Source organism: Nesoenas mayeri (assembly GCF_963082525.1).
Source record: "Nesoenas mayeri genome assembly, chromosome: 20".
Taxonomy (NCBI): domain Eukaryota; kingdom Metazoa; phylum Chordata; class Aves; order Columbiformes; family Columbidae; genus Nesoenas; species Nesoenas mayeri.
In genome coordinates, this window is record NC_137569.1 from 9,072,586 (window position 1) to 9,201,517 (window position 128,932).

At 46.7% G+C, this 128,932-nt stretch overlaps 1 protein-coding gene across 1 annotated transcript; it reads left to right on the forward strand.

Moving 5' to 3' along the window:
• Positions 1-666: 666 nt before the first annotated feature.
• Positions 667-117,673, forward strand: CASTOR2 (cytosolic arginine sensor for mTORC1 subunit 2; the record flags this gene model as incomplete). Its single annotated transcript, XM_080357058.1, has 9 exons — positions 667-1,235; positions 61,847-61,917; positions 106,605-106,798; positions 107,572-107,704; positions 108,982-109,105; positions 109,676-109,786; positions 111,162-111,244; positions 112,673-112,767; positions 117,608-117,673. The coding sequence occupies exons 1-9, from the start codon at positions 1,123-1,125 to the stop codon at positions 117,671-117,673; spliced, it is 990 nt and encodes a 329-aa protein (XP_080213184.1). The 5' UTR covers positions 667-1,122.
• Between the last annotated feature and the right edge of the window lie 11,259 nt (positions 117,674-128,932).

Genomic DNA, 128,932 nt, shown 5'->3' on the forward strand with positions numbered 1-128,932 from the left:
TGAAGTTCTGTTTAAGAATACCCCACCCCGAATTGAATTCCTTTTTAGTGTGCATGGTGGTAGTGGGGCTCTGTGCAGATGAACTGATGCTCACAAGCACTGTGGCTGGGATCAGTGTCTTGCTGGCAGAGCTGCCCCCATTCTGGGTTCTGGTTTGAAGGCACATCCATTCCAGCCTCCCCTCAACCTCCTTATCGAGGAGTGGGCTGAGGACTGGGGTGAACAGGCCGTTCACCCTTCCAATACCACCAGCTGTCACACACACAAGGCTGCTTTTATGATCCTAACAACTGGGATTTTACCTCTGTGATACTTGCATGCAAATTGTTGTTGTGGTTTTTTTTTCCACTTGATTTTTGCTTTACAGGGAAACAGATGAGGACTCCCCGTCTGCCACATTGAAGAATAGACACGGTAAGATTTTAGTATTTCCTTGTTGCTAATGAAAACTTTTGAAGTTCTCCTTTCCGCTGGCTTTTGGGTTGTGATTTCCCAGATGCTCTATGCACCTCCCCCGTCTGAGTCGAACAATAGGTGCCACGAAAATTAAACAAAACAAAAAGCCTGCTCCCTTACAAATACTTGTAAATAAATTTTATTGTTTCCAAGTGGCTGCTCAAAGTCGCCCCCGAAGGCAGAGACGGGACGGTGGGCAGCCTGGGTCCCCCCTCCCCGAGGCTGGGTAGACGGGCCCGCCCGGGCCGCCCCTTCGTAGGGCCGGGTAGACGGGCCCGCCCCGTCCCGTCCGGCGGCGGCGCGGACTCCAAGGCCCGGCATGCGGCGGGGCGGCGCGCAGGCGCGCTGGGCCGGGCTTGAGTGGCAAGTTGTTTGTTCCAGCGAGCACCAGCTGCTCGGCACTCCGGGCTCCGCTGCCTCCCTCCCTGCCCGGCTCCGCTCCGCGCCCCGCCGGCCTCCCCAACTTTTGCACCCTCTGCTCCATCATCCTACCCCCCCGCCCGCCTCTCCCCGCCCGCGGAGCCGGGAAGGGGGAGAAGGAGCCAGAGGAAAAAAAATATTAAAAAAAACAAGGCACCGACAATAACAGCCCCCCTCCCCCTCCCCATTCAAAAACACAAAATAAACCCCAGGGATAGATGAACTACAAATGAGAAAGAGGAAAAGATGGAACTGCATATCCTAGAGCACAGGCTCAGAGTGGCCAGCATAGCCAAGGAGAGCATCCAGTTGTTTACCTATGGATTAATCAAACTTGCTTTCCTGTCCTCCAAGACGAGGTAGGTGCTGGGGATGGGGCAGAGCGGGGCTGGGGGTGCCCTCCTTGCGAGGGAACGAGGTGTTGGGGGGCACCTCCCTTGCGAGGGGGCAGGGTGTTGGGGGGCACCCCCTTTGCGAGGAGAGGAGGTGTTGGGGGGCACCTCCCTTGCGAGGGGCAGAGTGTTCGGGGTGTATCCTCCTTGCTCCAGGGGGGCTGGGGATGTACACTCCTTCTGCAGAATGGCAGGGTGCTGGAGTGGGGGGCACCCTCCGTCCCTGTGAAGGGGCTGGGGTGGGGGGTACCTTCCTCGCAAGTGGGTAGGGTAGCCCCCTTCTTTCAAGGGGGTGGGTTGATAGGCTGGGGGGCGCCCCTTCTTTTTGAAAAAATCAGGGTCCTGGGATGGAGGACATCTCTCCTTGTAAGGGGGCAGAGTCCTGGGGTGGGGGGCACGCTCCTTGCACAGGGGTAGGGTACCCCCCTTCCTACAAAGGAGCAGGGTGCTGGAGTGGGGGACACCCTCCTTGCAAAGGGGCAGGGTGCTGGGTGGCTGAGGACACACTCCTTGCACGAAGTCAGGGTGCTGGGGTCAGGGGGTACACCCTCCTCTCCGGAGGGCAGGGTTTGTGGGGGGGACGAGCGAGGGACACCTGAGTCTTCTTCACACCCCCGTCCCCAATCACAAGCCTGGGAGATGGTCCTGGGGTCAGCGCTGGAGTTTCGGGTCCCCCCGGCGCGTTCCGGGGCCGCCCCCGGCGGGGCTCCCGCTGCCCTGCCCGGCGCTGCGCGCTGCCCCGGGCGGGCAATGAACAGGTGGGGCCGGGGGGGCCCGGCCGGGCCGACGGGCGCGGGGCGACCGCCGGACAACAAAGGCAACAACAGCAGCGGGAGGAGGAGGAGTGTTGCTTGGTGGGTTTTTTTTTTCCCTCTCGCTATTTTTTTTTCCTGGTTGTTTTTCCTTCCAGCACTTACTGAAAGAGAGAATCGTCCACACGTGTGTTCGTTTTAAAAGGTGCTTTTTTAGTGCTGCCAAATTGGAGGAGGATGAGGGGCAATGCATGTCTTGCACTTGGTATTGAGTAAAATGGATTGTGAGAGCTTTCGGGGAAAAGAAGAAAAAACGTAGTGGAAGGCACTGTGAGATTTTTATATTTTTTTCAGAGGGAGGAAAAAAATACTCTGGCTGGTTTATTGAATGTATTTAAGCTGCTTAGGCCTTTCACAGCAAAACAACTTGAAGTGCAATTGCATGTTCTTGTGTCTTCACTTAGCTTGTTGACTTTGTTGCTCTATTCAGAAAGAGGAATGGGAATGTAAATAACACAGCTCAAACTCTTCTTGTTTTTCCAGCCTCGTAATTAAGTATTTCAGTGTTCTCCCCACATTCACCTGGGATAGCATTCTTGTATGAAGGTGGGAAATTTTCTTTGGCCACAGGAAAATAATAAATAGATAATAAATTTGCTCTTTATTTCTTAAATTGTTTTATTCCAAACTGTAATTCAATCCTCTCTCTGTGATAATGCTTATGGATGAATGGACCTGTTTGTGGTGTAATTTGATTACGGTCCCTTATCTTACAGTTCAACTTCGTGCATTGAAATTTCACTCTGATTTGGGCTCAGCCCATTTGGCTCACCACTAACGCTGTGCGCTGTGTAAAGTGTATCAGCACGTTGTTTACTGCTGGCCCTGGATACTCAGTAAGGCATTAAAGGCTCTTCAGTCTTCAATTTCTATTTTTGATGTGTTGTTTCATTATAATTGAAAGTGGTTGCTGATATTTTGGAGGGGTTGTTGCTCTCCTTCCCATGTTTCAAATGTCACTGTTAACATCAACAGTGAAATCTTTAAATCTGTCACTCCTGATGCATAGACTGGGTTTTGATGAATTTTTTAAGTTCAGGGATGGTCCTGTTGCCTTTTTGTTTCACACTGTATTTCACATCTTCAGCGCTGGAGAGCTGTGAAAGGGTTAGGATGGTAAGACAAGCCTTTTGGGGAGTGATACCTTGTCCTGCATTTGGGTACAACACCTGCCAGTTCGGTATGCTGATGTCCTCCCCTTTCCATGCATAGCGGGTATCGATAATTCCCCCCCAGCTTTCATGGAATCTCAGTGGTCAGGAACAAAAACTGTTTGTGGAAAGGTTTATCTGCATGGGAAACTTCTGTTTATTTCCCTTGTGTTTGTTTTGTTGGTGCTGCAGACAGTAGACATGCAGGGGGGAGAAGGGGAAGCTTGTTTGTGTCACCCTTAAGACAGCTGACAGTACAGAAACATCGCTCTCTCCTGTGTGCTCTTCTCATGTCCTGCGGCAAACAAGGTCCCTGACCCCCAAACCTTCTGCTCTGGTGAACATCGTGTGTATGAGGAAGGTGAGGATCTCTGGGAGATGTAACTCCATAGATTGATGATCCCACTGCTGCTTTTTACTCCTCCTTTAAGAAGCAAACATGCCCATAGACAACAGCTTTTTATATGGGTGACAGCCAAATCTCCCCCCCCAGCCACCCCTCCTGGAAAGGACCACTTGGGGGGTGCAAGGGGAAGGTGGCCCACATCCCTGCTCGTCTTTTCTGATGGGATAACAAAGATGCCATTACTTGTATCACCTACGTTTTTCGCAGCGAGACCTTAAACGGTTTTTACCTGCGCTGCGAGGCTGCCGGTGAGAAATAATGATTTGTGGGACAGATGTGATCCAGAGAGGTGGCGATGACATCATCAGTGTCCTTATGGTAGTCATGCAAGAAAGTCTGCAATTTTTACATAGGCTCTTCTGAGAAGTGATGTGGAGGGAATAGTGGAGGCTCCTTCATGTTCTCATGCACCAGGGAAAAGGGCTGGAGCAATTTTTTTTTAAATCTTGTACGTTTTTATTAATCCTCTTGGGAAGGAAAAGTAACAAATCTCCCTCTTATTTGGCCTTTTGCCACCTTCAGTCTGCCCTTGTTCATGACATGAGTCTTTTAATTTAGCTTCGGTTACAATAGCAGTATTTTTTTTGAACAAAGAACAGCAATTTTGGAACTATTCCTATGGCCAGAAGCAAGAAAGCAGTTAACGAGGTGAAGAGGTGAGACCAGTAGTGAATAAAACGGTGGGCTGAACTGAGCTGAAAGAAAAACACTATTAATCATAACTTTAAGTTAGACATGAGGTATTTTATGCAAAGTTGCATTAAGAAAAGTAGTCCAGAAATAAATAACAGCAAAACCCCTAAGCAGTTGCACTGAGCGATGAGCTTTTGATGCTTTGCTTCTCTAAGTGCAGACCCATTGATTTCAGCTGAGCTCTGCTAGGCAGGATCAGGTCCATGTAATTTTCGGTTGTGTGCTGAAGGTTTGCACATCTAATCTTTTTGCTTTTGCTGTCGTCGTCATCCCAGTGTTTTGATGTTGTGTCCGTGTTTGGCTTGAGAGTTCCTTGGTGCCAAGGATCTTCACCTATTCAGAAGGTGCGCTGTGTATGTAAATGTAACAACTGTGCCTGGTTTTAACGTTGCATCCTTTTTCTTCTGTATTTGCCTCTGTAAATGTTCGTTCTCTGGGGCAGAGAACAGTGCTTGTTGATAACCTCCCCCCTGCAAAAAGAACAGTTTCCCTCCCACCAAAATTGTTCCCTTTCCGCTTCCTCGGGCAGAGTTAAACCATCTCATGCTTTTGGACGATGAGCCACAAGTGACCTGCGTGAGGACTGGATAGATATACTAATGGGCTGCTACACTCCTCTCTTGATTTTTCTTTTCCCTAATTGCAAAATATTTTTAACTGTATCTCCTTTTACTGCATACGAATTCCCTAACATTCTGTGATCCTGTGAGTTAAATCTGAGTGGAGGGGGAGGAAGGATGTCTTGGGTAATGCTTGCACCGAGCCACCAGTGCATGCCAGAGGGAGAAGGAAGGTGAGCCTGACCTTGTCTTTTGAGTGTATATAAAAATATATGGAGAGTTTAAGTCTTGGAGAATAAAGTGGGGTCAGGGTTCTTCCAAGCACTGTAATTGTGTAATGTAATTAGCCTGATTTCTGGGTAATGCTTTGGTAGACCCTTGAACATCTGGAGTCAATGAATTAACAAGTAGCCTTTCCTCTCTGTTCTGGTACCTAATATAAAGATTTGGTGGTAAACAGTGGAACAGAGTAGTGAGGAAGAAATGCATTATTTAAATTCTAATGACAGTAAGTTATACCCAGGATGAAGGTGAGAGGTTAGTTTGTTCACAGAGCTGGATGGTTAAAATTATTGTAGGTCATGTGTCTAGTATCACAAATTTTAAAATCTCAGAGAGTTTTCTGATACTATTTAATTTGAGATAATCATTGTTTCATCGTCCCGAAGAGAAGGAACAAGCTATGTGTGTGTAAAGGATGAGACCTTGGCCACGGAAGGATTTAAGGCGGCCATTTCCAAAGCATCTGGCAGTCTGGTTTCTTTTCCAAGACGCTCAGGTCTTCTAGAGGTGCAGTTTGTGGGTGCTGGTGCCTCGCAGCAGGATTCCGGGCGCCGTGCGAGCTCCCAGGTGCGGCACTGAATGCAGAAAGCTGCCCGTGCGAGGGACACGGTTCAGAGGTGCTGGATGGGGTGGAAGAGCCGGGCTGGGCTCTGTCCCGTGTCCCAGGCTGTTTGTCCTGCTGCCTCCGCTGCCCAGAGGTGGGAGATGTTCTTAGAGTGGAGAGGTGCTGGAAAATATTCATTCTAATAAAAATGTAGCAAGAAATAAACAATGATAAACTGTACAAAATAAACTGGATTTTATTCAGTCTTTGAGTGAATAATGAAACTAGGTTTGTTATCTCTGCTGAGTTTATGATGGTATTTTTGGTAATCTATCCCTTTTGCTTAGTAATAATTGACACCTCTGCTTACGAACAGTGTGTCGTTGCTATTAATATAAGTGTTTCTCATTCCCTGATCACTTGTTTACTGTCTAGGTGTCCTGAAATTGGAGGTACTGTAATAAAAGGTCTATTTTGGATTTCAGAACGTAATAGGACAAACAAGTGCTTAAAATGTATTTACGCATCACTTGAGGACATTCAGGAGATCAGTAATCTGCGTCCTTTGGTATGAACTCAGACAAACAAATGTCGTTTATGCCCTTTTGTGAAATACAGATTGGTCTGAAACATTGAGTGATTATCTGGCAAAGGGAAGTTCCTCCTGTTGCTGAAACCTTTTTTCCCCCCTTGGTTCTGCCATCCCTTGTGTCCTAAGAGGACACTGAATAAAGACTTCTGCAGGTTATAAGGTAGCGTTTACTCATCTAAAATGAGTTGCTCCTGTTTGCTTTTGATGTGTTAAAGACTCCCAAATGTCTTGTGTGGGTTTTTTTTTAATCTTTTTTTATTTCCTGGGGTGTATGTACGTGTGATATCTGAGGTTTGGGGACTTCTTTTTCAGGCTGACGTGGTGACCATGTGTTAGAGAGGGACTGACGCCGCACGTGTGGGGCTGAACTTGCCGCGGGTGTTCAGGATCAGTAAGAGCTGCTGAGAACGAGTTAAATGAGCAGAGAGAATAGAAGTTGCTTGTTTGGGCTAACGAAGAACATAAGCTCTTCAGTTCTGAATGTCATCACTTTGGCTTCAGGGCTGTCGGACGTTTCAGCCGCTGCTGGGCTGTGAGAACGTTCTGCGGTGGTTGAACCTTGGAAAGAGCAGGTTTCCTTCCTGATGGTCCCTTATTGTTTATCTACGCATGTTGTTGTTATTTCCCTTTCTTTTCAGCTCCTGGCACACGGCTGGCCGGTGGGGCACTGCTTGGTTGTGTGTCTGTCCCTGCCCGGCGGTCGTGCCCTCAGTCCCCAAGCCACCGTGTGCTCTGGTCAGGCCGAGGCTGGTGCCGAGTCTGAAGGTGACAGGAGCGCTTACAAACTAAATGCGACTCAAAGAAGTGGGGCAGAAGTACTGGATCAAGCCCCCAGTGGAACTCTGGGGAGCGCTGAGTGCTGGCGAAACATTGGTTTAGATATTGGATGTTTTAACAGGGCAGTTCATTTTTTTTCTTTCTTCCTCTTGTCTGGACTTGGACATTTGCCTTTTAAATAAATACCTGGATGTAGTTTGTAGCGGGCTGGTTGTTTTTTCCCTGTTTCCCATGCTGAACTATTTCCATGCATTGGCAGAGCTGTTGCACAGATGTAACACATCATCTGGGGATAAGGTACAACATCAGTGATGTAAAGGAAACAAGGCTGTTGCCCACTGATATTGGTCTGAGAAATAAAATAGAGGAAAAATATTTATCTTTTGCCGTGTAAGTCATTAAAAATTCCTTTAACTGGATATTTGTTTATTATTTTCAGATGAAAGTCAATATTTAAATGAAAAATGAGGGGTTTGTTCGTTCCTGGGTGGCTCCCCCGCAAGCCGGGTGCTCTTACGCTTCAGCAGCAGAGCACATGTATTGCAGGTCTGTTCAGGAAAAGTGTGACTGTTGTGCATTCATCATCAAGAAGTAACAGCTGAGTTGTTCATTAACACAATAGTTTGAATCCACAGGCTACTCCTTCCACTGAGTTATAACTTAAATTAGGCTCCGTTTGATGGCTTGAACTATTTGACAATGCCTTGTTTGTGCTCTGTAAATATGTAAATCTTTCCACTTAATTCTTTTTTTTTTAAATCTGTTGAGCACACCACCTCATTTATCTAACACGCAACTTCTTAATCTTCCTGCGTGTTTCAATGTTTTAATATATTTGGACAAGGGCTATAATTTCTTTTTTTCAGAGGAAACAGTGCAGATTTGTTCTTTTGTTTTGTTTGCCAACTCCAGAGCAAACTCCAGCTCTGATCCGCTGATAGCTGAAGGCTGGTGAAGGAGGAATTATACAACAGGAATGTGAGGAAATAACTCCATTCATTGCAGCTCAGAATCACCAGAGCAAAGCCTGTAAGTTGCACTTATCATGTCAAAGTAAAACCATCTCTCCTCCCCCCAGAGCTCAGCTTGATTTTGCGTAGCAAACTATAAGATATAGTTGTAAAGAGAGAAAACAACAGGCAAAAATGTTCTATTATGGCACGAAAGATTGATTAAGTGTGTTCCATGACTATACGGTCCCTCGATAGCGTCAGACGTACTGCACAAAGTTGTGCTGACCACGGAAACAGAATCTGAGCTCATTTTTGTGGTCTGATGTATAATAAACATGTTGTACTGCTTGATAAAGTTTTATTTTCACATCCAAAAAAAGCAGTGAATGCCTAAACTTCCTCACCAAGCAGAACCGACTTCCTTACTTTGGCCTGTTCAATGTGCTTTGCTGGAGATGAAAATAAACCATGTAGTTCTGAACTGCAGCCGGCTCTGGAAGGCTCAGAGCCGTAATGCCGAGATAGCAGAGCATGTAGGTTTGCATGTGGAAAAGAGATGGGGTAAGTTTTGCAGCAAACCATTTGTTAATCATACAGGGATTTCGGAGCTACACTTGTGTGGGAATGTCTTAGTAGGCAAAGTGATTTTGTTCAGACCTTTGTGGTCCAATTAAGTTTCATTCATATGATGTTTTAAAGATATTAGTGCTACTTACTGGGAATTGTAGGGAGATGTAGGCTGTTACTGGTGATAGGCCATCCTTGACCCAAACTCTTCCAGTATAAATTGTTTATAGAATAGAAACCCAGCCCTTCTGTAAGTGTGAGTGCGATCGAGGTGTGACTGTAAAAGAAAAGTTCATTTTCTTTGCTTGCAGAGTTTGTGTCCTTGTTGCAGAGGATATTAGAGATGGCGTAAGGTGTTGCAAGCTGCACCACTTGTTTAGAGTTAAATGCAATCTCTAAGTCTTTTGTAAAGTATTCAAGTAGGTGAATTTTTAAAAAAATGGGAATTTCTATAGCTGGGAGGGGAATGTTTACAAGTTTTGACGTGGATAGAACAGTTAAACCATGGGTGTGACTCTCCCTGTCTTTTTCTGTTCAGGCCTCTTTAGAAATGTCAGAGAATCTGGGTAATGATGTGCACTGGTTTTAATGATACCTGTGGTTAGAAGACCGATATTCAACCCATAATGGTGCCACACAGAGACTCTGTTTTACAGGGTGAGTTAGCTGAGGTTGACAAGTCAGAGACCTTGATTGAAATGGCCCATGTTAATCTTGTTCAACTTTGTAGCTTTTATTTCTTTTCCTAAAAGAAGATTTTGTCTTCGCTTTCAATAACCTCCAAGGCACTCACTTGCACATAAATATAGTCTTGGCATAAAGGAAAAAAGTTTGTTCTTAATAATGAGAAGGATATACTCTGTATGCATCCAAGCAACTGTATACATTTACATAGATTTGCTTGGTCTTTAGTTTGATGCTTCTTTGAAAATGGTGGATGACTTATTACATGATTAATCTTTCAGTTGTGATCTTTTTCAAGCTGCTTTTGGATGGAAATTGGAGTTCGATTATAACATGGAAAACAAACATTTTCATTTGCTGGTTTTAAACTAATTAGCAATATTAAATGTGCTGAGTATTTAGGCCAAAAGATCTCAGCCTATTTTGTGTTTCTAACTGGGTGGTGTGACATGACCTGCGCTGGACACATGGAACTGATGGTGACCGGAGCATTGGGTGTTGAGACCCTGGAGCAACTTTACTTGCTTTTTCAGTTCCTAATTTGTTTCTTAACCTGGAATGAACTAATGATCACTCTGAACTACATGGACTGATTTGAAATGAGGAAAATATTCTTGCAGAAGATGCTGTTGCTGTCAAAATCTGGTTTATTGCGCAAATGGACTGGTTCCAGTTGCTTTGTCACTAGTTTCTCCTCAATTGACTTGTCTAATTTGCTTTGGAGTTCCAGCAGTAAATATACTTCTTTTGTTAATTGTTATTTAAATTATCTTATTTGCACCGAAGGTGCCGTCACTCAAAAATGATTTCAGAAATCTTTATATCAGGTTAGCTAATGTTAAAATTGTGCCTTTAATTGTTTTCACGTTCAAACTCCTTGCTTGCAAAATGGCAAAGAAAGAATTAACCTCTTACCGCTGTGGGGATAAATTTAGGGCAGTTTATGCTATACTGAGATGATGTGTTTTGAGTTGCATGTTGTTCCCCATTTGGCGTTTTCATAAGCCAAGCGGAGTTTTAACGTGTGTGGCTTGTTTGCATCTGCTGCGCTGGCCAGGGCTGGACCAGCTGCTGGGGGCTCCTCCTCTCCTGAGCGGCTCTGGGACTCTTAGTGAAGGGGTTTCTGCAGCGAGTGGCGGGACTATGTGTTTCACAGTATTTACCTTTTCCACTCTAAGGGGAAACAAATCTATTATTGTTTTTGTTAAGAGTAGACAGTACATAGCAATTTCTGCGCAAATAAAATTAATACATCGTTCCCCAAAATGAGTTTACGTTACATGCGCTTCAGGCAAGGTGATGATAGTTACAAATGTACAAAGCTGCTGGGTTCCTAAAGAACAGAGCATCACTTTTGACATAGAAGTTTTGTAAGTGGTTGCTTTCTTTTCAGGGTTTCTGGCACGCAGATGTCCCAGTATGGTGACGGCTGCCAGGAACCGCTTTGCTAGACCAGTATAACTTTGGTTAAGCAGAGGAGAGGTCAGAAGAACGCAGCTTGACCCAAGCAGGCTGGATGGCAGGAGCAAGAGGCCGATGCCAGAGCACAGGTTGGGCTGGTGAGCCAGCGTGGGTGTCTCAGAACTCCACGGGAGCCTCACGCAGGACTCCAACAGTTAACGCTGTAGTGGAACCCTAACGTGTTTGTGGTGTTTCCAGTCTAAGCCTGGTACCATGCTGTCATCACTGAATTAGAAAGCCAGCAAACCTCCACAGAATGGTCGAGAAGGGTCTCTGAAGATCATCCCAGCTCAAGGCTGGGTCAACTAGAGGAGGTCGCTTAGGATTTTGTTCCGTTGGATCTTGTACTTAAAGCCCTGCACAGTTTTGCACTCTTCTGTGTTAACCTGTTGTTGACCTTGCTGACATTGTAACGCTTCGCTTCGCACAGCATTGTAATGTGTATTTAATGTCTCTTTTAAAGGGGACAAAGTGGTTTTTTGAACTTAAGAGTGGGACTGTACCACCTCTCAGTTTTGGAGACAACTATGGCTATGGAGGAGAAACTGTCCACTGCAGTCAGTTTAATGGTCCTTTATCTTTCTTTGTGAGCATTTCATGTGAAACTACTTATTGGCTGTAAACTGAAAAACTAGCTGAGGTTAGAGCAGCCTCAAGGCTCCTCTGACTTAAACTAGAAACCAAAAAATTCCATAGCTGGGTAAGAGCAAAGCTCGCCTGGGGAAAGGGCGCACGTTCGCTTCTGTGCTGGGCAGACAGCTGAATTACCATTTATAATGGTGTTAGGTGGATGTACAAGATTAACGAAGCTACCCAAGCCCTACATGAGAGTTTTATTTATATTCTTGACTTAAGTAAGGGAAAGTATTAGAATGACATGAAGTCCAAATGTTACTTGGTCTGACTTCAATGTACAGTATAGTGTGGTGGGTGCCCTACAGTAAAAGTTGCACAGTGTCTAATACCCTGCTGTAATAGCGGTCATGTGAAGAAACCACATCATATGGAAGAATTTTCTCTCCAGTCTTCATATTGGTATCAAGTTACTCCAAGGTGCAGCATTTCCGAGTCATTCTCTTAATTACATACAGTCATTTTGTTGGCTTTATGCCTTGTCACATTACCCAGCACGGTGCTGTAATCATAGAATCACCTTGGTTGGAAGAGACCCTCAGGATCGTTGGAGTCCAACCATAACCTAACTCATGCATTAACCCATGTCCTGAGAACCTCATGTCTGTCTGTCCAGCCCTCCAGGGATGGTGACTCCAGCACTGCCCTGGGCAGCCTGTTCCAAATCGGGGGTGCTGAGCCTGAACCCCAGGCTGAACACTCTGTGTGTAGGGAAGGGCTTGTGGCTGGGGAGGGATGAAAGTCTCCAAGGGAAGGGTTTGTACCGAATCACTGAGCTCTCCCTGGGAGCTCTTGGGCTGTGACAGCACAGAAATACTTTCCATTTGCACAGGAGTGTAAAGCCAGCCTAGAATGACTAATGTTAAAGGGTTTTGTGTGTCCTGTACCCGTTTGAATGCCTTTGTTCATTCTGGTGGTGGTTGAATTGTGATCTTAAGCAATTATTTAAATATGAAATAGTCCCCAAACAATATGGTTTTCTGTTAGCTTTTAATGATGTTGTGAAGCAGTGTCTTTGGAATGGATATCTTGTTGTAAAGGTGATAATGACCTAATTACCGGAGGGGGGAAAAAAAGAAGGAAAAGTCAGAGATGATATATAGTATGTGCATGTATGTGTAAAATGTTTCATGTAAGATTTGTCCTTTTGATATGTACGTGAGCATATGCTTTAAATTCATTTTCTTGTGTGTTGATAGCAGGTCACGGAGGTTTTAAACTGATACATCCTTGGCTGTTAATCCATGTTTGAATAGCCTTCCATGGCATGGTGTTGCTATTTATCTCTTTGAGTTCCCACTGACTGGAATATAATACTGCATTTTTCTTGTGGATTTGTAGGTGCCCACATGACTTAGAACAGCAAACGGCTCCATCTTTGGCGCCATCTCCGTTGGCCGGATAACAGAGGGTGTAGTTGGGGGATCATAGCAAAGCAGTTGATGAAATTCCTGGCTCCAGGTCACCAGTTCCCACCTCCAGTGTTGTGGAAGGTGCTGTTAACTTGCTGAATGTGGTCAGAGTTCAGGGAAAACAAAACCAAACCAACCTAACCTTTGAAGCCAAGTAATTCTGGTTATGTTTATGGCACAAGCTCATAGACAGTTGCAGTAGCGCAGCTACGGGATGGTTAATGTAGGAGTTGGAGTAGAAATGATTGACTTCTTAACCTTTCTTTACTGCCCAGGAGAATAGTCAGATAATTCCATCTTGTTGTAGGGATAGAAATAATTAATTTGTAAAGGTATGAGCTGTGCGAATAGCAATGGTGTTAACCTTTTTTTCCAAACTATAGGTCAGGCTTTTCCTATATGTATTACTAGTATCGCATTTTGAATATTACCTTTACTCATTTTGTGTTTTTAATTCCAACAGTAACATTTTTTTCCCCTTTCTCCTGGGTTTGAAAAGCTCCGTGATAGGAATAGAATAGTTCCTGGGTTCAAAACAGAGTAGTACTTTTTCCTTGGCTTGTTTAAACATATCACTGATTATGTATTCCTTGCAGGATCAGCACAGAGAAAAGGACAATGAAAGAATTTCATGGCACTCCTTAAATGAGTCTTACATAAAACAAAGTTTAAAATGAATTAGGACCTACCTTTTAAGCACTTGTCAAATGTTCTCAGTGTCAGGTTTTCCTACCACTTAATGTTCACTTTATATCAAATCTAATGTGAGGTACATGATAATATTTTCAGAATCACATAAGTCCCATTTGAAAAAAACTGACTTAAGCACTTGGCACCTCAAGGCTCATTGGCAGCCAATGGGGCTTACACTCTGCAATGGCTCTTGCTGGTGGAGGGGAAGACACTGAGGGTTTTAAAAGCTTTTCCTGCTGGACAGGCTGGCTGGCGACATTCGGGACATGAGCCGTGGTAAAACTGCACCTGACCGAGGGGAGGCTGCGTGGGACTGACTGTCCACACAGGCACGGGCGCAGGTGGATTTGTAAGAGTGAGTTTAGAGGATCATAATGAGGGTCTCTGTTCTTCTCTCTCCACAGAACCAGGTGGGTTAGGGACTCACTTTACTCCAGGTGGGCAGGATCAGACCCTGCGGTGCAGCAGTGACCCCGCGGTGCAGGATCAGGCCCTGCAGTGACCCCACGGTGCAGCAGTGGCCCCGCAGTGCAGAATCAGGCCCCGTGGTGACCCCACGGTGCAGCAGTGACCCCGCAGTGCAGAATCAGGCCTTGCGGTGACCCCGCGGTGCAGAATCAGGCCCTGCGGTGACCCCATGGTGCAGCAGTGACCCTGCAGTGCAGGATCAGGCCCTGTGGTGACCCCATGGTGCAGCAGTGACCCCGCAGTGCAAGATCAGGCCCTGCAGTGGCCCCATGGTGCAGCAGTGACCCCGTGGTGCAGGATCGGGCCCTGCGGTGACCCTGTGGTGCAGAATCGGGCCCTGCATTGACCCCGTGGTGCAGCAGTGACCCCGTGGTCGCCCGACCTGGTGCACCCCGGGGATCGGCACCTTGAGGGGGAGATGCTGCTGCCTTTCCTTGCAGAGGGAGACACTGAGGCACGGCAGAGCGGCTTGTCGGTGTCACAAAGCACGTCTGCATTCGGACCGGGCTGTTTTCCCCAGGTCCTGCATCATCTCTGCCCCTAGAGCCATCTCTCTTAGTAGGACAGATGAAGGCCGTGTTTCCAATCTATGTATTAGCCACTTGAAATCCTTATCCTCCAGCTGCTGCCTTCTTTTGTCGTTTCTGTTTATAGTTTTTGTAGGTTTGTTAGCAGAGGTGTGCTATGTTGTCTTTGCTTATACCTTGAGAGAGAAATAAGAATTGAAACACGTTCATTTGAGCTTCCAGTAATAGCAACTGTCTTCTGAGCATCATAAAGAAAACAACCAGAAATGTATGTACGCGTGTTTTAATACACACAAACGCACATGCATGTGTGTGTAATATATTTGTAGGTATATATATGTCATCCCAAAGTCAGAGCACTCTTGAAATGGAAATTGCCTCAGCTAGAAATGAGAGGCAACTTGTGCTGACAAACAAAGCCACATGTTTTTAGGGGCTCTAATAGCTGCGCTTCAGGACAGAGAACGTCTCTCTTCCCGCTCTCCTTCAGATGACAGCTGCCACAGCGCAGCCTGAATATGAAGAATACATTTTCATGTGGCTGCATCCTGGGCACTGGGAAGACTCAAGAGCGCAGAACAATAGCAGAATAGGGAGCTGCCAGCAGGGAGTCTGAGTGGACAAGTATAATCATGCGCTGCTCAGCTTTCAAGGAAATTACAGTTAGTGCACTGACTTGCTCATAATAGTGATGCATTGTTTAGCTTAATAACTTATCAGCTCTCCAGGAACCAGCTAGTGATCACTGTCATCATACACTGCTAATCATTCTGTTCTCAAATTGTCCCAAGATGAACTAAGGACCTGTCACATCACCTATTAAACTGGCAAACTGAGTGCACTATAATTTATTTTTTTTGAAGCTAGAAGGAACAATATTGCCCAGCTTTTTTGTTCTCTTGTTTTGTCATTATCTTTATCATATTTAATTGTGCATGTTTTTTTTTTTTTTAACATGTCAGGTTGAAAGGACGTTGTAAAATTATGCTGGGATTTTTTTTGCGTTTGTAGAGGTTTTGTCAAATTTTGTGATATCTACTAGGGAACTGAATCTGAAACCTGCTTTTTAAGGGACGTTTTATTTTTCATAAAGCATTTGGGGCAGGGGGCAGTTTCTTGTGATGCTTGTCTATAGTACTGAGGTTCGTGTCAGTCAGTGGTAAATGCAGCCTGGCCATGGCCCTCTGTGGTAGCCAAGTGTGATGATCCCTCTTACACAAATGTGGAATTTAGGCACGAGAGGATGGAGTGTTGACCCACAGGTCCTTTTTCTGAAGGAAAAGCCGCCACTGATACCCAAATAGATTTTGCTATATAATATATCAGACCCTGTTCTTTAAGAGGTAACGTTTTAAACTCTTCTGACTCTTGCTGCTGCCACTGCTTCAGTTTTCCTTGCTGGCTGGAGAACCTGAGGACCGGGCACTGGGATCTTATTTTGTGCTTTGGTGCCTAATTCTGTGGCTGTGGATGGAAAGGTCGACCTTGCTACCTCAAGACCAGTCCGCACAGCCGGAACGTATCTATAGCTTTAAACTACGTAACTTGGCTAAATCTGGTGCTGTAACCAGTCAAATGCGTAACTTGGCACAGTCTAAATCATCAAGTGTTTAGCCTGGTTTTAGGTGGATTTTTTGTAGTCTGTGCCGCTACATAAACGGGAGCCTTTTCTTCAGGCCCTGACACCAGCATTGCTCAGATACCAAATAAAAACCATCCTGTTTTTATGTGGAGTACTGCAAAAAGACCTTTGTTTGCTAACATTGAGATGCAAGATGCAAATTCCCAAAGCCGTGGGGGTGGTTTATGGGGTCAGTAGTGCACAGATGCAAATCCGAGTGGGGGAGATCTCCAGCCTGTTCCATACGTGGGGCTGAAGTGACGCCTCTGTTAAAAGAGGAGTGGGAAACAGATGGATGTGCCCAACTGAAACAAGCCTCCTTGCTGTTCTGAATAGCACAGGCAGCTGCAGGGTATCTCCTGATCTCAGGGATTGTGCACACAGTGGGGTGGGCTATTTTTATTACACCAGAATGAGTACGTGGGGATTTAAATGAAACCCTGAGCATTGCAGTGTTTTTTCAGTTGTTTGAGGAGTTTGCGTTGGTTTCACCTCTCCTGTGTCTGTCTCGAGAAAGACAATTGTATCTCTTGATCAGTGATGACTAGAATTAAAATAGGAAGGAGCCTTCTGCTGCAAGATTTATTGCCTGGCACATCTGTGTTGTCTGATGGAGTGTCATCTTTCGTTATGTTTTGAGAAGATGCTGCCTGACTGTGATATCTCTGAACCACATAAGAAAACATTTGGCCGCACCTCTTCTTGTCAAACATGGCAGTATTTTTCTAGCTCAAATTATGTAGGTCTTTGTGTACAGTATTGAAAAAACGTAGGTCCAGCCTCTGCGAATAGACAGAAAAGATGATGTTGTTGTGAAATGGTGGTCTCTACAGAGACAGCTTTGTGTACACTTCAAATATATCGCCTATTTTTGGCAGCAAGAAGTGAGAATAATGCTGAGTAAGCATGTCTTGTCCACAGGATCGGGTTTCATAATAAGGAAATACCTGAAGCTTACAGGTGTGGCTTTCTCTTTTCCATGGGAATGTTTCCCACTTCCCCAGGAGTTTGTTGTCTTCCTTTGGAAATAAAAGTTCAGGTAGTTTGCTGATGCAAATAAACCCTGTTACATTGGCTCCAGTTGCTGTAGGGCCAAAACTGGCATTTGGCCCAAACTCCAAGGTTGTACCAGTTAACTGAATCTTGTATTGTACTAAGCTGAAAAACATTGCCAGGTAAAAAAATAGAATTGAAATGGAAAGCCTAAAACCTGGTATGAAATAATGCTGGTGTATATTTTAATACACCATAACCACTGCAAAATGACTTACCTTACTGTTTGTGTTGAAATAGAGCTGGCTTGGTAGTTATGCTTGACCGGAGCTTTTTCTTGCAAGGGGTATTTCTTTTTTGATCATGCCTACAGATACAAGAGTGGAAATGTCAATATTCAAGGCAGTGATTTTGTTACAAATCTGCTTGGGATGCCCTGATAACCCAGTTCTATGCCTGGTTCCCTTTATCGATGTCAGCAAGTTAAAGCCCAGGCTGAAGAATTTATGCAAGAGGGAATGTTTCTGCAAAATCCTGTTCATGCAAATTGGACATCAGTGCGCTTGAGGTTTCTGGGAAAATAACCTTTTTGCTGAGTGTGGCATGCATTAGCATCCTTGGATTAATTCACGTTACATGAACGCCAGCTCATTTCTGGGTGAATTGTGCGAATGGAGAAGTTCCTGCACTAAGGGGACAAAACATGCAGTCTGGACCTGGCTGTGCAGACTGAGGGCAGCGTGCTGCCTTCTCCTGGCGTTTTGTTGGTGGTTTCCTGGCTCAGGAAACCCAGCAGGCAACAGGATTGCTTACAGTTCCCCAGCATCCGAACCCAGACTCATTTGTATTATTTCTGCTACCTAAAGCTTTATTTTGCCAGGACTCTCCCACCCCTTTGTTCACCGATGTTCTCGGTGCTCCCATCCTGTTGCTCAGCAGCTCTGTGGTGTTTTGCAGCCCTTGTGCGTTGTGGTGAGTGTGACGGTGCCTTTCTGGCTGTGAGATCTTGTTCAGTGCTAGTTTGTGGAAGAAAAAAAAGAAAATCTGTGGTGGCTCTGTGCCATCACTTCAAAGAATGGTTGTGCACCATGATGGAGAGCTTTGAGAAGAAATTTTGTTCCTAGCATGAAAATGCTAGTTAAGAGTGTAACTGGCACAAGGCTACCTTTGCCTGTGAGTCTGGCCAGATAGATGTTTTTTATTTCCATTTAAAACATGGGTCTGCACCCCCAGCAGTCGTTTTCATAGGTATTTTGTATTCAGCTGTCATCGCTGCTCAGGGGCAAGATGTGGTGCCTTGAACTGAGAACAACCCCAGAGCATCTCTCAGACTGCTAGGCAGTGGTGCGCTGTGCTGGGAAGAAAGGCTTTGATGGTTCGCTAAGGGTCTAGGAGAACTCATGTGTAGCATTTGTGTGTGTGTTAAGCTTTGTTTTTGAAATTGAGGGGAGAATCTTCTCTACACACTTATTGTCTAAGCTTAGGCGAAGAGATTCATCCATGGGTGCAGGTGACGGTGGTGCTGATCTCTTTGTTTAGAGTAGGAAAGACCAAAGTTTGCTAGTGCTCAAATAATTGCAGTTAAAACATGTGGTTATTTTATCTTTGCCATGTCTTTGTCTTTACAATTTTGGAAGCTCATTTTGTCCTTTTTCCAGGTACCTGTATGGTGGGATTACAGCTGGCAGCGATGCAGGCTCTTTTCAATCAGGGCAACGCTCTCATTCGAGGAAGAAGTTAACAGGAGCATGGCTCGACATGGAATGGCTTTTGGTAGACAATGAGCAAGCTAAGCCTGTGTGAGAGGAGAAATCTTTATTCGATCGAAAGCAGTGGTTGTATTGACGTTAATGTAATTGGAAGGGACAGACTTTGTCCCTATCTGTTGATAGATTACTGTTTCTTTCTTTTTCCAGCACACTTGTGTTCAGTTCTTTGTGGTTCAAGTAGGAAACGCTGCCCACTGCTCTCACAGTTCTAGAATGAAGCCGTATGCACTATCTACAGCTCCACAGCAGTTGTAGCTTTGCTTATTGCAGCCTCAGATGAAACCGGAGCTTATTTTACAGAAATCCAGTAAATTAGGCTTCAGCTTTTTTTTGGACAGGTCAGCAGCGACTGGCTTGGAAACCTTGGTATGTTGGATTGCTGTTGTGGAGAAAGCTTCTCTACAATTTAATCTGAAAGATCCCCACCCCCTTGTTTATTCATGTGCGCACAAAATGATGACTTTGACATTGTGTGGGCTGATTCCCGTGAAGATAACGGCCCTCCCTGCACAGAGCGGCCTGGCGCTGGAGCTTCCCCTGGAAATCCACCCAAACCGCTTCACCTTGGCCTGCACACCTTCCCTGTGTGTAACATCGCTATTAAACTAGCAGTAGACTTCAGTCCAGGCTTGCACACTGACAGATTTGAAGGAACAAGCTCGGTAAAGCTATTTTTAATATTTTTACCCATGCATTTGCATGGCCACATGGAGCCTCCTCCTGAAATGTTTGCATCTGTGGAGCAGCCTTCCCATTCTGCACAAAATCAATGTCATATAGTTATGTGTCACCAAACCAGTGAATGTCTTGGCTGTGTCCAGAATGGGAAGTATCCCTGGGAAGGACTGGCTTCAGTGGAATATCTGATGTTCTGGTGATCTGATTCATTGCTGACTTTTTCAAAACCTCATAATGTCCCCTGGTTGTTTTTTTTTTCCATAATTAACCTCTTTTTCTTGGTCTGGATTTGTTGGCCCTTGAGTAACAATATCCTTCATGAAAACAGTTTCTTCTGCTTCGAAGAGATGCACAGACTGTTCTCTGTGGGCTCATACCAGGATTTGTTCTCTTGGATTGCGCTCATGTCTTAATAAGAGTCCCAAGTGCTTGGGGATTCAGGGATTGTGTTGATTCATTTTAAGGAGAAGATTTGGGTCCCTTTGACAGTTTGTCTTCAGCTCGCCGCCTCTTGAAATCATCTGCAAGTTCTGCACTGACAATCCATCAATCTGCTGTACAAGACAAGGAACGAGTGACATGTTTCAACATATCATAACCGTTGTGCTTGCTCCCTCAAGCCCCGTACAGTCTTGTTACGTCAGGCTGTGTGGGAGAGGGTTGTATGTATTTTGGGGGGATCTCCTTTTGAGTCCTTTATCTTCTGCATCTCGGGCCCTGGAGGTGTTTGGTTCTTCCCAAAATGGGATGTTTCGAAGAAACGCCACTTGTGCTGGGCTGGCCGAAGCCTTTGCAGCTGGAGCAGTGGGGTTTGTGCGCTGCAGCTGCGCCCATGTCCTGGGGCACAGGCTGGACGTGCGAGGGGCTGGAACCTCTTGTGTTACGGGTGGTAGAACAGTGGGCAGGATGGATGCCGTGCAGAGACTTAGACAGAAGTTATGGACTTAATACAGGAATTACTAAATAATTTTTTCAGCCTATGTTTTGCAAAAGGTTAAACTATAATTACAAACCTTTTCATCTTTCTTGCTCTCCCATGCCACCCTCAAATCTTCCCTTCCCTTTATCTTTTTCATTCTTCTTTCTCTTTAGTCTGCGGAAAGCAAATTCCTCCAGAATTCCTGGCATGAAGATGGAGACTGATAACGCTGGTGTGTAATACTGGAGCAGGAGCTGAAGCTCCAGCTATTTCATAGTTTCTAGTTCCGGGCTCTTGCAGCGTAGCTGATGGAAGGTTCCCAATGAAGCCTCACAATGTGTCCTCTCGCCCCATCCAAGTCCAGTTTGTGCCCCAGTGCCCAGTGTGGGAGGAGGCAGCGGTTAAGGAGGCTGAGCCTGCAGCACTTGTGTAGTGAGTACAGGAACCAGGATCCCCAGCTTCTATTCTTAGCTCCGTATCCAATTCATCGCAAAGCCTTTTGCAATCATTCGGGCCTAATCCTGCACATCTAGCAGCCTCCAGAAAAGTCCTTTCTGTTTGTCACTGGGGACGTGGGATCAGCTTCTTAACTGCTGTTTGTCTCTCGTTTGGTAGGGCTAGTGTGATAATTTCTTAATGTTTGTGAAGCAGTAACGTGAGCATCACGGTGTGATGTGTGTGACCCGGCATCCATGAAAGGGGACTGATTGATTGTTGTTATCAGCTGGATCTTTGAAGCATGGGATTTTTGGCCTCTCTCATCAGAATACAGTTTTACATGATTATAGAGGATAATGCTGGAAATGCCTCTGCACTGGGTTTGCTGCATGTCCAGATGGCAAGGTCGATGTAGCGTGGACCTTGCTTGATTGCTTTGTGTGCCAGGACAAGTGCTGCTGCTGCTTTCTCTCTTTATGCTACTGGCTCAGCTTGATATTGAGGAGTTTTATGGCTATCAATAAATTCAGAGAGTTGGAAATTAATACCTACAGTGAACTCTACTTTTATTGGCCTTAAATTAATTTCCCACCCTTTTGCAAGGGCGAATGAGAATGCCTGTTTTTATGTGGTACTTTTACTTTAAGATAATCTGAGCCGCAATCTTAAAATGACATGGCATTAGAAACATTCTGGTCTAGGAGTTAATTTCTAGAGTACCATGTAAGATAAAAGGGCAGAACAAAGAGGACACTACAGCGTGCAAACCCCTTACCGTTACCTTTGCCTGTGCTGTATTTTGTAGCAAGTGCAGCTCTGCTATCTGCCAAGTGCAGCATCTCGCTCTGCTGGTTTGTGTGAGGCTTTATTTTCCTGGTGCGGGGACAGCGGTGGATTAATCTGCTGAGCTGCTGGCAGAGATGTGTTAGCAGGCTTTCCAGTGGGGGATCAGCTTGAGAAAAACACAACTTGATTTTTGTGTCAGCTGAGTTTTTGATGTGTGTTAGGGAAAGTATGTTCTCAACCTTAGTTCCGAAAACACGGGCCTGGCAGTGGAAGTGCTTGTTAGTGCAGTGGCACTTGATGCTCTCACAGGTCTGTCCCAGTGCTTATGTATGTTTGACTAACAGCGCTTTACAGTGGGCAGGCTTTGCTGAATAAATTATTTAGGTAAAGAAAGAGGCAGAGGAGTGGAATTATTACCTCCCATGCCCCTCAGTCTGGGACATCATCCTCCCTTCCTCTCTTCCCAATGAACGGAAATATTCTGACTTGTCCAGCAAGCCCTTTATGGGAGCCTGGGGGCAACGGTGCAGAAAACACTGGTAGCCCATAGCCAGAAGCTTGAAGATGACTTTGATTTTGTTGGGAGCTACATGCCTGAACCTTTAAATACACATCTAAATCTGATGGTGTCTCTCCAGCTTTACAGTTTATCTGATTGTCTCTGACTGCGTATGTAGCAATGACCTGGAGCTGCCACCGGTGCTGGTGAGTCCTGATCCTCGTGGTGCATCCCTGGGCGGAGCTGCCGCTGGTGCCCGTGTCCCCACCCAGCGCTGGGGTCTGTATCTTCAGAGAGCCTCCGAGATTGATGCACTAGTGTGGGATCTCTCCCCATAATAATAATAATAATAATAATAATAATAATAATGTGTGTCATTCTGCTCCTGGCAGTCACCTTGCAGTTGTGCTTTGCAGCCCTCGTGTGTGCAGCAGGCTCCTGCTCTTTATGAGATTCCCCTCATTTTGTTCTGATGCTTATCCAAACCTATTTTATCATGCTCAAGGTGCTGCAGTCTGTTGCTTTGTGTCTGCCCTCTGTCCATCAGCTGCCGGATCCCTCCTGGCTGTAGGGGAGGCTCTCAGAAGGAGCCTGCAGGTAAACCATGGGGCATTTGGTTTGCTCGTCTCACGAGGACTCGGAAGTAGATGTGAGCTTCCAGTTTTCTTCCCTCTCCTTTGCGCCCTGGGCGCTTCCCACCCCAGAAGAGCTTGAGTGTTCATCCTCAACAAAGTGAGGATCAGAAAAAGGGTCAGGAAAACAACCTTTGCTCTGCTCCTCTGAGCACAGCACCAGACAGGCACCTCAGGCTGCACTCAGATGTGTGACTGGTTGTGTTGACTAGTTCTTTACTGTTCTTGGCTGTTTCCAACCCTGTTGTCAACTAGTGTTGACTAGTTGTGCACTTGATGCTTTTAGTATTTTGACTCAAACCTGCCCAAAAACTAACAAAGGCACTTGGGCTCCTTTGTACACGATACATTTTTTCCATGATTTTGATGTGGTTTTAGCCATAAAGCAATTTTTTTTAAATTTTATCTTCATTTCCTTTTGCTGACACTAGAGCATCATATGATTTAGGGCTTTGTTTTCAAGCTTGATATGAAGGCTAATTACTTCCTTCTTGCATCCTCTCAGTAAGAAAACATCATGGGACTTAATCTTTCACAAAGGAGAAGAGCGAGGAAAATATTTTGAGTGTGTGGAAGTCTTTGGTAAACCTCTAGATTTCAATTTGTTTTTCATAGCGTGGTGGGAACAAAACATTAGGAACTAAGCTCTGAACTCCATAGCACTATCTGTGTGGACAGTTTGTTTGGTTGTTTGTCCTCACTGGGTCTAATTACACAGTCACAATCCAGCCTGCGGCTGAGCACTTGTAGTAATTAGGGGTACACTGTGGATATTTATTGTTTCTGTAAAAGTCAGTATGTATTTGTCTTGTTTCAGCCCTGTGACTTGCTGTGATTATCCCTGCTCTTCTAGGTAATTAAGCTGTGTGTTTTCTCCCTGTCTCAGTTCTCTGTCTTGCCTTAATTTGGTGAGAGGTGGAGAAACAACATCAGGAAACTTGGGAGCATTAGTAAATTGTCAGTGGGAAAGCGTGTGACAGTGTTTTACAGAGATGCCAGCGCAAGGGTGACCTGCTGTTCGGGCACTTCGGGAAGAAAAAGGTTATTGCTTCCCTATCAGGTGTTACTTTAATACAGCCAAGGGAATGTCAGTTCTTGGGATCACTCAAGTAACGTGAGACTGACACAGCTGACATGAATCCTATTTCACTTTGATCAAAGTAGTAGTTGTTAAACTTTGATGTAGAATTTCTGTTAATGGACTAGCCGGTAATGACTGCAGGCACGCGTTAGAAAACGCGATACTCCACAATAGAGAGTAAAGAGCAGATGGTTTGGGATGTGTCTGTGAAAGCGATGGCCACGCTAAGATGTGCTTGTGTGACAAACTCGCTGGATTTTCGAGGGGTTGTTTGTTCTGCAGGGTCCGCAGCTGGTTCCCGAGCTCCCTGCTTGGTGTGGCTGCATTAGGGCATGCCCACTGTCAGCAGCATGAGTCACTTGGGTTCAAGTTGGTTAGCTAGGTATGCGATTAAGTAACTTGATAAATTGGGAATGCAAGTTGTGAGCAGGGACTGAGGGGCTGTAACCCCTTCTGTAGTGGGATAATTGCAAGATTCGTTTGCTTGCAGGATTTACTAATGAACTTTTTCAAAGTTTGGCAGCAGAAAAGTCAAGTGATTCCTTTGAAGACGGGCTGGTGGGATTCCAAGGTGATAAACCCAGAAAACTTATTTTAAAAGCAAGTAAAGTGTGTAGAGTATCATTAAGAATAACTTTTTGTTCATGGCTGTCTGAACCATTGAAAGCATATGATACAGAGGGGTTACAATTCCTTAAATGCTTTATAGAGATACTAACTTTCCGTAAGCGCTTATGATATTCCTCAGGACTTTTTCAACAAGATACATGAAGGATATATTAAAAAATAATAAAATCAGCAATACTGTCTGCCCGCAAGCTTTGCAGCAAGGGAGTTTCTACAACCTACTCGTGCCTGTGGCTGTTTTCATTGTTGGATTCTGGTGTTTGAAAAAATGCAAGATAGACAGTTTAAAACATTTTCACTTGTATCAACCATACCTACGTTGTCAAAACAGTGCAATTCATTTTAAAATCTTGATTAAAAAAAAAAGATAGAGCTGTTCTTATTTATGTTCCAGGCTGAGCCTCTTTGGTTACACATGCATCGTGTTTGCCTTTCTTTTTCTGTTCGGATGCCTAAAATACATGTCCTTGAGCTTCATATGGTTTATTAGCTGGAGCTTTAAAAAAAGCCCTTATCATGGGATCAGTGAGAGTAAAACAGATCGGCAATGCTGAATTTTATTCCAGGTGGAATCCCAAATAGCATCATATACGCTTGACAGTTAAAAGTTGGAAAGCTAAAGGATATGGAAATAACTGGGTTTTTTAAGCTTGGTAAGTGTCTAACTGTATTTTCAGCTGAAGAATAGGCTCAGATATGACTTACAGCGATTGAGCCTGTATAGGGCTTCTCAGTGGACTCTCAGCCAAGGATTTGGGTTTGGATTGTGCTTCCCAAGAGCCAGTCTGTGCACACGTTCCCAGTAAAGCGCAGCTTTGTTAAGCATCGCCTCTGAGCACCGTTCTAACAGCTGATACTGACTTCACAAATAGCATTGTGTAGTGTTGGTTGTGCTGGAGACAACGTTTAAATGCGGACTTGTCCTTAGGGCTCTGGATGCGAACCTGGCTTGGTTTAATGCTTAGCTATCTTTTGCCATCAGCTGAACGTTCAGCTTGAAAAGCTGGTGTGTTCTTTTAAGTAGAAGAAGAGTGGAATAAGTAGAAAAAAACCAGCACAGCACAACGTGCACAAGTACTGATGGCATCTGTTCAAAGTGGCAGAGACTTGCCAGAGGCCAAATGGAAAGAATGTGATGTAGTGGGCTTGTTGGAGCTGCTTCTCCAGGTTGCTACGGTAAAGGATCTTTTTAATGATTATTATTATTGCTGCGTGGAATATGAGCATAGAAGGTGTGCAGAAAGCTGCCTCTGCTGAGCGGGCTCTTGCAGCCTGGGTGTGCAAGGGGAGCGCTGCCCTGCAGCCATCGCAACCGGAGAACACGCTGCTCGGAGACCTCTCGCAGCTGGCCAGCTGTTGAGGAGTGGTGCTACACAAGTGCTGAATACAAATAGCTGTCAAAGGACCAGCAGCGTTTTATTACAAGTGGTTAAACCGCAGGACACGCGCGTGGGGTGGGGGTGGGTTGGCCATTTTGTTTTCAGCGTTGACATACCCAGATAGCCAAAAATCTCAGGAGGTTGGGCCCCAAGATATAGGACAACTGGCTTTAAGAGGTGAGTTTTAAATAAAAGTATTCAATGTGTGTTTCTTTGATCAGTATCCAGGCTTTCAGTTTAGATTTGTCTGCAAACAACCCTTAACCTATTTATTTATTTTTTAATGTTTGGTCTTGTGTAATCACATTACTCTTGATATACAGAGGAAAGATATCTGCTTTCTGAATCGTGCTGCAATGAGTGATGGCCCAGAATTATGTGGGAGACCAGAAGAGGAGAGAGTTGTTTTCCAGAGCTACAGAACCTCAGCAGTCCCCAGTTTTGCTGAGTTTGTGGTGATCATTCATCTGAACGTGACCCCGTGTCTTTGCAGTAGGAAGTTTCCCCTTGTCTCAAGCTGCATCCCAGCCCTTTCCCCACTGCCCAGAAGACCTTGATGTAAACTCTGGGTGTAAATATGTTCCTAAAGAAAACTGCTGTTGAGGCTTCAGATACCAGAGAAGGGCTGATTAATTGACTTTGCGACAGAAATAATGAACATGTGGCTTGCATGAGATAGAGATTTAAACCAAATACTCGTGGCTGTATAAGTGATAACGCTTGGAAGACTTATGTGACATCTGAACATGAAGAGCTTTTATTTCTTGTCTCAAGCCAAGTTTTTACAAACCCTGGAATTTCCTGCACAGGAGACTGCAGGGATGTGGCTTCTCGGTATGGGATCAACATGTTGAGCAAAAATTAGATTCGGTAACGAAGAGCATCTATTGGAAACTCTTCCTGGAAGAACAGTGCCAGACCTTGACAGATGAGCAGAAGGAACTAAAGCAAGTAGATGAAGGAGAAAGGAGGTTCCTTTTTTGTCTATTTTGCCTTTGAAATAACCATCCTTGCAATTTTTGAGCCTGTGCATTGTGAGGATAACAACTGCTCCTAGTGTATTGGCTGATACTTGGATCAATAAGTGGCTGCACACCTTATGAAAGATCAACAGTGCTTTCAGCAAGTAACTTCCATGAAATCCCTTGATGAGAAGCTCCCAAGCTTAGATGGACATTGAGCGAGCAGCCCGGGGCTGCCCGGTGCTCGGCTGCTGTCCGTGCGTGAGCTGCTGGCTCCTCCGCTCTTCCACCAGCACTGGGATCTTGGCCGGCTGGTGGGCACATGCATGTGCTGGTGTTTTCAAGGGGCCTTTGGATCTACTTGGGGAACCTTCTCTCTTCTGTGCCACTTACATCTTCCTGACCTTGATCTTCACATTTCCTTCTTCCAGGAGGTTCCGTAGTGCAGTCACAGGAGGCTTGTCCTGCCTCAGCACCGGGAGAGCCATCATTTGCATCTCTTTGTAGCAGAGTGACTGATCCTTTCACCATGCCTTCCTCCTCCGAGCTGCGGTGCCGCTGTGGTACACGCTACGGAGCTTGTTGTTTGTTTGGCGTTTGCCAGGGGATGTGCGAGGAAATAGTGAGCGGGTTAAAAAATAGAACCCGGAGAACTGCAGGACTCAGGGTGGTACTGAGATAAAATAAGCCGTGTTATCACAGTATCACAGTATGTTTGGGATTGGAAGGGACCTCAAAAGATCATCTAGTCCAATCTAACTTAATACTCGACGGGGGGAATGTGGGCCATCGCGGTGTGCCGGTAGCGTTTGATCATTCACGAGGCTTTACTTCATGGCCAAGTGTTACTTGAACGGCGCCCCGTGGGCAGCAGAAGCGCGGAGCGTGTCTTGGCGCGAGGGCGGCTGATGGATGGCCGGGCAGGCAGGAAGGATGCCTGGTGAAGGCATGTTGTTTTGCAGTTGTTTTCCTGTGGCAGGCATTTATTTTAAAGTCACGCTCAATCCTTCTGGCAGCTTCTTCGTCACATCCCAGACTCGCTGGCCGGCCGTGCACAGGACCCGAATCCTCTCCCTCGGGCCCGTGTGGTTTCTGTTGCAGGTGGGAAGCTCGAGCCCTTGGCATGGTATGACTACAGGTCCCACATTTTCCATGAAACATAGTTCAGATATCAGAGTGGCTCCCTGCCGCAATTTCACACTCTGTAGGAGGGATTTTAAATGCACTTGAATTTTTATTATGTTACTTGTGAGCATATAAGCCAAGTATTTCGTCTTTCCCACATCCTGCACTATACAAACTTCTTGTTGGCCTGGCTGAGGCAGCTTGATGGTGATGCCAGGGACTGAAAGTCCTTGTTTTCTGACATCAGATATTTTTAAATTCTGCATAGGTACAGAGAGCAGCTCTTTTCTCAGAAATGGGCTGTTGTGTACATGCCTTCTGAGCAGTCAGATCCTACACAATGAAGCAGTGGCCCTGTAGCAAAGAACCGGGCTGTTTACCGAATTGTTAGTGTATTTAATCAGCTTTCTATTTTGATGAGTATCTCATTGGTTTGTAAGATATCTTCTTTCCAGACACTTGCGCTTGTGTTTTTTTGTTGTACCGCCCTCAAGTGCGATAAGGAACTTCACAGAGCTGGGGTGACGGTCCCGGCCCTCGGGTGCCCACGCAGCTCGCAGTCCTGTCTTAGCACGCAGGTTTGACGAGGAGATACATGTGCTTTGGAAAGGCAGTTTCTGAGAAAGTCGTATTTCCCAGAACGTGTGCTTGGAATATTTTTATGACATGGGGAGATTCTAAGGAAAAAATGTTATTCCCCAAGCATGTTTTGAGTTTTCACTTGTTGAATTATACAAACAGACCAGTTCAGACAGAAGAATAAAATGATCGTTGCCGTTTACCTTGCCGACCTGAGCTATAAAAAGCAGCTTAAAGAGCATTTTTCTGTGCAATAATTTTCATGCTGTGACTGTCTCAAGTAAATTAAGCCTTCAGTTCCTGACATAGGCACTTTTGACTCCCTGAGTTTGTGTGCGGGGCTGTGCGGGTCCCTGCAGCGGAGACTCCGGGCAGCAGAGCCGCGTCTGCCCTTTGGTGGCTTCCCATGGCTATGGCTGCTCCTTCAGCAGCACAACCGTGCAGCTGGAAACCAGCAGGTAAACAGCAGTGCTTGAATCCAGCAGATCTGCAGGAAATACACTGTCAAGTGAGCTTAACCAGAGTGTCCTGGTTTTGTTAAAAACAAGTTTCTCTTTCAGTGAATTTTGCCTGTCAGCTAAAGCTTCATATTAACTGCATTTTCCTGGAGAACCAGACACATGTTTTGGTAAACATAGCAATGGAATGTGAAGTTATTGATAAGCATGGATGGACATCTGGTGAGAGAGGTGACGAGAAACAAGTGACCAAGAAACTGACTAACTGTGTATAACATCCCATTCACGTGAATACTTCATGTAAAAGTGGGAGATCACAAGGATCTTGTCCCTTTTCCCTATGGCCGACATTAGGAGAGGACCTTGCTAGTCGTCCCTGCGAACTGAAGCCTAGTGACAGACTGAATCCAGCTCCGGTTGGCTGCAGAGTCCAGTCCAGGACTTCGGGTGCCGGCTCTGCAGTTGCTGAGACTTTCAAGATTGGTTTTGTATATTTTGTGTTATTTTCTCTATTCTTATCAGTAGCATTAGTAAAACATCTTTAATTTTTTCCAACTCTCTTCTCTCTGTCCTTCTTTCCCTCCCCATCGCCTGTGCTGAGTGGGAAGGGGGAGAGGGAGGGGCAAAAGGGGGAAGTGGGGGGGAAGAGGGGGTTAACAATACATCTGCCAGGGTTTTATTGTCACCCCGCAATCTAAACCCTCAACACAGAGCCTAACTTCTGTTTTATTCTTGCCGCAAAAGCTCTACGGTTTCCTACCAAAGCACCTCCCATATTGCATATGTAGATGCATCAAGCAAATCCCCTAAGGTTGCCGCATCTGCAGACTCGTGGAAGTTTGTTTTCGGCTTTCAGCAAGCCTTCCTAAGGCTCGGGGTGGTGGCTCGGGCGAGGAGTGAGGTTACACAGGAGTGTCCTTCCCCGTCCTGTGGCGATGACTGCGCTTGCAGCGTGGTCCTCTGCTGGCTGGCTCCATCCCAAGCGGGGTGTTCTCTCATGGGCTTAAATCTGGGGACAAGTGTGGTTTTTACAAGCAAAAGGCCTTGAGATGTTCCCTCAGGCATCGCTGCAGCACAGGAGGGCTGGGGAAAGGTGGTTATGGGAAATTCGTCAGTTATTTTTCTCCCTATCGTCCAATCAGAAGAGCTTTAAGGCCTGCAAACCCTTCACAAAAGGACAGTTTTTAACCAATAAACTTAACCATCTCTCCAAAAGAACTTTCAGCCAAGGAATTCCCTGCCTGCTGTACTGTCATTGAAAGGGCTTTAAAATGCCCGGGGCCGGTGCGAGCCCTTAGTTGTCAAGTCTGCGCTCAGCCCGTCCTCCGAAACCGGAGAACCAGGCGGAACACTCTCTTGTTACCCAGCGGAGCTAATCGATTAATTAGCAGGGGACGAAGTGCACCAAACAATCTGTTATGCCAGATGGATGCTTCAGTGTTAATTTATGTTCTCAAAATAACTGGACATGGATATGCGCAGCGCCGCGGCCTAGATCCTGCTTTCATTGCGCTCAGCGGTGAAGATGTTGTTGGCTTTAGTGATCCAAGTACATAATTCTTCCGGAAGAATGTCTTTTGGCATCAAAGAGTAACAATAAAAATGAAATTAATACAAGCTGTCCAGAGCAATGGGCTTTACCTTCTTAAACAGGCATCTATTTGTGCAAAAGCTGAAGTTTTATCTCCCTAGAGGATTCCTGTTATCTGAATGCCAAGAAATGAGTAATTTGGGGATTTTTTGCTTTTTCGTTCATATAAATAACTTGTGATGTGTTTTCCTGAGGAAGTCTGAACTGAAGTTTAGTGCTGGAAAAGTTAAGATGTACGTTGCTTTCCCTTTGAAGGCACTGTGAAGGAGATTGAAAGAAAAAAGCAATTAACTTTAAAAAACTCATGGTGGCAGCTTATCCTACCGCACTTCATTTTAAATGAAGGAGCCTTGCTGCAAATTTCCTTCCTTATTTTTCTTCTATTCTTTCTTTTGTATTTCTTCCCCCCCTCCAGCTTTTCATGGCCAAAAGTTGGTGTGGCAGCCAGATCCTTTTCTTAGGAAGCGCCTGTTGCAGAAGCGCAGAAATCACTGACAGTCCATGGTCAGGCTTTTGAAATTCAAGTATTAATGATACATCTTACCAATTTTAACACTGAATAAAAAAACCCCACTTACTCCTATGCTGACCTTTACCTCTGTCCAGATGCTGTTTGATAGTTATTTACAGGCTAAGTTGTGTGATTGAAGAGCCAATTCAAATCACTTCTCTTTTTGCTCCATTAGTATGCTTTAAAAATAAAGTACTATTTAGTATGCACAGAGTGATCTCACAGACTTTGGTTCTGTTTTCAGTGTTTAACCAAAACATTGAATTATTTTTACCTTTGTGATACTGTTAGGATTATTTTTCAGTAAGTGTTTTAACATGCTCTAATTTGTTTTTCAGCTAATGTGTCTAGCACTTGATAGAGAGGGGCTGGTTCTGGCAACAAGACGTGCTCTGTCTTGCCTCATTTACCTGGGAGTTGGGTAAATCCTCCTTGAGGACCTGGGAAGGAGAGATTATTGATTAATTACCTCTTATTATAGCCATGTATTATCCCAGAATACTTGTGCGTGGACTGCAGGGAGGCAGCAATGTGTGCAGGTTAAATGCTCCAATACTGTGTTGTGCTGTAGGACCAGCACATTCCCTCAATAAACTGCAGGAAGCAGAGGCTGAATCTGAGCGAGTCATTAGCTCAACTCATTCGTACTCCCTGATGGACTCTCAGCCTACTTTTAAGGTTATACTCGAGCCTGAATATATATTTCCCTGAAAAAACGTGCCATAAATAATAGAGTATTTCTTCACCGAAACAACATTGCACAAGCAGTTCTGTGCTTCATAAAACAAGGCAAGTGATGAACTCAAGAGGGGTCAAACCCACTGCAGAACAACCTGGCCCTGGCTCTTTCTGCCAGGCTCGTGAGCTCTGGCGTGGCACACGAGACTAAACGCAGCTTTAAGGGGACTTAAAGGGGGGATCCGTGACTCTCTACATGATCTTGACCCGAGTGTAGAGGATGGGATAAAACAGTCTGTGTAGAGGGTTTATCCAAGGAGGTTTGAAGGTGCTGGAAAAAAATGAGGCTACACAGCAATGGACAGAAGTGTGGCCAGATCTGGGAAACCAAGACTGAAGGTGTTAACCTGACCTGGTTCACTGCACTGGGATGTCCTTCCCCGTCAGAGGGAGAGGTGAGATGTGCAGAGCCGAGCCCCAGCCATGCACCTTGCTACTGAGACTTTACTCTTCCTTCATCACTCCCAAAAAACAGAGTTGGCTTTAGGTTAATCATACCCCCCTATCTCCTGCTTGCTGCAGCATTTTCCTTTTCTTCTGTCTGTGTTCCTGGTGGCTTTTAGTCCATTTCCCACCCTGGTGGCAGTAAGGTACAGGACTGAGGTGTCCCTGCCGTTCCTGTATCGCTACAGACCAAGTGAGAATTGTTCAAATGGAGGTGGTGTGCGATGATGGGGCTTCTAAAACATGCCCTCTATTGTCTGGTTAACAAGCAACATTTCAGGGGATGAAGAAAAGGGATAAAGATATGACTGTGAGCAAGAATTTGCCAAGTCTGTCTGCTCCCACTTTGTTTGCAAGTAGGAATCTTACCCTTATTTACTTAAGCTGCATTGAGGTACCCCTGAATACGACTCCTCTCACTTCATGACAGCCAAAGGTATTTATGCAGAGTACACAACTAGGTGGTATCTTAATTTTACACTTGGTAGCTTCCAAAAACTCAGAAGCGGCTACAGAAAGTTTGTGTTTGTTGTTTGCTTTGGAGGGCAGGTTGAAGGGTACATGAGAGATGTTGACCTTGTAAGTAATATTTAGAGAGGTAGGGTTAGAATTCATGTTTATAGCTACGCAATGCCAGCTCGCTCAATAAAAGCCCTGTTAGGTTTCCAAGAGAATCAGGAAACCCAAGGTGGTGTTGGGAGAGGGAAGGGAAGGCAGCTGCTTTTGGTAGCTCAGGTTGCAAGAAAACATGGGTTACTGTGCAGTTGTATTTATTACCGGGTGACAGTGGGGTGATGTTACGTGTAAGCAGACATGCATTGCAGATGATAGCTGGAAGTCTCTTTTAGTATGTGGATTAAGCGAATGAGTGGCAGCTAGATCGTTTTAAGAAATGATCGCTTCCCTTTGCTATGGTGTGATGTTCTCCATCCTTCAGCCCAAGCAGTCTGTGGCAGCAAGCGCTTAATTGTAGGAGTGTTTAATGTGCGAAGCTTCACAACAGTCTGTAGCCATCTGATCCATACATAGTCTTTCATTATTATCAGCACAAGACCTGCGGGCTGTTCAGAGGGAAATCCATCTGTGTCCATAGGATCACAGAATAGTTTATGGTTTCCCTATAACGGTGCAACTTTTGGAAGTGCACCAATAAATACAAATACTGTATTTGAGCTGTAATCACTGCGCTGTAGCAACACTGCTTAAATGTGTAACAACACACCTATGGGGGGGAGCGTAGAATTACACAGTTCATTCACTACCCAGGTAGGAAAAATTGCTTTCCTCGTGTGTCTCCTCTATGGCTCAGCTGGGATTTATTGTCATAACTAAATAATTTTGTACCAAAAAGTAGCCATTTTCTCCCGTTGTAACTTAAAATACTGGTTTGGAGGTGGAAAGGCAGCCCTGGGATCCCTGCGGTCATGTCTTGCCCGTGTGTCCTCCCCGCGCAGCAGGGACGGTCGGAGCGCTGCCTCCCTCTGCTCGAGCAGCTGCCCAGGCTTTCCCTGGGATGGGAACCTTGTCTCCTGCTACCTCCCCATTTTCTTCATTTTTCCTTCAATGATAGTAGGTGCCTTTAGTGGGAACAAATCTGTGAGGGGTGCAGCTATTCTGGAGGGAGCAGCCGTCTTGGCCCAGGGAGCATGTCAAGGACTGAATGGAAGCATGTTGGCAGGAACTGAGCTTTGTTGGTTGGCCACATACAGGGCCTTCCACGTGCTTCTGTGGGCTGCAAAGGGAGGGCTTGGGTTAATCTTTGGGGTGGGACTTGGGCTCTGTTGTTGAGTTTTGATACTGTCTCTGCAGCTGCTTCCCAGGTTTCAAGAGCAACAGCCCATCACTGGGCAGCAAAACCTTCTTGAAGCCAAATGTCCCAGTTTTGCCTGGGATAGAGTTAATTTTCTTCCTAGTAGCTGGTGTAGTGCAGTGCTTTGGATTTAAAACAATGTTGATAATGCACTGATGTTTTGGTTGTTGCTTAGTAGTCAAGGACTTTTCAACTTCTCAGGCCATTCCAGGTGTACAAGAAGCTGAGAAGGGGACACAGCCAGGACAGCAGACCTGGACTGGCCAAAGGGACATTCCACACCATATGACATCGTGCTCACTATATGTTTTGGGGGAAAAACTGGCCGGGGGAGCCGCTGCTTGGGAGCTGTCTGGGTATTAGTTGATGGGTGGTGAGCAACTGCGTTGTGTGTTCCTTGTTCTATGTATTCTATCATTATAATTATCTTCCCTTCCTGTCATATTAAACCATGTTTATCTTAACCCACAAGGTTTACCTTTTTTTTTTTTTTTCTGATTCTCTCCCCATCTCGGGGGCAGGGTGTGCGAATGGCTGTGTGATGTTTCACAGAATCACAGAATTGGATTGGAAGGGCCCTGGAAAGCTCATCCAGTGCAATCCCCCCATGGAGCAGGAACACCCAGATGAGGTTACACAGGAAGGTGTCCAGGCGGGTTGGAATGTCTGCACAGAAGGAGACTCCACAACCCCCCTGGGCAGCCTGGGCCAGGCTCTGACACCCTCACCGGGAACAAGTTTCTTCTCGTATTTAAGTGGAACCTCCTGTGTTCCAGTTTGAACCCACTGTCCCTTGTCCTGTTACTGGTTGTCACCAGAAGAGCCTGGCTCCATCCTCCTGACACTGCCCCTTTCCATATTGATCCCCATGAACGAGTTCCCCCTCAGTGTCCTCTTGTCCAGCTCCAGAGCCCCAGCTCCCTCAGCCTTTCCTCACACGGGAGATGCTCCACTCCCTGCAGCATCTTGGTGGCTGCGCTGGACTCTCTCCAGCAGTTCCCTGTCCTGCTGGAGCTGAGGGGCTGCCTGCCTGGTTAAACCACTGAGTATAGGCCTTTCTGGCCTTAATTTCTGTGTCTCCTCTCCCTGTCTGCAAAGCAGGATAAATGTCCTTCTCTCTTCACCTTTTCCTGCTGTGTCTAGATAAGGAGATCACTAATGTCACAGCTTTGCATAGGGGACATGTGGAACACATCTCCTATTTTGCCAGCTTGTTGTCCTCCAGCGCAGCCTTAGGGCATCGCCAGCAAGCCAAGAACACAGCTGACTTGAGGACGGGGTTCTCGCAGCGCTGCTGTTGTCGCCTGGTTGGGTAGATTTGTTTGTGTGTTTTCTCCTTCTTTTCTAATTATGCTGATATTTACTACTCGACAGCTGTAGTCTGGGAAGGAAAGTGGTGAGCGGCGGCTGTGCAGCTGACAACTGCCTTGTGCCTTGGCTGCTTGTCAGCAAAGGGCTGTTGCCAGCTGGGGTAGAGATGTGCAGCCATCGCCTGCAGTTGACCAAAAGGTTCTTTAGAGTCCCCTAAAAGTACTCCTAAAAAATTAAATATATATATATATATATATAATTTATTTCCTGGTTTGTGTGGCAGGAACTACCTGGCAAATGACCGAGAATTTGTGAAAAGGGCTTATCTGAGGAATGGGATCTACCACGGTGCAAAGCTTGTACAGCATGAACCCTTGGGCAGTTTGTGGGTAGATGGTACTATCCAGACTCCTCATCCTTGTTGGCCTGTTGCTTGTGCGTCTGTGTTTCGTTGTTTCAGCACATCAGTTTCTGAGGATTGCTGGCTGTCCTGGTTTCATAGCACCTTTCTTGCCATGTGCCTACTCTGGGGGAGCATCGCAAAATGGTCATGGAAACTTGTCCAGAGTCATTCATCCTCCAGCCCCTGAAGCCCACGTCCAGTGTGATACTGGCACTGAAAGGGGCCTGAATTGAGAGATGAAACTGCCACTTGGGCCTTACACTTTACATTTCAGAGTTCACATGATTTGCCGCTCTTCTGATTTTGCAGTAAAGCCTGGTTTGTCTTATAAAACAGATCCATGCTCTCCTGATGCTGTTTTCAGGGGTCACCGTCCTCATTCAGGAGCTCTTAAATTTGCTGTGTAGCTGCTTCAAATTTCCTTTTCAAGTAGTGGGAGTGCAGATGCATGGCAGGAGCGTTACACTCTATGGAGTGGATATGGGAGTGAAGAGGTGGGATGTCTGAGCTGAGCTCAGTTGTGGCATCTAGATGAATGTTAAACTTGGCTCTGATCTGTGCTCTGGAAGTTGGTCTTCTCCATGCTTCCATGTGCAAAGATGAAAGCAATGGCGCTAATTACAATTTACAGCCGTTTGCTTCAGGGAGATGTGAAGATCTAGTTGTAAAATACGGTTGCAGACGATGCATGCCCTGCATTGCTGAGTATCGGGCAGTGATATGAAATAGGCTGTTGAAAATCCAGGTGAGTGATGCTGGGTGCTGCATCGTGCCTGTGTGGATGTTTGAGGCATCAGCCTTCACAACCCCGTTTTTCCCTATTTGCCAGCATAGACCTTTGTACTGAAACCTTTGGGCCAGCATACAGTAGTGGGTTGTTTTTTAGTTTCTTCCCTTTAAGCAGGACTTCAAATGCTAAAGCTTTGCCACGGGGGTATAATTACATAAGCCATAGAAATGTACTTCAGTGACCAGTCAAATGACTTTGTTTTTGCCAGTAGTTTAAGCTCGCTGTTTATTAAGCTGTTGAAGGAATAGAGTTGAAATTCATTGGGGAGTTTAATTTTATCAAGGCCTCTCTAACTGCGTGCTTTTTCTGTGTGTCTGTGTGCATTTGGGTTGCCTATAAATGGCTTGTTTGCTTTCATAAAGGAATTAGCACAAAAGTGCAGCTGTGTAAGGATCCAGCCGCTGAGCTCTGCCCCGGACTGGTTACGGTGCAGAAGTATTGACATAAACATGTGCAGGAGTGGCCTCTATGTATTTCAGTTGGTAGAAAAGTTTTATATTTTTATTAATTTTGCTGCAGTCCTCTCCTTTATTCTATTCTTGAGCATGGAATGACACTGGAGGTCTAACATAGTCAAGGTTTTAATGGCCAATCTGAGGATGCTCCTGCAGCGCTGGCTGGTGCTGGGAGGTGTTTGCTGCCCTGCCAGGCATCATGGTCAGCAAGAAACTCTCTCGCTTTGTCTCTATTTAGGGCTTTTCAGCCCTGTAGTGCCCAGTTCCCAAATGAGGAGGTGTCTGCTCCATCTGGGTTCTGCCTGCAACTTGGCACATGGGGCTCAGCAGAGAAAATCTGCTTTGCGCTGTGGGGAGTCCTTAGCAAACAGTGCTTGGTCGCCCGCTATGTCCCCCTTCCTGCACCATCCCGTGTTTGTGTCTGCCACGTGTGTCCCCAGCCAGCCCCTGCATTTTGCCTCTTTGTCCCACGTGTAAGTGGTGAGGGCCGGTGGTGCTTTTCTGGCACTCCGAAATTGGGAGGGAGGAGTCGTGGGACTGGCGCTTCTATAGATGTGGCAGGGCCTCCTCCGCTGGGATTTCTGGAACAGGCAAATCCGGGGAGGAGTTAAGGCATCGCTTGTCTGATCTCAAGACGTGAAATAGCAGGAACCTTCTCCACCAGCTCCTGCTCTGCGGAAGATACTGCCTCAGCATTAAAGCCTGAATGGAAACCTGCCGTCTGTCGTGTCGTGGTTGTCTCGGCGTTTAGGTGTTGTGGCTGTTCTGCCGTCCGGGAATTGGTGTGCTGACCGTGCGTCCTGCCTTATCTTACCGCCGCTAAGTATCTAATCACCGCCATCCCCATGGAAACGCAGGAACTCTCTTTTTTTTGTGCGTGCTAGTGCCTAGTCTGGATGTTGATGTGTGCAGTGTGTTCCTTAAAGCGGTGACTTTAGCTGTGAAAGGTGAGCACGTGGGCAAGCGCCTGGTTATGGAGATCTGGCAGTCTCTTTGGGTTCTTTCTCTAGTGAGGTTCAGCTCAGTTTCCCCTCTGTTCCCTTGCAGTGGGGAGGGCAGGAGGATGGATGCTGTGGATGGGTTCAGTTCTGCTCCGCAGGCTGGGGAAGGCATTGCTGTATTACTGTGATAGGTTTTTGCTTAAGTTGGACTTTTGAGTGATTATAAAGATTTTTCTCTAGTCTGATTGAATTGATTCTTGCTGCTCTCCTTGGTTGTTTGGCATCCCTGCAATTCTTCACTTTAAAAACCAGGCTGATGGGGGTTGTTAACACGGGCTGAGTCCAGCGGTACCTATGTACTTCTGCGTAGTGTGGTCTTGCTGCCTTTTCTTTTAATCAAACTTCATTGTCTTCTAATTGCTTTCTAGTGATTGTGCTGCACTCCGTTGACTCCATCCTTGAAAGCGTTCAGCCTACTCGGTTGGCACCAGAGCTTCTGGGCTTTTTGGCACAGTGTCATAATACCAGCCCTTCTCACGTTGTTTTTCTGCGCTAGATGCGAAAGGGAGCTCACAAAGCAAGGAGATTGGTGCAAGATCACGCAAGAAACATAGAGCGATAGTGCAGGCGGCTTTGAATTCTCAGATTTGATCTGTAAAACCTGAGGGGAGGGGTGGAATTCCCTTCAGTCTTGTGAGGGTAAGTGCATCAAGGACAGTTCACAAAATAAGATAGTACAGTTCTGATGACCATAGAAATATGTTGTATTTCAGGCTTGGGGTTGCTACTGTAGTATAGAAAGATTCCTCAGGTTCTTGTCACCTCAGGAGATCCAAATGTTGTGTGTCGGCTGTAGCGGCAGTTACAGAGACTAAGGCTGTTTTTTCTGAATGCATTTCCTTTGGCCATACTGCTGTAAGCACACGAGCAGAACTGTCTTTGAGTCTGTGCAGAGCAGAGAGGAAATCTAGAGGGCTTATGCTAAACATTAACATTTTCTGCTTACTACTAAGTACAGCGTGATTTCCCCATCTGAGATGTTGAAAATGACCGAATGAATTATTGGAGGCAATTTAGGGGGGTTAAGGGCTCATCAGACAGCCTTTTGCACTATAAAGTAAGAGCATCAGTTACGGGGGAATCTATTGCACTGTTTAGAACAGTGCTACAACTACATCGTGCCTTTGGGAGGCCAAGAGTGTGAACACAGTGAAATTATTAATCTCTTCTGGTCTATGTACAGGGTTATTTGGGAACATTGAGAACCAAGGGCATCCCTGGCCACCCGTGGCTGGTTTTGCAATGGCCGTTTGCTATTTGCCTTTACTTACTGGAGTGTTTAAAGAACCAAATTTTCACGTGGAAGTGTTCAAATGGCCACATCTGCGTTGAAATGCCGAGTGGGTTGTTCTGTACAGAGGTGCTGAGCCCCTGCAGCTCCAGCTGGTGGAAACAGCCCTTTGGAAGTTGCTGAGGGACTTGCAAGCTGATGTAGTTGCCCATCTCTTGGTAGTGGAAGTGAAAATGCTGGCCTGAGCTTGTGTGGCAGGGGATCATGAATGGATAGGTAGAAATTAAGCAGGGTTGAGAGAGGAAAAAGTTCCTGATAGATATAAATTTTATGGGAAATTAACTCTTTCTTCCTTGCTGTTGTAAGGGTGGCAAGTCAGATGTGAACCCCAGTGGTGTTAAAGCAGTGGTGGTGATTTGATGCTCAGGAGTTATGAGTGTGGCGGGCTCATACCTGCCTATTGCATTCATCTTATTCTACAGGATTGTTCCAGCCCAGTGGATCTTGAGCTTTTGCTTCTGATTTCCTCCTACCCCCACAATGGCCTAACCATTGAAGTTGGTGACAAAATTCGTGTTCACGGTGTGCACAATAAAATTACTAAAGATGTCCCCGTTCCTCACACTGTGTTATCCTGCCAGAACCCTTCTGACTCCGTTCACAATAGAGGACAGGGAGAGACTCCCAAGTTTTGGGTGCCTATGTCAGACAGGACTGTCCCTGGTGAACTCACCTGGAGCACAATCTGTGGGGAAGATGTTGTTAATCAGGAGCAGAGAAGTTATGGCTCTGAGAGACACAGTGTACAGGTGAGCACATAATATAATATAATATAATATAATATAATATAATATAATATAATATAATATAATATAATAGGCTTTGTGAAGCAGCAGGATTCTCAGATGCCCTCACATATGCCTTCATTATTTTCCTCCCCCTTTGCAATTAAAGAGGTGAGCAGTTGGATGTGACGTGGATGCTCAGTGTGGAGGCAAAGTCTGCCACTACACTCAAGTACAACAGAGCATTATTGTTTGCAACAACATGCAATACTTAACATTTTAAAGCCATAACTGAATGTGCTTGAAAACCCTTATTCCATCTCTTGCCTCTTTCTTTTCCCCCTCTTGTTTATTTTTGCCCCGTTGCTCTCCTTTATGGACACAACTGCTTAATTCTCTCTGCAGGTTTTTTTTCAGTATGTACATGTGTGTCTGTCTGGACATCAAACTCCTCTTACCTTGGAAAGTACTTTGACTCATGTAGATTTGTTGCTTCCATTAATATAGTGTTCACCTTCAGAAGATCTTCACATCATTTAAAAGGAAGAGATATCCTCAAGCACTTTTCCAAATTTCCACTGCTGGTTGAATACTCACTCAAGGAATTATTTAGTAAATGGTGAAAGTGCCGTGGACATGGTGGTGTCGGTGGGTGGTCAGGGAATGCGTTAGTTGTTCCATGGGGACATGTTAGTGTTTGCTCTCTGCCCTCCGTGCTCTTTGGTGTGAGATGAGAATTAGGGCTGTTCAGCGAAAGACTTGATTCTTGTTGAAGCAATTTCTGATGGAAAATGAGCATTTCAGGGATACTGATGATACTCTTCCTCTGTAGCTGACCTCTAACTCCAGCTTGTAGTTTTGGACGTTCCCTGGATATTGGTCCAGTTATATACCTTTTACAAATATATATATTGTTTTTGTTGTGTGTTTTGGTTTGGTTTTGGTGGCTGATATCCCAGTGTCTACCTGGGCGTCTGTCCCTTTGTGCTGATGTCAACCTGCAGCATTCAAGGTGCATCACATCTCCACATGTACACATAATGTGGCATCTTGTTTTTGAGTTGCGGGTTAATGCTTCAGGACCTTTCCCCACACCTGTGAAGTCTAGCTTAGCTTTTTTATTTTAAAAGGGCTTTTTTTTTTAATGACGTGAGATTACCTGATAACTTCATCTGTTTCTAGATATATCAGCAACGAGGCAGTCATAAGATTTGAGAAGCCAAAAAAAATTGCAAATTTGGTATCATGGTGCAACATCAAATTGCCACAGTTTGGTAAATGAATCATGGGGAGCATTGCTTTCCCTGGTACTCCCCCAATTCTGTGGCAGGGTGTCAGCAATATCAGTGTTGCTGGTATAAAATGGACACTGTCTGGACACACAGGGACAATATGGGGCCAGATTAACTGGATTTCTTTGTACTTGGTTGTGGTTTAATAATGCACTAAGGCTTTGCTCCTCTTGCCTCCACACTTGTTGAAATTATCTGATGGCTAAAATATGACCCTTTAGGTGTAATCTTGCCTTTGGTTTTGTAACAAAAGGAATTAACTTTGTGACAGTACTTGTTCCAAACTATGGGCTTCTGACCTAGGTCTCACCTTTTATTTCTTTTTCTAGCAGCAGAGGCAGCTGATATAATTTACGTTGGTAATAACATCTGAAGCATGCCTGGAAATATCTGATAAGTTGCTTCATTCTTTTGATAAGGGAGCGAGGCAGAGAAATACAGAGCTTAGTGTAAAGTTTATTAAATGGCAGAGCACGTTTAATCTTCCCACCCCACACATTCAAGCCAGAATTCAGCATTTGTCATCAACAGTGTCCCCGGCAGCATTACTAAAAACCCATTTGTCTTCGCCACAGCAGGTTGGTTTTTTCTTTCTCAGATGGACACAATGGGTTGTTTGTTCTTTCTCCCTGGGCAGCTGAATAATATGTGCGCAAAGCCACCTACCTCTGTGCTTCGAAATCCTGAACATCAGCGAGTTGCACAGCTGCCCGTTTGACAGCGCTGATGTTCATTAATATGCATTGGCAACTGCTTGTGTTTTGAGATGGAGTATTCTACAACTCCCCCATAAATGACAGCTGAACGTAAAGAAGCGGCATCTTGAGGAACAGGTATATAAACACACAGAGCATGTCCATAAGCTCTTATATGTCCACTGTTGAATACTTCTTATCTCTTCCACATGCTTGGGCACTTCAGTGCACTTTATTCTCACGAATTTTAAGGATGATTGCAAACTTTGTGAGAGCCGAATTAAAGTCCTGAATAGATAGCTTGTCATAAACCCTTAGCCAGCTGTGGTAGTAGTAGCAGAAGCCATCATGTGTTACTCCTGATTGCATGCATTTTATATTTTCTGGCTTTTCTCCATGATTGTAGTGTTTTACCACATCCACTGAACTATCATATGGAAATAAAATGAATTGGCTCCTTTACTGCTGCTGGGTGAAAGCCTTGCCTATGGAATACAGTGCTTCACCGCAGCTGGGAAGCTCAGAGTACACCGGAGAGGGTGATGTGCTTTATTTCTACTCTTATTTTCCCTGGGAAAAGAAAAAAAATATGTGGAAGAGGATTTTCAGCAGCCAGCTCAAAAATACCGCAGTGAATTCACGTTGAAGCCATGAGCTGCACCGGAGAGCCCCGAGTCCCCGTGCTGCCACTTCCATTCGATTTCTTCCCTGTTAGGTGCAGGTAAAGATCCAGGCTTGTCCTGGCCCTTTGAACAACCATGTGCACTCACGTACGTGTTTCTACTCCTGTGGCTCTGTCGGTTTTCACACTGGGCTTTCTCAGACATGTTCTTTATATCTAAGGCAGAAATTGAAGGTCGTAATTTGCCCACTCCTGTGCTTGAGAGAAAAAAGCCTTTTCAATCATAGCCATAAAGCTGGGGAGGAATGCAGGAGCGAGCGCTGCATTCTTATTTTGCAGGGCGGTTTAGGGGAGCTGGCCTTTTCCCAAGGGAACGCGCCTGCCCTTCGCGTGCGCCTCTCGAGAACAAGAGCCCTCACACACACTAAGGCATCTTAACATGGAAAAGTATCTTTTTTGGCCTTCTTTTCTTCGCTAAAACCACAGGACTTTGTTCCAGAGACCTCAGCACCTGTATGTGTGTGCAGTTGTTTACCCACACTTAAGGTTCTGTTTTATATACATGTTTTGAACTCTGCGAAAATCTCTGGCTTGTGCTAGGACAAAGATTAGTCAGGACAATGTCTCCTTTCGGGCCTCAAACCCATCTTTGGAGGGCTGGCATTCGTGAAACTGTGGTATTGAGAGTGTTCTTGTCTTTGTGGTGTGTAGCTTGAAAGATAAAGCTGCTTTAAGTGAAACGCAAAATAAATATGCTTGGTAGCAGAAGTAGATGCTGGCCTATGTTGACAAAGTGGATTAGTCTTGTAGCACGTGTGATACGTGGGGTGAAGCATGTCCCTTACTAACCAAAGATGTTTTCTGTTGTTCCTTTGAGTTTCCTGTCTCTGGCGAGCGCTCCATTTATTGTGCTGGGTTTCTATACAAAGGGCCTAGAAAAGCATCTTTGGTGCCGTGTGCTGCCTAAGTTTGTCTTCCCCAAATCCAGCGGACTAACAAGATAAACTAGGAAGACTGATTTGGCTGATTCCTCACAATCGTTTGCTCAAGTAATTCCTGTAGGCTCAAATTTGCAATACTACCCATGAGTGATTCAGAGGAGATTGTGCTTTCTTGGGAATGGGATTTTCTGGGTTTTACCAAAGGGCTGATTGGACCCAAAGGTTGTTACACTAGTAAAAACAGAGGAATATTGTAAATCATTTATATATGCATTAGTATAACTGGTATATTTATGTGTAGTGATGCAGATGCCAATTTATACAGGAGGATGTAAGTGGTGTTTATCGAAGACAGATGCAATTTCTTTTCTTAGGAAGATGAGTGACATTTCCCTTACCTGCTGAGGAGTGGAATTTCTCATGACAAACATGGGTGCTGAGAGAAAACTATCAATACTAGATTCAGTCGTGTCTTTAAATAAAAGACAAAAATAAAACTGTCAGTCAGCTCCGTAGCTTATATTTAGCATGTCCATTTAAAGATCTGCAGCTTGAGTGTATCTGAAACCAATGCAGAGGAATGAATAAGAAACCATAGCACAAATTAGTGCAGGATGACATTCTGTTCCATGTGTAGCATGAAAGCGTTTGGCACCACAAGCTCATTTTGATCTCGCTTGTTGTGTCTTCTGCCTCCTACCAGCTTGGAAGAGAGCTGGAGCTGTGCCGTAGCCAGATTAGCTCAACATGAATGATCTCTGCTTTACTGAGAGTTTATCGAAGTTATGTGGCTTTTTTGACAGCAAGGATTGCTTAGATAGGGTTTCCCCCAACCTGCTGCCAGTGCTCGGTGATGCGCTGGGTCTAGAGATGGTAACAACCCCAGTGAGGTCCCTTCTCATCTAACTGGGAAAGACCCTCTGGTGCCGCAGCGCCGTGGGTGGGAAGCAGAAGTTCTCCATGTTTACAGGGTGAGACGAAGCACTGAACGTGCAAAGGGATTTCGTTTACTCATACGGGTTTTCAGAGCTATCAAAGCATCTGATTCATTTTCCATTTCTCTTGATGGGGCTGATACTATGGCAGCTTCACAGTCTGTGCTGTTAGGAGCCCTGCCTACCTTTGAAAGTCTGGCTGCTGGGTTTTAGTTTGGAGATTGGCTGGCTGGTAAGAAACTGTGGAAAAGTGTTGCTGTCGGTGAGGCAGAAGAAGCTCTAAGTTGATTTTCCCCTTATATCAATGACTAAAACACAGCTTCCCCCAGTCTCCTTTCTGGGAGGTTCTCCTCAAGCCTTGTTTGCTCAGTGGCTTGTAGCTAATATGTAATGCTGAAACCTGAAATTATTTCAACCATGTCAGGGTAGAGGTGGCCATTTCCAAGGAGAAGATACTCAGCACCCTGTACAGGTTTTGCAGTGCGCTGAAAATCCAGGTAACGGAACCAGCCAGAAGTGAAAGCTGAATTATATTGGATTCCTGAGTCATCAGCTATGGCTGCCGAAGATCCTGCTACCTACGCTTTTGTGGTGATGCTGCTAAGTAGCATTTCCAGCCCTCTGGGCAATGACATCAAAGCATAGCAAAGATAAAAACAGACCACTGTTGGCTTTGAGAGAAATGTTATATTTATATAGGCAGATGTTGAGGTAACTGAGAACTTTTAGACTGCTTTAATGAAAGTTTACCAGTCCTCAGCCTTCAAAAACTCATACTCAGGCTTACCTTCCCTTCTCCAAAATCGCAGAGCTGGGTTTGGGTGCCCCTGGCTCTTAGCAGAGAAGAGCTTGAAGAAGATGGAGAGCTTTTCCAAAATGATGGAGGAGCTCCGGGAGGGAAGCAAGGCCTGGGGTGACTGAGCCCTGTCCTGGGCCAGAGATGCCCCTCGCTCATGGCCATGTCTCCAGAGCAAGCGTGGGGACAGACCCTGTTTGCTACATGGACGTTTGGGTGCCTGTGTGTAGGCTGGTGGGTTTGAGTCAGGTCTGGTTCCTGTTTGGTTTGGTGGCATTAACGTATTTGTGTCCCCAGCCCAGGCACAGCTTTCTCCCAGCAGCAGCACAGCCTGTGTGCTCTTCCCTTAGCTGGAGATTCTCACTACTGGCTTTTCCAGCCCCTTCAGGCAATTGATATAAAGAAACACCACAGCTTTATGTGGAGTTTCTAAGCCAAGGAGTACTCAGCATCATAAAGCATGCCCGGGCCGCACTTCTCTGAAAATGAGCAGCTAAACTAGCAAAGCCGGTTTTCTCTGGCTTTCTCTTGCAGCGAGGCTCTCTGGGGTCTGGTGGTGTGCGCGCTGAGGTTTCCTGTGGTTGGGACATGCCCCTTGGGGATTCTTTGCTGTCTAATAAGGTTTGTTCTTGCATTATGGCCTTTCAGTGCTGCTGCACACAAGCTTTCCTCTTCTGTCCAGCATCTTTTTTAATGAACCTTACATGAGTTAAATCTCTTTGAAAACTACAGCTCTGATAGTTTACAGAAATTAGCTGATAGTTCAAAAACTCATATGGAAGGGACAAGTGGCACAGTGTGTTTGCATTAAAACTGCTGTTCTCTTTAAAACCAGGTCCAAAATAGGGAGTCTCTCAGTACTTTCCCAAATCTTCCCTGCCTGTCTTTGGGAGGAGGGCGATCATCTCTTCCATCAGCTCCATCATGGACCAGACTCTTGATCATCACTCACAGTGAACAGCACCTAAACCCGTGGGTGAAATTGGTGTTTGTGGTGCAAAATGCTGTTTGGACTCTTTGATGTGATAGGAATTGACTGTTCTGTATGTCCGAGGATCATTCTGCGATTCGTGGCAGTACTCATTTTAGCAGAGGAGCAAAAGGCAAAATGGCAAAGAACTTGCTGGCAAATAAATGAATGGTAACTTCCCTCTGTTGGATTTATTCGGTCTTTGAGATATAAATGTATTCTTGATGGCCAGAGAAATCAGTCATTCTGCATTAGGAAGCTTGATTGATGTCTTCAGCAAGCTTTTGTGAAGGGCTGTGTAAGTGGATCTGGAAATACCCTACAGGGAAAAATAACCATGTGGCCTAGTTCATTTAATATAGAAGTATTCAATTATGTTTTTCTTAGTTTTGGTTTTGTTGCTACTTAAGGAAATTTTAATTGTACAGATATATGTAAATAAGTGACTTCACACACCCCTTGTGTGACATTAGTCACCCCCAAACTACTCTGACTCGCACCACATCTGAATGTTAATCGTTGTATTGCCGTGTTTCAAGTTGATATCTCTCTTACTGTGACAAGATCAGATGTGTTTAATTATGGAACGGGATCCTGCTGAGGTTAACAGATCGTGCTTGCCCCGAGGACGTTACATCTGAAACGTGTGGCTGCTCATCTTCCCTCTCCATGGTCTGTGCAACAGCCCAGCCCCGCAGTGAAGGTGCTGGGGATGGAAGGGCTGGTCAGCAGAGCCTCTCAGCAGCGGGAGAAGGGACGTCAGGGTGGGCAGAACAGACCAGAATGGTGCATTGAGATAGTCCGGATGGGGAATAATAGCAAACACTCCAGATTTGTACTTAAGATGGTCTTGTCTATGACGCTGTATGTATATTAATGCAGTATCTTGGACTGAAATAACACAGAAGACTCTTGGTTTGGCAACTGGGCACGCTGTCATAGCTGTGGAGAAGAGTGTTTTGTTCTAACCTTCCAGTGGGGTTTGAATCTTGGCACAGAGCGAAGAAGAGCTTGTGCAATAAGCAGTGGGTTTCCTAGCACCTTCTCTGTAGCTCCCCGTCTTGATTTATAACAGCCTCGAAGATCAGAGGTTCATTTTGGATTGTTTTCTGTTCTTTGAGCAGCTTCCACCCCCTCACTCTTTGATCAGAAAACCCATGTTGTTTACTCACTGACATAGGTCAACGACAGCAGGAAAAAAATGGTGACTAAGCCAATTAATTGCTGCCAGAACAAAGCCTGCGGACTTTATCTCCAAGTGTGAGCTTGACAGTAAAGCCTTAGGCTCAGCAAAACAGAAGTTGTCGTGTTGAAAGAGAGATCTACCTTTCCCAGACTATCCTGCACTCTGTTTCCCCAGCAGTGAAGTCCCGGTTCCAGACAGTTTTGTTATAAATGCCCCAAGTGTTACGTGGCACAGGAGCATGAAACCTCCTGAAGCTGCTGCTGGAGACATCTGGGTACGAGAGGCCAGATCCTGCTGGAGACCTGTGCGCCACGTCAGACTAAATTAAGTGTAGATCCTTGGTCATGCTTGAAGAGTCTTATGCATGTTCATCCTCTGTACAGGACTCAATTTTGTTTTTCGGGTCGTTATTTCCTTTTCCAGCTTTTACGCTGTTGCGTGGGTCGATCTGTGGATGAGGATGTCGGGGTGTGTGTGGTTTGGGCCAGACCCTGGTCCTGTGGGACTGTGCTGTTCCTCATCTCCTCCCTTTCTCACTCTGTAGAGCTTGCAGACAGCAATACCTGGTGGGTTTGTTCCTGATTGCTGTGAAAAACACAAAGTCTTGGCTTGAAAGCAAAGTCGTGTATCTTGCCCAAGGCTGCGCTCCCTTTACCCTCTCAGCATAGGCTAAGAATGGTTTTTAGCTGTTGCGAACTGTTTATTTTACTGGAGGACTTGCTGGAAGAGCCCAAAATGTTCAGACCTGCCCGGGCTGTGTGAGGCCAGGGAGAATTACTACTTTTGTGCTTTGTCCTATGAAGCCAAGATGCAATAAAACCTGATATTGATACTGACTCTCTTTAGAAAGCGCTTTGAGGTCTACTTGAGAAAAGCAGCAAATAGGAGCCAGGTGGAACTGTGCCTTTCTCAGAGCCTTTTTCCTTCTTTTGTTCCTTGACAATAGTAGTTTAGCGGTTCCCTAGCAGGTCTACTCTCAGCCTAGCAATAATTATGTTCTCTAGTTCTCATTGTGATTGTCTTAGTTCAACATTGTACTTGGTTTTGTATCTTCTTCAAGGATATTCAAGTGTTTTCTGGAATGTAAATATGTATTTTAAGAGAAAACTCTCTGATGTTGCTAATCACAGGTGTTTGCTGGCTCTGGAGAAGGGACAATTGTGTTGTGTGAGTCAGGCTATAAGCTTTCATTGATATTTTTGTGTTCTTCATTATAGTACCCCAAATCCAGGGCTGCATCTCGCCTGAAGTTTTTGTCGTTGTCCTGGTTGTGGTTCCTCAGTAGAACAAACTGTTCATTGGACTCTTTAGGAAGCACTAGGCAAATGTAGATTATTCACCCAGATAAACCAATAAGCTTCTGTCTTATGATCATGCTTGGAAGTGTTTTGAAATATCATTGGCAGAAAGGACTCATGCAGGCAATGAATGAGAATCCTCAGCTGTATCTGTGAGGTGTGTTTGGAATCTGGATTTGAGTGGAAAGGGGTTGTGAGCATGCCTTGGGCATACTCCTCAATTCACAGGGCTCTGCTTGCCCCTGGAGCTATAGATACGTTCTACATAGATCTGTTATCGTGGAATCTTGTATTGTTGAAGTACTCAAGTTAAAAGGTAAGTATAGAACTGAGGTGACAGAAGAGCCTTTTATGTTAGAGGCTCAGATGACTGAGATTTTGACTCATTTCCTTTCCAACTTGGATGCTGATGCTGCAGACTGGAGCTCTTGGGCACCCAAGCTGGTTGCATTTTTCCACATCACAGGAGTTTAATCCTTTGGAGTTTTTCAGCCCAGCTGGTGTGGTACGAGCACACACGGGTGCTCGAGGAGTCTCAGGACCTCTCTGGAGGTGTCTCATCTTCCCTTTTTGAGTCATCTGATAGTTTAAACTTGGTTTTTGATAAAAATTCAAAGCAACATCTGACAGTGTATTTTCTGGTTTGTCCACTTGACCCCTTGTTGGAAGGAAGAACGAGTCAGGAGGGTGGAGGGGATATTGATATTGCCCAGCCTTACCCTGGTTTGGTTTTGGTGAGTCCCAACACAACTGCACACAAGATGATACAAGACTATTACTCATTAAGTTCTCATACATTGGAGGTGTCCTTTGATCATACAGCCTTGTATTGTTCTGAGAGTACTTTTTCTTCCACAAACCCTTACAAGAGGAAGATTGTGCAGTTTTGTTGTGGGTTTTTTTTTTAATCCCAGCTAGTGATTTCACAATTTTAAGTAAAATCTTTGACAGCTGTTATATTTTGTTGCTTTAATTTTTTTCAATCAGTTTTAATACTTAACCTGCACAGCATTTTGTGAGGACAGGACACAAATGGATGATTACAACTCATTGGGTCTTTCATAAGGCCCAGCTATTTTGCAGTCTTTGGCTGCTTCCAGAGAACGTGTTTATGGACTCTGTTGGTTACTGAAACATCATCTTCTTTTCTCGGCAGCGGGGAATGAACAAGGCAGTCAAACATAAACTGAAACGGTGATTAGAATTTCCTGCAAAGTGGTATTTTAAATGGTTCTGCACTTGATTCATCTGCATTTTAAAGCAAAGAGGAAAGGGCAGGGGAAAAATCTGTTGAAGTATTAAAACCTGCCACAGGCACAGAATTTCCTTTCGCTTCCAAAATGTCTATCCAATCCGAGACGATTGGAAATGGAAAGATGTTGTCTGTGCCCTCAGGCTCTCACTTAGAGCTACCTTAACTTCTTGCTACCTCTGCTTGTGCAAAGGGTTTCCCAGCATGTTCGATGCACTGTATTTGCTCCTATAGGCTTTAAATGCCTCTTTAAAACAGACAGACTACTGCCCTTTAGATGCTTTTTAATTTGACTGAGTTGACAGCTATCACTGAACACTCTGATACCTGACACCTCTAAACCATTACTAAAATGCTGACTTTTTCCTGATGCAGTTCTGTCCTATCCGCCTTCCCCAGCACAGTCCATCTTCTCTAAAAAATACTTTACAAATTTAGTAACCATGAGAGCTATGCCAGGAGAGGCTATGTCTTGAGAACAGGCTTTACCTGACTTTTGGCTCTATACTCCCCTGTGTCTTCCTGTCTTACCCTTGCTTCGAGTCGTGCTACCCTTTGGGATACAAGGTTGGTGGAAGCAAAGTCACGTCTTGCCCAGCACCGTGTCTCCCATAGCACTGATTGTGATGCTCAGGGAAGTGAAAAGGGGCCTGTGTACATACCCTGGAGCATCCTCCGGATCCAGAAGTTCAAGATGTCCCTCAGGGAAGATTTCATCGGGGCACCGTGTTCACCAGTGAAATCTTCTTCCTTTAACCCATCTCTTCCCTGTGTTTGTTGGCTTTTGTGTTGTTATCTGGTCATCCCTCATGTATGTGCAAAAGCATGCAGGTTTTAAAATGGAAAACTTTGTGTTAAAAGATAATTCATGGCATGCCTCACTTTCACACATTGTGAGACTGAGTTATTCTTCTTTATTCACCTTGGCTTAGTAATCCCATAATCCCACACTGAGCTGTTACTTCTTGTGATCCACACCTTGGATCGCTCTTGGCCCCTTGTCTGTGTTTCTTCCAATTGAATTCCAACCCATTTGGTAGCCTTAGGGTGGTTTGATCAGGAAGTACGTGGCAGGTGGGGATGTGCTGGATTTATCTGTGCTTTGGGGTAATGAGATGGTCCTGCCTGGTTATTCCTGTTCTCTCAGCTCCTTTGAGAGCCTCGGCCCTTTCGGAGAACAGCCCATGGTGACTCCAGAATCTCTTTCCTGAGTGGTAATAGTAATAGCTCATTTACAGCCTGTCACTCTTCATTCAGAATTTAATTCTTTTTTTCCCTAGTATGCATTAATTTCCATTTATTGACTTTGTATTTAACCTGCCATATTATTACTCAGTCATCAGGCGTTGTAAGATTTTTAGGTGGAAACTGAGTTTATGAATCCTTGGCTCTAAGCAGCTGTTTTCTTACCACCCAGCAAACTTCCCAGCCTTACGAACCAGCATTCCTGATGCACACTTCGGTGTCTAGAGATGTCTGAGCCTCATAGTGCTCGGTGCTGTGCAGGGAGCACGAGACAGTTCTTGTGCTGAAACCGTGGAAGGGTGAAAACCCAAATATTGGTGGTTCTACAGGTACGGTGCAGACAGCTAAAGCAGCCAGCAAACATCTCCCAGAACACAGTGAGGGAACGAGTAACTCCGTTAATGTCTGGAGAGTTGGGAGCATTGATTTGAGGCCCTGATCTGAGCTGCTTTTGAGTTTGTTTAATGCTTTTCAGACCGACAGCCCTGCAGGGATCCGAGACAGACCCAGCAAGGCCCTATGGGGTGACTGTGATGTTCCTTCAGAGTGACTGAGCAACAAGAAATGTCTACAAGGCTCTGGAAAACTGGCCATGCCCCTGGTTTTGATGCACACCGTGATCCACTCTGCAGTATCACCAGACTTTACTTCTCCAGGAGCTCTGGCTTTTGGTTTGGGTGTTGATTTGGCACCTGGACTGCAGGAGCAATATTCAGAAACCACAGAATTTAACCTTGCTGAATGATTTCTCATGTTTTTAATTGGGTCTGGTAGGCCTGGAAAGAAGTTTGATGCTTCTACCTTTACCATGGGCTTTTCCTTCACGGCCTGAAGAGAACAAGACTGAAACTTTGTGAATTGTCAGTATTGACTTCAAAAGAATTGAAATGCATTTTCCCCTTCACTTATATGTATAGGGCACTTCATCCAAAAAAAACCAGGGAGAATTGTCACAAGAGCAGCTTCCTTTTGCTTCACTAGCGAAGGAAGCAAATGAAGGTTCCCTTCAGTCCTTGTGAGCAAACACTACAGGTTTATGGAAAGCTGGCTGCAGGCACATCTACAATGCTGTTTGGAAATAATGTCAGCTAGAATATGCAGAAATATTGCTTTGCTTGTTGATCACTGGGTTAGTTAATACCCATGATGGGCAGGACCCAAAAGCAGAGCCTGGGAGAATGAGAGGAGTCAAAGGTGCTTTTCCTGTAAATGCGTCCCTAGTTCATAGAAGAAACTAAACCCACTCTCTGTGCTTAAGGCAAAGTTGGTGAAACTTATTTTTTATTATTTTTTTAAATTTATTCAGGCTCAACAGTGGCTCTTAAATTGCTAATATGCATTAAATTGGGGGTTGGTGTGCAGGCTCGCAGACACCGTTCCCCCTTGGATGGAGTTAGAACGTGAGATTTTGGACCCTATGGCAAATGGGAGCCCTTTGAAAATTCCACGGACTGAAAGGTTTCTCGTGCCGCTCCGTTTCGATGGAGAATGGCTTGTTCTGGCCTCCTCCCCCTCCCTGCCACATATGTTCTCAATTACTGCCTGCATTGAAGCTGCAAACATTTCTTGTGCATCTAGCTTTCTATATTGAGCGCTGGAAATATATTTTAGTAATTTGTGGGAGAACTATTATGTCCCATGCTGGGAAAATTGTGTTTATGGTTCCTGCAGGGAAACAAGTTCATCAGTTCCAGTCCTCAACAGTTTTGCTGTTTCTTCCTCCTTCTTTTGTATCTTGGAGCGATATCCTAAGAACCTCTTGCCTCCGTTGTGTTGAGCCTGGGTTTCTCCCATCTTTGAAATAAAAAGCATATGCTCCACAGTCTGTGTTTTTCAGTGCTGTCCACAAAATAATCATTGGTTTTTGGCTGAACACAATAATAGCTACTATGTACCCCAAATATTTGGGTTTGGATGTGCAGCAGCACTGCACTTAGGAAAACTTGATTGTATTTTATTGTTGGTAGCATTTCAAAGTCAATATTCTGCAGCAGAGGGCATTAAAGGAATAATATACGAGAGAATCAAACTTGCCAGTAGTGATGGATAGTGCCTGATTTGGAAGGGGAAAGGAAACAGGGCTTACTCTTTTTCTCAGCGTTTGTGTTGTCCTCATAAGATGATCCTTCTGGATCCAGTTGGTAAAATGGATTAATGAGCCTTTGTTATACATTAAATAATGCTTTGTTTTCAACCGTAAACCTTAGGTCCCGCACCCACATCTGCAATGTGTTTCTCAGTTCAGTTTCTGATGTGTAGAAGATAATTCTGTGGTTAAGGAAAAATCCGTGTTGTTCTCCACCTCTCCGTCTCGCGCTGAAAGTCAGTTCAGCTCTGACAGTGAATAGCGGATACTGTTACTGCTGTAAAAAGGGTTTTAAAGCACGGTTACCTTCTGCTTAAATTTATGATGGACTATTTCAAAGAAAGAATTGCTTTTGCATCTCTGGTGTGGGTAAGTTGGCTCACAATAAAGGGCTTTTAAGAGCGCTGGCAGGCTGGGATAGCAAAGGGAGAAAAGGAAAAGGTGTGTCTGGATCAGTTAGTTAATCGTTAGATAATAAATGAATCCTTTTCCAATGCACACAAACTGAGCTTCCTTTTCATTTACTGCCCAGCTTCCCCTTCAGAGATTTCGTTACAGAATTCTCTCCCAAAGCAAAGAACTGCTATTTTGATTCATTGGCCCTCTATGGAGATTTGAAAAATAACTTCCTTGTCATTAACAGTGATACAACTATAAACAATATGGTGAGAGATGCTTTAGGGGGGCAGCAAACCAAAAGGAAAAAACTAAGGGATCCGGATAAGAAGTGATGTGCACTTTTACTGTTGTCCTTGGAAAAGGAAGTTAGTACAGGCCACGCTGCACTATGCATCAGCCAGTAGTTTCATCTTTGCAAATAGCTTTATGATTTTTGCAAGTCTGGGAATTCAAATGTTTTTGCTGTTGCTCTATTGTTTTGTTTCTGATAGATTGGTTAAAAAAAAAACAAAAGCTGGAGGTAGAACAGCAATAAAATATGAGCAAAGTGGTGCCTGAGATGCTCATCTAGTTCCCATTAGCACAATAAATGAGAATATTATGAGGTTTGGTTTGATTTTCCATCCCCATACTTCTCAACAGGGATAGTTTTAGACCTGTGTCACCAATCGAGGCTGAGTCGCAGGCTGGCCCATAGGACCAGCGTGGAGCAAGGTGTTAGAGTCGAGTCTCTGAACACTGTTTTAAAGTGGATAAGAGTCTTGTCTCATCCTATTTGTAACTCCAAAGACATTGCACTCTAAATTAGCAGACTGAAATAATTCCTGATGTAATCTATGGGTTTGCCTAAAGGGAAGAGAGCTCTCCTTGCTGCTGCATTGGCTTAGCTCAGTAGCAATGGCCACAGGCTCCCCTGCTCACCACCTCTCACTGGAAATACACACGTGGCCTTTGGGGCTGGATCTGTCACCCAGGAGGTGTCACCGCCGGTTCCAGCCCCGGGAAGAGCTGCTCCCGTCCCACCAGCCGTGGAGCCTGGAAATGCCACCGGTCCTGGGCGCTTTCACTTCTAGAAGATCTGGCTTAGTGATTACAGCCTGCTGGGTCACTGTGCTTTCGTCCTTGGCTGTGGCGGCTGGAGGAAGGTGTTACTTAAGGCTACTTTAGCTTTTAAGTATTTCTATTGTCAGCTGCACTCTCAGATCTCCTGGGTCTCAGGGCTGTGACAGTGTTCACACTGTTAGGGTCTCGGTCCCTTTACACTGTTGTTCCTGATAAAATTTTTGGGGAGGTGCAGGAAGGGGAGGACATCTGTTTAAATTCAGATTTTGGGTTAACAGAGGAGAACGTGCACAGAGGCCTTGAGGGCTGTCTTCTGTTCTCCCCGAAGTGCTCTGGGCTGAAAGGAGATGTCCTTGCTCCTCCTGCATGTTCATGTTAATGAACTCTACACAAGACCCCTTTGTACAGCTGGGTTTTGCTTATGTATCCAAATAACCAGAAAGCCCTGAACACATGAAAACAGGATTCAATAAACTTCTTGGCTTAAATTACCTTAATTTGCTCTTACATTGCAAGTAGAGCTCCTTAAGTCGCAAGCAGGGCTGTAGTGAGGCCGAGAGAGACTCCATCTAGTGAAAGCTCCACGTTAACCATGACTTGCATTAACAGCTGGAGGGGAGAAAAGCAGATCCTGGGGACACTTGTGAGACTTGATGGGCTCAGCTGTGTCAAAATGGAATAGTGCCTTCCATGAAACGTTTGTTGCTGACTTGCATTTTTTTGAGTTCAAACTAAGAGGAAGTGGTTAATCTTGAAACTGTAAGAAGTGACTTCCTAGTTTTGATTTATAAAGAGCTTGTTCCCTCAACTTCTGTTGCCTGTTTTTGGGAAGATGGCAGAGAAGATAAAAATATTATGAATGAGAAGTAGAGGTGAGGTAATTATTTGGGTTTTTTAGGTTACTTCAGGAAAATTGAAATTACGTTGCTATAGCTGATTTTTTTTTAGACCGAGAGCCCTTGCTTTCAGAGCACCAGTTAATCTTTCAGATCTACCACATCCTTATTAGTGCCCGTATCAAGTACCGCTAAATATCAGGGAAAAATGCTGAAACGGAAGGGATGTCCCCCCGTGATGGTGTGAAGTGCGGTGCAGATCTGCTGCAGGTTCCCGTCCTTGTGCTTTGCACCCTGGTCGCTGAGGATGCTGAGAGTCCCCAAGTGCAGGTGGCATTTGGATGTGACTGGGTGACTTTGTGTGAGGAGGGAAGGATTCTTGCCAAGCACCTGGCACTTGCGTCATCCGGACATCAGCCAGAGCAGTAAAGTTCAAGTCCAGCTTTTTGATTCAGCCCCATTCACTAATATAGGTGGTGAGTGGTGATGCTCCAAGTGAAATGTGCGCAGCAGAGCTCATTTGAAATAATTTATCACCCGGGAAGAAAAATCTCTGCTAAGAATAAGTTTTAATTACGTCAGGTCAGTAAATAAATTAGTCTACAGATTTATGCCCAGGACAAGTCTTGGGTATAGAAAATGTGTTAACACCTAAGGGCATTGGTTTATGTATTGTTCTCATTGAGTTCACCAAAAAAATCTCTGTGTTTAGCTCCTTCAATGGACAAGTAACAGATGAGCGCAGTAACACTTGCATGGTCTTAAGCTGCATTTATATTTCCTGCAGTACGTCTCTGCTAAACTTCAGGCTCTTTGCCTGTTGGCAGTCGTGTGGGGATGGGGAACCGGCGTCCTTCACATTCGTCAGCTGGAGTGGCTTAATGAGGGTGGACTTGGACCTTTTCATCTCCCTTATATAGTTTCCTTCAGTAAGCTGAGCTTTCCACTCCGTTCCAGCGTGTAACGTGCCTTGGTTGCTTCATGGGATGTATTTTCTTACTACTACTTCAGTGTAGGTTTGGCTTCTCTCTTCACATTCGGCAAGAATTTATTTCAAAATAAAACAGATTTTCTTACAGAATCTTGGTAAATACGATGGTGAATGTCTGTTGAAGGGGGAAAAATAAACCAGACAAGTAACATGTTGCTTTCTAATTGCTGTTGTTGTTTTTTTAGGAAGTATTAAAAGAATGCTGTCATGACAAATGAAGATATGTTTTAATATCCCAAGTAACAGTTTTAGAAAGCAATACTGTGCTGTGCTTTGACTAGTGAAAGCATCATGACATGGGCTTTGCTAGTCATGCAAAATAAATTCCAAATGTCTCTTTATAGAGCCAAAAAACCAGTCCTGTGGTTATGTTGCGAGATAACTCTAGAATATCGTAGCTTTGCTTAATCTGCAGCTTGGGAAGTCTGAACTGACCAAGTCTGACTCAAATAGAAATCATATCAGAATTAGTAGTTGGGTTTGTTTCAAGCTAGTGCTCGTCTTTCATTTGCATGGGCTCTTGTAGTCCAGATAACAGGCAACTGTTCTGATGAGCACTTGAACCACAGTTTGATAATGGTTTAATGAAGGCGAATACGGTAGATTCCCAGCTGACTCTTCTTTTGAATAATCCTTGTTTATTTGTGCCGTGTGTCCTGGCTTTATCCGTAAGCTGTGTTTTAGATCAGTATCTTCTTCAGCACATCTGCATATTTATTTTCTGTATCACAGGTCACCCTTTTGTGTTCTTTCTTGACTTTTGTTCCTTCAGGGTGCCAATAATTTTTCTTTTATTCTGCTCCCAGTTGTCTCAAAGTCTAAATAAAGGCTTAGATAACTTTCCCAGCAACAGAAAAGGAGCGAGAAGAGGAGATGACTGAAGGTCTCTCCTTTTAACTTTACACAATGTAATCTCTCGTTTAAACTGTCATTATTATTATGGATTAATCAAGACCATTGTGGTTATCGTGTTGGAGGTTTTGGCACAGAGCGGTTGTAGGACTTCCCTGAATTTATGTCTGTTCATGGATACTTGCTTTCCTTGGCCACAAATCTGTTAGTTTTGTTCTGCGCTGGTTTTGAAAATGATTAACTTTCTGTAATGAACGAAGCTCTGCTATCACAGTCACTCTTTAGGCGGTCCCTGATTTTATTTGCTGATGTCTCCATCCCAGATCTGAGCACAACTAATGCCTACAAGGAATGCTGTCGCTGTCCTTTCACCATTTCTAACGGTGCTGTGACATCTTCAGTGTTTCCCTTGGTAGGGACGGTAGTGTGGAGTTTGTTTAAACAGCTCATATGAACAACGATGCTCCTTTGGGAGGACAGGCTGAGAGAGTTGTGCATAGATGAGCTTTAAGGTCCCTTTCAACCCAAACCATTCTGTGATTCCAACAAACAAATACGCTGTTTAGAAAACACCAGCCATTTTCACTGTTGGCAATTTTCAGTGCCATTTGACTGTATAGTCTTGTAATTAGATGGTGTAAAGTACTTAACATGTTACACAAATATGTCAAAATGCATTAGCAGCACAAGTGTTCTTCACTGCTTTCCTAAATACACTTCACAATATGTCGTAGTGGAATCCACCTCTTGTCATTATTTATAAAACTGCAAAGAAGTTAAGATCACTGAGAATTAGATGATTAGCATGAGACTGTCTTTCTATACTAAGAATATATATTGTCGTGATAATGTACAGAGTGAAGCATGCAAATCCCGTCTCATCTAAAATGAGAAGACAGCCTGGAATAAAACCCCACAAATTATGTTTTTCATATTCACTCAGTTCAGCTTTCTGCTGCTGCTTCTTCATTCCCATTCAGTTCAACCGCTTCTTCGCAAACTTTTGGGCTACCTCCAGCCTTGCGTTTGAATGTCTTTCAGGCATCATATTGCTTTGAATGGCATTTGGCCGTGGTTTCTGAATGTGGCGAAGCCAGGCGCCCAACTGCTGCTGGGAAGGATCTTTTCCGTAGAACAAACAACTTCACAACACCCTACCCTGCCTAGGCAACCATTAACTCAATAGTTTCCTTATAAGTGAGAAGATAGGACTTGGAGCTTCCCTAAGGATCATCGTCTGTGCGGAACTTTGGAATGACCGACGGCAAGATTCCCACAAGTGTGTGTTTAATGTCTGACCCAGAACCAGTGGAAGTCGCATTCATTCATTCCGATATTATTGCCCTTGTGATCTAGGCAGGCCTGGGGACCAAATGTCTTGAGGAGATGCTTCTGGAGGCCAACCAAGATGCTCTCCTGCCTGCTTGCTTCTCCCATGGAGACCTTAGTGCTGTTCGCCAATTGAAATGATGCTCTTACTGCATCCTACACACGCTTTCCTGCTCTGTGCAAGCTCGGATATTACTTCCATACGCAGCGAGAGCTTTGGAGTTTTGAAGAGCTAATCGAATAATAGATTGGTCTACATTTGCTGCGTTGCCAGAAAAAGACATATGTTGTCAGGCAGTCGAAGTCAGCAACAGTGCTCAAGTGGAAACGTGCTGAAACATGAAGAAGGCAGAAATCCAGAAGAATCTGTCCGAGGTTTGGCTATTAGGAAACTAAAAATATTTATATTCTTCTTATATACATGCTTTCCACAGGTACTTAGAGAAATACTGTTTGCCTCATGTCTCAAAATGATTAAAGGGCAATTTTTTTTCCTTTCTCGGCTTTAGTGTGATAACAGAAAATGCTGTTGGCATCCAGCTTATCAAGAACGGGTGTAAGAGGGAAGAGAAATGATTGGAATAACTTGAATGGAAGAGGCATGTGTGGTATAGTGCAGGAGAGAAATATGACTTTGAGTTCCTCCTGTCATTGATGATTCAAGATGTAATTTTTGACTTGCACTCACAGTGGAAGTAGATCTTTACGTATCTCTGCCGAGGCACAGATTTGATGTTGAGGACTTGATTTTTGGCAGCATGCAATGGTAGAGAACGTTTCCATGCCATATTTTATCACACATTTACCATTCCAATTTTTCATTTTTAGCTTTTCTCTGGGAAAAGGAGGCATCAGCGGCCTGAACAAAGTAAATGTGTACCCCGAGAACCACTGCTCTTCTCTGTGCTGGTGAAGACTTGGCTTTATGGTGCTGACCTTTCATAGAATTGCAGTGAGATGGGGTTTGGGCTTTGAGCTGCTGTATGAAGATGTGAGGTTTTGACATGTGTTCTGAGCCAGCAATTACGGGATTTCATCTGTACATATCCCTTAAATATCATCGCTTTGAGATGTGTGCTAAGAAAATGGCATCTGTCACAATCATACTTTTTCTGCTGGGGTTAATGTGTGCACAAGACATGTATTACTCTTCTGGAACAAAATTCTTCCATAAATGCCATCTCAGATCAGGAAAGATTCTTTTTTTTCTTCTTATTTAATATTAATGTTTCCTCCTTTAAGACCACTGGCTTCTCCCCAGCCACTATGCTTGTGGCTCAGTCATGTAGTAGTCGCAAAGAATTTGGTGACTTCTCTGGGGAATTAATCCACTAAATAATAACTACATAGACCTCCTGGGACCCACCTGGTGCAGGATCCCAGAAGTCCCTTTTCCCAGCTTGTAGGTAGCATCGGGCTCCTACTGTTTTCTGCTTCTCCTGGCACTATTCCTGAAGAGAGTTGAGTTAGTAAATGTGGCTGTCACAGTAGCTATTACCAATGACACAAAATAATTAAGTTGTGGTTTCTGCTGTGGTGGGGCCACTTCTGTATTTTATAGCGATACGTCTGTGCTGGGAGGGAGAATGTCATGCTTGATTGTCGTGACGGATGCTTCCAGGAAAACGAGTCTCTAAATGCAGGTTATCTGATACTTTGCATTTACATGAAACGCTGTTGGTTACATGGCAGATCACTAATAGAGCTGCGTGTTGCTGCTTCTGCTTTTCCCGATGAGGTGAAGGGGAGGGCAGCACCCATCTCATTTTTCTCCCCGTTGTTTTGGGAGGGGATAGCTGCAATCTTTGTTCTTTTCAACCAGTGCAAAAACAAGCTTCAAGCCAGTTTTTAGTCTGATTCTCTAATCAAGCGAATGGTTGTGTTTGTTATTCTTGAGCCACCAACCTGGGATTCTGGGCTTTCAGGAGTCCTGAAGGCTTTGGGACACAGATGCTCAACAGAAGCCCTGCTCTAGTCCCTGCTGCTGAACTGCACGAACACACTGTGAAATTTGGGCACCTTAAGAACAATCTTTCCATTATTTAAATAATTTTCTCTATGTCGTCTCAGATAAATCTGATTGTATTACAGTGTAACTGTGAAATCCTGCTCTTTGGTCCTTACGGACACAGGGTCTTCCTATGTCATCCTATTTAAGCTTCCTAGGGTGGAAAGGTTCCTTGTGGCTTGGTTGGCAAACACGATCCCTGTGCTGCTGCGTGGGTCGGGGACCGGCCGGCACATGGTGCTGATGCTTGACAAGTGCATATGCTACTGAAGGTGAACACAAGCTTGCAAAACCTTGTGCAAACCTTCCTGCTATTGCTGGGGACCAACTGCATAGAAGCTGGAGAAAGTTTGGGTTTGTCTCTTCACCTGGGGCTCTCAGGGTAGGGAGGCACCTACTGAGGCAACGGGCAAGGACCAGCAGAGGGAATTGGGATGTTCTGTGCTGCTGGGAAAAGCCTCTGAAGCAGCAAGAAGAGATAGTGGTGCTTGGTTGAGAGATTCAATGTCAAAGCTTGACAAGGGAAGAAACGTCAGTGGGCAAATAGGGAAGACGGGTGCATATGTGAACCATGGGCGTTGGACTGATCAGTGGGTGAGCAAAGCCTTTTGTTCTGTGTTGGTGCAATACATCAGTTCTTGGGCTGTGGTGGGAAGCCTTAAGGGATGTGGCAATTAAGAAAAGTAACTAAGAACTAAGTCATAAAAATAATAAGTGTTTTACCAGTGCCATTGTGCATAGGCAGGCAGTGGAGAATGTGGGTCACACAGTGCGAGTGGCTGAGCCAGGAATAAAATCCAGGCCTGTTAAAGCCTCAGGTTTCTCCATAAACACCAGACCGTGACTCTTTCCTGCGGCACAGCTTGGGTGGGAAGGGACCTCTGTTGTGGGTGGAAGACCAGGCCCTGCTTGGTCTAGCGACTAATCATATTCTGCTGTTTGCCTTTGCCAGGTGCAAGTTCTTCAGCCTCACGGAAACCCCGGAGGACTACACCATCATCGTGGATGAAGAGGGCTTCCTAGGTAAGCGGCGACGTGTGCCACTTCGGGATCCAGCCTGGGGATGGAGGAGGAAAACGCGTCATCTCTCGCTGAGATGATAAACCAAAGCATTTGTAAAACAGGTCTGTTTGTCAGCGCTGGTAGTGCCGCGATGAAAGGTGCTTTGATCACTTAAGCACGCTGTCGCTTCTGCCGCGCTGTACAAGGCGTTTCACACGTGGAATGTGAATATATTTTAATGCCTAGAGAAGAGCACGCACAAGTCTTAAAGAGCAGCTTGGGCGTATTTGGAAAAGCAAACCCATTTGCATATCATTGTGTTAAAATGAGCTGGGCTTTGTCCCCAAACCTCCACAAGCACATCTTGCTGCTCCAGCTTGTTCATCCAGCCTCTCTCTTTAAAAGGACCCCTTGAAGATGAGTGGTTCGTATCATCCCCGCAGCCATTGCCACGCTGTGGAGTTGCATATCGGCTCCTTTGGCTCATCACTGAAAGCTGTGATGATTTATCCCCCTTTCTTATGCCCAGCTCTCTCTGGACTAAATGTGCTGTGGCTGCAGGTCCCTTTCAGCCTGTGCCAAAGGTGGAGTGGCGGTGTCAGAGAAGGCGATGGACACGGGAGCTGCAGGCGCTTGGCGTTGGGCGAGCGCTGATGGAGAGAATGGTTTGGCTTTGTGGATGGAAATAGTTTGTAATACAATTTATCGTGTGGGGAGGTTTTGTTTGCAGCAGTGTTATTGAGGTGCTGGAATGAGGAAGCGATGTGAAGCTATTGTTATTTTTGTTCAGTCGCTGCTTTCTGTGGTTGGAATTAAAAGCCTACACGTTTTACTAGTTTGGAGAAAATTCATTAAAACATGAAAAAAGAGGATTTCGTTCCTGAATAGGAATTAACTGTCGAGTAGCTACTTGTGACACTGCAATATTCAATGGTTTTTTAATATCCAAACCCAAAGGAGAAGATTAGAAACTATACCGTCTTTATTTAGTACAGAGTCAAAGTTTTGTAATTAGTAGCATTGCTGAATTATTCCCCTTTCAGTTTCAGATGTACTCCTAAACATATAATAGAACAAATTATTACATTTTCGAACACTAAAATGGTGGCTAAACATTTTCATAAAATAGTCACTCGGTTGAGAATAGGTGAATGGATCTTTACAGCTATTGCTATTTGTAATTTGGGAACTGGGGGGTTTGATTGAAAGTGTATGTCACCTGTTCTGCTTTTGCTCCAAAAAGAGGAGGCGATCTAGAGTTCTGTTGCCAGAATGTCCCTTGTTGCGTTTGTGCAAGAGGCACGCACAAAAATTTGATTACTGCTGTTGGTGGTCTTAGCTTCTTTATTATTGGCGGTATCTGGGGGAAACTGGTTCAGATTTGGTTTTGCCATAACAGTGGGAGGCAAAGCCTCTTAAAAGAGGCTCATTTTAAGAGAGAAATCACCGAAGGAAGAGAAAAGGGGTTTTTTCTGAGGGCTGTGGTACATGGCAGAGCAAGAAACCTGGAGATCCCCGTTCTCAGTCGGACTCCGCGTCACTGAACCGTGCTGTCCCTGCAGATTTGCCGTGCTGGGGTGTGCTCCTCTCCAGCATCACACTCGCGGCTGTGGTACCCATGGCGCTCATTTCTCTGCGCAGCTGGCACAAGGCAGATTCCTCAGTTCAGTCACTGGTGGCCAGCTTGGCTTACAACCATCTCCATACAGCCTCCAGCAGCCATGCTGTTATTTCTCTCTGGAAATTATTCCGTCTGACAGAAAGGTGAGCTCAAGCAGTGGTTTAGCTCAGCAGCAGTGGGGATTGTGTTGCCCTTTGTGTTGTACTTGGAGCAAATCCCAGGTCTCAGCAGAGCCATGTCCTCAAGGAGCTGCGTGTCCCACGGCTGTCCCGGGTTATCTCTGGGAGCCAGACGGTGCTGCCGCGCTTCAAAGCCGCAGCTCTCTCTGCTCGCACCCTTTGGACTCTGTTACCTTGGCTCTCGTTCGCACAGGAATTTACTGCTGATACTTACAGTACCCATGTGGCTTCTGTTGGGCTGTAGTTTTAGCAGCATATAACATCCTCGTTTATTTATTTATTTATTTATTTTCCAAATACACCGCATGTGGTTGGGGTGTTAAAGCAAGACAGGAGAAAAGATCACCATCCAGACAACATGGGGGAAGTAAGGAGTATGCTGCTGAGGCCATCCTCTGCTACAGCATGGCGTGGAACCAGGCACAAAACCCAGCATGGGCAGTAGTGTCACAGATGTGGCAGCTTCATCACTATTCCTTTGCTAGTAAGTGACAACCTGCTGGTGAGACCTGTAAGCTCTGCGTCCTGCTCGCTCTCCTAACACGACCCCCGTGCCCTTTGGGTTTGTGTCCAGCCCATGCTCTTCTTTCTGAATTGTTACCACCACATCCAAAGCATCATCTCAGGGTTAGCTCCACTGTTGCTCCATCCTAGTTCTCCATTTCCATATGCCGTTTTTCACAGTCTGGAGGAATTCAGGATCTACCATCTAGGATGCCGTGGAATGCTGAAAGGGCTCTGCTTCGCTCCCTGCTTCCCCTCTCTGTCTGGCTATAAATGTCTCAGGAGGACAAATCTCACTTGGCCTTTGGATAGTGTGTAATCAGCCCATGGATTTGAACAGCATCCAAATGTGTAAGAATTGCAGCATCCCATCTTCTTGCAAAACAGCACTAGTCTTGTCTGCCTCAAGTGCATCAGCTGCTTCTTGACCTGACCAGCACAGTGCCAGGTTCAGCTCCAGAATTACAGGGTCAATTGTCACCTTTGGTGAGCAGTTTGAGTGCGGCAACAAGAAGTGACTTTTTATCTCTCCAGGTAACTTCTGTTCTTCCAGTGCTTAACAAACTCAATAGATGTAAGCCTATGAAGGGCAGGCCTTTGTGGAAAATTAAGACTGACCTTTCTGGGGTACCTATATGAATTTTTATAGTGGCAGCAGTGAGAAGATTGTCCTGTTAGCTGGTGTCTCTCAAGGCAGCCAGGCCCCTTCTCCTGCATACCATGAACAGCACTGAAGGGAAAAGAATAGGCTGGAGAAATACCGGCATGTTTAGCAATCCTTGAGGTTAACACTTCAAACATACTGACGTGCAGCAATCATTCGTAACTGTTTTGTCAAAAAATAATCCTCAGGCTCGTTTCCCTGGGAGTAGCAGGTGAGTTGGGCTGGGAAAGAAGTCATTATTTCTTCTCCCCAGAAAATATCTGCAGTGCAAAGCCGTAACCTGCTTAAGCATTCATTGTGCTGGAGGGGAACGGCCACAGCCTAATTCTTTGCTTTAATTCCCCAGTGGTGAGGTGGGGATTATAACTGCACAGAAACTTGTTTGTTCCAGTGGCCGTTTCTTGGGCTTTGGCCTGTTAATGAGGAAGAATTTTATTCAGCAAATAACACAGGGGGACAGTGCACAGAAAGCTCTTTTCCTGGCTGATACTGAGATGAATTAGCAGGAGTTTGGCCATGGGCCCTCCCGCGTGAAGACAAGTGTCTCAGCTCCGGGGGTGCTTGGGCAGCCGTGTAAAATCCTTGCGTTTATCACCTGCAGCGCAGCCGGCGCGTGGCAGAGAAGTCGAGCAGCTGCTCTTTCTGAAATATAGGGATATTTGAGTTCGGTTTGCTTTTTTCCCAAGGTCTGGCTGAAAGCAAGAGCTGCCTGTGCGTGGTGCAGATACATCACAGCTCCTGTGCTCTCTGGGCAGTCTGTCCCTTTCTCCGCGGGCAGCAAGGACAGATTCCCAACATCCCTGGGCAGCTGCACCAGCAGAGCTTTTCGCCTGTGACCTCACTGGTCCCATTAGTCTCTGTTCACAAAGGTTTCGGCTTTCCCACACTGGAAGGAAGGCAGATGCCAGCACCTGGGGACGGCCGTGCTCTCGGAAACCCCGTGTATGTGCACCAGAAAGCAGCTGCTGACATTGCAGACCTGTCCTGGAGATGCCATCTGAACAAAATAACGGGGTCTGGGGGTAGCAGTGTTCCTCCAGTGGCACTCCCAGCGTCTGTACCATTTATCCAGAGAGCCTTTAGTTGGGGATAAAGGGGAATTGAGGGTGTTTGGTTTGTTTTGATTGTCCCTTTTCTGTTTCTCGTTTCTCCAGCTGATTTATCTGTTCATCTTTTTTTTTTTCTGTTGGAAGTTCACTACTAGTTTTAGCAATAGCTTTGCTTGGGTAGCTTTCAATGAAATGCCATCTATGTAGCCTCCTATTTTACAGCACTTCTTTAACTGCACAACACAGTGTGAAATGAACTAACACTCTCCATCAACCACCTTTATTCTGTACAAGCCTAGTGATGGAAGAGCCCGTCCAGAGTCATCTACATAAGTTGGTCTAGTTGCATGGAGGTGAGAGATGGCTACAGTTTACCCCTCAGGTATTTGTTTCTGTGTCTCTTGCATCCAATTGAAACAAAGCTGGACTGTTTGATATGAACCTTCCCAGATTTACCTAGAAGGCAACAAGTTCTATTTTTTGAGTTTCTGCCCTATTTATGATGGAAAGAGGAGAGTCTCACTGTTTGAGACCTCTTACAGGGCCATGGATGGAATTTGAAGGCATCTTTCTCCAGTGGGGGCGCAGCCGTGTTGGGTTGCTGCAGGACGTCTTCATGAATGGGATTTGTGGCAGTCTGTCACCTGGGGGAATCTGTCCTGAAGATGGAAGATTGTAAAGCAACAAGTTGCTGCCATTTTCAAGGCAAGAACGCAGCCTTCCCAGCTTTAGTGCTTAGTCGGTGTCCCTTGCATGGACTCATTCTCTGTAGGCAATGAACTTAAAAGGTATTGGAGAAGGGGAAAATAAATCAAATGCTGGTATTAAGGAAGGAGTGAATCCTTATTATTTCCAGGCTGGTAAAAATGCTTATTCCAGTTTCAGGGAAACTGAGGGTGAGTGAGGGGAGGACATCACCACGTACCCTGGACTTGTGTCTCCTAAACCAGCCAGCCCGCTTCACAGAGGCCACTGCAGTCAGCAGACCTTGGGTTTGGAACCAGAGAGGAAGAGCAGTTTGATTTCGGTACTGAAGCAGCAGTGGGAAGATCCCCTGTGAACGCAGAGCAAGACTTTCCATCTCCCCACACTGAGATTCCTCTGTGAGATGGAGGTGACAGCCCTTGCTTTAACCCTCTGTGACTGCCGGTATGGCTAATGACTTCTCTGAGACCAGACATTCATGCAGTTACAGAGCCTCCAGAATGAGCAGGCTCCTCATCTAAGTTCATACCTCACAATAAATTGCCCAGTGCTTTAAGAATAATGGAACTATTTGAAAAATCTCAACTAGTTAGAGTGGCAGAGCGATTTTGTCAGAATTCAGGAAATGTTGACCTCATTCTAATAAAAAGAAAAAAGCCCTCTTGCTGGCAGCGCTTTGTTTCGATAACAATCATCCTCAGACAACCTGCTCCCTGCCTGACCTTGGATTCAGGACCATCATATGCTTTAGTACCACACCGAGTCCCTTTTCCAGTAACATCAAAATGGTAAATTGCTTTCAGTGTCCTCTCGCTCATCCTGTATATAAAATGGGCAAGAAATCAGCTTATAAATAAGTGCACGCTCAGAACCCATCTAGCTGCGAGCAATCTGTAGCTTTATTTAAAGATATGGAGAGAAGGAAGGTAACAGATGCATCTGCTTGTTTGAGTATTTCTTCTATAACTATTTCTCCTTTAATTTTTTATTGCCCAGTGACTAGGCCTTTGTATCTCAGGCACGGTGGCTTAATTTGCTTGCTGACATTTATAGCGCTGAATTCCTTCCCCTGGACCGCCAGGAGAGCCTGCTGGTTGCTAGGCAGAAGATGTTTTTCTCTATTAAACACGTGCACAATCGCTCGCCTTTGGATCTCTGTATTGGCCAGACTGCGCCGTGTCTGTGGTTTTCAGGTTTTGTAAGTAATGTGGTATTAATGACCTAAATTCAAATTAAAAACATGAGGATGTTACTACTGGCTAATTAGAAAGACCTGCTTGTTGGGAAGATTTTTCCTGCATTGCATATATGCTAATGTAGATGGATAAACATGTTGGGGGGCTGTGATTATGTGGGATTTGTGCCCGCTGCCAAGAGGCGGTTTGGTTTGGTAGTTAAAGCTTTTGGGGGAAGGGAGAGAAGGATGAAATGTATGTAATATTGCAAGGTCTGCTTTGTGTCACCTGGGGAAAGGAGCATTTTAGCTTCTCCTTAGAGCTCATCTGTGAGTGGGTTTGGAAATCTCAGTGGCACGTATTGTTTCTTGTGTTTGTAACCTGCCACATAAAGCCTTTTGTCCAGTTTCTCTGCCTGCTCCTATTTAAAGAAATACTGCATAAATAATACACATTTTGCACTGTTTCCTCCAGCAGATGGGTGTGTATCGATATCTATTTTTGTTTCACAGCCTGTGGTGAGAAAGCCCAGACATCTCTTCCTGAACCACTCGACTGGCCACGATTTCCTCCTTTAAATTTATTATGTCTTGGCTGCTTCTTAGTGCTTTCCGAAGCCTGAGATAGATGAGCAGATAGATACCATGGCTCACTCTTATCAACCCACTCTCCTAAATACAGGACCTAAAAAGCTTTTCTGGCTGAAATGATGGAACGATTCACTGAAATTTTAGGTTGGTCTCTGAAAGCAAAATGCAGCCCAACAGAGAAGTAGCAGCCCTGCTTATTTGTTTCACTGGAGAACATTTGACCGTCTGCTTGCTGTTCCAACCAGTTTATTTCTGGTTTGGTGTTGGTTTTGGGGTTGTTCATGGGTTTTTTCTGTGTGTGTGGTTTTGTTTGAGGTTTTTTTGGTGTACGCGTTTTGTTTGGGTGGTTGTTGTTGTGTGTGTTTGTTTTTTTTTAATTAAGGTAGGAGTCAATGGCAGTTGGTGGCTTTTCATTGTTTGCCTGTACCTGGAGCAAACCACAGACTGTGCAAGGAAGGGACTTGGCTGAATACACTCCACAAGCCCTTTTGAAGCATTTGTATCTTTTAAGTGCTGGTACCATTGTAATTTGTGATCTTTCCCTGCTTTCTAAAGTGAATTTTGTGTGGAGCACCCTGGGAGAGATGGGAGGTGCTGTTACACCTTCCAGGCTGAGAACTGGAGCACAGGACCAGTGACACCGCGCAGAAATGAGCCCCCTTTCCCCGGGCTGGAATCACTCAACCCACAGCTCCCAAACTTTGCCAGTTGTGAACCTGCTTTAAGTTTCAAGCCGTATGTAAATTCATGACCTGACGAAGAGTGGGTTTCCTCCACCTTGGCATCTCATAAGTGCTGTGACCTTAGTCTAGATGTGCTGAGACTACAGTAACCTTCCAAAAAAACAGTCTGTCATCACCTGCAAACAGAAAACATTTCTTTGGTGGCAATCCCTTGCAAAATGCCAGCACACGGCGCTCCCCAGGGTTGGTCTCTGAGCCGAATTGCCATATTTTCTCTTCAGTGCAGGAGATGGAGGCACCTGTGCCTCAGCTTTCCCAAATATCAACCAACAAACACCCAAGTGAGAACGTTCCTGTCCCTGGAGGGCTGGAGGATCCTCCTGCCCAAGTGACCTGGGAGGGAACGCCGAGCGAACATCCATCCTGGCTGTACCTGCAAAGAGCCCACAAGTTTGTGCACAAAAGCGTCACCAACTTCATTTTCTCCTGGTGCGGTGATGAGAGTTTTCCAGCTTTCTGCCAGCCTTGGTATGAAGTCTCCAGAGCTAATGAGGGATCGAGGGGATCTCTGATGATCCCAGTGCAATGAGTCTGGTTGGTTGGTTTTCACTAGAATCGGTTGAATTCCTTGTTTCTAACTCTGGAACCGCAGAGTGATGTGTGTGTGTTTGTCTCCAAACTAAGAGTTCACTTCTGGGGAGGAGACTTGGTGCTTTGAGCTAATTCTGCGTACTTAAAACAAAGAGGGGCTATTTTATCATTTACATGCAGTATTAAGCTGATGATGGCACGCTGGCCAACCATAACCTTCAGGCTTTTGGCCTGAGAGTCACAGAAAGTCTCTTTTAGGTTTGTGGAAGGGCAAATGAGCCTTTTTGGAGTGAGCAGCTTTGCTGCGGCCATCGCAAGGAGAAGGGACAGGACTTGGAGCAGCAGGATGAAGGTCCCAGGTCTGCTGCAGGATGTGACCTTGGCCAAGTCTCTCATTGCATCTCAGTCTGAAAAACAGGGATAATCCCATTAAATCACCTCATAAAAGGCCTTATAAAGATTAATTAGTAAACATGTGGAAATGCTTTCATAATGAAACAGGCAAGAGCCATGATAAATAATAATTGAGGTAGCTTCTGTCGCACAGGATTCACTTTACAATGGGTGCACTTGCAGATCTACTGAATAAATCATCTCTACAGAGAAACACATTGGAGATTATGGTGGAAAAAAAATACCCTCTTATGAAGAAAGTTGCGTAATCTGTTTTAAAATCTCATATCTTAGTATTTAATCTTGCACAGGATTAAGCCTCACAGCCTGAAGGTTACAGTCATACAGTACTAAGGAATTGAATGGGTCCATCTTAAAGTCTTGTTTGAAACGTGATTATTTGCTCTCCTCTGTCAGTGCAGTTGAAATATTGTCTGAAATGTGAATTTTTTTGAAAACAAAATTAGATTCCTTGTGCTATTTTGTTTGAAAATGCAGAAAGAATTGCAAACGTGAGTCCAACTGCATCGTATTCTTTTTGCCATCTTCTTTTCCTCCTGTGTTTCTCGTTTTTCAGTGGAACACGCTGTCTGTGTGCACGTTCTGCGAGCGGAGCCATTGCCAAGAGCTTTTGAAACACGGGGGAAGTTTTGTTGGGAAATGGGAAATCTGCTGATTCCTGCAGTTCCTGTCCCCTGGTGACCAGAGACAAAATCCTCGGCTCTTTTGGACTGTGGAGCAGCGAGGGGGTGAGGAGAGGAACAGCCACAGTCAGTGGGTTGGGAAGGACCCAGCTCTTGATCGTGGCGCAGAGAGGGCATCAAAGTCAGCGCATTGGTTTGACAACCAGTGACAGGACAAGGGGCAATGGGTTCAAACTGGAACACAGGAGGTTCCACTTAAATTTGAGAAGAAACTTGTTGGGGGTGAGGGTGGCAGAGCCTGGCCCAGGCTGCCCAGGGGGTTGTGGAGTCTCCTTCTGTGCAGACATTCCAACCCGCCTGGACACCTTCCTGTGTAACCTCATCTGGGTGTTCCTGCTCCATGGGGGGATTGCACTGGATGAGCTTTCCAGGGCCCTTCAACCCCTGACACTCTGGGGTTCTGTGACTCAGGAGACAGTCCTGTGCAAAGGGACAGATACACTCATATCCATGCTCTGAACACATCTTGAGCCAGTCTTTTCATCTTCCTTCACTTATCGCTAAAGAAAAAAGCTAATTTCTGCTCCCTTCTTCCCGCTTGTGAGCAAATGCCAGCTTGAGGAGCTTGGATCTGGTTTTGATTTTCCAGGTTTGCTCATTGTTAGTGGTGCGTTTTCTCATGAAGAGGAAGGAAGAGAGCAGCCTGATTTCCTGAGAGCAGCCTGGGGCCTAACCCGGGTTTGGATTCCTGACCCGGGTTTGGATTCCTGACCCGGGTTTGGATTCCTGACCCAGGTTTGGATTCCTGACCCGGGTTTGGATTCCTGACCCGGGTTTGGATTCCTGACCCAGGTTTGGATTCCTAACCCGGGTTTGGATTCATGACCTGAGTTTGGATTCCTGACCCGGGTTTGGATTCCTGACCCGGGTTTGGATTCCTGACCCGGGTTTGGGTTCCTAGTGCGGGTTTTGATTCCCAGCCTGGGTTTGGGTTCCTGACCCGGGTTTGGATTTCTAACCCGTCTCTCCAGACAGAGTGGGCACACTGATTATTTTTGGAGTCTACCTTGCCATGTTCCACATTTTTAGCCAAACATAATAATGCCGCTTTGTTTTTGGAGTGGATTCATACTTCCTATCTTATGATACCCCTGTGACGTAAGAACTCATTTTTTTCTCCCGTGTATGAGGAAACTGATAAAAAAGGATGACTCGTTTCAAGTCAAACACACTTTGTGGGACAGATCAAGTCTTGCCTTAACTACAAGCCCAAATTGCCATTCTGTGGTTCAAAATCAGACTTTATTTACCACTATATTCCAACAACTTGAATATCTATTGTGAGATACTTCTGTAAATCAACAGTTTTCTAGTGAATCCTCCTGATAGTCTGTAGTGAGTCACTGGTCCCTCAGTGCTCACAGCCAGGTGCAAAGTGTACGCGGGCATTACAACTTCTGCATTACAGCTCCACTTCTCTGCACAATGCCGTTTATTGCTAAATCAATGTCTAGCCTGGCAAAAACTCACCTCCTTGCTCCTCGACTATTGCTATTCGTCCAAGTTTTTTTGTTTCTGACAGCAGAAATGACAAGTGGGAAGCTAAGAAAGGAGGCCACCAGAAATGTATTTTCGAAATGGATATTTTTGTGGTTTTCACATGGCTGCGTCGGTCTCACTGGAAATGCGCTCCTCCTTTATGTTTAATTTTTAAAAAGTCCCTGTAAGAGTATAACCTGCTTAGATTCTAGATTGCTGTCAAAGTTTAAAGTGACAAGGATTGCAAGAGGAGAAGTAATTGATTGAAAAGGAGATGAAAGCAGGGGTTTCTGTGTAAGCATTTCCTTTTATCAGCCCTTGATTTCTCTCTTAGTGGACACTTGTACTGAGGGTCTCTTCCCAGGAGGTGCTGATTATTTAAGTGGAGGGAAGGCAGTGCCTGTGCATACATATGGATTTGCGAGCTCCAGGTTCCTAAAGGATTCCAGAAGGGCTGGTACCGTGTTATCCCGTGGCTCGATAGGAAAGGATAGCTGCACGCCCTGGTGAGATGTTTAGTCCCTTGGAAAGCAGAGGAGCTGGTTGTCAGAGCCAGGATGTCAGAGCTGGGCTATGTGTTTGCACAGCTTCATTTAATTCCGAGTTACCCTTGGGTTATTTAATTTCCTGACAGCTGCAAAAACAGTGTTCTCAGATAACAATGGCCTCTAATTAGGCAATGTGCCTAAAATGGTAGAATGTTTTATTTGACCGTGGCACTAATATTTCGTGTGCAGCTTTCGGATGAGGATGTCGAGCGGAGTTGCGTTTCCAGCTTCCCTTGGCAGAGACGCGTCTATCTTGTGATGCGCGGTGCGTAGTGCGGAAGGCATGCCCGCTCCTCTGCCCCTGCGCTTAAAACGCTTCTCATCTTTTTGGACTGTGTCATCAGTAAATGTGTCTTTCAGCTGTAACCACCTCCCAGAAATGTGTTTTATCAGCACAGCGAGACTAACAGGGCTCGCACAGCTGAGGCTGCAGAGCTTTTTGGAGACACGCAGGCAAGAAGAAAGTGCGTGAGATTTACCTGTGAGTTGAGAGTTGTGGCTTTTTAGGGGTTTCATTACATGGCAGAGTCACCCGTATGTTGCTTTTATGGCTCATGCACTTAATGCACAATCAGGCTGCAATAGAAATAAATATACGAGTCAACTGTTCTTCCAAATAATGTATGCAGTTTGGAAAGGGTGTTTGCATCAGGTTATGTTAATTAGACCCTGACTCATGATTTGGAAGCTTCATGCACTGGGCGGTACACATTGATGATTTCTGGATTCCCTCCTGTGGCAGCAGGAAGTGGTTGTTCAGGAGTCCTTCCCTCCTTTAATTCTTAGACTTCCCTTGAAGTGTTGAATCTAAAAGAAGATAGTTTATTTCTTTTCTTTATCACTGTTCTACTCCCTATTTTAATTCCTTTCCAAAGCTCACGATTCTGACAATTCCCACCAAGTCCTCATCACTGCGGGGCTTTAAGCTTTTTCTTTAGGGTTCTGTTTATAACCGTGATGCAAAATTGCAGTTCTGATACATCAGGTGCCTCCTTAAGTCCTGCAACCCTCATTAGGTGTTTGCTGATGTGCAGTCCAAGTTCCCCACTGCCTTGCAGGGGAGCACTCTGTACATTCATGCCCATGCCACTGACCAGAGGGCTCTTTTGAAGGTTTCTGGTATGGATTCTGTATAGCCATTTGCTTTTAGGCGACTGATACCCTGCTCAGACGTGGGAATATGATGAAAGAGAGATTACTGCATCAATTGCAGTGTATTGTAACAGTGGAAACTTATTGTCTGTGTTAATCTGGACTTACCCAGTTCTGCTGAGGTGCTCAGCTCAGGTTGGCTTGTGGGTCATCCTCTGTGTAAGATATGCAAGGGTAAGAGATGAGCAAGAAAGTTTGTCTTCTTCCTTCCCCACCAGTCAACGACCGAGGGATTCCTGAACTACAGGTTGGATCCATATGACCGTATTTCATAGCTATCACTACACTAATCCACCGCAAAGGTGTCTGAACCCCTTCTGAAGCATCTCGATTCTCTCGGTCTCCACGACCTCCCCAGATAGCACAGTGTGCATGTCTGGATTTGTACTTCGCATCCCTAAACCTGCTCCCGGCTCATTTCATTGGGTTTCAGGTGTCATTTGTTTGCGCTGTAGCATAATGATGCCCGTGGTCTTATTCACAGTTCTCCTCCCAACAGTTCATCAATATCTTTGAACATCAACTGATGTGCCTCAAAGGGCTATCCACAGTGTCTCCAAGACTCGTAGGAAAGGGGGTGAACAGAGCCCTAATAAAAATGTGAAATAACATAGGTCCTGCCAGAGGCCCCTGTTGGTTTATCCTGCAAAGGTCCCTCCATTGAGAACTGATTGTTTATTGCTGTTTTTCTTTAAAGTCCACCAGAGGATCTTCCATTCCATTGTGCTAGAGAAGCAGTGAGAAAGTTTGGAAGCCTTTTGATAAGCTGTTTCACAACATCTCTTCCCTTAAAATCCTATCTCTGATAACCATAATATAGTTATAGTGCTTTTCCGGTTGATTTTCTCATGAAAGAGAAGAATAAAATTCTAAAATGCAAACACTTCTTCCCCAGAGGGCAAATGGAAAGAATCACAACGTGTTTGGGTTCATACCTCCCTCTGTCTTCCCTCCCTCCCCCTCTCTCTCTGAATATACATATCAGTTTGAATCACGTGAATTCTTAGGCCTAAATCGTGACTCTAGGAACCTAGTTTAGGTGTAAGGTATGATTTGCATTGGTTAACTTCAGAGTAGCGTAGAAACTCAAGTTAATTCTCTTCCATAATCTCTCTCCAAGCTTTCTGCTTGTAGTAAACATGTCCCCAGTTTTGCGTTGTGTGAGTATTGTCCATTTTCTTTTGAGTTTGCTCTTTTTGCCATTTCCATCGCCATGTTCTACTGAAACATCCTCATGTTTATTTTACAAGACTTACCGAACCTTTATCAGTTTCCACTTCCCTGCTTCCACATTTATTGAATTTTTTTAAGTTCGAAATTGAAGAGTTTTATAAGATATGAGAGGCAACTTCTCAAGGGCAAGAGGTGTCAGCAGCACTGGGCTCGTGGCTGGTGTGTCCTTGGAGGGTCCGATTTCTTGATCTTTGTATCTTGCACAGTGCTGAGCAGACTGTAAGCACTAAATGAACGGTGGTCTCTGGAGTCCTGCAGAAGTAACTGTGTCTGTATTTAGTTCACTCTTCTGCTTCCCTGCCTTTGGGTAAGATGTTTATCTATTGAAACACTTTGAGCTGAAGTTGCAAATTTACATATATATTTATATATGTCATGCCTGTGTGTACGTATGTGTATATACGTATGTGTATATACCTATATTTGTATATGTATATATTTATTCAGAGAGGAGTTTGTCCTCAGGAGCCAGACGGCAGGTTGTGTCCCGAAGTCCTCAGTGAATTCGGGTTTTTTGTTTGTGTGTTTTGAGGGTTTTGAAAGTTAGAACTGAGCCTTTGGAGTTGTGGGGTGAGGATTTATGTGGGTCATCATGTGGATGAGCCTCTGGCGGGTGTCTGTTTGGGCATTTCAACCAGTGAACAAGAAATAAAGCAGCCTCTTGTCGCAGCTCTCTGCTGCACAGACAGCAGTTCCTGCTCTGATGGATGTTTACCGTGGCTCTTCATGCTCTAAACAGAGAAGAGATCGCTTTCCCCCCAGACAAATTCATTTTTACAATTTGTGCAAACAAATTCTTGACCGGGATGAGCACTCCAACGTGCCACAATGTGCCTGGGTTTAGTGGCTTGTATGTACTTCTACAAGGAAATTTATGTATGTGTCCAAGAATGAAGGACAGTCCATGCCAGCTTCTCAGTTTGCCTCCCGGCTGGATGAAAGGAAACCGCAAACTGAAACCAGTTTGCTTTCCAAAGTACAACCTGTGTCTCATAAACACCGAGTTCAAAGAACGGCAGCGTGCACTTCACCAACCCCGAAGAAAAACCCTCTCTGGAATGGGAGGTTTAACAGCACTGGGGAGCAATGGCTGCACCTTTAAGGCATATGCACCTGCTTCATTTTAAGCATATTAAGCTGTGCCTTAGAGAGCCACTTGCACGTTGAACTTGGCTTGAATATCCAAAAGATCAGGACCCCTTTGCGTACCACCCCATAGAAGAGGTGGGGAAGGCGGCACGTTTGGAGCGAGCCCGGCTCTTTATGGTGGGAAGGAGGAGGAACATCAGCAGAGCTTGTGCTTGCATAAAAGCCTCGTTACGTGGATGTATCTGACGAGGGGAGTTGATGGTCTGTTGGCAGCGCAAACCATTGGGTTTTGATGAGGGCTGTTGATGGTACAGCAGCCGAGGCACGTGCCGCAGCGTGGGCTGCAGGGCAGCTCTGGTGGGCGTTTCGCATTATTTGTCACTGATTCTCAGCCCTTCCTCAGCTGCTTTACAAAGTTCTCTCCAGTTGAAAAGTTTCTAGAGGGAAATTTAGGATGAAAAAAGAAGCCTATTCCATGGAGATTCCTGCAGCTGAGTTTAGTGTGTTTTTGCTGGGTTGTTGTAGGTGGGGACACTTTTTGTTGCCAGTTTTGATTAGCTACCAAGGTACAGCGCAGCCTGCCTCCTTGTACATAGGTGGACAGGGTCCCTGTTGCTGGATGGTGACAATATATATAATTTCTACAGCATGTAGATGTGCAATAATCTATTGTTGTTTTTCTCCCAGCTTCTTTCTTCAGCTCTTTAACGATGTGGCTACCAACAGGGACTCGTGGATTAGAGAGGAAGATTGATTTGGCCTTTTTCCATTGAGGCGAGTTAAACAAGGCAGCTCCTTGTCAATATAAGTCTAATTTGACCTGATCTTCTCCCGTTTGGTGAAGTAGAGGAGTAAGAGCTGGAATCGCTGCTGCACGTTGGGTGGGTGACTGGTGTGACTGCAAATAACATACGGTGTTTAGCAGGGTGGGGAGCACTTGATGAAGAGAAGGCCCTTGTGCTCAGAAATGCCAGTGAGAAATTGTGTGGAAAATTCTTTCAACTAATGGTCTGAAAAATATTCTGCAAAGGCTATTTTCTACTCTTACTTCTAATTACATCTTAAACATTAATAGCCTGAGCAACTGGAGAATCGCACACACTAATGTCACAGTTCACTTGGAGCAATTTGTTTTGTAAGATAATGAACTGTGTCAGTGAAAGTGTAAAAGTTGTGATAGGTGGGGCTGGTGGTACAGCCTGCTGTTGACTTTGCCCGGTGCTTCCCATTAAAATGCCCGAAGCCTTTGCCTGATTCTCTGCTAGACTGGGTGACCTGAGATGAGATTCTTTATGTTAGGGCACTTTTGTCTTGGAAGAGCTCTGGTCTTCTCATGCTTTCACAGAGGAGGTGACTTTGCATGAGAAGGTACCTTATTAGGAAATAGAATTAAGGTGTAAATAGTGAGTCTGAGATGGGAGAGGGGAAATCTGTGGGTGAGAGCAGCAGTGATGGAGATGAGGAGAGGCTGGGGGGGATAGACCTTGTGTCAGGAGGAAGAACAGGGGACAGGGCTGCCAGGGGGGACAGGAGGAGACCAAAACGAGTAAAGCTGAATGGATGAACAAGAATGGTAGAAGGTGAAGATCAGGTGCTGTTGGTGAGGGTGACTGGGATGGGGAGGTGGGAGGAGAAGAAAGAAGAACAGGCTGGTGGGTGTCAGATCTGCAGATGAGCAAAAATCATCCACTGGAGCACTCTGTCCTCCCGCTGGGCACGAGGACACCCGTGGTCAACCTGTCCCGCTCACCAGCAAAGGGTGGTTTTCATTCCACACCATCAAAGGGCAGTGGAAAAGGCCATCTGTGATCACAGTGCACACAGCAGCAGCCCTCAGTGAACCAGGAACATGCACCGAACACAAGGAAGCTCTGATGCAATTGTAGAGATTGTCAGTAGAGCCCAGAGCACTACCTGGGTACTCTTATTATGGAGTGGTAAACATCCAAATAAAGAAGTAAATCAAATGACGCCTTCCTCAAATGAGAGTTACAAAGTGGAGCTCGCAGATATTGATAAGTATCTTCAGAAGATCCTCTAAATTATCGGGTATGTACTACGAAGTTTAGGCAGAGAAGACAAGGAAACAGAAGAGTTATTGTCAAAAGAGCATGCAGACACTTAACAACAACAATAATAACCTTTGGCTGGCAAATACCAAGCGAATCCTAACTGTAGCGTATATTTCAATGATATGAAGAAAAGCTATGTGACAAATAACATTGTATGCATTGCAACTTCCCAAACTGAATGGTTGAAGAATAAAAAGCAGTAACTAAACTCCTGCAAAGGAGACATACGAGGTTATTTTAGTTGAAATGTAAATTTCGAATAGAGTTCTACAAACATCATGAAGTGTAGTGGTGTTGTTGCTAAGATTTCATTCTTTATAGTAGGCTCTAATTTTAAGTGAAACACTGATTTAAACCTCTATAATCATGATTTTAAGGTTTTCAGTGCCCAGGCTGGTATTTATGTTGGTTTTGCTTCTGTTTTAACTATTACTAGAAGTGCCTGGGGTTCTTAGAAAGGCTGATGCCAAAACTCAGCTTACCTGTGATAATTCACCTGCTCTGTGATGCAGGCAATTCTGTCGCATCATTACAGGCTGCTGCTTTGAGATCCGTTACCCGAATGCCCAAAGCTGTATTAAGGTGGCATCTGGCTGGGCTGGGAAACGCAGCTGGGGGCTGTGACAGCTTCATCCTTCCTGCTGCTGAAGCTGGAGACTAAATAAATCGAATGGCAGGAGAAGAAAGATTGGTTTTGTGGCAAATAGGATTGTGTCCCTGTCTGTGACAGCCTCAGTTTGACAGCCTCCTACCTTCAGAGCACTCAATATTGCACCGCTTTAAACAACAATTTTATGTGTAAGATAAATCCTTAGTAACTGTGCTGGAGTGGCTGGTGTAAAGCAGGCTCCAGGGTGGTGGTTGCTGAGAAGTTGTCTGCAAGGAACCCCTGTTTCCACCTCTGGGGACTAAATGGGTGTTTAACTCCCGCTGAGATCGGTGGCACATGCATTAATGTTTGATTTGATTTGCAGTGTCGTTGCAGGATGAATCGTCCCACTGGGGACTGAGGGGGCTGTGGGGCATGATCCCTGACTGCTGATGAATGTATAGCTTTCCATGCATAGGTAATAGCCCCCAAATTCCATGCCATTGTGGGATTTGTAGTAAGTTGTCCCTATGGAGAAACTCTGATGATGTACAGCAATATTGAGAAGAAAGATTACCCCTTTTCATTAAGGGCATATGTATAAGGAAGTTATAAGAGATTAATAAATTATAAATAAGTAGCTAATTGATGATTAACCTGAGTCCAGCAGGTCAAGAAATTGCTTATACCTGTTTGCAGGGCTGTCTGTGCCACACATGGGAGAGATGGTGCTGCAGCAACCCACCATTTAGGGTTTTCTTGTTGTCTTTCATCTTCAGGATCAGTTGGGAGTCCTGGGAGTGTAGATCCATCTCCGACTGTGTCTGGTTCAGAAGAAGCCCAGATTTGTTTACCCTGAGGAGGAGGTCATGCGAGTCCAGCGCAGACACAACGCCTTTGTTCCGCAGCACTCTCCCCTCTGTGCTTTCTTTCATAGCCCGCTGTCCCATGGCGTTCCAGAGCAACGACGGGGCACGGCAGAGCTGGAAAAGTTAGCTGGCCCTTTATTTGTATTTTTAGGACCCAAGATTGGTGGGTCTGATTCTAATTCTTAGCATTTAGCTGTGTCAGGGTAGCGCTTTGGAAGTGGAGCTGAAGGCAAGAGCCTGAGCCAAGGGCTGTGCTGAGCGTGGGGTTGCTGGGGGGCTCTGTGCCCTCTCCCACCACCAAGAGGAGGGGTGAAGCTGCAGAGCAGTGTTTTAATCTTGTGTTACTTTGAAATTCTCCTTCTCCGGGACATCCATCATCTCTTTTAGTCACTTCTTTCAGAACTTGTGTTTATAAGGAGATGCCTGGTTTGTTTCTTTGCTCAAGAGCTTGTGCTGAGCTTCTGCTTAAGCCCCGTCATGGGACTTTCTTTTGCTTTTGATTCCCTGCAATGCACAGAGAAGTTCCACTTCGCACTTCTCGGATTATGTCTGCAGAAATGAATTTAAACTATTCTTGTCTGTGCTTATCTTCTTTACGCTCCTAACGTTTCTCCTGCTGTGGAAGCAGCCAGAGTGCAGTTTTGCTGACGTCCGTTGTCTCTCTGTATTAAGTTGAAATGTAAACTCATGGGGGCAAGAAACATCTTTTGGAAAACAAGTGCAGGGCCCTTCCGAGTACTTCTGTCTGTGATCTGTTTGTTGCAACTACAGCGATCAGTAAAATCTTATATTAAAAACTTAGGTGGTACAAACATTTAAAACAAAACCGCGAGTTTAATCGGATCACTGCCAGCTGCTGAGACACGCCGAAGATGCTGATACCTGCCTTTCTGCTTGCTCTGTTCTTTCTTTTAATTAGCACCTCACGTTCCTACACAGGGTGTCCGTTTCCCCAGCGGCTGTGTCGCAGGGTTAGACAGGAGCTGAGCCCCGGTGGTTCTGCTGCTCCGGAATCTGCCCTCGCAGCCACCGTTTGGGTCTGCACCTTGTCCTGCTTGAGCATCTCCAGGACATCCGAAAGTGCCTGTGAGTTTGAACCCCCACCATTGCTTCCAGAGCAGGAAGCGGAGGCTCTGACCGGGACACAAGAGTGAATACTTAGCAGTGGTTCAGTGGATATTTAGCAGTGGTTCATTGTGCTCAGAAACTGCCGTGGGCCCAACACCCTTAGTCCTGCTGTGCTGAGCACTACTCTGCAGGTCTTTTGCACCCTTTGAATGGTGACTGTTTTGGCAGAGTTTAGATGAGCATTATTTACCCATTTTCTTTAGTGCAGACCAATCTGAAACCCTTTTAACTGGCATTATTTTCCACACTCTTACGTTTTGCTCCCTCTCTTTAAACATTTGCTTTTCTGTTGATGAGCATTTGCAGTAATGCAAATATCCAAATATCTCTTGCTGCATCAGGAGGGAGTGAACACTCCATGGGGGAAGTTCTTTTTTATAAATAGTCTTTTTTTTCCCCCTCTAATTTGAATGGAAAGCAACATTTTACGAATCTTTTAAAACTGTCAGCTTAATTCTGTGTTTGTCACCAGTGTAACCTCCTGTCTCTGTAGCATTCTGGGTGATTGCAAACTGTGAGAAGTTAACAGATATTTTGCTCAGCCCAAGTTGGCAGAGCCGCTCTCTTGATGAAGTGTCAGCTCTCCTGTCCCAGCCCCGGCACCTTTTGCATTCCTGGGGTTGCAGGGGATGTTAATGCAGTCTGAGAGATGCTTCTAGTAGTTCATGTCACGGGCTGTGGCAATACAGTTAATCAATAGGCTATTAAAGAGGCAGCAGGCTCTCTATCACTGGGTGGTTTCAAATAATGCATTAAATAGAATTGGGAATGATCGAGGACTAACTGGTCCTGCCATAGACCAGCTGTGTTATGCCTGAAGATCTTTCAACCCTGTTTTGGTTTTTTATTGTTTCCGTGGTGTGTGTTACAGATGTGCACAGTTCTCCTCCCCAAACTGCGGCAGAGTTGCACTGGATGCTATATAAATGTAAGAAGGAGCTGGGCCATGCCCTGTAGATTTAGACATACAAGCTAAGTAGGAATTAGGAGCAGGGGATGTTATCTTGGAGATGGAAACTGTGATACAGAGGGATGCTCTGCAAGATAATCTGTGGTGGGGACTGGTTCCAGCCCCCAAAGCTGGTGTTCTGTGCCCCAAATGGCCTCTTTGCTGGAGCCAGTTTAAAAATACATGTCAGTGAAACAGAGCTTGCAGGCGTTTTTGGCTGGGTGCCCACAGCTAATCACGAGAGATTTCACAGTGAAGTCTTTCAGAGCGTCTGTTTGATTAATGGTTCATATTTTGCAGATCTGAGGCTTTTTATTTTATTCTTAAATTTATTACATGTCACTTACATGAGTTAAACCTGTTTTAATTCCGTCTTAAAAACAGTAGAACAATCTTTACAGTGAAGTTGGCTGATTTTTTACCCAGCAGCAGCATGTTTGCAGACACGCTTGCGTGTGCAGATGGTTAGTTAGGATTCTTCGCAGTCCTGTTGCTCGTGCTTCCCTAGAAGGCTCATAAAAACAAGAAACCAGGGAGGCCTGAAACCATTGATCTGAACATCCGTGCGTTGTGTCTCAAGGCTGTGAGGGATAACTTTGCACATGGAGACCTTTTATAGCAGCTCTTCCCCCTCCCTGCTGGCTGGGACTAATGGGGAGCTGGACAAAGGAGGCTCCTGATGGAGAAGGGCCATGCTGCTCCGTCCTCATAAGACTTCGGCTGCTTTTGTTTGGCCAAATTTTTGAGTAGGTCGGAGTGAAACCTGACTTGTACAAGTTCACACAGTCTGTACGCTGCTCCCTTCCTTTTAAATTAAACATCCTTTCCTTCCCCCCCGGCAGGAAGACCCCCAGGCGCGCTCCCATTGTGGCCGCGCCGTTTGCGGCCGGGCTGTTTGCTGCCCGCTCCAACACAAGTGCCGCAGCGGCAACTGCGCTCGGCTGTTTGATGAACAGCGCCCAACCGTATGTTCAGCTGTTGATTTCTGGGGATATCATTTCTTCTGCCCCCCCACATTTGCATACATGCACGAACAAGCTACCGATATATATGTAGAGCCATGTAGATGGGTTCATTAACAAGGGATTTAGCAGTTGTGCCGTGTTTGCCTGCAGAGCTTTGATCTTGAGAAGGGCACTCAACAGCAGAAACAACCCTGCGTCCGACCCCGTATCAAATGCCTTTATCCGGAGCACCTGGGGCTGGAGGCGCAGCAGGGCAGAGTAGCTTTGAAATGAATTAGGAGCATTTCTCCTGAGAACTATGAGCATTTGTCTCAGTTAAGCTTGTTTTTGCTATTTCCCAGTGCTGCAAGTGATGGGTTATTGTAAAATCCCTTAATGGCTTGTATAGAGGAGAAAACCATGACAAATGCAAGTAAACTTACTGCTTTTGCTTGTTTTGACACTTCTTTCTCTAATATTTTCAGTCCCGAATGACAAATAGCTGTATTCCTTGTGGTTATGGTGGGCCACTTGCAGAGCAAGGCGGAGCGGGAGCCTCATACATTCATATCTTCGCAGCTCAAACAACTTCTCAAGCCAGCTCTTCCAGCAAATGACTTTTATCTCAAGTTAATTATTGAAGATCATAACAGCTAGGTGTCAGAAGCCCACAAATCAGTGCAAGGGAATATTCCCCATGTAATAATATACCTTAGTAGATTTGCAAAGGTTTTGTGAGCTATTCCTCCTCCCCTCAGCTGCACAACTTTAGCCCAAACCGTGCCAGATAACTTGTTTTTTATCCCGTCTGCTCCCTCTTTGTCCTGTTTCTTGGGTTTTTACCGATGTTCACAAGCCCAGCCCTGCCAGGCTGTCCTCCTGCAATCCTGCAGAGCTGTTATCAGTAGTGGGCTCCACTGTGTTCTATGACAGCTTTGAAAGCCAACCCCCCTCTCTCTGAATTGACTCGGTGCTCTCCAGGCAGCTGCATTTGTATTTTTTCCTTCTCAGTTCTTTCAAGGCTGTTTTTGTTCCCGTGTGTGACACCCAGCGATGCTCTCAGCACGGTGCCTTCCCATCGAGGTAGCCCAGGGTTGGGTTCATTTCTAAAGCCAGCGCGACTCAGGAGAGCATCAGTGGCATTGCCGGTGCGGGGAGGGGGAAGAGTAAAAGAGCAGAAGGGAGCAGCTTGCTGGCAAAAAAAGTGATTATTTGTCAGATGATGTTTTCTCCTCTTTCTGGAAGCAGCTCATTTGTTTTAGAGGACCAGCCTGGAAAAGGCAGCATTACTGAGAGTGCTGTGTTTCTGTGCTGGGCTGACAAAAGCAAAGTGAGCCCTCCCCAAAGCCCGCAGGGCAGCGTGATGTAGAGCTCATGGTGTGCCACTGAACTGGTTTTTATTTTTGCATTCAAAGGCAGAACACCTGCTTCAGCTCTCCTCAGGTTCAGAAAATGAAATAAAGGAAGGGAAATATTTCTAGCTTTTGGAAACTTTCTTCTTTTTCTCATGCAGCACCTCGTTTGCAGGCAAGGGTCTGCGTTGCTCTGCCGGTACGGCTGTTAGGAAGAAAAGATAGAAAATACGCCAGGGAAGATTTAAAGAAGCACCAACAGGCAATGATCTTGCTGGCAGATAAAGAAAATCTCCTTCAGTTTTCCTTAGCGTTTCTCACATAGTGCTCCCCCCCGCTTTATTTTTGTCTCCTGAGCTATCATCGCTATGAGATAAAAAACCCTCCAGTATTGAGAAATGTAGTGTCTGCACAGAATCACAGCCTGTCCCTTTAAACTACAGATAAGCCTTAGTGGAATTTCTATTCTGGGAATAGTTAATTCTGTTTGAGGTTGGGCAAGAGAGAAGCGCTCACAGGCTTAGTGACAATATTTTTACTCCATTTGATTTTTCTCCTAAGGATTTGCCTCCCTCATTTGATGGAAAGTGCAATTATTGATCAATCCCCCACTAAGGAGAAGATTTGAGGAAAAAAAGAGGAGAGAGTGAGAAGGAACAAACAAACAAAAAGCCCGAAAGAGGGTACGTGTGTCTGTTATATAAGAGCCATTATGTAATGCCTGTTGGTGCCAACTAAAAATACACTGGAAGGGAACGTCCAATTCATTGAAGCATTTAACTAGCATCATCCCAGGGCTTCTGGTTCTGGATCCAAACCCTTCTGCAGATGTTGAGAAGAGCTTACAAGTCCCCTGGACCACACAGCGACCTGTTCTATCTCTTATCCCTCTGTTTCTCCAATCTCCTTTTGTCTCTTCTACCTGGAGTTTTAGAAATGGTAAATGCCTCTTCAAGTCGCCTCTTTGCACACCCGACTGACCATGCCATCGGTCCGCTTTTCTAATGCTTTGTTCAGCTGAGCTTTAAATGTCCATGACAGACACTGAGTTTTCAGCAGGAGGTAAGTGTTAGGCATAGCAGGGAATAGATCTTGCAATTGCTTGTGCAGCAGCCATCAAAAACTCGACAGCTTCACAGGCAGTGTTTTATAGGGAGCTCTTCTGCGGTAGCTGAGTCACAGCTGAAAGTATCTTGTCTTTTCCATCCCTAAGCGCTCCCTGAACTGCCAGCGGGACCTGACACCCATGCCCAGGGGCTCAGCCCAGCTGCAATAGCAGAAATGGAGCAAACCCCAAGGTTTCTCCCAGCGCTGGAGAGGTGCGACATGGACCTTGTTTTGCTCTTATTTTCCATAGCAAAGCATTGATGTGGCTGTGCAGGGCCTGCAGCCCCATTCCCGGTGCTGGGAGGTGGCAGTGCCGGGGCTCAGGGGCAGGGACAGCCCTTGGGACAGGGGTGACATCAGCTGTGGTCCTCCGGATGGGACTGGGGACAAGGGGACTGCTGGAGGTGACACAGGCAGCAGCACTGAGCTGCACCACTGATGGGGACCCTGCAGGGTTTGTTATTTTGACAAGAGAAGCCCAAATAGGCCTGGCTGAAAAAAACATGAGCAAAAACCTCTTTACATCCCCATGTCCAGGTTTTCAGGCTGCACAGAGACTTACAACGCTATCGCAGAAGTACACAAGTGATTTAATTGGCACCTCACAGTAGCACGGGGAGAGGGTAACTAGACCTGTTATCCCCGGTGGTGAAATGGAGCCATGGTTGAAGCAACTTCAGTTGAATCCCATATTCACACGTGGATTCAGAAAGCCCGCTTTGGGCTCCCATCTTTTGCAGTTGGCCTATAGCATTGCCACTTCTGTTCCTCGTGATTGGAAACAGTCATCGTGCTGTTCATAGCCAAGCACTAACACCAGAATATCCATACCAATGGCGTAAATCTATATTCAGGTTTCTTACTATAGTAGATGCGTCCTGTTAATGAGCTACGGCATCTCTGTGGTCAGGCAGTCTAAAGCTTCTGTTTCAGGAGTCACAGGTGCTATTTTGAGTGACCAGAGGTCGTGTCTGACTGTCCAAGCCCTCCAGGATCGCTGGTTCAGGCCCCAGCGGGATCAGTGAGGGGTTTTGTTTTTCAGAAGATCAAAGGCCAAGTCTGTCTTCAAGACTTACAGAGCATTTGTTTTGCGTGAATTTACCCAAGAAGCATCCGGGCAAACCTTATATACATCATGTGGCACGCTTTGCTCTTGAAGATGGAGTAGGAATCATTAGTACCTGTACTAATTATTGTTGTTGCTATTGCTTTATTACAGCAATATAATGAAGTGCGAGTGGAGATAACTCCTGCTTAAACTCAATTTCCTCTGCAGGAACAGAAACGTTGACAAACTAATGGAGGGAACCAGCAGTGCTTTGCGCTCACGTTGGCTCTGTGTCAGCCATAGTGGCAAGCGCAGTTATGTCGCATCCAGTTTTAAGGGGTGGGGAGTTAAATCCTGATAAGTAGAACTAGGATTTTACCAAACAAGTCTTTTTGTCTACTTGCTTTTAAGTAAAGCAGCCTACTTTCTGCCACATGAATGTACTTCGTGTCCCCGCTCCTGGTCAGATGAGAGCAGATGCCTATGTAGGAAGGGCAGGGGGTTAAGGTGGTGGATCAGGACATGGAAATCACATCACTGTGCAATCAAACAGCTTCGCCTGGCTGTGTGTTGATGCTTGATACTGAGTGATGTGAATGCTTACTCAAAACCACAGCAAATTAGGTGAGTGATAATTGTTTAGCACCCTGGAATAAAGATTTAGGACTCTACAGCCTCGGTCCAGTGTGATTTGCTTTATGTGGGGTAAGTAGTGTCTACAGCTCTTATTGCTTTGTGTGTAAAGAGGGAGAGAGCCCAACGCAGAGGGGTTTTTGCTGGTGTGTGTGTTAGCAGGAGCCGCTCTCCATCTCCTCGTGCCTGTGTGTGTTCAGTGCCAGGTGGCAGACGGATGGAGAGGGGAAACGCGAAAGCTGTGCGAAGAAGAGCCAATGGCTCTAGCGCTGCCCCGTCGGCCCAGCCGAGCGCAGTTACAGCGCTGTGCTCGCTCTGGCGCTCTTCCCTCGGTGACGTCGCCAGCGTATTAATTGGAGATGTGGCCATGAATTTTTTAGTGCCAGCAGAGCGCTGAAAGCCTGAGACGCTGAATAGGTAACGAGAGCCGCTGTCCTGCGTGCGTTCCCCCGGCGGAGATGGGGATGACAGCGTGGGACAGATGCTCAGCCCATTGCTGGAAACCTCTGCGCTGGAAAGTCCCCGTCTGCATCCTCTGTGTGCCTTTAACAGGGCCCATGTGGGGAACTGGCTTTGCTGTGCTGTGGTTTCGTGTGCTCATGGGCAAGATGTGTTGAGAAGAGCATTCATTACGTTCTGAATAGGCACAAATAAACCAGGCGATACTGTATCAGCGATATTGTTGCGCAGGATTGTTATTTAAAACAACATTTCATCTGGAAGCTTTGGCCAGCTCTTTGTCTGGAAATCAGCTGGGTTTGTTATTGTGCCTGTGTTTAAATTGTGCTTTCCTTTTAATCTCTTTACTCTACATCTTGCATTAAAAATCCACTTAGTTTTATGACCAGAAGATGCCCTGGCTGCTTCTCCTGTAGCAACTGCTTCACCACCAGATATGCCATAGCCATTAAATCGACCCCTGCAGTGACCTGCATATCTTTAAGCATTTAAATGAGTTCTACAAATTAGGCTTTTAGGATTAGTCATTGTAGATTTGCAGCATCATTGGTGTGTTGCCAAGGACCCCAGTTTTGTCACCATGACTACTACCGCAGGGTTACCAAGAAACACAAACTGCAGGAAAGTTTATTAAGCAGAAAATTCACGTGCCAGAACGTGAGTGGGTGAACGGTGACGATGCAGGGAGAGCGCCCGGTTCCTTGTACCCAGCGCAAGTGGGTCTCCAGAGGAGAGAAGATGCTCTTATCCACCCCGGGGAGATCACCATCGTATGTATTTATTGTATCGTCACTCGTGCCTGTTCAATAAATAGTGTGTATTGGGGAGGCAGTGGGAGTGTGTGGTTAGTCCATGAAATGCTCTGATCCTGTGCGAATCGTCCCTTCCCAGGAAGGGCTGTCCCCACCCTGGGGTGTGAAGCTGCAGAAGGGGTGATCCTGTGATGAAGCATTTGTGATAATAAAATCCCCTGGTCCTGTCTTGTGAGATCATTGGTCATGAACTGTCCAGTTTGAGGGATTTTTTTTAAACTTGAGCACTGAGGAACGGGATGCCGTGGTTTGTCTGTAGCAGGGAAGACACAGCCCAGCTCTTCTCTGCTGTTGCTTCTTTAAATACCTGCCTGCCTTGTGCATGGGGAAGCTCCCAGCCCTGTATTCACCTGCTTTTCTAGACCTTCTTCAGACATGTGGGCATTAAGGCTTTAGAAGCAGGACTGCTGGAACCTCCTGAGTGCCATCCCGTCAAGGTTTGTGCTCTTCTGTCATTTGAAAACCCAGCCCTTGTGGCTACCCCCCACCCTGATGTCTTCTCCTGGGACATCTGACATGTATACATGTGAGTTTTCTTGGGAACTCCTGAAGAGAACGTGCATTTAGTAGCCTCACACGGTTGATATACACAGCTCGCTCTCATGTATTCATCTCCTGTTCCTCATCCTCACCCGACTGTTTGACAGAGGCTCAAGACCAAAGTTGTCCTTCTGGTTGAACCTCCTGTCCTCTCTGACACATCTCCTGAACTCTCTTATCGAATCTGTCAACAAGACAGTGCCAAAAATCATCAGGGGATCTTCACTGGCACCTAATGAAAGTACGGTGTAAGTTAGGAAATGTCTTTTATAGTCCATGGAGGGAGAGAGAAATCCAGGGGATGGTTCTTAGCTCCCCATCAGCTTGCAGGCACTTTCGGCTGCCCCAGGCAATGCAGATAAACCAGCTGCCCAACAGCCTGTTCTCAGAGCGTGTTTCTCCTGAACCTGCCTTTTCTTACCCCATCCTACCCCATCCCTTCCCTCTCCCCAGGATCTTCTCGCTGGTCCGGTGGCCGAGCGTCTCTGTCAGGGTGGCCGCCCCTTCTGAACGTGGATGTTTCCTGTGCTGTTCCACCAGCTCTGGGCTGCCAGTTTACCATCTTGGCATGGAGGCCTGAGTGGGTTTTTTTGTTTATGAAAGAGATTCTTTGAATTGAAAACACAGCAAATTCCCGGTGGAGGCAGCTGACAGATCATGCTCTGCAAGGGCTCCGTGCCTGGGACTCGCTCTTCTGTGGTCCCTCCCTGACCTTCCAGCAACAGCGCCAAAACCCTCTGTCCTGGGTTACAGATCAAAAATACAGAAATAGAATGAACCAACAGGCTGGGGTCAAAAAGAGGACGAATGCTCCTGATGCCAGCTCACACGTGTGGCCTGAAGACAAATGGCCTGTCCTGCTGGTGCTGCTCACTGAAAATGGGGCTGGTCAGGAGGGGAGAGCATTGCCCTGTGTGCAGAAGCTGCTGTGCTTACGTGTTATATATAGGAGCATGTATGTAGATGCACGCAAGCACACTATATGTTTATGTGCTAGCAGGCCACCGCAGCCCAACTGCTTCCTCAGTTTGGAGGTTTCCCACTGAAACCATTCTGGTTTCCCTTCTGTGTTTTGTTTTTACCTCTAATTTCCCACAAATGAGCAGTCAGGGAGTTCTCCTACCACTCTCCTAAAGGTTTCCTTCCTTTGAACTAAACTGCTTCTGCAGGGGATTTTCACTTATGCAGTAAAGTGCTTGTTAGAGGTCTGTGTGGGTGACTAAATGCTATTTGCTTTCCAGTGTCAGTCCTATTCCATATTTGTATTTGTCTTGAATGTCTGGAGAACTAGAGGAAAAATACATTTTAGCTTCAGACCCATCTCAGCACAAGAGAATTTTTTTGCCTGTTTCTTCTGAGTCCAACTGCATTGATCTCATGGTTAAAGGAGTGGAAATAAAGCAGTAAAATCCTGAGCTGTCGGAATCCTGTTGGGGTGAACTGGCTGCCTCCAAAGTATACAGCCTGGTGTGGAAAGCATCATCTCATTTTTAATTACTACTAATGCTGCTGGTTCAGTGGTGCTTAGCGCTGGATTATCCAAAAGCCTGACTGTCTCAGGACCACCGGTGTTCTCCATAGCAAAGTGGAATTTGCACACTTGCAAAGATGAGTCTTTTTGCTCGGCTAGTTTCAACCAAATTTGCTGGAGGCAGAGGAAAAGCTCTCAAAGATCTCGAGTTTGTGCAATCATTGTGAAAACATGAGTGGGAAATGGAGGAGTTGTTGTGTCCCTGTTCACCCTTCCCTGCTCCAGGGAAAGGTCCCGTATCGCACATCGAGGGGACCAGGGCTTCTCCGTGCGTGGGTCCTGTTGCATCGCGCTCCAGACAGCGGATGCCAAGGAGAGGAGAGGGCAGCGATTCCTGCCTCATGCCATCCCTGAGCCGCTCCTGGAGTCTGTCTTCCCCTTCTGCTCAACTCGTTAATCTCTTTTTTTCCACTGGCAATTACCATAATAATAATAATGGAATCAAATACTAAAGAGCAGGTGAAAATGCCATAGCATCTCTCACAACATATAACACTGAACCCAATCCCTCGAGCAAGAATTGCTGGGAGATTTTGGGTGCTCCCTTGTAGTGGGATGTTGTAACTCATCAGTGTGTGCTCTTGAACCATCTTGTTCTTTGTTGCTCAGGGTAATAATTACTCAGACCATTTTACCTTCCAAATGCTTTGCAGCTATTAAGCACTCATTAGCATTCCTGAAGCAACAGCGTTCGTATCCCCATTATATAAATAAGGAAAGCAAGATGAAGAAGGTAGCAACAAAACTTCATGAGAAGCATCTGCTGCCCTGGGATGGGTCTGCTTTGGGGGTTGATATGCAAGGTTCTGAGTCCCGCAGTGGCGCTTGCACAAAGTCCGGCTCTTCATGTCCCAGGGTGGAGAGAGGCTTTTGAAAAATTGCCCCGAAAGCAGAGTTTAGGAGTTAAGGCTTAGCTCAGCTCTCCCCAGCTGCGAGCCTTGTTTTTCTGGAGGGAGATGGGAGGCAAGTTCCCAGCGAAGCCGGCACGGCGGGGGGACAGGCAGCAGCTTGCAGCCTTCCCGCATCATTTCCACAAAGCTCAAAGTGTTTCCAGCAACCTGGAACGCAGAGAGGCCTCCGCTTTTGCCAAACACCAACCAACCACGCAGAGCCAAGAAGAAAGGAATCTGCTGTCTCTCGTTTGCTGGGGTTGCAGCTTACCCTCGCATCATGGCTGTTGTGTTTATTCTCGGTTTCTAACCTGCCCTCCTCCTCCTCCATCTCTCAGTATCCTGGCGAAGGAATTGCTGGGATCAAATGTTAACGCTCAGGAAAATCTAGCTGTGAGCAGCCGCGCTCGCGTCCTGCTGTTTGATTTTCCTTGTCATGGGCTACAGCCATCAGGGGAGGGACAGACGGACTTTCCTCCCCATGGCTTCTCCTGGTGGGGGCTGCGGGGAGCGGTGCCAGCCACGGCTTCTCCCTCCTCCCAGCGCTAAATACGTGACGTGCCCGATCTCTAATACTCCTTTATCAGAGCCTGGCTTTGTTTACTTGCATAATTCCCTCAGTGCCTTATCAGATTAGCATGATTTCAAAGTGTTAAGAGCATCAGTGCCTTGAAAGAGTTTTGCCTTGGCCTCCCTGTGTTCAGATTAGATGCAAACACGGTTTTGATAATAGAAAACTGTTTGGACAGGGGTGGTTTTCTTTTCATCCTAGATTAATAATAGAACCATAGAGACCTGTAAGAAAGGAGCAAGGCTTTCTTATATAGTTACTTTAATCCTATGTTTTTAGTATGTGGCTTATTTGTGGGGTGGTGTTTAGGACCAGTGGAGAAAGCCCCCGTGTCCCACAGCAAAGGCCACTTGTGTTTAAAGAAGGGCCATGAAAGAGGTTACACTGGAGTTGGCCACAGGCATCTCTTCTCCCCTCCCTCCTCCTTCTCTGATTGCAACAGTAAAGTATGTTATATTTAAATAATCATTATGCCAGCACATATGAAATAATGAGACTTTCCTGGTCATAACAGTGGCAGGAATAACCAGACCAATATCTTCATAACATCCAGAAGAGCGAAGAGTTTCGGATGTGTGGCTGGAGAGGGTCAGCAGCCCCCACGGGGACGCTCGCTCCTCTGAGCGGGGCTGGTCCTGAGCCTTGTCAGACGTGGGCAGAGCCCTGACCAGACTGGTACCTGCTCCAAGTGTTTGCCACCCTCTGCACATCTAGCACAGCCAGGAGCTGTTTACAGAGTAGTTTTGCTTTGCCCGGACTGCTGGGTACAGCAGAAAACAGGCTTGTGGTGTAACTGGGCAGATAGCTTTAGTCTCAGCCAGAAGGAATCTGCTCTGCTTTCCATGCTCGTACTATACACCCATTCCTGGGATGTCACGTCAGCAGCCCCCCAGCTCCCTCCTGTCCCCCTTTTGCCTGGTTGCAAAAGCATCCAGCAGCCACATTTGCACTGACTGTGGGCTCAGCCCGAGCCAAGCATTGACTTTTGTATCCCGAAAGATCTATTGTTATTTCTGCTCGCTCTCACCCTTCCCTTGCCACCCTCCCCTAAAATTCCCACCCCTTGGCTTGCTGAATAATTTCAAGGTGCTAATTGCCCCGCACCGCAGCTGATCCATTGATCTGGAACACAAACAGTCTCGAGGTAATTTTCTGTCTGAGCCAGTCTGGGGCTTACGCAAGTGCTGGTGTTTGTTTCCTTGTTTTTAATTTCCTGCAAAGAAAAGCTTTTGTGTTGCTCTCGACAAGATGCCTGTGCCGCTGTCTCAGTCGGCGGCTGCTCCGTCAGGCCACGTGGGTCTCGAGGAAAATTGACACTAACAATACCCGTTTCTTGTGTAATTGAAGTTCTGTGGGTGGGAATTGAAAATCCTGCTCAGTCATGTCCCTCTATCAAAGCTGTTAGTCTGTTCCTTGAGGTATCAGGTGGCTCCTCTTGTCTTACATTCGGGACCGATTGGGAGCAACTCGATCTCTTTGTCCTGTTAGAAAAATACTTGTTTTGTTAGACGAATACCTGGAGGCAGAGGTTGCTGGGGTTGTTCAGACGTCCCTTTCTGCAACAGCTAACCACGGAAAACAAGTGCTGGGTAGCGACTGGCCGCCGGAGAGTGCAGCATGCGACCTGCACAGCAAAGCGTTAATTTTCCGATGGCTATTGAGCCGTAGCGCCTTTGCAGGGTTTGATCCGTGAGGGTGATGTAATGGTAGCAGCTCCCTGTGCTCTGGTGGTAGGAGGCTGTGCAAAAATAAACTCATCTGCATTCATTTCTCTCCCCAGCTTGTATGCGCAGGTTCGCTTTACCTGGAGGACTTGCTCTCGTAATTTTAAATAAGATCAGCAGTTGTTTTGCTAATCGGGGAACAGGACAAGGTTGGTGGCAGCTCTGGGCACAGGGGGACACACAGCGAGGGGTCCGCACCTCTCCGGAACAGCAGCGTCAGTGAATAAAGCACAGAATGAGCTTTACATCCCATTTCTGAAAGCAGTCTTATCTCCAGGTGTTATGTGTGTATAGCAGAAATGAGTAGCAGTTTTCCACCCCTGACTCATAAGCACCGTGCCCTTGCAGGGATGCTGGCTCCTGTGCATGAAGCCACAGCTTTAAGGGTTTAATCTATAGAAAAGGTAGCATTTCTGCTGCCGCTGTCTCAGAAGGATTTACCTGAGTGTGTGCAACCCTCAAGCCTGTGTACAGGGCTTTCCAGAAATGGCAAAGATTGGTGACACCTCAGGAATAATTTGGCATCTCCCAGCCAGGAAAAGGTTTTCCCACTGCAAACAAAGTACTGAAATGTCCCCTCTGTCCGTCCACAAGTTCACAAATAAAGTGGGAAAGGGGAAGTAGAAGGAAAGAAATAAATACCTCACAAACTGGAAACTGAACTGCTTTCTCTGTGTGTTGCCCACAGATGTGTAGATATGTCTGCACTGCCCCAAAACTCCCTTTTAAAAGGATGCAGTTGTTTGGGCCGTGCTTTGGATCCGTTCTGTAGGTTCAGAGTGAGATGGGAACGCTCAAGAACTGGACCTGTGTGATCACCTGTCACTGGGCACTATTGGAACTGCCTCTGGTCTGACCCAGCGTGTTCGTTCATGTGTATCCAGAACATCTCCAAAAGAGATGTCTTCTCCTCCACATCCTTTACCTGGCACGAGGGGAAGGGTCGTTTAGAAAAACAACTTCAAAAATTGGAGAGCTTGAATTTTATGTAAAGGCACTTGCCTTGCAAAGCCCTGCTCTAGCATTGCTGTATATCAGAGACCCACTTGAACATTTAAAATGGCTTTTGTCATCCATTTCACGTCGTGACCGTGCCTCTCGACAGGATCTGGGATGCACACAACAGTCTTGCTGTGTTAGAAGTGGTGGCCAAACACGGCACCACAGCAGGAACCATGGCACCATGGCACCATGGCATCAGGAACAGAGATCTCTTGCACCTGCTGGGGACACAGCTTCACCAGGCTTTTCTTCTTGCCACAACCTTCATTTCAGGCTCAGGCTGAGGACCACAGTCAGTATGGGTCTAATTCTTTGCTTGAAGAAGAGGAAGCTGAGATTGGAAGGGATATTCGCTGTTTTGGAAGCAGGAGATGTCACCCCTGCAAAGGAAACTTGCTTTGCAGACACATTCTTTTCCCCCTGGGAAATCCTGGCCTTTCATTCATGCAAGGGGATCCAGCTGTTCTCCAGATGCAGACCACAGGAGTCACTTGTTTTGGTTATAGGTTGGAGCCTAATGGAGGGAAAAACAACTGCTTGGATTTCTGCAGCTGTTGCTGTTTTTCCTGCTTCAGAGTGAAAGAAGAGGCGTGGAGACCCCTCACCTGAGTGGCACCAGCACTGCTGGGGGTGGCGCCCAGTGCCGCCATGCTGCAGAGATGGGTGGCTGTGGGAAAAATGCATTAAATTAAAATAACAGGAGGCAAATAAAAGAGAGCTGCTTCCTTTAAGTGCACCAGGACATTTGGCCAAGTGACATCACTTGAGCTTATTTTTGGTGCTATTACTGTAACATCCTGGAACCACAGCGCTCTGTGGGGCAAATATTCACATATGTGTTACAGAATCCCAGAATGTCAGGGGTTGGAGGGACCTGGAAAGCTCATCCAGTGCAATCCTCCCATGGAGCAGGAACACCCAGATGAGGTTACACAGGAAGGTGTCCAGGCGGGTTGGAATGTCTGCAGAGAAGGAGACTCCACAACCCCCCTGGGCAGCCTGGGCCAGGCTCTGACACCCTCACCCCCAACAAGTTTCTTCTCATATTTAAGTGGAACCTCCTGTGTTCCAGTTTGCACCCATTGCCCCTTGTCCTGTCACTGGCTGTCACCAGAAGAGCCTGGCTCCATCCTCCTGACACTGCCCCTTTCCATATTGATCCCCATGAATGAGTCCCCCCTCAGTGTCCTCTTGTCCAGCTCCAGAGCCCCAGCTCCCTCAGCCTTTCCTCACACGGGAGATGCTCCACTCCCTTCAGCATCTTGGTGGCTGCGCTGGACTCTCTCCAGCAGTTCCCTGTCCTGCTGGAACTGAGGGGCCACAGCTGGACACAAGATTCCAGGTGTGGTCTCCCCAGGGCAGAGCAGAGGGGCAGGAGAACCTCTCTGACCTACTGACCACCCCCTTCTAACCCACCCCAGGTACCATTGGCTTCCTGGCCACAAGGGCCCAGTAGAGAAGAGAGAGAAGAACTTTAGCAACCGAATACTTAATGTAGAAGGGAAACACAGGTAAGGGAGAGGATGTGACGTGCTCAAGGTCACTTGACAAGTCAGTGGCAGGTGAACTGCATCTGCTGGGGCCAGGCCACTGTGGAGGACTCACAGCATCCATCTGCAACGCTGCAACCATTGTCACTGCCCCAGCATCCCTGTCTGACAGGGACAGGGTACCAGGGAAGCTGCCCGCAGCTCTGCTTGCCCGTAAGCCAGCAGCCAGCTGGGCAAGGAGCAAAAAAAGATCTGGGAAAAAGAGAGATGTTGCTGAAGCCTGAGGAGTATTCATCTGGAGAGCTGTCTGCTCCAGGAAACACCAGTGCTAAAATGCTGTGGGAAATCAGCAAACAGTTTCATGTTTTCCAACATGTAGTTGAGATGTACTCTAATTCCCCCATATTTAAAAGATAAATAAGCAGTGGGAACAGGAAGGAACATATTTCACTCCTTTTTCTGAATATTGATGAAAGTTTGCATTATGTGGGCCCCCCAGCACCTTGGCACATATTTTCAATTACAAAAATCTTCTTACCTGCAGCGTACTGTATTCATCTTCTAAATATCATCGCTCCTTTCTTCCACAAAAAAGCTGCCATGAACTTGTGCAAATATTTGCTGTTCAGTGGCAATTTGGATAGTCACCAAACCCAGGAGAGCGGTTGCACAAGTGAGCTGTGTTCTGCTGGAAGGCAACTCTGCTGCAGGGAGGAATGGACCCACATCTGCAGCTTGGAAGGGCAGCTGTCAACATCTGGGTTAGTTAGGTCAAAATCAGCAAGGCAGAATGCTGCGGGAGAGCATCATCCTCTGCGCTGCTGCTTCCCCACCTCAGAGGTCAGCTGCTCTGGAATTCTGGCTGTGCTTTCTCCATCTGTGTGCTGAGCACATGGCAGAAATGGAGCCCGTGCCAGCAGAGACCTGGGGTGGGTTAGAAGGGGGTGGTCAGTAGGTCAGAGAGGTTCTCCTGCCCCTCTGCTCTGCCCTGGGGAGACCACACCTGGAATCTTGTGTCCAGTTGTGGCCCCTCAGTTCCAGCAGGACAGGGAACTGCTGGAGAGAGTCCAGCGCAGCCACCAAGATGCTGAAGGGAGTGGAGCATCTCCCGTGTGAGGAAAGGCTGAGGGAGCTGGGGCTCTGGAGCTGGACAAGAGGACACTGAGGGGGGACTCATTGCTGGGGATCAATATGGAAAGGGGCAGTGTCAGGAGGATGGAGCCAGGCTCTTCTGGTGACAACCAGTGACAGGACAAGGGGCAATGGGTGCAAACTGGAACACAAGAAGGTTCCACTTAAATATGAGAAGCAACTTCTTCCCGGTGAGGGTGTCAGAGCCTGGCCCAGGCTGCCCAGGGGGATTGTGGAGTCTCCTTCTGTGCAGACATTCCAACCCGCCTGGACACCTTCCTGTGTAACCTCATCTGGGTGTTCCTGCTCCATGGGGGGATTGCACTGGATGAGCTTTCCAGGTCCCTCCAACCCCTGACATTCTGGGGTTCTATGTGACACAGCCCCATCCCTGCAAGCAAAGAGCAAAGGGTTATAATCGCTCTTGCAGCCACTGGCGTTCCAGTGACCAGGACCAGCTGGGGAACCAGCAAAAGCCCCGAGGGGACTGAAATCCTCAGCAAGGGCAGATCTTCTAGAAGCTTTCTTTTTCCCATCTGCGGTGCCGTGATTATCTTTGAATCACATCATTCATGAGCTCTCAGCTGTGTCTTCTCACAGGTGCAGGAGGCATCTTTTGCGAATCTGAAGGTACCTCCGTTATGGTGGGGGTACATGGGCTCACAGATGGGGAGCATTGCTGGGCTGTGGAGCGTTCCGGCTCTGCCAGTGCTGGGATGGAGCTAGTGTATGCTATAATATACGTGTCCAGGAGCATGTATATTATATACAATAATGTGCCCGGGACAGACACCCAGAGGCCGCGCAGGAACGGGTGCATTTCTGAGCACAGCATCTTTCTTGCCTCTGCTTCTTAAAGTCAGAAAAAGCAGCAGACAATTTTAACCTGACTTTTGCTGGCTTTTTGCATTCACGTCAGGCTCCAGCAACGGTATTCACTTTATTTTAGCTCTTCCCTGGGAATGGGCTTTTCAGGTTCCTCTGCTTGCCTGTTTTCAGGAGCAAGCAGATCCCAAACTGCTTGTGTTGAGTAGAAGTCACTGGCTTGTCTCTTCAGTCCCAGCGCTGTGCCAGGCGTATTTGATGGCTGGAACCAGCCCAAATTTCTGTCTGCACCCTTAATTGGGAAACAGAGCTGGGGATGAGCAGGGGACTCCAGAGGTGTAAATAGATCAGTCAGCCACATGGCGTCATCTCTGCTCTGTACAAATGCAGTTGAGGACTTGCTGAGCAGAAAGAATAATTTTAATTAGCACGTACTCCTTCCCGAGCTCTGCAATTCCTTCTGCTGCTTTTAACAGACCAGCTAAAAACTTTCCAGGAAGGTGCCACCCCTCAACTCGTTCCTCAGAACCCACGTAGGCTGTGTCCGTGTCAGCAGAGGTGAGGATCCCTTTGGCATCTGCTGAGAAGGGGATGCTCGTGTTCCCGGGGAGGCCAAGAGAAGCAGCGACAAACTGGGCTCCTCCATCATCCCGGGGCATGGACATTGTACCTAGAATGTCATTTTGGAACTGTACTGTAAATGGTAAAAGTACACCAACTACTCCATCTTTGAGCATGACATCTCCAGCACTGTCAGAATGGCTTTCCTCATTGCGCAGACGTGTGGGCAGATCTATAACAGTCGAGAAGCTGCGCTGCGTTACACCATCCCTTCCCTGCAAACCTCTTATAAAGGCCTTGCTAGAGAGCTGCTCAGTTGCAGCGCTTACAGAAATGGTTGCGTTGCATGGGATAGTGGATGGGGCTGGTTGGAGAAAGTAAGTACTTATTTTCAAATTCAGAATACTCAAGTGCCCCTGCAAGCTGTTTATGGGGCCAGTGAAGCTCTGGTGGAGGTGGCCAAGCTGACTCAGTCCCTCTGGTAGCTCCTGAGGTGGCTGGAAATATTCAGTATTAAATAAATCACTCAATGTTTCTGGTTAGGAGCTGTTTCTCTCTCTTTGAGAAAGGGCCTGAAGAAGCACCCTGAGTGACCTCAGTGCTCTTGGAAGCAGGTTTTTGAGTCTCCTAATTGTTATAAAATAAATGTGGGGTGAATGTGTTGATAATTTCCCTCCAGTAAAGGGTGTGGAGAACTCCCTTGCTTCTAACAGTACTTCTGTCAGATGGACGTGGGACCTGGGGTCACTGCATGTAATTCCCTGTTTATGTAATTTGTCCTATTCCCATGAGTACTGTGAAATTCAAACTGGTCATTACACCGGGTAGAGTATGAATTGAATTGTCAGAAAAACACAAGAAAATTGTACTGGGTATGTTCGCCCATTCTGATGTAAACCCATAAATAGCATTTTAGATTTACCTAATCTGTAGTTGAAAGAAAATCTGTAACAGCAGACAAGGACCAGTATAAGATGAATTTCACGTGAGAAATGAAGGGATTTGGCTGCAACGCTGGACATGCTTTGGGGAGCATTGGTCCATACTGGTGCTGTGCAGGCGCTCAAGGAGCGAGACTTCAGCAGACTCCGGGTGTGTGTTCTTCCTTAAAGTGCTTCTTGTTTTCTTTTTCTTTCTTTCCTTCTGTCTTTCTGTCTGTCTTCTATGATCTTGATAATGAAAACTAAGAGACCTTTGCCTTTCCAACCTACCTTAACATCTCCAGAATTGCTCGCGCACCAACAGCTTCCTCCCTCAATGACAAAGGAAAGATGCTCAGAGAGGCCAGAGCAAAACTTCCCTGTTCCTTCCATACTCACCCTGTTTTCAGACACTTAAATCTTTGCCAAACTCCCTCTTTGGGCAGAAATTTTCCATACTGCTTGTCCGCCTCGTGCTGATTTTTGCATTAACTGTGAAGTGCTTCTATTGTGAGATGTGTATAAAGCTCAGCTAAACAGGTCAGCTGTTCCTTGAGAGCAAGATTTAGAAGAAAGGGTGTTTTTTGTACCCGCTTTATAGATAGGAAACTGAGGCACAGAAACATCGAGGTTAAGATAAATAAAATGTCAAGCTGTCGTTTACTCCCTGCAGAGTGTTTATGAACCTAACAATGTTCTTTTGACAGTTTTGTGAGTGGGATAATACCTAAATAGGAAAATGAGATGACAGGTTTCACAGCTTCCCTGTTGGAGGCAGTTTGGATTTAAAAACTCAGTTTTGCATGCTCTGTGAGGAGAAAATGTCAAAACCACAGAAGCACATGGTTGGAGATGGCGAGGTTCCCTGGTCGTGGATCCAGCCCTGCAGAGGTGCCCGGCCATACATCAGGAACAAATCTGGGATGAACACAGATCAATAAAACAGGCAGAAATTGGCAGTTTAACATTCCGCTGTGATCCTGAAGATACCTGCTGTCCCGTGTGCTGGTACGGCTTGGTATCTAATGAACATTAGGAGCTACTGGTGCTTCAAAATGTGCCGCTGAATGAGACGTGTGGCTCAGAGCAGGCGCTGCGGGGCAGGGACGCGATGCTGGAGTCGTTGCTGCCCTCATGTCGCGACCTTTGCTCACAGGGACATCGGCTGTGCCTGTCACCTCGACATTGCCCTCTGAACAGCGTGGCAGCCGAACAAACCGTTAGCATAAACAGCAAAAACCCCCAAAGCGGCGCGGTTGTGAGCGTGCCGACCTCTTCTCAGGATGAGCGTGAGGTGGCTGACGTGTGCGACGATTTCAGCTGAATCAGAGCTGTGGGATTTTCTTCCTTCTCTCGTTTGCAGAAGCATTAACTTTTTGGTCCCAATTGTCACGTTTCCCAACGGGAAGCCGAGAGATGTGCTTCCAGCTCACCCGGCTGCTGTGCTGAGCTCAGTCCCCGGTGTGGGAGCGCCCAGTGGCACTCGAATCCAACCCACACCGAGGCATTTCTTCCTGGCACCTCACGCCACACACCACCCGTGGGGCAGCAGAAGGCTTTGTTCCCTGTTATTAAGTGTGCAGCTGGCAGTGTATGTGTTTTGAGGTAAAAATAAAGGATATTTGCATCTCTGAAAGGTTATGATTTGCATTGTATCATCCCCAAGCTGGTTTTGCTGCCCTGCTGGGGGAAGTTTCGTCTTGTCCGTGGGGCAGAGCAAAACGAGAATCCTTCAGGAATAAACCTTATGGGACACACAACACTGGGCACTGGACCAGCTTCGGAGCTCTTTCTGGATTTTAGCACACTGTGGAAACTGATAAGTGACAGCTTTACTGTGCTTTACCCCTTTCGTGTGGCTTTCTGTCAGTGAGACAAACAGATTGCTCCATTTCCAGACATTAAAGGAATGTTCACCTAGCCTAATTCTGCAAAAGCGGTGAGGCTCAGGTGGTTATCCTCCTCTGCTCTCCCCTCCACCAAACATTCTGAGCTCATGTGGCCCATTTCCATGGTGCCCTCAAGAATAAAAGATCCCTAAATGTTTTATGAGTGGAGACATCCAGTTCAAACACATACGCTTTATTAGATGTGCGAGAAGCCACACGGATGGGTGCTGGAGACTGACTTGGCCATCCTGGCTCCTCATGGGCCCGTTGACGTGTGGCCATCGGATGCTGTTTGGGCAGCACCCAGTTGCAGCCCCCGTGGCCTCCAGCCCCTTCTCTGCGTGATAAAGCCAACAGAGAAGTCAGAAAGATGCGCAGGCTTTGGATCAGGCTTAGCAACCTGAGATAATCCCTCACTTTGTTATAAGATGGGATTTTAAAACTGCAGAGCAATCAAAAGCTTCCACTGGGCAGTGGGAAGAGAACCCTTTAATAAACATAAAAATCCTATTAAAAATAGATACACATAAACTGTGCTGCCACATGGAGGCATGGGCGACAGCTCTCCCAATTTATCATGAATTTTGCAGTTGACAGCGCTTTTATTTTTAATGCCTGACCATTGGAGTCCTGCTATTGCAGGCGCCCTTTTCTCTGTCTTTTTAGTACACGCCAGAGTGTAGCTGTCATTTTTGCAGAGAGAGGCAATAAAAGGTGAAATGAGTACAGCATAAGGGATCTAAAGCCAGGAGGCTGATCTAAAGTCAGAAGGCTGGACAAAAAAATCCTCAGTATTTTTATATTTCATTATTTTTCAACATTTGGAGTTAGCCATGGCTACAAACGTAAGTCCTATAATGATTAATTGAATAAGCAGTTGGCGCATCCAGAACAAATCAAGGAGCCGCATATCACCCCCAGTACTCCACTATAATGCGGGTTTGTGTGCTGAGTGAAGATGAGTGCTTAGGAGATGATCCAGCATCCCCACCAAAGAAGCAAACCAACTCAGCGCCTTCATTTCTCTCCAAGCACTACAATAAATCCATCTGATATCTACTGTTTCACTTGAAAGCTGATAGGTGTCCTGAAGTGAGTATGTGAAGTTGGAACAAGGTCCACGGCAAACAGTGCAGGAGGCAGAAAAATGTTGCTGTTTTCCCCCCCGTTGTGCAGACCCACACGGTTGGGCTGACTCTTTGGTCAGGGCTCTAAGCCGGGAGATCTTCCTTCCCTGCTTTCTGTGACCACCTTGGGTGCCTGCGAAGACCCCTGAGCTGGAAGCTCATCATCTGGCCAGCATCTTCCAAAGGTGTTTTGAGAGTTCTCCATGGAGCACCAGCTCGCAGTGCTCACAGAATTTCATAGAGCTCCAGTGGCAGCAATTCAATACCTACTTGGGTTTCAGCCAACGTTTGTTGTCCTCGCTGGAAATGGTATTGATTATTTGAGCTCAGGAGCCAATTATGGCCGATATGATACTCACCACCTCGTGCCCCAGGATGATGTGTGCCATGGAACCTGCTTTGCTTCCGCTGTACCTGCCAAATGGGCCAGTGAGGCTCCGGACAGACCTCTGGCCTTTGAAATCACCCATGGTGTGAATAAGCAGTTCAACTCCTGCCCTAAGCCAGGGGTGTCAAACTCATTTTCCCCCAGGGCCGCATCAGTTGTGGTTGCCTCCAAAGGGCCAAATGTAATTTTAGGACTTATACAGTGGGAAGAGAACCATTTAGAACTTATACAGTCCTAAAATTACATTCGCCCCTTTGAAGGCAACCACGAGGCTGATGTGGCCCCCAGTGAAAATGAGTTTGACAACCCTGCCTTAAACCTTATTTGACACGTTTATTTGGTTTGTTTTGAGCCGGGATTGGCTTTTGTTTAATATCTCCCTTGGAGGAGCTGTGTCCCACACAGCGTCTGTCTGTCTGTTTGGTGGCACTGCAGATTTCATGCGGGATGGAGAATTTTGGGTGAGAGAGACTGCTGTGCCAAGGGGGAGTGGTGCCACGGGCTATTGGAGCCCACCAGCAGTTGGTCCTTGGTGTTGTACTGCCAGGCAAAATCATACATGAGATGAGTGCCGTGCTTGGGCTATCAGGATGGTCACATCTTGCGTAGGTTGGTGGGTTCTGTGGCAGCTACCAGAGATGAAATGACAGCTGGAGTCTGTGACCCACCTCCACTTGCTGGTCATGATTGTGATGATGGACAGCAAATGATGGTTGTGATGGTGGGCAGCAGTGACGGTTGTGATGATGGACAGCAGTGATGGTTGTGATGATGGTTTTGATGATGGACAGCAATGATGGTTGTGATGATGGTGGTGATGATGCACAGCAATGATGGTTGTGATGATGGACAGCAATGATGACCATGGACCTGTGACATCTGAGCTGCTCCTGGGTGTCTTCTCCTGGCAGAAGGTCTGCGAAGTGTTACATAGCAAACCCACGAAAGATCAAAAGGCTTCACTCCAATGCAAATTCAAAACAAAGACCATGGCTATCAGAAGCCAAGCCTGAGTTTCTGACCTCTTACAGGTCCTTCTCAGCCAGAGCTGGATGTCCCCAGAAGTAGGAGGGACCTGCTCTCAGATAAACCAGGTGCAAGAGGATCTCGAGAGCCCAGCAGGAAGATTTCCATGCTGAGATCACAGTGTGAGGACAAGGGAGGCTGCAGTGCCGGGGCTGTGGGGCAGCAAGAGCTCTGGGGGAAGTGCTCAAGGTGCTGGATTGGTATTGAAACATGGGCATTTCCTCATTTTGCCCTTTATTTATTACTTTATTCTGCCTCACTGAGTCTGCATTAACGTCTGGTGTTCTCAGCTCTCCTTGAGTCTACTGCATTTAACAGCTTCCTGGGCAAAGCACCTTCCCACGTGGCTTATTTGATGCTATTTAGCTGAATTTGTTGAGCCTCTAGCCTGGGTTTGTTTCATTAGAATTCGGGCTGTATTTTTCCATCTGGCTGCCTAGTGGAAACAGTGTACCAAAATAGGTATTTCAGGTACTTTATATACATTTTTTGCAAAGTTAATTGAATTATGAGAGGCAGGTTACTTAAGCAAATGCGATGACCCCTGTCACACTTCGTAGGGTCTGTTAAACACATAAAACCGAACAGGATCAACACTTGGCAGTAATTACAAATGCAGCCAGCAAATCAGCCCTCCTGCCTCGTGAGGAAGAGGTTGACGAGGTCTCCTCGGGGCAGGTCCTCCAGCATTGCTGCTGCCCGGGTGAAATGTGATAATTCCTCTGTCCACCGTGAAATACTGCATCTTCCAGCCTATCTCTGACCCAAAATTGCATTTAAACTGGTATTTAATGAACTGCAGCCAGCCCCACGTCACCCGTACAAAGCAGGAATATCATCTACTCTGCTTATAGAGAGGGAGATGAGTTGTGATGTTGAGTTGTTAGCGGACGTGGGCACATCTGGGACGCGGCCGCTGCGGGTGGGACGGTCGGTCCCCGGAGCACACGGAGCTGTGTCTTGCACAGCTGTGCTGCCAGAGCCTTTGGGGACGAGTTTGCGGAGAGGAAAAGTGTCACTTGACCTTTCTGTGATTTAGTTGCCTGGCTGCTCTAATGGCGTTGGGATGTGGGAAATGGAAGTGTAAATACTGATGACGTGCAGGTGGCCTTGCCTGTGCCTGCCCGCTCCGTCCTGCCAGGAGCAAATACATCTCCAAAGAAAGAACACTTTTTTTTTCCTTTCCTTCTTATTTATTTCACAGGCAAGAAGTAGAGGTGGGGGTAAAGGAAAAAAATATGTCAGCTGCTTATTAGATCAGCGGCAGTTGTTTTGAGCCCTAGCGTCTCCGTGCCAGGTGATGCAGTAAGCGTTGTTTTGGGGGTGCTTTTCTGATGCAAAGGGCCGTCTGATCAGAAAATGGTATTTTGCTGCAATAATTTTGTGCAAGCAACTTGCACTGGTCTCTCTGAGGTAACATGCTGTTGATTAATGCGCAAACTTACCTGCTCTCCCTGGTGTCTAGTTTTCATTCCATGCAAGCTCTGATTATTCAGTAAAAAAGAAACATTGCCCTACAAAGCTAAACATCAAAATGCAGGAGCAGAACCCTCAGTGTCCCCACTGTTTGCAGTGTGTTTGCTCAGGGTTATTTTCATGCCACACACAATTGAGGTTATTGAGGAGAGCAAAGCGAACAGTATTTGTTATTCAGTTCATTTTGGGTTTTCAGCGCTGTTGTTGTCTCACAGCAGTGGTGCCTGGGGAGCCGGGGGGGGAGGTTATGAATTTATTACATGGTGTCTGGAGCTGTACAGAAACAGCTCCCAAAGGCCTCGCTGCAGGAGAAGGGAAAGATACTGGACGGAGGAGCCAGGAGTGGGTGGATAGAGTAGGAAATGTGGGGATGGAGACACGAACCAGCTTGTCCGTGGTGCCAGGGCTGGCTGCAAGAGCAGTGATACTGGGATTTCTGTTTTGGGGCTGCTGGGCTGCATTTAACCTCTAAACAAAACGTGTGGGTTTCCACTGGGACCTCTGCTGTGTGTCGGCTGGCTGGATCTGCATCTGAGGTCAGGTTCCTTGTGGCAAGTAGATTTAACTGGGATTATGTATTTGTAAGTCTGGATCCAAACTGTTTGTTTCTATAATTTGCCAAACCAAAATCCAAAGTCCAGAGAATCTTAAAGAAGTTTATACCTTAATTCCAGAGTCCATGTCTGGTTTCACGGGCTATTGATACATTAAGGTTTCTTTAAAACAGTTAATGATTTGTATGAAATGGTTTACCTGCAGATTTTTAACTACTTAATGACAACAGACGAAGAGCAGGGACCTGCTCTGCATCTCTTGGGCCTGTGCCCAGGTTGCTCTGTCAACCTCCATCACAGATCCAGGAGAACAACGTTTGGGTTTAGAACACAAAGGAGGAAACAAGAGAGACCAGAAAAGCTCGAGTGAAATACTTGGAGAAATTGTGTCATAGAGGAGGTGCAAGTTAAGTCAAAGAGTTCAGGCTCTTTCCACTTGGGGAAGTCAGCAGTGCTGGTCACCAGCGTCCATGTGAATGGCTGAAGCTTGTGTGATTCTTTGTGTTGTCCTTGAAAATCTATATGAATCCTGCAGTGGAAGTTGAGGCGATCGGTATATCTATAGAGCGGCACAGTGCCGACCTGTGAGGCAGCGTGGGAGGCCCAGAAGGTTGGCTGGATAAGTGGGCTCATCTCATTCCTTGCACTGAGGTCTACGCTAAACACGTATGGACCAGATGGTGGACCTGGCTTTCCTGACCTCTAAAGCGAACCTCTGTCCTCCCCCTCTGTCTCTTTGCAGAGCTCCCTTCCTCGGAACACTTGAGCGTGGCTGATGCGACATGGCTTGCCCTCAACGTCGTGTCTGGTGGAGGTGGCTTCTCCGGCTCCCAGCCCATCGGAGTGACCAAAATTGCCAAGTCAGTCATAGCACCCCTAGCTGACCAAAACATCTCTGTGTTCATGCTCTCCACCTATCAGACGGACTTCATCCTGGTAAGAGGACTCGAGAGGGCCAGGCAGAGTTATCTGCCACCATACGAAAGTTCACTTGGGCAGTTTAAATGACATTTCTGGGAGGAGGTTGTTTGAGTAGCAGCAGAAGTACTGAAGTCTGCTTTCCCCAGAGCTCTGTGCCTCGTAGTGAGGCTCTCTGACACCTCAGGAGCTTTTCCCATGGGATGAGGCAGTTGTTGGTGGGGTTATCTGGTGTCTAATGAGAGTGCTGAGCCCACACTGCAGTCTCTCCCTTAGTGGAGGCACTGGCAGCATTTCCCACCTTCCCTCGGACTTGGGTTTTCTGAGAGTTAGAGGAACATAGTGTCTGTTGTCGGGTTGGCTGGTGACGGCCAAGAGGCTCCAGAGATGTTCCAGGGACGGACAGTAAGACTGTCTTTCTGTCTGACATGCATGTGTGTGCACTCACACAGGGCACGAACACATAAGCTTTATTTTCTTAGGAAGAGAGGCTGAAGAACAGGCAGTGCTGAGTTCTTGAAGGAATACTGGAAAAGAGGTGAAATATCTCCTTGTTAGAAGTCTCCACACTCTATCCACGATCTTAAAAGCACTGTGGTGCTTAATCCTATTGATATTTGCAGTGGTGTCACCAAATGTGCTTCTCTAGACACACATGCAGGTGGTAATTATCCTCACTGACCAGCTGGCTCCAGCAGGAGCGATGGGTCTGCTTTTCTGTGCCCTGAGAGCCCGTAACCTCTGCTGCAGCGGTGCACACCGTCACGAGCTAATCCTGTTGTCACCCTCAGGTACGTGAGCGGGACCTGCCCTTCGTGATGCACACGCTGGCTGCTGAGTTCACCATCCTCCGGGTAGTGAATGGGGAGACGGTGGCTGCCGATGACCTCGGGATAACGAATGGATTTGTCAAACCAAAACTGGGTAAGGACCAGCGTGGGCTCAGCTCTCCAGGGAGCTGGTCTCCATGACACATGGGGGCGAAAATCTGCCTCCTACCTTCCTTCAACGTTTTGGTGAATGTTTATGTTGTTGTAAGGTAATAAATTATCTTAACACATGCCTGAGTCTGTCCCAGTTCAACCAAGGATTTGAGTAGGTGCCTAACTTTCTGAGCAACGCTGATGAGCTTTGCTGAATTACAGCCTTTAATGCTAGTTTCATATTTCCAGAGGAGACATGGCTTTTGTAGGACAGAAGGTTAAAATACAATTAATTTCAGTTGCAAAAAATCACAGTCTGTAGCCCATACTTCCATCTTTCAACTATTCAAAGGAAAATGACTTGTATAAAAGCTCAGGTGTCGCAGTGATTGATGCACAGAGATACTGTTGTTCAAATTTCACACTGCAGTACCTGTCAGATCAAGGCCACTGTCAGCCCAGGGCTGTATAGAACGTTAGGATGCTTATAGTTCAGAGGAACAAGCATCAAGCAAAGGGCACAATCAGGAAGAGGAACTACTTAAATACACATTTACCTACACACCTGTGTGTAATTTTATGCCCATAACCAAACAAATCAGGGATCAGTTATTAAAAAGTGCCACTCAGCCTCGTCACTTGATAGCTATAGATAATCTTGTTTAAGAAAATGAGCCTCATACAAAAAGCATGAGGGAAGGGCCCGTACATTGATTATGCGCAGGTATGCAGTTCACTGTGTTGCTGTGGTTGATAGTTGCAAGCCCACATACCAGCCTCTGGCTGCAAGCATGTTTGCCGAGCTGCTCCATGTCAGCTGGCTTTTATTTTTTGTAGATATTATGGCTTCCAGAAAGGAGGGGAAAGAGGGTGTACTGCCAACAACCACAGCCCGAGAAATGCCTTCCGCAGCCCTGCCTTTTAAATGGTGGAAGCCTGATTTATTTGGACTTCTCAGTTTGTGTTGGCAGCTCCTTGAGTTTGCTCCTTGTCCCGTGTGGATGCACCCGATGGCCTGAAAGCCCCTATGAGCAGAGAGCTGGCCTGCGCCCCGTGCAGGGCAGGATGCATGGAGTGATATCACACCCCACAAGAGCAGGCTGTCCCCAGGCCCTTGGTCCCTGTCTGAGAGCCAGCAGCGCTTCAGCAGTGACGAACTTCCTTACAAACACCGTCAGTTTTCTCTGCAACTGCTGTGTGGGTAACACGTCTGGTGGGATGTGAACCTGCTGCAGATGTGGCGTCATAGTTGTGTGTGTCTGTGTGTGTCTCTTTCAGTTCAGAGGCCCGTCATTCATCCCCTTTCCAGTCCAAGTAACATGTTCTGCGTCACCAGCCTGGATCCAGATACCCTTCCCGCTGTTGCTACACTCCTCATGGATGTCATGTTTTACTCCAATGGGTAGGTCCTGGCAGGGAGATGGGCTCCCAGGCAAGATGTGGCTGCTGTCTGGAGGCACAAATTCATATTGCCGCTCCAGGATGCCCAGGGGTCTGCTGTGGCCTTGGGCTGCTCTGGTGCCCTGCACTTAGCGAGGTTTCAGGAGCTCAAGAGGGTTGTCATGACAAGGGGAAGCAAATTAGGAGATTGAAGGTGCCCAGAGATATCCATTGGCTTTGGAAAGCTGAGCCTTTTCAGGTTTAAGCTCAGAGTAGCAATGCAGTCGATGTGCTGGATATCCATGCAGGACCGGAGGATGTGCAGATGTGCTGCTGTCCGGGGTGTCTGCAGCTCCTGGTCCTCCTGCCAGAGGACCTTGGGGCAGGCCTGGGAGAGTTTTGTCACTTGTGGGGAATGGCATTTTATTCCCTGCAAAATCAAAAAAGGAAAAGCAGTATAATATGACAGGACTCAAGCTCACTTCCCTAAGTTAGCATATGAACATTTCTGCTTTCAGTGGCTATATGTGCTTTAAGAGCCTTCCTTCGCTCTTCTAGCCACGGTTAACGCTGTTCTCTTCTGTTTCATCAGAGTAAAAGACTCGGTGGTGGGCAGCGAAGACTCAGGACATATTCGCTTTTTCTCCTTTTCTCTCATTGAGGGTTACATCTCCTTGGTCATGGATGTCCAGACACAGCAGAGGTGAGCTTTGGTCTTAAGGTCTCTCGGGCCCCAAAAAAGCACCCAAGATGTTCTCAAAGGGGGCAGGAGGCAGCTTAAGCTCCTACATGTTAATTCTTGGGAGCCTCATTGCATGGGTGCCATGTGCCTGTAAACCTTGTCAGGTTTCCGAGTGCAGTCTGGCATGTGAGTTCCAGCTCCTGAATTTTGGGCTTGTCTGTCCAAGCCCTCAGTGAAATCACAAGCCGATGTAACGTAGGGCGATCTCACTTTTGAAAAAGGAACACTGGATCAAAGCAATTTAGATGCTTTTATTTTCTTGTTGATTAGTTGTGCTTTTAAGAGCAAAAACAACAAAAAAAAATACTGCATATGTGGTTGAAGTTTTGCTGTTAAAGGCCAAAAGTAGGGTGGGGATGTCAGCGATGCTGTCCTCCCCCTTTGCTTTTACACTTGGCTGGGCTTGATGCAGACTCTGGTTGTGATGATGATGTTCTGAGTCATCCCTGTGCCGCGGGAGCCCATGGCTCGTTTGTCTGGCACGGAGAAAGTCAGCCAGGGAGCAAACAGCAGCCTGTGTGTGTGTGTGTGTGTGTGTGTGTGTGTGCTCAGCAGCTTCGCATCACAGAGATCTCTGAGGTCTGCAGGCCAGACAGGATGCTGTGCTGAGATTCAGGGCATAGATTTAGTTTTGAGACACAGTACAGCGTTTGGTTTTGATTGCAAACTGTTAATTGCCCTCTTGAAAGTTGCTTCGACCTTAATTGGAGTAAGACCTGTCTGCCTTTGGGGGAGGCTGGAGGGCTGGAGCGGCGCCGGGTGCTTGGGGAGTCCCGGTGGCCAGTTCCTTTCTGCCTGCTTGACCTTGGGCAGGTCCCTTGGTCACTGTTCTTCTTTCCCCTGCTAAGAAACAGGGGTCTCTGCAGGGATTCCAGGGACGGTAAGGGAAAAAGCACTGATGATGCAGGGACACAAAAACAGTGGTCACCTCTCACGTGCCTAGGAGAGTAGGTATGGAAGCATATTCTGTCCCTAGATGTTTAGAAATGCAGCTCAAATCACACCTGCAGATTAATGGTCTTGAGATTTGTAAAGCTGAGGCACGACCTGGTTTTTAGAAACCTTTTTCCCTGCCTCTCTGGGTGCCTGTGTGCGCTTCAGCATCAGCTTCAGCATCAGATGCCGATTTTCCACCAGACATCTGGAGGGCCAGGCAGGTGCATCTGTCCTGTTTGATTTGAGTTTTCTCAGTTTCACCGAGCTGCTGCCGCTGCTATTGTTGGCTTCAAGCAGCGCAGGGATACAGGAACAGCAGCATCCCCGCAGGCAGAATCTGACACACTGCTGTGCTTTAATTGCCACGTTTGGTGTTCCTTTTGTTTGGTTTTTTTTACAGATTTCCTAATAATTTGTTGTTTACAAGTGCATCTGGTGAGCTCTGGAAGATGGTGCGGATCGGCGGGCAGCCTCTTGGCTTCGGTAGGTAAACATTTGGGGGATCAGTCGGTGCACAGGTAGCCAGGTGCCTCAGGGCCTTCAAGGATGATGGAAAAATCCATCGGAGGCTGAAGCTTTTTAAGAGCTTAATATGACTTCACAAGCTGAGGTTTTCCGAGAGGAGTTGTCTTGCTCCTCCCTAATAAGTCAGGCTTCTAAGTATACTATTGAAAGTGCTACGTGGCCTGAGAGCTCCATCCTGGCATTCATCTGCTGGACTTTGGGGGGTAGCTATGGCTGGGTCTCTCTTTAAAAAGAAGAAATGGAGAAAAAGATGGCATGGGAATGCATTGTAGATGGTTGAAATGTGTGGTCTGAAAGCACTGTGCAGTCCGTGGGCAACACTGTGGCTTGAGTAGATTTGGGACAGATTTATAGCGGTCCAAGTGGGAGTCCTGTTCATAGTCCTTTTTCACATCCAGCACTGCAAACATTTTCTCTGTTCAATATCGGACCAACATAGCACAGAGCAAATGCTTCACGTCTGCAGAGGTGTTCTTGTTATTTTTATGTCCCGTGTGATTTTAAGGATGCCGATCTGAATACTGCAACAAAGGCCTGATCTTCAGAAAATACTGGACTCCTTCCCATGGTCTCTGAAACAGTTACAAAACATGGGATTCAAGAACATGTCTGAAAAATGTTTGGCCAATTTTTATATTTAATTGAAACTTCAACACCAGACAACCCAAAGTAGCAAGAGGGAAACTTTCATGCACCTTCTCTATGTGTAGAAGCGGCATGATGTATGTCATGGATGGGGTGTCAGGATGCCTGCTAGTCCCCTAAATATTTGACGTTTATGTATTATAAGTAATATTATATTAAGTTGAAATGTTTGCTTTGGATCAGTGAAACTAAGATTTTATCTGGAAACAATGTACCATTGATCTGCCATGAACAGGACAGATGAACCATTTAAATTGGCGTGAAATCCTGTCTCAGGGGCTGTGGGGTCTGTGGTCCAGGAGCCGCATGTCCAGGCCAACCAGCGGGTCAGCATCTCCTCTCAGAGATGCCGGGCAAAGTGTTCAAGAGCAACAACTGAAGAGAAGAACGGAGGTTAAGGGCTTATGAGACTGGTGTTGGTGCTTCCTTCTTGAACATCATTAATTGATTTTCTTTGGACCTCTAGAAATCGTTCCAGTTCTAATGTTTTGTGCCTCGGGGGGATTTATATTTCTCTATAACAAAAAGAAGGCAATAAAACCAAATGTGCAATATATCATGGTGGCCCAAAGACCCTGATTCTGTGAGACAGAACACATTTTAGTACAGAGATCCGTTCTGATTGGAGTTTGTGAAGACAACCTCCTCGCTGTATAGGCACAGAGCTGGCGAGACCCAGGAGTTCTGTGAGGTCGACAGGTGTCATTCAGACAATGACTGACTTTTTTACCTCTCCCACAGATGAATGTGGAATTGTTGCTCAGATTTCTGAGCCTTTGGCTGCAGCCGACATCCCAGCCTACTACATCAGTACTTTTAAGTTTGATCACGCGTTGGTGAGTATCAACACACCTTCTTTGGAACGGGGGTGATCTTCTCCCTGTGAGAAAATCACAATGAGAACATCATTCCCCATCTGCAGAGCCTGTTGGAGCTGCCTTTGCTCTGACACAGCCCAGCAGACACGTCTCTCCAGCCTCCCGCCTGTCACTGCCCTGGGTCAGAAGCTCCCGACCCAAGCCCAGCCCCTTCCCCAAGGCAAAGCTGCATTTTGGAGTCTCATTCTTGCAAAGGGCAGGTCTCTGTCCTTAAAGACCTGCAGCAATGGAGGCTTCACCACCTCCCTGAGCAGCCTCATCCACTGTGTCACTATCTTTTATTAGAAACAGCCACAAACCCTCCCCATTTTCCTGCAAACGTCGTTGGAGGCTCCAGCCTCTCAGGAGGGTGCCTGTGTTGGGGGGAACCTTTTGAAGACTCTCCTAATAGCGGACTCCTGCCTTCATCTCCTGCTACCTGCATGGCACTAACCTTTGGGTTTTGGGACCCGTCTGTGGGTCCTGCTGTCCCTGCATCGTCCTCACGGTGTACGCTTAGATAAAATAGAAATAATCGTCGGGACAGCAAGGGAACGTGATTTTGAAGCAGGGAAGGATTCTGTGTGTTTGTTCTCACTGAGTGCGTGTCACCAGCACGAGGGTCTTGCCGTGTATGCAGGGTTCTCTTCTCTTCTCTTCTCTTCTCTTCTCTTCTCTTCTCTTCTCTTCTCTTCTCTTCTCTTCTCTTCTCTTCTCTTCTTTCTCTTCTCTTCTCTTTTCTTCTCTTCTCTTCTCTTCTCTTCTCTTCTCTTCTCTTCTCTTCTCTTCTTTCTCTTCTCTTCTCTTCTCTTCTCTTCTCTTCTCTTCTCTTCTCTCTCTTCTCTTCTCTTCTCTTCTCTTCTCTCTCTTCTCTTCTCTTCTCTTCTCTTCTCTTCTCTTCTCTTCTCTTCTCTTCTCTTCTTCTCTTCTCTCTCTTCTCTTCTCTTCTCTTCTCTTCTCTTCTTCTCTTCTCTTCTCTTCTCTTCTCTTCTCTTCTCTTCTCTTCTCTTCTCTTCTCTTCTCTTCTCTTCTCTTCTCTTCTCTTCTCTTCTCTTCTCTTCTCTTCTTCTCTTCTCTCTAATACTGCTGGATACTTTACCTTCTAGGCCTACCTCTGCTCTTCCTTTGGCTGTATAGGACACGCTCAAAAATCACGGATTTCCCCGAAAAGGGAGAATTACCGTGTCTGTAGCCACAAACAGGATGGCGTTTGACTTGGAACCTTATTCCCCAAGCACTGAGGGCAGGAGTCAGCAGCTTGGGCGCTAACAAAACTCAGCTGCTTTCATATTTTTGTTGTTTTTTTCTTAAATGTGCCCTCTGTTGCTTTATACTTCTCCTTTCACCACTGTAAATTCACTGCTCAGGCCCTACATTTGACCTGTAAAAGCTCCAGTGAGTTCAAGGCGGGTTTTTGCTTCAGCTAATTACTTTGATTTTTCACAGTTGGTGTGAACCATTTGCAGCCTATAGGTCATGTGTGTAAAGAGTAAAAGTAAATATTATTCCAGATAGCAGAGGTCAAAGTGTTATATAAGTTTGTCTTATTTTCTTGAATATTAACTGTGCTGATAAGATAAGCTAATAAAACACCATTTTAAAATCAATACTGTTAGCTTTGCCTCACATTCCTACCTGCCGCTGTGGCCCCAGGTGCATGCTTTCTGCGCAGAGTGCTCCTAGTTGTCAAGCAATATCTGGAGAGCTCAGCCCTGTCGCTTAAAATAGAGATTTCACTTACAACTTGTGCCGTACAATTGTGATGACTCTGCAGGCAGCTCCTCCTTTGCGAAGGGTCTCATCCTGCCTCACCTGAGCCCGGCAGGTCCCCCCAAGCAGCTGCCAGGGCAGGGTTTGGGCTGTATGCATTTCAGCATTTTCCTCACTACTCACTGTTTTCTTTTCTTATGGTTTTAAAAACCTTTTTGCCTGGATGGTGCTATTTTACCTGTCAAACCCTTCCACCAAAACGTGTTGGATGCAGGTGCATTTCAAGCCCTCCTCTGCTTGACTTGGCTCCGGGAGCGGTGCCTGGACTGGCTGCTTGCTGGCTCAAGGTCAGTTTTACTGGCCTAAACCTCTAGATTTTCACATGTTTTCCTTAATTTTGCTACCTTGACTTCTAGTGACACTTACCGAGGTCAAAGTGCATCTTGAATCCTTTCTCCACATCCTTCCTTTCATTATTTACAGTTCTTCAGTACTTGTCAACAACTTAGAGCACTTCATAAACCCGGTTGTCCTTTTTCACTTGATCTTTTTTCTCCTGTGCATTTTAGGGTGGTTTTTGTTGCTTGAGCTTTTATTTGACCTGCTTGTTAACACTCGGGTCTTCCTGCAATGCTGTAGCTGTAGAAGTTTGCCCTGAAAATCAGGATTTGTGCCTGAGAAGAAATCTCTTTTGTAGACAACGCCGAGATGGGAACCTCCAGGTCTCTGCTGTGTCCCCTGGGTGACACAAGGGGCAGAGCTGTGGTTTCCAGCTCCCTCTAGAGAGAGCAAGGGAGAAGAGTCCCGTTCCCTTTTCCAGGTGCTCTGCTCCCCCTGTCCTGTGCTTGGAGGTGTCTTGCTCATCTTCACCAGCATTTTGCATCTCATGAGGCTGAAACTGTGTCTGGGACGTAGTTTGGAGCTTTACTTTTCCCTTCCTGGTAGATGCTTTGATCTGAACACGTTGCCCCAGCTGCCCTGGGATAGAGATCTTTTCTATAGGACACAGAGGGGTAGGACTTCTCTGCTGGTGGCAAGCTAGGATGTGTCCTACAAATCAAAACTGCACATCTGTCCTGGAGAAAATCCACGCCAGACATTAGTGGTGTGGTTGAGACCATTCCCTTGATGTTAGGGGAGTCGAGCGCCTGCAGTGAATGCAGGTTCAGCCCGTTGTGTGTCATGAGGAGGTGGGTCCGTGCAGGTCCCATGGGCCAGAATCGGTTCTGCCTCCTCCTGCTCCTGTTCCGCACTGACAGAGCGTATGGACAGACCCACTGACCATCTGCTGAGGCTGCTTAAGAAAATGGGTTTTGCAAAATTGATTCCTATGTCCTTTCTCATTATCTTCTGGAGAAACAGTCATACAGCTTCTCCAACTGCAAAGTTCAGCATACCGGGAAAATGATGAAGGAGAGGCACTGGAGACTCCTGTCTCCAAGGTCTGTTTCCTACAGTGGAGGTTTGCTGGGGTTTTCCTCCTAACCCAGAAGGATTTGCTGTGTGGTTGTTTTAAGATGATTTTCTTCCTTCCCCAGCTGACTTCTGTTCACACATCATCAGGGTTAGCCGCTCCTATTCCATCTTCCCATTGGAAAACTGAACATTTTTCTTGTTATTTCTCATGGGCTTTTTTACTCAGTTTTGTTAAAAGCCTTGCAGAAAAATCACAGTTCAGTTGTATTTCCACTGTCTGAGCTCTGGAGGGTGTCCAGTGAATCCGGGTATTGTGCTCGTGGCCAAGGACTCAGACACCTCACAGATGGGACGGCCCCTTCTTCAACTTACTTAAGGTGAATTATTTCGGCTTCTTGCAGCAGCTCATAGATCACTTATTTTTCCTTTAGTCCCCTTTCCACGAGCTGTCAGCTGTCCCCTGAGTGTCAGATTCGGGTTTATGGAACGGTCAGACACCTCTTTTCTGTCTGATGTAACTTAAACTTGTGATACTCTTTGCTACTGACAACAGTCACTCTTGAGATCTTTCGCATCTTCTGCTTTTTCTTGCAGTAAGACACCTCCTAATGATTCTGTATGTGGACTTCTGTGGTTAATTCTCATCCCAAGACTGGATAAGAAAGCTCAGGTGCCTCACCACACCACCCGGGACTCCCCACTACAAGCAGATTGGCAGTTCTCTTCTTCTTTCAATGGACGTCCCCCCTGTCACCCAACATGGTCTCCCCACCCACACTTATGGGTCCCAAACCTTTAGGATGCCCTGGACAGCCATTGGGCACAGGCGCTTTGTGTGAGCGAGCTCCTCTGTACAAACGCTTTACCAAAAAAAGGAGGGGGGGAGGAAGAGGAATCCCAGAATGTCAGGGGTTGAAGGGCCCTGGAAAGCTCATCCAGTGCAATCCCCCCATGGAGCAGGAACACCCAGATGAGGTTACACAGGAAGGTGTCCAGGCGGGTTGGAATGTCTGCAGAGAAGGAGACTCCACAACCCCCTGGGCAGCCTGGGCCAGGCTCTGACACCCTCACCGGGAAGAAGCTTCTTCTCATATTTAAGTGGAACCTCCTGTGTTCCAGTTTGCACCCATTGCCTCTTGTCCTGTCACTGGTTGTCACCAGAAGAGCCTGGCTCCATCCTCCTGACACTGCCCCTTTCCATATTGATCCCCAGGAATGAGTCCCCCCTCAGTGTCCTCTTGTCCAGCTCCAGAGCCCCAGCTCCCTCAGCCTTTCCTCACACGGGAGATGCTCCACTCCCTGCAGCATCTTGGTGGCTGCGCTGGACTCTCTCCAGCAGTTCCCTGTCCTGCTGGAACTGAGGGGCCACAACTGGACACAAGATTCCAGGTGTGGTCTCCCCAGGGCAGAGCAGAGGGGCAGGAGAACCTCTCTTGACCAGGAGCAGGAAAGGAAAACCCCAAAGCTGTTGCCTCCCCACCAGCCCCCACCACACAGACACCAACCTGGCCTGATGTTGAACCAGGGAGTGTCTCTTGTAGGCCGAGTCCTTTCTCAGCAGAGTTCAGTTGTCCGGCAGCAAAGCCCCCGGCTCCTTGGGGCTGTTGTAGCATCGCGTCCTGCCTCTCCTTCCCTTGTCACCCCTCCCTGGCTCTTGCTAGAGCATGACCTTTCTTGTTTTGTTTTCTTGCAGGTACCTGAAGAAAATATAAACGGTGTGGTCAATGCACTCCAAGTCAGTCAAGCTGAAAAGCATTAGAAATCTTCTGAGCTGGTTCCAGATGCTTTTTATTATTATAATTATTATTATTATTATAATTATTATTATTCTTTTTTTCTCACAGTATTTCTTGAAAAATCTGATTCCAGAGAGTGACATGAAAAGAGACTGTGGAAAGTTGAGCAGAAACAGCTCCAATAAGCCTTTGTTTTAATTATAATAATAATTATTATTGTTATTTTATTAAATTTATGAATGAGGGGCAGGAGGAGAGGGAGTTTCCTGACGTTCAGCTCCAAGGCGAAGCGTAACCTGCCCGTGTTCTGGGTGTGGAAGGAGCTGCCCGGGGGCACCGGTGTCCCCCGACGCGCGGGGCCGGCCGCACACACAGGCGGGACGGACGGGCCGCTTGCTCAGAGAGAGCCCTGAAAACCGTAAACACAATGAAATGTGGAATTAAACAGAAAAGACGTGGCACGGTGCTGGCTTGTCTCCTCACATCAGACTTTCTGAGGACTGTCCGTCATTGCGTGTGCTGAGATAGAGTGGGAATTGGGTTATGGTTCCCCTGGCAAAACCGTTTGGTGTTGGAGAAGGGGAAACCATCCAGTTCCTTGAATTTTCCCCTTTTTCCCTTTCTCCCTGCAGTCAAAGCCCGGCTGCTCAGACAAGGCTTGGGGGGGTCATTGCTCTGGTGCCACCAAGGCTTCCGTTTGCATTGAAACTTGGCCATTTTAGCTCAGTTTTCCCCATTCACCCTCCCATCGCCCCCAGTGTCCTCCCACTGTGTCCCCTTCTCCAGGGCAGCTGCTGGCCCCTGGTCCCACCAGCAAAACCATCCCTTGGTCCCACCATCACAACCATCCCCAAGCCCTTGTCCCCCAGGGTCAGCAAGAGGGGGGAACGTGTCTCTTCTCCTGTCCCCATGGGCTTCTTTCCCATCCACGGTGTTCACATGCACAGGGATATTGCCCAAAGTCCCTGCACATCCCAGGCTACCTTGGCTGAGAGCCCCAGCAGCTTGTCCCCACCAGGGCTAGGAAGGTGCCCAAGCTGTGCAGGGACCCTCCTGTAGTTTTTCAGCATCTCCTTCATCACCAGGATGGAAATTGCTGCTGGTTGCCGACTTGCCTCCTGGGATTTTTCCCTTAGGAAACAGAATCGTGCTGAAAACATGTAAAACTTGAGTTATTTCCCTCCAGTCCTGTTGTGGGAAGGTGATGGGGGCTCCTCCCGTGGGGCAGCGGGGCTGTGTTTGCTCCTGGCTTGAGCCAAAGCTGTGGCCCAGCAGGACCTGAGCGTCGAGGCCCGTGGTGGCACCTGCCTCCCAGTCGCGCCCACAGCCGCTCCCAGCCCCGTGGGGACAGTGAGGACCGGTGCTGGGGAGCAAGTGTCCCCCAGGCGCAGGTACCCGCAGCCCGCAGGGCGCTGTGACTGCAGCCAGGGTGAACCCATCTGCACAGGACTCTGCTTTTACACTTAGGAGCCCAAGTGTATTTTGCATTTCCAGTCTTCTTCCCATCTCATTTTTGATATGACAAAGTTGCAGGTCTTACACTTCTAATGAGGGCTTTCCAGCCTTGCTTAACAGCCTCTGGCATGAGGTTCCTGAGGCTGCGTCTTGCAGGTTTGAGCCAGGGCTTTGCATTAATCTGGAGGCACTAAGCAAGTACCTGAAGTCATGCCGCAGGTATGGTTTATGCTGGTGTGGTGGACATGCAAACTGGTCTATACTGGTGCGTAGGACATGCAAACACACTGGCTTACAGCTCGTTGTTCAGTTCTCCATTTGCGGTGCTGGAGGGTTGAGCCTAACGTTTGTGGTTTCTGGTGCCGCTGGACCCAGACTTTGAGTTTCAAATCTTTCTGATTTTTGATGGGTGAGGTGATGTGTGGCAACTAGACAAGGAATCGGAGCATGCACAGGAAAACGTGGGGGCTACTTGCCTTTGTTGGCCATAACTGAGCTAAATCATCCCTACTGAGAAACACTGAGGCACACGTTTGATACTTCACCAAACAGTATGTTTGGCTGCTCCCTTTACATGAGTTTTCAGAATTGCCCCATGATATGTTATATTCCCTCCAGATTTCTGGAGTAAACGTTTATTCCAGGTGTGGTCCCACACGTCTCTGGATATTTGCTTGGAAAGATGCTTTGGTCTAAGGATGCGAGCAGGGGCCGCGAGGTTTAAAAGCGCTCGGAGACGTTTCGTGGGCATCTGCGCAGCGTGGCTGAGCGAGCTGAGCTGAAGGGTGCGCAGGGAGCTTTACACCGTGTCAATTGTTGAAGGGTTTCTCCTCAGGACGGCAGATCGGGATGTTTGTAGGGCTGTGCGGGACATTTTTGGAGAGGGATGCCGGCAAATTAGTCGGGGGCAGCTGCTGAGTTGCCAGCCAGGTTTTCTGGTGTGCTGGGTTGAGCCTGAGCTTTCCCCGTGTGTGTGGGTGGTGGCACTGGGACAGGGTCTTCGTTGTGCTCCTGGGTTTTGTCCGCTGTTGGGAAATGATTATTTATCCACTTTCCACATCAAAGAGCAACATACGTTGCCCTCTGCATGTGCTAGTGCTGCTTTCTAAGGACCATGACATGTACGGTAAGGAATTACTTGAAACAAGCAGCAACTTTACTGAGCCTTAAGAGAAAGCGAAAAAATAATAGTTTTGAATTTGTTGGGGTGTTTTTTGATTTTTGCACTCAAGCTATTTTAGAGGCTGATATTTAAATTTTTCACTTCTTTTCCCAAGGGAGTCAGCCATCAGTTTGTGAAATCTATACAAGTCCTTGGGTGTTTAAAAGTTCACAAAGCAGGTGGATGTCCGGGCATGAGAAAGCCTGAAAGATTCACAAGGTGTGAAATGCCACTGGGGACTCTCTCTGCCATCATCCTCTGCTTCACCTTGTTATTTCCTCTCTTGTTTTGTCCTGAGAGCCAAAAAGATTGTCCTACATAACTTGGGGTAGTTTGATACTTTACTTTCCTTTTAGCGTCGCCGCTTTGCTTTGCTGCTGGGAACTGGGATATTTCATAGGTAGCCAGAATTGGTTAAACCTTGACCCAGAGCCTTGGGGAAGGGCAGTCCAGCGAATTTGATAATAGATAAGGCAGGAGGGGGAATCTAGGAGACCGGTTTAAAGAAATTAATAGTAACAATAATAATATAACACCACAGTGCTTAATGAGCCTAAAACAGCAGCTCTTAAAGCAGCTCAACAACTCCCACTGTCCCAGCACCTGGGGAAACAATGAAGGGTCTTGTCTATTTTGTTTTCAAATGCCTTATGATCAGAATGTCTCTGAGCATCCCTGGCATGTGCCGTGCATCGCTGGGTGGCGGTGGGACGCTCGTCCCGGCGCTCCGGGATCACTGACAGCTGCAGGACCCTCCCGGGCCCTCTGGGTTCCTCTCGTTGCACAACAGATTCACCAAACAGCGAAATGCAAGCAGCGTTTCCAGCCCTGCAGGGAGGGGTGGGCAGGGACAGATCAGCCCTCCCGCACCCTCCTTGTTTCTCCGAGGCCTTTGTTTTCTTAGAAATCTCAACCTTTCTCACGTTCTATGTGTTACTATGTAGATTTTTGTCTTTTTCCCCCCCGCCCCAATTAGTCTTTGGCTGCAAATTCTTTTCTACTGTGCAAGTGTGTGCGTATGTTCATATAATTGTAAAGTGTTTACATAGAAATACTTAGTATGTCTCTATTGTACAGATATACAAATACCTGTGTTTTATGTTCCTATGGCTATATACTGTACATAGCATATATACTTGAGCAATATAGGTTAATATATACTGCGTGAGTACTTGTGTGTATACTCCAGGCACACGCTCTGTGTGTGTATAGGTATGTAGTAAGTGCTGTATACACACATTTATTCACCATATATTTTTAATTCAAGTATATAGGCAATATGAATACTTAGCTTCGCTCTCGGGATTTCCCTACGTGGTTTTAGCAAAGAGCAGCAGCAAAGCCAACCTGGAGCAAAGCTGCGGCTCCTCCGCCCGCTGCGAGGGGCAGAGACACAACCGCCCATTGGCAGCATCGCGTTTCCTGCACAACACCCTGTTCCTCTTCAGCGTGGTGCCCCCAGCACAGAGACTGTAGGGAAGTTGCTCCTTTTTCTTCATAGATATTTAGCCTTGAATTGATTCAGCCCGTAAGCAGCGACGGTTTGTTTGCAAAGTGCCCGCAGTGGGGTTTGCAATGGGGCTTCCAGCACCTCCGAACCTCCTGCCACCTGGTCTGGGGTGGCCTGTGCTCGTCACCGTGTCTGTTCCAGTGTCACTCCATGGTGCCCTTCTCCAGCGTCTCCGGCTGTTCCGCGGGTGTGTGGTTCCCTGGGACGTGCCTGGTGGTGGTTTGGTGGCCAGGAGACACCCAGGGCTGACGCAGAGAAACTCGCATTTGTTGACCTATGAGGAGCTTTACATCAGTGGGTTATTTTTATTATAAAGAGATGGAAGTGTTGGAGGGCTAAAAGCAAAGAGCTGCTGTTTCGACTGCATCGCTGGGGTCTCTGCACCTCGGCCCCAGTGTCCTGCTCAGCTGTTTGGCAGGTCCAGGTGGGAGGAGGTTTTTACCCAAAACATCCCTGGTTTGGTATTTCAGTTGCGCTTCCCCAGGTGCAGCTGATCTCCCGGCTCTTTCAGGCCCCTGCTTTTCAACCCGGCCCATCGGTGTCTCCTCGCAGGGGTTTGTGAAGCGTTTTGTTTCATGTCAGACGTTGGAGTCAGTTTGGTTTTGGTTGGTAGTTTCTGAAACACTGTGGTTTACGTGGCGTGTGGTGTCGGTGCTGTGGCCAGAGGGGCCAGTCACATCCCTGCAGTTTTCCCTGTACCCACATGTCCTGTTTGAGAGCACCGGGATGTTCAAACTCTGTACATCCCAGGATGTTCAAACACTTTGGAGCCAATCAATGACTTGAGTTGATGCCATGTCCTGTGTTGGCACAGTCCGTGCTCAATGAGAGAAACATTCTTATTTTGGCACTGGATAATTGGTATTTTCTGATAATGACAAGGGAGAAATTCTTCGTTCAGCCCGAGCCCGAGCGTCTGTGCCGGCTCCCGAGCGGAGGTTTCTCACAGCAGCGCTCGGTGATGGACAGGAAATCATTTTCTGCTGAGGATTTCATTTCTCTCTTACTCTGACTGTTGGGGACATCTCCAGTAAGCAGCTTAAGGCATCTCACTTACCTGTTCCAGTCCTGCCTGCAGACGTTGGATTGGATTAAACTTTTATTCCCTGCTAGAGAGTAAAACCCAGTAATCCTTTGCCAAATAGTATTTACATTGTATAGCAAGTGCTGGGATGTGTTTACATTGGCTGAGGTGTGCAGAGCTGCCTCCAGATTCAGATACCTTCTCCCCATGAGCGCATCTGTCTTGTCTGTCTGTCTGTCCCCTGCCTGGGCTGTATGTGTCAGGGGCAGCGATACCAGGGATACCAGCAGTATCCCTCAGGCATCCTGGCAACCCTGAGCCAGTATGGAAATGTTCTGTGCACGTCCCCACCAAGGGTTGTGGGACCTTCCCAGGAGAGAAGGGAAGCATTTAACTGTGAATCTCGAGTTACTCTGTTATCTCCAACCCACCCCCATTTGCCTTCCCTCCGCCGCCTCCTTTATTTAATCCTCATGAAGCACAGCTGGGGGGAAATAGCAGCTCTGGTGAGCACAGGTGAAGAACGATGGGGTTCTGCAACGTGGGCCGTGCACTGCAGGCTGATCTGCAAGTCCTTGCTGTGGCAGCAGCAGCCCCTGCAGCAGCTCTGCTGGACATGGAGCGATGTGCAGACCCTGCTGAAGCAGGGCAAAGAAATGAAGTATGTATCATAGTATATTATAATGATAGGGTGTGAATGTGCAGAGAAGCATACCTCTTTGGAACATATCTAGCCAAGATGTCCCTTTCTTGGTCTCTCTAGACAGCACCAGCCCTTTCTCCCTCAGGCTGGGGAGATGACGTGTGCACTGAAGCCGAGGACTGAATGTTACCTGGGAACTGCAGATCACAGGTAGAAGCTTCTCCCCGCTCTGTAATTCCCTCTTGGAGATGATCTGTGGCGCTGCCTGGTTTGCCCAGGATGGAGCACAAACCCTGGGCAGCTCATCCCCCCTAAAAGCCCCTAAATTTAGTGTTCAAAGTGGGGGGACGGCAGCCCCCACCTCCTGCCCTGGCTCCAGCCCAGCTCGGCTCTGCCCCAGCTGGCACCAGCTGCCTGATTCCCTGGCCTCCCTTGGGGTTTTTTACCCTTTTTTAGCTTTCTGTAGAATGTTGTAAATGAAGTGTGGGTGGATTTTGGGATCAGCAGCGGATGGAGCTGCCCAGCAGGAGTCTGGCAGGGTTGAAGTTTTGGAGAGTCCCCGGGAGTGGAGCAGCAGCGCGTTGCTCCCTGTCCGAGCTGTGTCCCCTGCCTGTCCCTGTACAGGGAGACCCAGCAGTTTTACTGGTGTCCTCCCACCCCTAAAAGAGAATGCCAAAAAAAAGGGCTTCTTCCATCCTTCATTGTGCAGGGCTGGTTGTTTTTGTCCTCCCTGGGGCAACGTCTGTGTCCCTCGCGTGGCCCATTTAGCCAGACGCAGTGGGGGGCTGGCTGCAGCGGGGTCACGCTGCTCCCCCGGCTTTCTGCTGCTATCTCAGCATCCCGAGGATTTGAAAACAGCTTTCTGCCTTTTATTTTTTTTCCCAAAGGATTCCTACCAGCTCTTCTGTAACTTGAAAAATGCAGTTTTTCCAAGGACCCGCTGCCCTGGCTCTTGTGGGACCGGCGCTGGCAGCACTCGCTCGCTGGCACGGCCGCCGGGGGATTTAATGCTCCCGCGGGTCCCAAGGGGGGAGTTCGGCCCTGTTTGCCGGCTGAAACACTCACTGGAGCGGCCACGGGCTGGGGGTCTGCCCTGGGGAACGGGTTGTATGGGAGATGCAGCCCCGGCAAACCGAGCCGCCCAGACTTGGTGTCCCCGCTGCCCGCACAGTCTGTCCCAGCGGCTGGAAGGGAATTCCGCTTTTGCTGAAGGAAATCAGCAGGCTCCGGTTTGGGTTTGTGGTCGGTGTGACGAGCAGAAGACCATTTGCCATACGGGAGGATGAAGGAAGGGCCAAGGGCGTTGTGTGCATGGGGCAAAGGAGAAAAAACCCACAGCCTTTTGGTGTAGTTAGTTTTGTAATTATTTTTAAGGTGATTTTTTTGAATTATTGAGATCACTGAAATGACCTAAAGAGCTGTCTCTGCTGCTACAGCTGCAGGAACCACAAACCTTCCTCCGGCAGTGTTGTCTCTGGGCAGGACTGGGCTGTTTGGGGCGCAGGGACCATTCGGACCCTTCCCACCGCAGCTCCCCGCAAGGCCCGGCGTGTCAGGGCTCTCCCATCCAGCCCCACGGTTCGTCTGCAGCAATACGTGTAGGCAGCCAGTTTAACTAGCCTTGTTCTTGAAGAATTCACTGGATTTTGAATGTTTCCCTCACGGTGCATGTGTTGGTGGCTCCAGCCTCGCGTGGGATGGTGCCCAGGTTGGGGGGGTTGAGCGTACGAAAAGGATGGCTCTGCAATAGGAGCTCCCTGTTTGTCCTTTGAAGGGTAGGAAGAGACGCCGTCAGTTTGGCTCCATGACCTCGGCCTTATTTTAGTTTAATCATAGGATTAAAAAATGAATTGTGCCCTCGCTCTCCCCACCCCGACCCTGCCTGCCAGGGTCCCCTCTTGCAGCTCCGAGGTGCCCAAGCCACATCTCTGTTCTTCCCTTCTCCGGGTTCTTATTGGCATTTGTGAACTGCTCTGATTGCATGGGGGGAGTGGGGAGCACAGGAGCTGCAGCTCCCGGGGACAGGCTGGGTCCCTTCCCCGTGTTCTGGTTGTGCTGGAGCTGGGACCCAGACCTGCCCTCGCCTCTCACTCAGAAACCTCGCTGCTGCTGCTAAAAACACTCATGCTAATTCAGTGGCCGTCACTCGCAGGGGTGTGAGATCTGCATTTCGGTGCCGCTGGTGCCCAGATCAGGGCCTGGTGATGCAGAGTGACCCGGCCCTCGCCAGTGCTCAGCGTCACAGCCAGCGTGGTCCCGGCCCCGGTACTTCGCCCGTTGTCCCCCCTGCGTGTGGGCTGCAGGCTTGGATTTGGGGTTCATGAGGCATGAAGTCAAGGCGTGGGCCCTTTGTTTTTGCACTGTGGCAGCCGTGTTTGCGGGGTGTGGCGGTGACAGCGAGGGGGACGCTCGGGGACACTCATCCTGCCGACACAAATGGGACAGGCAGGGAGCAGGAGGCTGCTGGGCAGTGACTCGCGGCAGGATCAGGCTTTGGATGCTCCGATTCAGCCTTTGGAAGAGCCCATCTCCCTCCCTCGCCATTGACTCCCCACTCTCTCCTTTTTATTTTTCACTAAAATTAGGGACTTTGATGATCCCAGTTTGGTGAACACACACAACGCTCCCCACACTGAGCCGTGCCAGCAGGTCCTGGTGGCGCTGGGATGTGGCTCGTCTTGGTCACCTCCTGCTCCTCGGGCGCGGGGTGGCACCAAGAGGGTTAATTTGGAGGGAGCCTCATCATCCTCATCAGTGCTTAGGGACACGTTTTTAGTTTGGTCCCAGTGCAGGTTCACGCTGTAACTCCCCTGAGCTGGGCACGTTCAGAGCTGGATGAGTCTGGGTCAGCCCTTTATTAGTGTCTCAACCGGCTTGAACAAGACCAAGCAGTTCTTTCTTTCTCCCCCTTTTTTTTTTGACTTGAGAAGGAAACCAAGTTGTCTGCAGGTACCCAGCACAGCTGCAGCATTGACCCAAATTTCTAGCGGGCAGCCAAGAGGCTCCTGGTGCAGCCTCTGCCCAGCGGACCAGGGTCTGCTCCCCAGGGCCCACACTGGCAACACAAACCTTCTAAAAACTGTTATTGGGTCATTTTCTCATTAAGTGAAATACCACTTCTGGCCTGGGACACCCAGCAGACTGGCTGAGGACACCGGCAGCCCTGGGCACCCCTCCTGCAGCCTCCGCTCACCTCTGAGAAACCTCCGGGGGGAGCAAATAATGCTTTTTTCCCCCTTTAATTACCAGACTAATGGAAAGTGAGTGGAGGGATCCGCCCTGTGCAGGGGTCTGCGCTGCACCCATGGGAAGGGGCTGCGCTCCGTGGGGCAGCAGCTTGTGCGAGTTTGGGGGCACAAGGGATGGACAGAGTCAGTGGCCTTTGTGCTGGGGCATCAGTGGCCTTGGTGGTGGCCTCTGCGTGGCTGGGGGAACGTTACACTGGGGGGACGTTACACTGGGGGGCAGGAGCGGCAGCAGGTGAGGATCGTGCTCTGGGCACAAAGCGTGGAGCTGAGAAGTGGATGCTTTGCTTTCTCAGCGAGTGCACACGCTGCTTTTGTTTGCTGGTCTTATGCTGAAAAGCTGAGATTTATGTACTGTATGGAAAAGCTACAAAACAAACAACAAAACACACACAGAAAAAGAGAAAAAAAAAAAGTCCTAATGTTCCAAAATAAATGACAGTATATTTTGTACTTTGTAAAGTGTTAATTAAAATGAAAAAGAATAAAAAGTGAAACATACGCTGTCTGCTTTTGTACTGATCAAACTGATGAAAATAAAGCAGAGCTTGGCATTGTCTATAAGCTGTAGCGCTCTTTTTGTTCACCCTACAACCGCGCTGACCCTTGTGCCCACCCTTCACCTCCATACACCCGCTGAGGTGTCCCCAAGGCACCCAGTGTCCCATGTGTGCAAGAAAAACCAGTGAAATTAGAGGCATCACCACCCCATCACAGTCACAACCTTTTACAATGGATGTTTAAAGGAAAGCAGCTTGCCGACATAAACTGAGATCAATGATCTCCTTTTTTAGCATAGCGTAACCCATTTTTGACTCTTCTGGTCAAGTGCAAGAGCATTCACATCAGAATTGAGGGTGGGATTGCTAATCTGGGATGCGGCCTTCATGCAGAGTGTCGTCGTGAGAGTTTAATCCAGTTTAAAATCAAATCAGCACCCGCAGTGCTGTGCAATCTCAGGGCTGCCTGCAGCCACCTGCAAAAGCAACTGGTGCCTTAGGGTAAGTAAGGCTTTAGGCTGTTAAACTGGTGCCTAAACCTCCTCCATGCCCTGGTGCAGGAGATGCTGAGGGGGGTCCAGCCCCTTGTGAAAAACAAAGCAGCTACAAAAATAGATTCTGATGAGTCATGACAAAGTAATATCATTTCAGGAGTATTTTCAACACTTCGGGCTAGTCATTAGTTCTCTGAGTCATTTGTTTTTGAAGGATCCTGTAGAGAAAAGAGTTTGCTGTAATAAAGCAGTTGCCTGGAATAATCTTTGTTGTTTTTATGGGCTTTCTTGTGTTTTATCCGCTCCTGATGGGTGGCACAGCCCCGCGCCGAGGTGCCGCGATCCGTATGTGTACACGGCTCCAAGTGTTGTGTCCTGAAGCATTTCAGGCTATTTTAAGCCAAACACAACAGCACGGTGTTGTTTGGAGGGCAAATTACTCTTGCTAATCAATGCAAAAATCAAGTAGGTTATTTTAGTTCTAATCTGCGCTGCTCCTCGTTTGCATCCCTGGCCTTTACCCACCCTCACTGCAGGTGTGTTTAGGGATGCAGGTATATTTGGGGCTGGCTGATTGATGACCTTGAAGGGCAAAACAGTGCAAAGTTACTTACCTGTGATGACCTGGGGTTGCTGCACCTGCATGGGCCTGATCTCCACCCACACGTTTCCCAGTGTATTTTCTCATTTTCTGTTGACAGAGAGGACAGAGCAGCTGGGGAACATCTGGCCAAGGTCAAGACCCCACTGTAGCCCAAACAGGGGTCAGTGCTGGTGTTTCCAGCCTGCGGGCTCTGCCGCTGACCCAGCTCCATCAGCCGCGTGTTCCGTAATGCCCACAGCCTCTGCAGCAAAAGCGCAAATGCTCCCGCCGCCTTGAGCCACACAACACTTCCACTTAGGGCTAAAGTCCTTGCTGGCATCTAATTAACACACAGAGTTTGCAATTTACTGCACAGCAAGACTGCAACACAACCAGGTACGACACGGCATTAATTCTCATCCCAGGCCCCGAGAGGCATCAGGAAGCGCTTCCGAACGAGCGGCTCACAGCCCGCAGCGCTCCCAGCGCCTCCAACAGCAACATCCACCAAGGGAAGTGCTCGAAACACCTTTTTACCGCCCTTTTTTCTATTTGTTTTCAACACTTTAATAAGCTTCCTCATGTTAAAAAGGCATAGTTACTCCCACAAGGCCAACCAGACATTTGGGCAGCTCAAATTGCCCAAGTCACACATAGAAGGGATAA